This window comes from Chelonia mydas, chromosome 14, assembly GCF_015237465.2.
Source record: "Chelonia mydas isolate rCheMyd1 chromosome 14, rCheMyd1.pri.v2, whole genome shotgun sequence".
In the NCBI taxonomy this organism is placed as follows: domain Eukaryota; kingdom Metazoa; phylum Chordata; order Testudines; family Cheloniidae; genus Chelonia; species Chelonia mydas.
This window is the reverse complement of record NC_051254.2, coordinates 31009944-31144778: the sequence shown is the minus strand read 5'-3', so window position 1 is coordinate 31144778 and position 134835 is coordinate 31009944. Positions and strand designations below refer to the sequence as shown.

Here is a 134835-nt window from a genome sequence, read left to right as displayed (position 1 = left end):
ACAATCTTTCATTCAAAATGAATCTTTAATTCCTGGAGATGCCAGGACAATCCTGGAGGCTGGCAACGCCTAAAACCTCTGCAGATGGTGTCAGCGAGACTGTTACTGGAGACTGAGCCCAGCTCTGGTGTCCTCACTTCAAAGAGGATGTTGGAAAATTGGGCAGGGCTCAGAAAAGAGTTACCAGAATGACTGGAAGCCTGGAAAACCCACCTTACTGCCAGAGACTTGAGCAGTTCTATCTATTTAGCTCAGTGGTTTTCAACCTTTTTTCTTTGCAGACCCCTACAAATTTCAAATGGAGATGTGGACCCCTTTGGAAATTTTAGACACAGTCTGTGGGTCCCCAGGAGTCCCCAGACCACAGGTTGAAAACCACTGATTTAGCTTATTGAAGAGAAGGTTAAGAGGTGACTCGATCACAGGCTGTAGGTGCCTGTGTGGGGAAAAGATTTCTGGTACCAGTGGGGAGAGGGGTCAGGGCACGGTCCAGTGGTTGGGAGCTGAAGCTAGAGAAATTCGGACTAAGGTACAAATTTTTCACAGTGAGGAGAATTCCCTGTATTACATTGCTAACATTTGGACTTTTCTAAACACCCCTGGAGCCTTGGGGCTGCTAGATGGTTGTGCCCATACTCGGGGGCATTGTTGGGAAGGACTCTATCTGAATGCGTTAATGATCCTGGCCACAGCCAAGGTACACTGCCCAGGCTTCCCACATGGCCTGTTCTCTTACCATCTAGCAATCTTCATGCCATGCTGCCAATCCCAGTTCTTTTCCCTGGGCTTTTGGGGAGGGAAGGTTGTGCTGGTGGCATGGCTCTTCTTGGAGCACTGGCAGGGCATGTGGAGTACTGATCTCCCTGTGTCTGGTTTGGGGACGCTGCTGTCATTGTCAGCTGATATTTTAATAATAGTTAATAATAATTAATAATACCCACCTCTTCAATAGCACTTTGCACTAGCAGATCTCAAAGCCCTTTACCAAGGAGTTCAGGATCATTAACTCTGTTTTACAGATGGGGAAACTGAGGCACAGGGCAGGGATATGAGCCGGGAATAAAATCCAGGTCTCCGAGGTCCTGCCCTCAATTCATTAGGCCACACTGCCTCCCCTTTGCCTTACTTAATGTAAATCAAAGGCATTGGCTAGGTAGATGCCTTTTTATGCTTCACCTAAATCTAAATAAAGAAAGGGAAGTAAAAGCAAATATATCAACAGGCCGGACCAGGGGTACCATTTCAGATTTTGGTGGGGGGAGGGGCAACTTTAACTGTCATTCCAGGGGCTACTTAGGCACTTAAAAACTCTTAGTTTTTGGCAGATAACTTAGCAATTAGCTGACAGGAGCACTGTATCTAATTCCTATATAAAAGAAAGAAAATTAAATAAGTATTAGACCCACTCAGCTCCAACACTAACATGTTCTGACATCTTGTGTCAAGTCACTTAAGGGACACTGGTTAGGTTTAGAATTTTAATGTATATTCTTACTTTGTTACTAACTTTGTGAAGAGAGAGACTCCGTCAGGACTCCTGGTTTCTATCTCAGCTCTTGGAGGGGAGTGGGGTTTAGTGGGTTACAGTGGGGGGACAGATACATCTGGGATATATATAAGAACATCACAATGGCCATACTGGCTAAGGCCAATGGTCCATCTAGACCAGTATCATGTCTTCCAACAGTGGCTAATGCCAGGTGCTTCAGAGGGAATGAACAGAACAGGTAATCATCAAGTGATCTATCCTTTGTCTCCCACTCTCAGCTTCTGGCAAACAGAGGCTGCTAGGGATACACAGAACATGGTGTTGCATCCCTGCCCATTCTGGCTAATAGCCATAGATAGACCTATTCTCCATGAACTTATCTAGTTCTTTTTTGAACCCTGTTATAGTTTTGGCCTTCACAACATCCCCTGCCAAAGAGTTCTACAGGTTAACTGTGAAGAAATACTTTCTTTTGTTTGTTTTAAATCTGCTGCCTATCAATTTCATTGGGTGACCCATCGTTCTTGTGTTATGGGAAGGAGTAAATAACATTTCCTTATTCAATTTTTCCACACAATTCATGATTTTGTAGACCTCTATCATATCCCCCTTTAGTCGTCTCTTTTCCAAGCTGAAAAGGCCCAATCTTTTTAATCTCTCCTCATACAGAAGCTGTTCCATACCCCTCATCATTTCTGTTGCCCTTCTCCGTACCTTTTCCAATTCCATTATATCTTTTTTGTGATGGGGCAACCACATCTGCATGCAGTATTCAAAATATGAGCATACCATGGATTTATATAGAGGCAATATGATATTTTCTGTCGTATTAACTATCCCTTTCTTAATGATTCTCAACATTTTGTTTGCTTTTTTGACGGCTGCTGCACATTGAGAGGATCTTTTCAGGGAACTACCCATGATGACTCCAAGATCTCTTTCTTGGTGGGTAACAGCTAATTTAGACCCCATCATTTTGTATGTATAGTTGGGACTATATTTTACCATGTGCATTAATTTGCATTTATCAACATTGAATTTCATCTGCCATTTTGTTGCCCAGACACCCACTTTTGTGAGATCCATTTGTAACTCTTTGCAGTCAGCTTTAGACTTAACTGTCTTGAGTAATTTTAGCATAAGCTTTTGTGGGTAAAAAACCCCACTTCAGATGCATGGAGTGAAAATTACACATACAGGCATAAATATACTGACACATGAAGAAAAGGGAGAAGGGAGTTACCTTACAAGTGGAGAACCAATGTTGACAAGGCCAATTCACTCAGGGTGGATGTGGTCCACTCCCAATAATTGAGGAGGAGGTGTCAATACCAAGAGAGGGAAAATTGCTTTTGTAGTGAGCCAGCCACTCCCAGTCCCTATTCAAGCCCAAATTAATGGTGTTAAGTCTGCAAATGAATTGTAGCTCTGCAAAAACAACGAGGAGTCCGGTGACACCTTAAAGATTAACAGATTTATTTGGACATAAGCTTCTGTGGGTAAAAAACCCCACTTCTTCAGATGCAACTGTTTTCATTGTTTTTGTGGATACAGACTAACACGGCTACCCCTCTGATACTGTACCTCTGTAGTTTCTCTTTGAAGTCTGTTTTTGAAGTTTTTTTGTTGAATGATGGCTACTTTTAAACCTGTTATTGAATGTCCAGGGAGATTGAAGTGTTCTATTACTGGCTTTTGTATGTTATGTTGTATGTTGACTTTGTTCTCACCCACAACCATTTCAGATTTGGGGACAACTTATACCTTCAAGTCAGCAGCACTGCTATGGGTACCTGCATGGCCCTACAGTATGCCAACATTTTTATGGCTGACTTAGAACAACGCTTCCTCAGCTCTCATCCCCTAACGCCCCTACTCTACTTGCGCTACATTGATGACATCTTCATCATATGGACCCACGGGAAGGAGGCCCTGGAAGAATTCCACCATGATTTCAACAATTTCCACCCCACCATCAACCTCAGCCTGGACCAGTCCACACAAGAGATCCACTTCCTGGACACTACAGTGCAAATAAGTGATGGTCACATAAACACCACCCTATACCGGAAACCTACTGACCGCTATACTTACCTACATGCCTCCAACTTCCATCCAGGACACATTACACGATCCATTGTCTAAAGCCAAGCCCTAAGATACAACCGCATTTGCTCCCATCCCTCAGACAGAGAAAAACACCTTCAAGATCTTTATCAAGCATTCTTAAAACTACAATACTCACCTGGGGAAGTGAGGAAACAGATTGACAGAGTGAGATGGGTACCCAGAAGTCACCTACTTCAGGACAGGCCCAACAAGGAAAATAACAGAACACCACTGGCCATCACATACAGCCCTCAGCTAAAACCTCTCCGGCACATCATCAACGGTCTACAACCTGTCGTGGAAAACGATCCCCCACTTTCACAGACCTTGGGAGGCAGGCCAGTCCTCACTTACAGACAGCCCCCCAGCCTGAAGCAAATACTCACCAGCAACTACACACCACACCACAGATACACTAACCCAGGAACCAATCTCTATAACAAACCCCGTTGCCTTCTCTGTCCCCCATATCTACTCTAGCGACACCATCAGAGGACCCAACCACATGAGCCACACCATCAGGCGCTCATTCACCTGCACATCTACTAATGTGATATATGCCATGATGTGCCAGCAATGCCCTTCTGCCATGTACATTGGCCAGACCAGACAGTCTCTACGTAAAAGAATAAATGGACACAAATCAGACATCAGGAATGGTAACATACAAAAGCCAGTAGGAGAACACTTCAATGTCCCTGGACATTCAATAACAGATTTAAAAGTAGCCATTCTTCAACAAAAATACTTCGAAAACAGACTTCAAAGAGAAACTGGAGAGCTACAATTTATTTGCAAACTTAACACCATTAATTTGGGCTTGAATAGGGACTGGGAGTGGCTGGCTCACTACAAAAGCAATTTTCCCTCTCTTGGTATTGACACCTCCTCCTCAGTTATTGGGAGTGGACCACATCCACCCTGAGTGAATTGGCCTTGTCAATACTGGTTCTCCACTTGTAAGGTAACTCCCTTCTCTTCCTGTGCCAGTATATTTATGCCTGTATGTGTAATTTTCACTCCATGCATCTGAAGAACTGGGTGTTTTTACCCACGAAAGCTTATGCTAAAATTACTCAAGACAGTTAAGTCTAAAGCTGACTGCAAAGAGTTACAAATGGATCTAAGGTCAGATACTAAGGTCAGAAGGGACCATTATGATCATCTAGTCTAACCTCCTGCACAACGCAGGCCACAGAATCTCACCCACCCACTCCTGAAAAACCTCCCCTATGTCTGAGCTATTGAAGTCCTCAAATCGTGGTTTAAAGACTTCAAGGAGCAGAGAATCCTCCAGCAAGTGACCTGTGCCCCATGCTACAGAGGAAGGTGAAAAACTTCCAGGGCCTCTTCCAATCTGCCCTGGAGGAAGATTCCTTCCCGACCCCAAATATGGCGATCAGCTAAACCCTGAGCATATGGGCAAGATTCACCAGCCAGATACTACAGAAAATTCTTTCCTGGGTAACTCAGATCCCACCCCATCTAACATCCCATCACAGGCCATTAGCCCTATTTACCATGAATATTTAAACATCAATTAATTACCAAAATCATGTTATCCCATCATACCATCTCCTCCATAAACTTATCGAGTTTAATCTTAAAGCCAGATAGATCTTTTGCCCCCACTGCTTCCCTTGGAAGGCTATTCCAAAACTTCTCTCTTCTGATGGTTAGAAACCTTTGTCTAATTTCAAGTCTAAACTTCCTGGTGGCCAGTTTATATCCATTTGTTCTTGTGTCCACATTGGTACTGAGCTTAAATAATTCCTCTCCCTCTTCGGTATTTATCCCTCTGATATATTTATAGAGAGCAATCATATCTCCCCTCAACCTTCTTTTAGTTAGGCTAAACAAGCCATGCTCCTTGAGTCTCCTTTCATAAGACAAGTTTTCCATTCCTCGGATCATCCTAGTAGCCCTTCTCTGTACTGTTCCAGTTTGAATTAATCTTTCTTAAACATGGGAGACCAGAACTGCACACAGTATTCCAGGTGAGGACTCACCAGTGCCTTGTATAACGGTACTAAAATCTCCTTATCCCTACTGGAAATACCTCTCCTGATGCATCCCAAGACTGCATTAGCTTTTTTCACAGCCATATCACATTGGCAGCTCATAGTCATCCTATGATCAACCAATACTCGAAGGTCCTTCTCCTCCTCCGTTACTTCTAATTGATGCGTCCCCAGCTTATAACTAAAATTCTTGTTATTAATCCCTAAATGCATAACCTTACACTTCTCACTATTAAATTTCATCCTATAACTGGAGTAATACTAATAGGATGAAATTTAATAGTAAGAAGTGTAAGGTTATGCATTTAGATCAAAGAGAGAGATCTGGGTCCCAGGTTAAGCAGGTCCCTTTTCCCTGGGTAAGTGAACAGGGAAGGTTGTTTTTTTTTTGAAACAGAAAAGAATTTTATTGTGTAACACTTGCAAAGAGTTACCAAAGAAAACAAAACAAACTATGCATCAAAACAACGCAAACAGAAGGTATAACACAGCAGCTTTCAGGAGGGAGAAGTGTTCAGACTAGCCTGGGCCCAGAGCTGGGGGGCTTCCTCGACACTCGTGGTCTTCCACCCTCCTGAGTTACCTGGTGGCCTAGAGCGGGGGGGCTTCCTCGACACTCGTGGTCTTCCACCCCTTCGAGTTACCTAGTGCCGCGCCCAGTGTCACCGATTATCCCTCTCCTGAGAGTGCCCGGCAAGATGGGCACAGCTGCGGGATGGGCGGTTTGGGGGTGGGGGTGGGGGGTAGAAAACCATGTATTATAGGACCCCTCCTAGATGACAGTGATGATGGTATCCACAGCGGCAACGGCCGGGGCTGGCGTCTCTCGCTCTTCCCCTCAATCAAAGGGTCAGACGGAGGGAACCGGACGGGGTCACCGAGCAGAGAACCCTGGACAGCGCCCACCGCTCCTCGAAGGCGTCAAGGGAGTCAGTGGACACCGCCCAGAGGAACTCCGCTCGGATACGTGAATGTACTGAGGATCGGAAAAAGGCCCTACAATCACAGGACGCTTCATGGGCCAACCTCCTCTCTCTGGTTTTATAAATGGCTGTTTTAGCCAAGGCTAGGAGGAGGTTAACCAGGAGATCCCGCAATTTTGTGGGGCCACGGATGGGGAGTGTATAGATAAAAAGGTGAGGGGAGAAATGAAGCCAAAAGCGCAATAGAATATTTGTGAGGAGCCGGAAAAGGGGCTGCAATCTGGCACACTCTAGATATACATGCGCCAGGGTTTCCCTCACATTACAAAAAGGGCAAGTATCGGGGATGGGGGTAAACCGTGTCAGAAACACGCCCGTGCTCACAGCTCCGTGAAGGAGCCGCCAACTGATGTCCCCGACGGGCCTCAGGACCAAGGTGGAAAGCAGACTGGCCCACCGAGGTTGCTCACCCTCCAAAGGTGGCAGGAGGTCCCGCCACTTTGTATCGGGGCAGGACACCAGGGTGTGGGCGTGAAGGGTGTGAAGCGTGAGTGTGTATAAATATTTCCGTGGTGCGATTTGAAAACTGACCGGCTGCAGTTCATGCAGCCGGCTCGCAGTGAAAGGGTGAGGGGTTTGTTGGGATTGGCAGGGTAGGGGCCCAATGGAAGGGTCCAGCAGGCCTGGGATAGAGGATGGGCGGGGTGCGCCTTCGCGCAAGGCTTGGTTGACATAAGCCCGAGCAGCGGGGGTCAAGGCGGCCTTCACCTCCTGAAGTACGCGCCGGGGGGTACGAGGGCTGGAGAGCCCCATGCGCCGAGCGAGCGTCAGGGGATCCAGCCAGTCTCTCCGGTCGTAGTCCAGGAGGTCTCCGACCCTCGTGACTTCCGCCAGGACCAGCCTCTGGCGCACTGAGCGGGACTCCGCCACCTGCACACGGAGTTGGGGATTGTGTAGCAGGGGCTCCGTGAGGAGATCTGCTCCCACGGTGGCCGCCACGGACCTGGTCGTTAGAAACAGTTTCCAGGTCCGGAGGAGGTCCTGGTAGAAGACCGGCAGCCCGGACAGGTCTCGCGGAAAACCTCTTGGACAAAGATAAAAGAGCTGTCGGTTGTATCGGAGCCCTTGGAAGCGGCACAGGAAGGCGTGCGCCAATATGCTCCACATCGAACTACCTGCGCTGTAAAGGAGCCTCTGCAGGGCCTGGAGGCGGAAAACGCGGACCTGAGTGTACAGACGCTTCAGGCCCTGCCCTCCTTCCTTCAGGGGTAAATGAAGAACTCCAACAGGGGCCCAGTGCATTCCTGACCAAAAGAACTTTAGAATCAATCTCCGGAGGTGGGTCAGGAAACCCGGGGCCGGGGCCAGGGTGTTGAGCCGGTACCAGAGCGTGGACAGGACTAGTTGGTTAAGCACCAGTGCTCTCCCTCGGAGGGAGAGACATCGGAGTAGCCTCGTCCATTTCCGGATCCGCTCTATCACCCCGCCCTTTAAATTTTGCCAGTTCTCCGGTGGGGAAGGATGCGTGGCGGAAAGGTAAACGCCGAGATAGAGCAGTGGACCCGCGCTCCACCGGATGGTCTGAAGCGTGGGTGGGAGGGAGCTTACCTGCCGCCAGTCCCCCACCGCCAAGCCAGAGCTCTTGACCCAGTTGACTCGAGCGGAGGAGGCTGCCGAATAGATGGCCTGGCATGCCTCCACTCGCGCCAGGTCGCCCGGGTCCTGGACCACGAGGAGTACGTCATCGGCGTACGCCGACAGGACCAGCCGCAGCTCCGGCTCCCACAGCACCAAACCTGTCAACCTCCTGCGGAGGAGACAGAGGAAAGGCTCGATCGCCAGAGCGTACAGCTGGCCCGAGAGGGGGCACCCCTGCCGCACTCCTCGCCCAAAGCTGACCGGTTCGGTCAGGGTCCAGTTGAGCCTAACCAAACACTCCGCGGAGGCATACAGCACCCGGAGAAAACTCACAAACAGGTCCGAATCCAAAAGCTTGCAGAGTGCTCAGGAGGTACCCATGGTCTACTCTATCGAACGCCTTCTCCTGATCAAGAGACAGGAGGGCGAACGACAGACCATCTCTCCGCCCGAGTTCCAAAAGGTCTTGGACTAGAAATAGGTTGTCAAAAATGCTGCGACCCGGGACAGTATAGGTCTGGTCTGGGTGGATCATGTCCGCCATCACGGACCCTAGCCGCAGCGAGATTGCTTTCGCTACGATTTAGTAATCCGTGCTAAGGAGTGAGACGGGACGCCAGTTTCATAAATCGCAGAGGTCCCCCTTCTTCGGCAACAAGGCGAGCACCGCTCGCCTGCACGACAGAGGGAGGACCCCGCTCTGCAAGGTCTCAGCCCAGACAGTGACTAGGTCTGGGCTGAGGATGTCCCAGAACGTGCGGTAAAACTCCACGGTCAGCCCGTCCATGCCCCGAGATTTATTGGTGGGCATGCGACGGAGGGCTTCCGAGAACTCGGCCAGGGTGAGAGGCAGCTCTAGCCGGTCTCGGTCGCTCAAGCTGACTGTGGGGAGTTCCTCCCAGAGCACCCCTCAAGCGCCAGGATTGGTCGGATCCAGGGAGAAAAGGCTTGTGTAGAAGTCACGGGCCCTCCCACACATCTCCTCCTGATCCGTGAGGGGGGTGCCGTCTTCCGCTAGAAGGCAGGTGACGTGTTTCTTGGCCCCTCTTGTTTTCTCCAGGGTGTAGAAGAAGCGGGAGCCGCGATCCATCTCCTGAAGGAGGCGGATGCGGGACCGGACGAAGGCACCTCGGGCCCGGTGGTCCTCGAGGGCCCGAAGCTCCTCCCGCTTCTCCCGGCACGCTCCGCAGAGGGACGGGTCCTTGGGGTTGGCGGCCAGGCGCCTCTCCATCTCTAAGACCTCCCGTTCCAACTGCTCTATCGCCGCATTTCTCCGTCAGCTGGTGCCCCGAGGGTAGTCACGGCAGAAGAGCTTGGCGCGCACCTTCCCTAGATCCCACCATCGCCGCACCGAGGGAAAGGCACGCCACTGCTCTCACCAGGCCAGCCAAAACTCCCGGAAGGACGTCACGAAGCTCTCGTCCTCCAACAGGCTGTTGTTAAAGTGCCAATAGGCTGGCCCCGGTCTCTCTGCACGGAGGGAGACCGTTACGGTGACTAAATGATGGTCGGAGAATGGGACCGGCCGAATGGTGGAGCAGTGGGCCTGTGAAAGATGGAAACAGGATAAGTAAATACGGTCCAATCGAGAGTGGTGTGACCGATGGGCCTCCACCCGGACAAAAGTGAACATGGAAGTGTCATCTGGGTGATGGTCACGCCAGACGTCCACTAGGGAGTGATGTTCGACTATTCCTCGGAGAATGTTCGCGGCGGCTGGGCTTGGCTCGGCCCCTGAGCGGTCCTGTTCCTCGAGGGTGGTGTTAAAGTCCCCTCCCAGGACCAGGCACTTGTGCGAATCTAGGGTGCCGAGAAAGTCGGACACCCGCTGGTAGAATTGTGGCCGCTTTGGGCTTGTTTGCGGGGCATAGATGTTAACAAGATTGACCACGAGCCCCTCCATACGGACTCGAAGGTGCAGCAGGTGACCCGGCACGGCCTCAGTGACCCCTAGCACCTCGGGCCATAGGGTGGTGGAGAACAGGGTCGCCACTCCAGCTTGCCAAGTCGTGAAGTGGCTAAAGTATACCCCGTCCCCCCACTCCAGCCGCCACCTGTCCTCGACGGTCGGGTCCGTATGGGTCTCCTGCAGGAAAATTACAGAGTACCCCCCTTCCCGAAGGTAAGAGAGCACCTGGGACCTGCGGAGAGCCATCCTACAGCCCCTGGTGTTCAAGGTTGCAATAATGACAGGCGTCATGCGGAGGGCTGGGGGGGGTGGGGGTTTCTTACTGGTGGGGATGTTCGTGGCCCCCGGCGGGTTGTGCAGCAACCCATGACCCATCCCGTGGATGAGTAGATCTTTTCGGAAGCCGCGGGCCCGCTCGTAGGCCGCAGCACCGCGCTTTCCTTGCCCCCTGCCCTCCTGTATAAGGGCCCTTGTGGCCTGAAGAATTTGATCAAAGTCCCCCCATAGCTGAAGAGCCAGCTGTACCTTATTGCGGGCACCACGGGTGTGTTCTAGGAACTTCCGTAGTGCATGCCGCAGCTCATGGGGGGGTGGGGTTACAATTTCCGTGGTATTCCCTGGTGGGGCTCTTAATACAGCCTCGTGGTCCGCTAAGGCGGGTAGGCAGGGTGCGGACCACCGACGGGGCGTCTGACAGGCTGGGGTTATTAAATCCATTTCACGCCTTGCGGTGGAAGGGGATGGCGGGGGAAAAATTGCAACTCCTAATGGGTCGCGACTAGAAAGTGCAAAGACTGCTCCCTGGGGGGAATCTGCAGAAGGCGGGAAAAAAACAACCCCAGGGGCAGCAATAGCATTGCAGGAGGAGGTAAATTGGGCAGGGACAGGGGTGGGGGCAGGGGCAGAGGTAAGGCTCTGGGGTGCAGGTGGCAAACAGCTAAAGGAAGGTGCCTCCTGAGCAGAGTCAAGGGTTGAGGGGTAAGGGAGGGGGCTCCCAGTGATGCTAGGCGCTGGCTCTGTGGTGGTCTAGGCGGCCATGGCATCAGGTGGTGGACCACCTTCTGCAGGGTGCTCGCCCGGGAAGGCAATTAGGGGGAGGGAGCATGCGGAAAGGGGGGCTGGGGTGAGGTTGCCCAGATCGAGGCCAGCCGGCAGTAGATCATCCTCTCCCTGGGTGACTGGGGTCAAATCTAGGGCCTCAATCTCCGCATACATGGAGGAGAGGCCAACTCCTGCCACCCCGGGGTCCTCTCCTCTAGGGCCCGCCTCAACGGTCGCTTCGGGGTTCGCGGGGGGTTCGGGTGGTATCCGGGCAAAAGGGGCGTCCTCAGGGGTCTCGGAGGGGAGGGTCTCCCGTGGAGGGGGGATTCTGCCCTCCAATGCCAGTCTGTCCTCCCCTCCCGACACCAGCGGATGGATCTTACTCGTGGCCGTAGCGGAAGGCTCAATATCAGTGCCTCCCTTCCTGGTCTTCCGGGGAGCTTCTGCGTCGGATGGATGCAGAGGAGGTCGAGCCTTCCGCTTGCCTCACTTCCCCTGGACTAGGGTCCAGCCCTCCATAGCGTCGTCTGGGGGTTGGTTAGCAGGGGTCGTGTCGGGGGGCGGAGGCGATGGTTCAGAGGTTCGGGAGGGTAGCGGTGAGGCAGCATGAGGGGCGGGGGGTTCTCCTTGGGTGGGCTCTCTCCTGTACCCGGTAATATCTTTGCCACACCCTCCTCCATAGGCTCTGCCGGATTGGTAATAGCAAGGGTGGGACTCCCTTGCTCGCCCGGGCGTTGTAGGGAAGGTGTCTCTTGGGCCCAGACGGGAGCAGCGATGGGTCGAGTAGGAGAAGGGTTGGTTTCAGGTGCCGGACGGCCAGGGGCATCGGCAACGACGGGGCCGATGTCCTGCCGGGTCTCGGAGGTCTCGGGTGCCCCTCCCCCCTGGGCCAAAGGGCAGTCTCTGCGGACATGCCCCGCTGAGCGGCAGAGGTAGCACCGGGCCTCTCCGGTGGAGTAAAAGACCCGATAGCGGGCTCCCTGGTAGGGGACTAGGAAGGCCCCCTCGAGCGCCTCTCCGTCACGCGCCCCCGCCAGCGGTAGAAGCCGCACTTGCCGGCGGAACGAAAGGACGTGACAGAGGGTGGGGTCCTTGCAGCCCAATGGGAGAGGGCTGATGACAGAAACAAGTTTCCCCAGGGTGGAGAGAGCGGGTAGCAGGGCAGCACTGGGTAAAAAGGGAGGAACGGAGGTGAGGACGAGGCGAACGCCCAGGTCTTCTAGCGGCTCTAGGGGGACAAACACCCCCCACACCGCCAGGCCCCTCTCCACCGCCTCCTGGGCGGCAGCCTCTGAAGCTAAGAAAAAAACGACCTTCCCATACATCTTGGAGCCCGCCACAATAGCCGTGGGTCCTACCACCTTCGCTAACGCCTGCACGTATGTCTCCACGTGGGGCGAGGCGGGCACCAGGAGGCAACGGACACCATGCTTCCTGGTCAATGTGGGGAAAGGGCCCTGGCTGCTGGTGATGGTAGCGGAGGCAGTGGGTGGGCGAGATGACGAGGTGGCAGGCAGGGGGGAGCCTGCCACCACCCGGGCATACGTCCTGGGGGCCAGGGGAGGGACATTCGCAGAGCTGGTGGAGGGAAACGCAGGGAGGGGCACCACGGTCGATGACGAGGCCACAGCTGTGGGGGCAGCCCCTGCCATGGAGGGCCTAGGTGTTTTGGCGGGGCCCTTTCCTTTCTTCCCGCCCTGGCCTTTCCGGCCAGCTGAGGGGGTTTCCTAGAATCTGGGGGGGGGGCGGTGGGCGCAGCAGCGGCAGTAATCGCCCCGGTGCCTCCTGCTGCCGGTGCCCCAGTGAGGGAGGTGGCAAGTATTTTAACAATAGTGGGGGGGGGCCTTGGGGGTTGGGCAGGGGGGGAGGTGGGGGAGGGACAGCTGATATTGTTAGAGGGGCCTCGCCCCTCTCCTTCCTCGCCATTGTGAGCAGGGAGAGACGGGGAAACACCGGAAGAAGGAGGGGGGAGGGGGAAGCAGATTAACGGCTCCTCCCTGCTGGGCTGCAGGCGGGGGAGGGGGTGCCAAATGGGTTGGACTGGAACGGGGGAAAAACAAAAAATGGGGTCCGGTGATGGGGACAAGCTGTAAAATAAACAGTCCAGGGGTGGGGGGGTGTGGACCCATGCACGTTTGTCCAAAGAGTCTCGTTTGGTCGGCTGTTATGTCCGGTCCGAAAGGCAAAGTTCAAAGCAAACAGCTGGATCCGAAGGCAGATGGCAAGTTGCCAGCAGGGATGGACAGCGGGGGGGCCGTGACAGTTGTAGTAGTATTGGGGGGGGGCACCGATGGATCGGGGGGCAGCTCCATGCCACACCCCCTGTGCCGCCACAAACGCAATTAAACCACAGTCAAACTCCCCCCCACGAGAGTATAATTCGAAAAATTACTCAGTCTTACGGCCCCCTCCACGATGATTTGTAGCTTCCCCGGGTGATTTCCTCTGAAAATCTTCTTCTCCAACTGTGTTGGCTGTGTGCCAAGGCTTTCGGCAGACCGAGAATGTTGTAAAGATAAGACAGGAATTCCGAGCTGACAGCAAAACGGCTGGGTCTGGGGGCTTCCACTCCCCCCTCCGGGTGGCGGGTCGGCAATCTTCCCCCCCTCCTCCGGGGGTTTCAGCTGAGGCAAATAGCTGCACCCGAGAGCAGGCGAGGGAGGGGTGGGGGCTGGCGACAAGCTGGCAGCCGACCAGCACTAAAACGGCAGTAAAAAAGCGGAAGAAAATCAAAACAAAACAAAAAAGCGTCTGGCCCGGTCGGGGAGGGGAACTAAGGCAAAATCAAAAAGTAAGAAAAATCCAGGCCAGGGGGCTTTAGGAAAGAATAGAAACCAGATAGCTCAGGAGCAAGCGAGGGACGGTCCCGTTTCCCAACAGGGAAGGTTTTTGGTTTTTTTTTTAAAACAGAAAAGAATTTTATTATAACACTTGCAAAGAGTTGCCAAGAAAACAAAACAACTATGCAACAAAACAACGCAAACAGAAGGTATAACACAGCAGCTTTCAGGAGGGAGAAGTGTTCAGGCTAGCCTGGGCCCAGAGCGGGGGGCTTCCTCGACACTCGTGGTCTTCCACCCTCCTGAGTTACCTGGTGGCCTAGAGCGGGGGGGCTTCCTTGACACTCGTGGTCTTCCACCCCCTCGAGTTACCTAGTGCCGTGCCCAGTGTCACCGATTATCCCCCCCCGAGAGTGCCCGGCAAGATGGGCACGGCTGCGGGGTGGGCGGTTTGGGGGTGGGGGTGGGGTAGAAAACCATGTATTATAGGACCCCTCCTAGATGACAGTGACGATGGTATCCACAGCGGCAATGGCTGGGGCTGGCGTCTCTCGCTCTTCCCCTCAATCAAAGGGTCAGACGGAGGGAACCGGACGGGGTCACCGAGCAGAGAACCCCGGACAGCGCCCACCGCTCCTTGAAGGCGTCAAGGGAGTCGGTGGACGCCGCCCAGAGAAACTCTGCTCGGATACGTGAATGTACTGAGGATCGGAAAAAGGCCCCACAATCGCAGGACGTTTCATGGGCCAACCTCTTCTCTCTGGTTTTATAAATGGCTGTTTTAGCCAAGGCTAGGAGGAGGTTAACCAGGAGATCCCGCGATTTTGTGGGGCCACGGATGGGGAGTGTATAGATAAAGAGGTGGGGAGAAAAATGAAGCCAGAAGCGCAACAGAATATTTGTGAGGAGCCGAAAAAGGGGCTGCAATCTGGCACACTCTAAATAGACATGCGCCAGGGTTTCCCTCACATTACAAAAAGGGCAAGTATCCGGGATGGAAGTAAACTGTGTCAAAAACACGCCCGTGCTCACAGCTCCGTGAAGGAGCCGCCAACTGATGTCCCCGATGGGCCTCGGGACCAAGGTGGAGTACAGGCTGGCCCACCGAGGTTGCTCACCCTCCAAAGGTAGCAGGAGGTCCCGCCACTTTGTGTCGGGGCGGGACACCAGGGTGTGGGCGTGAAGGGTGTGAAGCGTGAGTGTATACAAATATTTCCGTGAGGCAAGTTGAAAACTGACCGGCTGCAGTTCATGCAGCTGGCTCGCTGTGAAAGGGTGAGGGGTTTGTCGGGATCGGCAGGGTAGGGGCCCAACGGAAAGGTCCGGTGGGCCTGGGGTAGAGGATGGGCGGGGTGCGCCCTCGCACAAGGCGCGGTTGACATAAGCCCGAGCAGCGGGGGTCAAGGCAGCCCTCACCTCCTGAAGTACGCACCGGGGAGTACGGGGGCTGGAGAGCCCCATGCACCGAGCGAGCGTCAGGGGATCCAGCCAGTCTCTCCGGTCGTAGTCCAGGAGGTCTCCGACCCTCGTGACTTCCGCCAGGACCAACCTCTGGCGCACCGAGCGGGACTCCGCCACCTGCACACAGAGTTGGGAGTTATGTAGCAGGGGCTCCGTGAGGAGACCCAACAGGAAAGACTTTTTTTTTTTTTTTTTTTTTGAAACAGAAAAGAAGTTTATTTGTAACAGTTACAGAGATTACAAAAAGATAAAGAAAAACTTAGCAACAAAACAACGCAATCAGAAGGTATAACACAACAGCTTTCAGGAGGGAGAGGTGTTCAGGTTAGCCCAGGCCCAGAGCGGGGGGGCTTCCTCGACACTCGTGGTCTTCCACCCCCTCGAGTTACCTAGTGTCGCGCCCAGGGTCACCGACCCTCCCTCTCCTGAGAGTGCCCGACAAGATGGGCACGGCTGCGGGGTGGGTGGTTGGGAGGGAGGGGGGTACACCCATGTATTATAAGACCCCTCCTAGATGACAATAATGATGGTATTCACAGCAGCTAACGGCTGTGGCTGGCGTCTCTCGCTCTGTCCCTCAATCAGAGGGTCAGACGGAGGGAACCGGACGGGGTCACTGAGCAGAGAACCCCGGACAGCGCCCACCGCTCCTCGAAGGTGTCAAGGGAGTCGGTGGACGCCGCCCAGAGGAACTCCGCCCGGATGCGTGAATGTACTGAGGATCGGAAAACGGCCCTACAATCGCAGGACGCCTCATGAGCCAACCTCCGCTCTCTGGTCTTATGAATGGCTGTTTTAGCCAAGGCTAGGAGGAGGTTAACCAGGAGATCCCGCGACTTGGTGGGGCCACGGATGGGGAGTGTATAGATAAAGAGGTGAGGGGAGAAATGAAGCCAAAAGCGCAAAAGAATATTTGTGAGGAGCCGAAAAAGAGGCTGCAATCTTGCACACTCTAAATAGACGTGCGCCAGGGTTTCCCTCACATTACAAAAAGGGCAAGTCTCCAGGATGGAGGTAAAACGTGTCAAAAACACGCCCGTGCTCACAGCCCCGTGAAGGAGCCGCCAACTGATGTCCCCGACGGGCCTCGGGACCAAGGTGGAGTACAGGCTGGCCCACCGAGGTTGCTCACCCTCCAAAGGTGGTAGGAGATCTCGCCACTTTGTATCGGGGCGGGACACCAGGGTGCGGGCGTGAAGGGTATGAAGCGTGAGTGTATATAAATATTGCCGTGGTGCAACTTGAAAACTGACCGGCTGCAGTTCATGCAGCCGGCTTGCAGTGAAAGGATGAGGGGTTTGTTGGGATCGGCAGGGTAGGGGCCCAGTGGAAAGGTCCGGTGGGCCTGGGGTAGAGGATGGGCGGGGTGCGCCCTCGCACAAGGCGCGGTTGACATAAGCCCGAGCAGCGGGGGTCAAGGCAGCCCTCACCTCCTGAAGTACGCACCGGGGAGTACGGGGGCTGGAGAGCCCCATGCACCGAGCGAGCGTCAGGGGATCCAGCCAGTCTCTCCGGTCGTAGTCCAGGAGGTCTCCGACCCTCGTGACTTCCGCCAGGACCAACCTCTGGCGCACCGAGCGGGACTCCGCCACCTGCACACAGAGTTGGGAGTTATGTAGCAGGGGCTCCGTGAGGAGACCCAACAGGAAAGACTTTTTTTTTTTTTTTTTTGAAACAGAAAAGAAGTTTATTTGTAACAGTTACAGAGATTACAAAAAGATAAAGAAAAACTTAGCAACAAAACAACGCAATCAGAAGGTATAACACAACAGCTTTCAGGAGGGAGAGGTGTTCAGGCTAGCCCAGGCCCAGAGCGGGGGGGCTTCCTCGACACTCGTGGTCTTCCACCCCCTCGAGTTACCTAGTGTCGCGCCCAGGGTCACCGACCCTCCCTCTCCTGAGAGTGCCCGACAAGATGGGCACGGCTGCGGGGTGGGTGGTTGGGAGGGAGGGGGGTACACCCATGTGTTATAAGACCCCTCCTAGATGACAATAATGATGGTATTCACAGCAGCTAACGGCTGTGGCTGGCGTCCCTCGCTCCATCCCTCAATCAGAGGGTCAGACGGAGGGAACCGGACGGGGTCACCGAGCAGAGAACCCCGGACAGCGCCCACCGCACCTCGAAGGTGTCAAGGGAGTCGGTGGACGCCGCCCAGAGGAACTCCGCCCGGATGCGTGAATGTACTGAGGATCGGAAAACGGCCCTACAATCGCAGGACGCCTCATGAGCCAACCTCCGCTCTCTGGTCTTATAAATGGCTGTTTTAGCCAAGGCTAGGAGGAGGTTAACCAGGAGATCCCGCGATTTGGTGGGGCCACGGATGGGGAGTGTATAGATAAAGAGGTGAGGGGAGAAATGAAGCCAAAAGCGCAAGAGAATATTTGTGAGGAGCCGAAAAAGAGGCTGCAATCTGGCACACTCTAATTAGACGTGCGCCAGGGTTTCCCTCACATTACAAAAGGGGCAAGTCTCCGGAATGGAGGTAAAACGTGTCAAAAACACGCCCGTGCTCACGGCCCCGTGAAGGAGCCGCCAACTGATGTCCCCGACGGGCCTCGGGACCAAGGTGGAGTACAGGCTGGCCCACCGAGGTTGCTCACCCTCCAAAGGTGGTAGGAGATCTCGCCACTTTGTATCGGGGCGGGACACCAGGGTGCGGGCGTGAAGGGTATGAAGCGTGAGTGTATATAAATATTGCCGTGGTGCAACTTGAAAACTGACCGGCTGCAGTTCATGCAGCCGGCTTGCAGTGAAAGGATGAGGGGTGTCTTGGGATCGGCAGGGTAGGGGCCCGATGGAAAGGTGCGGCGGGCCTGGGGTAAAGGATGGGCGGGGTGCGCCCTCGCGCAAGGCTCGGCTGACATAAGCCCGAGCGGCGGGGGTCAAAGCGGCCTCCACCTCCTGAAGCACGCGCCGGGGGGTGCGAAGGCTGGAGAGCCCCATGCGTTGAGCGAGCGTCAGGGGATCCAGCCAGTCTCTCCGGTCGTAGTCCAGGAGGTCTCCGACCCTCGTGACTTCCGCCAGGACCAAACTCTGGCGCACCGAGCGGGACTCCGCCACCTGCACACGGAGTTGGGAGTTGTGTAGCAGGGGCTCCGTGAGGAGACCCAACAGGAAAGACTTTTTTTGAAACAGAAAAGAAGTTTATTTGTAACAGTTACAGAGATTACAAAAAGATAAAGAAAAACTTAGCAACAAAACAACGCAATCAGAAGGTATAACACAACAGCTTTCAGGAGGGAGAGGTGTTCAGGTTAGCCCAGGCCCAGAGCGGGGGGGCTTCCTCGACACTCGTGGTCTTCCACCCTCCTGAGTTACCTGGTGGCCTAGAGTGGGGGGGCTTCCTCGACACTCGTGGTCTTCCACCCCCTCGAGTTACCTAGTGCCGCGCCCAGGGTCACCGACCCTCCCTCTCCTGAGAGTGCCCGACAAGATGGGCACGGCTGCGGGGTGGGTGGTTGGGAGGGAGGGGGGTACACCCATGTATTATAAGACCCCTCCTAGATGACAATAATGATGGTATTCACAGCAGCTAACGGCTGTGGCTGGCGTCCCTCGCTCCATCCCTCAATCAGAGGGTCAGACGGAGGGAACCGGACGGGGTCACCGAGCAGAGAACCCCGGACAGCGCCCACCGCTCCTCGAAGGTGTCAAGGGAGTCGGTGGACGCCGCCCAGAGGAACTCCGCCCGGATGCGTGAATGTACTGAGGATCGGAAAACGGCCCTACAATCGCAGGACGCCTCATGAGCCAACCTCCGCTCTCTGGTCTTATAAATGGCTGTCTTAGCCAAGGCTAGGAGGAGGTTAACCAGGAGATCCCGCGACTTGGTGGGGCCACGGATGGGGAGTGTATAGATAAAGAGGTGAGGGGAGAAATGAAGCCAAAAGCGCAAAAGAATATTTGTGAGGAGCCGAAAAAGAGGCTGCAATCTGGCACACTCTAAATAGACGTGCGCCAGGGTTTCCCTCACATTACAAAAGGGGCAAGTCTCCGGAATGGAGGTAAAACGTGTCAAAAACACGCCCGTGCTCACGGCCCCGTGAAGGAGCCGCCAACTGATGTCCCCGACGGGCCTCGGGACCAAGGTGGAGTACAGGCTGGCCCACCGAGGTTGCGCACCCTCCAAAGGTGGTAGGAGATCTCGCCACTTTGTATCGGGGCGGGACACCAGGGTGCGGGCGTGAAGGGTATGAAGCGTGAGTGTATATAAATATTGCCGTGGTGCAACTTGAAAACTGACCGGCTGCAGTTCATGCAGCCGGCTTGCAGTGAAAGGATGAGGGGTGTGTTGGGATCGGCAGGGTAGGGGCCCGATGGAAAGGTCCGGCGGGCCTGGGGTAGAGGATGGGCGGGGTGCGCCCTCGCGCAAGGCTCGGCTAACATAAGCCCGAGCGGCGGGGGTCAAAGCGGCCTCCACCTCCTGAAGCACGCGCCGGGGGGTGCGAAGGCTGGAGAGCCCCATGCGTCGAGCGAGCGTCGGGGGATCCAGCCAGTCTCCCCGGTCGTAGTCCAGGAGGTCCCCGACCCTCGTAACTCCCGCCAGGACCAACCTCTGGCGCACCGTGCGGGACTCCGCCGCCTGCACACGAAGTTGGGGGTTGTGTAGCAGGGGCTCCGTGAGGAGACCCAACAGGAAAGACTTTTTTTTGAAACAGAAAAGAAGTTTATTTGTAACAGTTACAGAGATTACAAAAAGATAAAGAAAAACTTAGCAACAAAACAACGCAATCAGAAGGTATAACACAACAGCTTTCAGGAGGGAGAGGTGTTCAGGTTAGCCCAGGCCCAGAGCGGGGGGGCTTCCTCGACACTCGTGGTCTTCCACCCTCCTGAGTTACCTGGTGGCCTAGAGCGGGGGGGCTTCCTCGACACTCGTGGTCTTCCACCCCCTCGAGTTACCTAGTGCCGCGCCCAGGGTCACCGACCCTCCCTCTCCTGAGAGTGCCCGACAAGATGGGCACGGCTGCGGGGTGGGTGGTTGGGAGGGAGGGGGGTACACCCATGTGTTATAAGACCCCTCCTAGATGACAATAATGATGGTATTCACAGCAGCTAACGGCTGTGGCTGGCGTCTCTCGCCCTGTCCCTCAATCAGAGGGTCAGACGGAGGGAACCGGACGGGGTCACCGAGCAGAGAACCCCGGACAGCGCCCACCGCTCCTCGAAGGTGTCAAGGGAGTCGGTGGACGCCGCCCAGAGGAACTCCGCCCGGATGCGTGAATGTATTGAGGATCGGAAAACGGCCCTACAATCGCAGGACGCCTCATGAGCCAACCTCCGCTCTCTGGTCTTATAAATGGCTGTCTTAGCCAAGGCTAGGAGGAGGTTAACCAGGAGATCCCGCGACTTGGTGGGGCCACGGATGGGGAGTGTATAGATAAAGAGGTGAGGGGAGAAATGAAGCCAAAAGCGCAAAAGAATATTTGTGAGGAGCCGAAAAAGAGGCTGCAATCTTGCACACTCTAAATAGACGTGCGCCAGGGTTTCCCTCACATTACAAAAAGGGCAAGTCTCCAGGATGGAGGTAAAACGTGTCAAAAACACGCCCGTGCTCACAGCCCCGTGAAGGAGCCGCCAACTGATGTCCCCGACGGGCCTCGGGACCAAGGTGGAGTACAGGCTGGCCCACCGAGGTTGCTCACCCTCCAAAGGTGGTAGGAGATCTCGCCACTTTGTATCGGGGCGGGACACCAGGGTGCGGGCGTGAAGGGTATGAAGCGTGAGTGTATATAAATATTGCCGTGGTGCAACTTGAAAACTGACCGGCTGCAGTTCATGCAGCCGGCTTGCAGTGAAAGGATGAGGGGTTTGTTGGGATCGGCAGGGTAGGGGCCCAGTGGAAAGGTCCGGTGGGCCTGGGGTAGAGGATGGGCGGGGTGCGCCCTCGCACAAGGCGCGGTTGACATAAGCCCGAGCAGCGGGGGTCAAGGCAGCCCTCACCTCCTGAAGTACGCACCGGGGAGTACGGGGGCTGGAGAGCCCCATGCACCGAGCGAGCGTCAGGGGATCCAGCCAGTCTCTCCGGTCGTAGTCCAGGAGGTCTCCGACCCTCGTGACTTCCGCCAGGACCAACCTCTGGCGCACCGAGCGGGACTCCGCCACCTGCACACAGAGTTGGGAGTTATGTAGCAGGGGCTCCGTGAGGAGACCCAACAGGAAAGACTTTTTTTTTTTTTTTTTTGAAACAGAAAAGAAGTTTATTTGTAACAGTTACAGAGATTACAAAAAGATAAAGAAAAACTTAGCAACAAAACAACGCAATCAGAAGGTATAACACAACAGCTTTCAGGAGGGAGAGGTGTTCAGGCTAGCCCAGGCCCAGAGCGGGGGGGCTTCCTCGACACTCGTGGTCTTCCACCCCCTCGAGTTACCTAGTGTCGCGCCCAGGGTCACCGACCCTCCCTCTCCTGAGAGTGCCCGACAAGATGGGCACGGCTGCGGGGTGGGTGGTTGGGAGGGAGGGGGGTACACCCATGTGTTATAAGACCCCTCCTAGATGACAATAATGATGGTATTCACAGCAGCTAACGGCTGTGGCTGGCGTCCCTCGCTCCATCCCTCAATCAGAGGGTCAGACGGAGGGAACCGGACGGGGTCACCGAGCAGAGAACCCCGGACAGCGCCCACCGCACCTCGAAGGTGTCAAGGGAGTCGGTGGACGCCGCCCAGAGGAACTCCGCCCGGATGCGTGAATGTACTGAGGATCGGAAAACGGCCCTACAATCGCAGGACGCCTCATGAGCCAACCTCCGCTCTCTGGTCTTATAAATGGCTGTTTTAGCCAAGGCTAGGAGGAGGTTAACCAGGAGATCCCGCGATTTGGTGGGGCCACGGATGGGGAGTGTATAGATAAAGAGGTGAGGGGAGAAATGAAGCCAAAAGCGCAAGAGAATATTTGTGAGGAGCCGAAAAAGAGGCTGCAATCTGGCACACTCTAATTAGACGTGCGCCAGGGTTTCCCTCACATTACAAAAGGGGCAAGTCTCCGGAATGGAGGTAAAACGTGTCAAAAACACGCCCGTGCTCACGGCCCCGTGAAGGAGCCGCCAACTGATGTCCCCGACGGGCCTCGGGACCAAGGTGGAGTACAGGCTGGCCCACCGAGGTTGCTCACCCTCCAAAGGTGGTAGGAGATCTCGCCACTTTGTATCGGGGCGGGACACCAGGGTGCGGGCGTGAAGGGTATGAAGCGTGAGTGTATATAAATATTGCCGTGGTGCAACTTGAAAACTGACCGGCTGCAGTTCATGCAGCCGGCTTGCAGTGAAAGGATGAGGGGTGTCTTGGGATCGGCAGGGTAGGGGCCCGATGGAAAGGTGCGGCGGGCCTGGGGTAAAGGATGGGCGGGGTGCGCCCTCGCGCAAGGCTCGGCTGACATAAGCCCGAGCGGCGGGGGTCAAAGCGGCCTCCACCTCCTGAAGCACGCGCCGGGGGGTGCGAAGGCTGGAGAGCCCCATGCGTTGAGCGAGCGTCAGGGGATCCAGCCAGTCTCTCCGGTCGTAGTCCAGGAGGTCTCCGACCCTCGTGACTTCCGCCAGGACCAAACTCTGGCGCACCGAGCGGGACTCCGCCACCTGCACACGGAGTTGGGAGTTGTGTAGCAGGGGCTCCGTGAGGAGACCCAACAGGAAAGACTTTTTTTGAAACAGAAAAGAAGTTTATTTGTAACAGTTACAGAGATTACAAAAAGATAAAGAAAAACTTAGCAACAAAACAACGCAATCAGAAGGTATAACACAACAGCTTTCAGGAGGGAGAGGTGTTCAGGTTAGCCCAGGCCCAGAGCGGGGGGGCTTCCTCGACACTCGTGGTCTTCCACCCTCCTGAGTTACCTGGTGGCCTAGAGTGGGGGGGCTTCCTCGACACTCGTGGTCTTCCACCCCCTCGAGTTACCTAGTGCCGCGCCCAGGGTCACCGACCCTCCCTCTCCTGAGAGTGCCCGACAAGATGGGCACGGCTGCGGGGTGGGTGGTTGGGAGGGAGGGGGGTACACCCATGTATTATAAGACCCCTCCTAGATGACAATAATGATGGTATTCACAGCAGCTAACGGCTGTGGCTGGCGTCCCTCGCTCCATCCCTCAATCAGAGGGTCAGACGGAGGGAACCGGACGGGGTCACCGAGCAGAGAACCCCGGACAGCGCCCACCGCTCCTCGAAGGTGTCAAGGGAGTCGGTGGACGCCGCCCAGAGGAACTCCGCCCGGATGCGTGAATGTACTGAGGATCGGAAAACGGCCCTACAATCGCAGGACGCCTCATGAGCCAACCTCCGCTCTCTGGTCTTATAAATGGCTGTCTTAGCCAAGGCTAGGAGGAGGTTAACCAGGAGATCCCGCGACTTGGTGGGGCCACGGATGGGGAGTGTATAGATAAAGAGGTGAGGGGAGAAATGAAGCCAAAAGCGCAAAAGAATATTTGTGAGGAGCCGAAAAAGAGGCTGCAATCTGGCACACTCTAAATAGACGTGCGCCAGGGTTTCCCTCACATTACAAAAGGGGCAAGTCTCCGGAATGGAGGTAAAACGTGTCAAAAACACGCCCGTGCTCACGGCCCCGTGAAGGAGCCGCCAACTGATGTCCCCGACGGGCCTCGGGACCAAGGTGGAGTACAGGCTGGCCCACCGAGGTTGCGCACCCTCCAAAGGTGGTAGGAGATCTCGCCACTTTGTATCGGGGCGGGACACCAGGGTGCGGGCGTGAAGGGTATGAAGCGTGAGTGTATATAAATATTGCCGTGGTGCAACTTGAAAACTGACCGGCTGCAGTTCATGCAGCCGGCTTGCAGTGAAAGGATGAGGGGTGTGTTGGGATCGGCAGGGTAGGGGCCCGATGGAAAGGTCCGGCGGGCCTGGGGTAGAGGATGGGCGGGGTGCGCCCTCGCGCAAGGCTCGGCTAACATAAGCCCGAGCGGCGGGGGTCAAAGCGGCCTCCACCTCCTGAAGCACGCGCCGGGGGGTGCGAAGGCTGGAGAGCCCCATGCGTCGAGCGAGCGTCGGGGGATCCAGCCAGTCTCCCCGGTCGTAGTCCAGGAGGTCCCCGACCCTCGTAACTCCCGCCAGGACCAACCTCTGGCGCACCGTGCGGGACTCCGCCGCCTGCACACGAAGTTGGGGGTTGTGTAGCAGGGGCTCCGTGAGGAGACCCAACAGGAAAGACTTTTTTTTGAAACAGAAAAGAAGTTTATTTGTAACAGTTACAGAGATTACAAAAAGATAAAGAAAAACTTAGCAACAAAACAACGCAATCAGAAGGTATAACACAACAGCTTTCAGGAGGGAGAGGTGTTCAGGTTAGCCCAGGCCCAGAGCGGGGGGGCTTCCTCGACACTCGTGGTCTTCCACCCTCCTGAGTTACCTGGTGGCCTAGAGCGGGGGGGCTTCCTCGACACTCGTGGTCTTCCACCCCCTCGAGTTACCTAGTGCCGCGCCCAGGGTCACCGACCCTCCCTCTCCTGAGAGTGCCCGACAAGATGGGCACGGCTGCGGGGTGGGTGGTTGGGAGGGAGGGGGGTACACCCATGTGTTATAAGACCCCTCCTAGATGACAATAATGATGGTATTCACAGCAGCTAACGGCTGTGGCTGGCGTCTCTCGCCCTGTCCCTCAATCAGAGGGTCAGACGGAGGGAACCGGACGGGGTCACCGAGCAGAGAACCCCGGACAGCGCCCACCGCTCCTCGAAGGTGTCAAGGGAGTCGGTGGACGCCGCCCAGAGGAACTCCGCCCGGATGCGTGAATGTATTGAGGATCGGAAAACGGCCCTACAATCGCAGGACGCCTCATGAGCCAACCTCCGCTCTCTGGTCTTATAAATGGCTGTCTTAGCCAAGGCTAGGAGGAGGTTAACCAGGAGATCCCGCGACTTGGTGGGGCCACGGATGGGGAGTGTATAGATAAAGAGGTGAGGGGAGAAATGAAGCCAAAAGCGCAAAAGAATATTTGTGAGGAGCCGAAAAAGAGGCTGCAATCTGGCGCACTCTAAATAGACGTGCGCCAGGGTTTCCCTCACATTACAAAAGGGGCAAGTCTCCGGAACGGAGGTGAAACGTGTCAAAAACACGCCCGTGCTCACAGCCCCGTGAAGGAGCCGCCAACTGATGTCCCCGACGGGCCTCGGGACCAAGGTGGAGTACAGGCTGGCCCACCGAGGTTGCGCACCCTCCAAAGGTGGTAGGAGATCTCGCCACTTTGTATCGGGGCGGGACACCAGGGTGCGGGCGTGAAGGGTATGAAGCGTGAGTGTATATAAATATTGCCGTGGTGCAACTTGAAAACCGACCGGTCGCAGTTCATGCAGCCGGCTTGCAGTGAAAGGATGAGGGGTGTGTTGGGATCGGCAGGGTAGGGGCCCGATGGAAAGGTCCGGCGGGCCTGGGGTAGAGGATGGGCGGGGTGCGCCCTCGCGCAAGGCTCGGCTAACATAAGCCCGAGCGGCGGGGGTCAAAGCGGCCTCCACCTCCTGAAGCACGCGCCGGGGGGTGCGAAGGCTGGAGAGCCCCATGCGTCGAGCGAGCGTCGGGGGATCCAGCCAGTCTCCCCGGTCGTAGTCCAGGAGGTCCCCGACCCTCGTAACTCCCGCCAGGACCAACCTCTGGCGCACCGTGCGGGACTCCGCCGCCTGCACACGAAGTTGGGGGTTGTGTAGCAGGGGCTCCGTGAGGAGACCCAACAGGAAAGACTTTTTTTTTTTTTTTTTTTTTTTGAAACAGAAAAGAAGTTTATTTGTAACAGTTACAGAGATTACAAAAAGATAAAGAAAAACTTAGCAACAAAACAACGCAATCAGAAGGTATAACACAACAGCTTTCAGGAGGGAGAGGTGTTCAGGTTAGCCCAGGCCCAGAGCGGGGGGGCTTCCTCGACACTCGTGGTCTTCCACCCTCCTGAGTTACCTGGTGGCCTAGAGCGGGGGGGCTTCCTCGACACTCGTGGTCTTCCACCCCCTCGAGTTACCTAGTGCCGCGCCCAGGGTCACCGACCCTCCCTCTCCTGAGAGTGCCCGACAAGATGGGCACGGCTGTGGGGTGGGTGGTTGGGAGGGAGGGGGGTACACCCATGTGTTATAAGACCCCTCCTAGATGACAATAATGATGGTATTCACAGCAGCTAACGGCTGTGGCTGGCGTCTCTCGCCCTGTCCCTCAATCAGAGGGTCAGACGGAGGGAACCGGACGGGGTCACCGAGCAGAGAACCCCGGACAGCGCCCACCGCTCCTCGAAGGTGTCAAGGGAGTCGGTGGACGCCGCCCAGAGGAACTCCGCCCGGATGCGTGAATGTATTGAGGATCGGAAAACGGCCCTACAATCGCAGGACGCCTCATGAGCCAACCTCCGCTCTCTGGTCTTATAAATGGCTGTCTTAGCCAAGGCTAGGAGGAGGTTAACCAGGAGATCCCGCGACTTGGTGGGGCCACGGATGGGGAGTGTATAGATAAAGAGGTGAGGGGAGAAATGAAGCCAAAAGCGCAAAAGAATATTTGTGAGGAGCCGAAAAAGAGGCTGCAATCTGGCGCACTCTAAATAGACGTGCGCCAGGGTTTCCCTCACATTACAAAAGGGGCAAGTCTCCGGAACGGAGGTGAAACGTGTCAAAAACACGCCCGTGCTCACAGCCCCGTGAAGGAGCCGCCAACTGATGTCCCCGACGGGCCTCGGGACCAAGGTGGAGTACAGGCTGGCCCACCGAGGTTGCGCACCCTCCAAAGGTGGTAGGAGATCTCGCCACTTTGTATCGGGGCGGGACACCAGGGTGCGGGCGTGAAGGGTATGAAGCGTGAGTGTATATAAATATTGCCGTGGTGCAACTTGAAAACCGACCGGTCGCAGTTCATGCAGCCGGCTTGCAGTGAAAGGATGAGGGGTGTGTTGGGATCGGCAGGGTAGGGGCCCGATGGAAAGGTCCGGCGGGCCTGGGGTAGAGGATGGGCGGGGTGCGCCCTCGCGCAAGGCTCGGCTAACATAAGCCCGAGCGGCGGGGGTCAAAGCGGCGGTCAAAGCGGCCTCCACCTCCTGAAGCACGCGCCGGGGGGTGCGAAGGCTGGAGAGCCCCATGCGTCGAGCGAGCGTCGGGGGATCCAGCCAGTCTCCCCGGTCGTAGTCCAGGAGGTCCCCGACCCTCGTAACTCCCGCCAGGACCAACCTCTGGTGCACCGTGCGGGACTCCGCCGCCTGCACACGAAGTTGGGGGTTGTGTAGCAGGGGCTCCGTGAGGAGACCCAACAGGAAAGACTTTTTTTTTTTTTTTTTTTGAAACAGAAAAGAAGTTTATTTGTAACAATTACAGATTACAAAAAGATAAAGAAAAACTTAGCAACAAAACATCGCAATTAGAAGGTATAACACAACAGCTTTCAGGAGGGAGAGGTGTTCAGGTTAGCCCAGGCCCAGAGCGGGGGGGCTTCCTCGACACTCGTGGTCTTCCACCCTCCTGAGTTACCTGGTGGCCTAGAGCGGGGGGGCTTCCTCGACACTCGTGGTCTTCCACCCCCTCGAGTTACCTAGTGCCGCGCCCAGGGTCACCGACCCTCCCTCTCCTGAGAGTGCCCGACAAGATGGGCACGGCTGCGGGGTGGGTGGTTGGGAGGGAGGGGGGTACACCCATGTATTATAAGACCCCTCCTAGATGACAATAATGATGGTATTCACAGCAGCTAACGGCTGTGGCTGGCGTCCCTCGCTCCATCCCTCAATCAGAGGGTCAGACGGAGGGAACCGGACGGGGTCACCGAGCAGAGAACCCCGGACAGCGCCCACCGCTCCTCGAAGGTGTCAAGGGAGTCGGTGGACGCCGCCCAGAGGAACTCCGCCCGGATGCGTGAATGTACTGAGGATCGGAAAACGGCCCTACAATCGCAGGACGCCTCATGAGCCAACCTCCGCTCTCTGGTCTTATAAATGGCTGTTTTAGCCAAGGCTAGGAGGAGGTTAACCAAGAGATCCCGCGACTTGGTGGGGCCACGGATGGGGAGTGTATAGATGAAGAGGTGAGGGGAGAAATGAAGCCAAAAGCGCAAAAGAATATTTGTGAGGAGCCGAAAAAGAGGCTGCAATCTGGCACACTCTAAATAGACGTGCGCCAGGGTTTCCCTCACATTACAAAAAGGGCAAGTCTCCGGAATGGAGGTAAAACGTGTCAAAAACACGCCCGTGCTCACAGCCCCGTGAAGGAGCCGCCAACTGATGTCCCCGACGGGCCTCGGGACCAAGGTGGAGTACAGGCTGGCCCACCGAGGTTGCTCACCCTCCAAAGGTGGTAGGAGATCTCGCCACTTTGTATCGGGGCGGGACACCAGGGTGCGGGCGTGAAGGGTATGAAGCGTGAGTGTATATAAGTATTGCCGTGGTGCAACTTGAAAACCGACTGGTTGCAATTCATGCAGCCGGCTCGCGGTGAAAGGATGAGGGGTGTGTTGGGATCGGCAGGGTAGGGGCCCGATGGAAAGGTCCGGCGGGCCTGGGGTAGAGAATGGGCGGGGTGCGCTCTCGCGCAGGGCTCGGCTAACATAAGCCCGAGCGGCGGGGGTCAAAGCGGCCTCCACCTCCTGAAGCACGCGCCGGGGGGTGCGAAGGCTGGAGAGCCCCATGCGTCGAGCGAGCGTCAGGGGATCCAGCCAGTCTCCCCGGTCGTAGTCCAGGAGGTCCCCGACCCTCGTAACTCCCGCCAGGACCAACCTCTGGCGCACCGTGCGGGACTCCGCCGCCTGCACACGAAGTTGGGGGTTGTGTAGCAGGGGCTCCGTGAGGAGACCCAACAGGAAAGACTTTTTTTTTTTTTTTTTTTTTTTTTTTTTTTTGAAACAGAAAAGAAGTTTATTTGTAACAGTTACAGAGATTACAAAAAGATAAAGAAAAACTTAGCAACAAAACAACGCAATCAGAAGGTATAACACAACAGCTTTCAGGAGGGAGAGGTGTTCAGGTTAGCCCAGGCCCAGAGCAGGGGGGCTTCCTCGACACTCGTGGTCTTCCACCCTCCTGAGTTACCTGGTGGCCTAGAGCGGGGGGGCTTCCTCGACACTCGTGGTCTTCCACCCCCTCGAGTTACCTAGTGCCGCGCCCAGGGTCACCGACCCTCCCTCTCCTGAGAGTGCCCGACAAGATGGGCACGGCTGTGGGGTGGGTGGTTGGGAGGGAGGGGGGTACACCCATGTGTTATAAGACCCCTCCTAGATGACAATAATGATGGTATTCACAGCAGCTAACGGCTGTGGCTGGCGTCTCTCGCCCTGTCCCTCAATCAGAGGGTCAGACGGAGGGAACCGGACGGGGTCACCGAGCAGAGAACCCCGGACAGCGCCCACCGCTCCTCGAAGGTGTCAAGGGAGTCGGTGGACGCCGCCCAGAGGAACTCCGCCCGGATGCGTGAATGTATTGAGGATCGGAAAACGGCCCTACAATCGCAGGACGCCTCATGAGCCAACCTCCGCTCTCTGGTCTTATAAATGGCTGTCTTAGCCAAGGCTAGGAGGAGGTTAACCAGGAGATCCCGCGACTTGGTGGGGCCACGGATGGGGAGTGTATAGATAAAGAGGTGAGGGGAGAAATGAAGCCAAAAGCGCAAAAGAATATTTGTGAGGAGCCGAAAAAGAGGCTGCAATCTGGCGCACTCTAAATAGACGTGCGCCAGGGTTTCCCTCACATTACAAAAGGGGCAAGTCTCCGGAACGGAGGTGAAACGTGTCAAAAACACGCCCGTGCTCACAGCCCCGTGAAGGAGCCGCCAACTGATGTCCCCGACGGGCCTCGGGACCAAGGTGGAGTACAGGCTGGCCCACCGAGGTTGCTCACCCTCCAAAGGTGGTAGGAGATCTCGCCACTTTGTATCGGGGCGGGACACCAGGGTGCGGGCGTGAAGGGTATGAAGCGTGAGTGTATATAAATATTGCCGTGGTGCAACTTGAAAACCGACCGGTCGCAATTCATGCAGCCGGCTTGCAGTGAAAGGATGAGGGGTGTGTTGGGATCGGCAGGGTAGGGGCCCGATGGAAAGGTCCGGCGGGCCTGGGGTAGAGGATGGGCGGGGTGCGCCCTCGCGCAAGGCTCGGCTAACATAAGCCCGAGCGGCGGGGGTCAAAGCGGCGGTCAAAGCGGCCTCCACCTCGTGAAGCACGCGCCGGGGGGTGCGAAGGCTGGAGAGCCCCATGCGTCGAGCGAGCGTCGGGGGATCCAGCCAGTCTCCCTGGTCGTAGTCCAGGAGGTCCCCGACCCTCGTAACTCCCGCCAGGACCAACCTCTGGCGTACCGTGCGGGACTCCGCCGCCTGCACACGAAGTTGGGGGTTGTGTAGCAGGGGCTCCGTGAGGAGACCCAACAGGAAAGACTCCAGAACAATCAGGAACTTTCTGGAAACAATTAAGGCAAACAGGCTGATTACAACACCTGCAGCTGATCAAGAAGCTGCTAGAATCAATTAAGGCAGGCTAATCAGGGCACCTGGGTTTAAAAAGGAGCTCACTTCAGTTTGTGGCATGCGTGCGAGGAGCTGGGAGCAAGAGGTGCAAGGAGCTGAGAGTCAGAAGGCATACTACTGGAGGACTGAGGAGTACAAGCATTAGCAGACATCAGGAGGAAGGTCCTGTGGTGAGAATAAAGAAGGTGTTCGGAGGAGGCCATGGGGAAGTAGCCCAGGGAGTTGTAGCTGTCACACAGCTGTTACAGGAGCCACTGTAGACCGCTACAATCCACAGGGCCCTGGGCTGGAACCCGGAGTAGAGGGTGGGCCCGGGTTCCCTCCATCCCCCCAACTCCCTACTTGACACTGGAGGAGTTGAACTGGACTGTAGGTTCCACCAGAGGGGAAGGTCTCTGGCCTGTTCCCCAATCCACTAGGTGGATCAGCAGAGACTGCAGGGATTGTTCTTCTTCCTTTCCCCATGCTGGCCAGTGATGAGGCTAACTGAGTGAACGGCAGATTTGAGCCATAAAAGTGGCCAAACTGAGGGCTGCCGTGAACCTCTGAGGTGAGAAAATCCGCCAATAAGTGCAGGACCCACCAAGGTAGAGGAGGAACTTTGTCACAGTATGCTCAATGCAGGATTGCTGGTTAATTTTCTCTGGCCTGTGTTTTATGCAGGCAGTCAGGCTAAATGAATGTAATTGTCCTTTGGGCCTTCACATGTCTGATTCTGAGTCTTCAGGACTGTAGATTACCCGGATACCCAATTAGTCTTTTCTCTGGACTCAGGTCCCAGTTACAACAAGCATCCCTCTTCAGCGAAGAACTGGTGTGGGCTTAACTCCCAGTAAAGTCAGTGGGGCTCAAGCCATGAGCTGGAGTCCACAGAGGGGGCGCCTTGGAGATAATTCAGATGGGATTGGTGAGATTTGTCGGGCGGAGGAGTCTCCCATGTTTGAGCCCAGGGGATCAGAGGTTGGAGAATAATTGTTCCTCCTGCCGAGCTTTCTTCTCTGGGTGTGTGAAGCAGGCTGAGGGAGCAAGGAGACCCAGCACCAGGCCTATGGTGTCTGCCCCTCTGTGGGGGCAGAGTGGGTCTCCTGAGTGATGGAGAAGGGCTCATTGACCTTTCATCACCTAGCTCTAGTCCATTGTGACCCCATGGAAGGAGGATCTTCCCTCCCTGTGCTGGACTGGGAAGAGGTGTTTAATTATCTTATTTCCAGGCCCTGGTTGGCATTTCTTCTGTTTATTTCTTCACCACTTGTACTGAGGAAGCACCTAAAGGCCCCAATAAAGGCTCACAGCCCCAGTGAACCGGGTGCTGCATGGATAAATAGGGACAGTCCCCAAACCAAATTGTTCACACTCTGAGTAATAGCTTCTTGTTCTGGCTTGTGTTTTAGAGGGATATGGGGGCAGGGGAAGGAGAGGGGTTTAATTGGCAATGACGGAGACTTAGTTGCAAACTAGATACCTAGAGCGTGTAGCAGCTCTGCTCAACTCCCCAGGGGAATAAGTCAGGTTCATTCCCCTAGGCAGAGTGGATGAAGCCTTGCTCAAGACAAGTGCATCATGGGATCTTGTACCATTTATGGCCTAGTCACTGTAGGCTGGGGTTAGGGAGAGGAAGGCGCCTCCCTGGGTGGGCCGCTCATATCCTGGGTCTGGAATACTAACAGCCCTTACCCTAATGAACAAGATCTACTCTTGTTTCCTTTCCCCTCCCCCGCCCCCCCTCCCCCCCAATCCCCCAAGCAGGATTTCCAATTTCCAAACCAGATGTGATCTCCCTGTTGGAACAAGGGGAGGAGCTGTGGGTCCTCTGGCTCCAGGATTAGGAGGAAACGGGGATCCCAGGAGACATCCACACAGGTGAGGAATCAATTAAAGTGACTTCATTTTCATATTTGCATGGCAGGCATCCTTAATGGATTTTCACCAAACATGTCTGACTGCAAAAACCCCTCCCCTCCTCCACATCCGGATGAGATGGGGAGGCAGAATTGGCCCACCTCCTCTGGGGAAGGTTTGCAGGGGATTTATCCCTGATTGATTTATGCATTTATTTATCTCCCCAGGGTTATTTTGGTTTCTTCTGCCTTGTCTCACCTAGGTCAGGATTGCCCCAGCAGGTGAGACATCCTCACAGGAGACATCACTCATGGTTTCCCACTCACCTGGCAGTAGCTCGCTTTTTCTCTGAGTGTCTTGATGGGATGTGGAGGCAGAATCAATCCCCTCCTTCCTTTCCAGCGAGGAAGGGTTTTGAGGGGGAATCATTATTAGAGTTTGTTCCTTGCTTACCCTTTCTTCTCCCCCCCCCCCCCCCCCCCCCCCCCAGCATAGGGACTGACTCCTGTCTGGATTCTCTCTGTCCCAGCAGGTGATGGGACGGTGAGTGAGAACCAGGAGGAGAATCCTCAGCAGGAAGGTCCTGAGCAAGTGGAACGACAGGGGATGGTATCAGGAAGAGCTGAAGGGGATGTTTCCCAGAGTCCAGAGCTGGGAGAAGCCCATGAGAGGTGGCACAGGCCAGAGAGGCAGCAGAGAATCTAGCCAGCAGAGAGATTGAGTAAATCCACTCACAGGAGCAGAGGAGTCAAGAAAATCAAAGAAACTGTTCAGGCGAGGATGCCTCCTGAAGAGAGACCCTACAAGTGCAGTGCCTGTGGGAAAAGCTTCCACTGGAGATCAGTCCTTATTACTCACCAGAGAATCCACACTGGAGAGAAGCCCTATAAAGGCAACAACTGCGGGAAAAGCTTCAGTGACAGCTCAGCCCTCACTAAACACCAGAGAATCCACATGGGGAGAGACCCTACAAATGCAATGAGTGTGGGATAAGCTTCAGTCACCACTCGGCCCTCGTTACTCACCAGAGAATTCACACAGGAGAGAGACCCTACACGTGTGATGACTGTGGGAAAAGCTTCCACTGGCGATCAGCCCATATTACTCACCAGAGAATCCACATGGGAAAAAAACCTTACAATTGCCCTGACTGTGAGAAAAGCTTCAGACAGCAGTCAAACCTTTTTAAACTTTACAGAATCCACATGGGAGAGAAGCCCTGTAAATGCCCCAACTGTGGTAAAGGCTTCACTCGGAGCTCCCGCCTTATTGAACATCAGAGAATGCACACAGGAGAGAGACCCTATAGGTGTCCCAACGGTGGGAAACGCCTATAGGGTAGGGATAGGGTAGGGGGTAGGGATTGCTCAATGGTTTGAGCATTGGCCTGCTAAACCCAGGGTTGTGAGTTCAATCCCTGAGGGGGCCATTTAGGGATCTGGGGCAAAAATTGGGGATTAGTCCTGCTTTGAGCAGGGGGTTGGACTAGATGACCTCCTGAGGTCCCTTCCAACCCTGATATTCTATGATTCCTTGTCAGCTCAATCCTCATTCACCATCAGAGACTCCACACTGGAGAGCGACCCTATAAATGTCCCAAGTGTGGGAAAATCTTTGTTCGACAATCACAACTGGTTATACACCAGAGAATCCACACAGGAGAGAAGTCTTATAAATGCAATGAGTGCGGGAAAAACTTCAGTGACAGATCAGACCTCACTAAGCACCAGAGAAAACACACCGGAGAGAAGCCCTACAAGTGCCCCAAGTGCAGGAAAAGCTTCTGTTTCCAATCAGACCTCACTAAACATCAGAGAATCCACGCAGGAGAGAAGCCCTTCAGTTGCTCCAAATGTGGGAAAAGCTTCGGTCGGAGATCCGACCTTATTATACACCAGAGAATCCACACAGGAGAGAGATCTTATATATGCCCTGAGTGTGAAAAAAGCTTCAGTGACAGATCAGACCTCATTAAACATCAGAAAAAACACACAGAAGAAAAGCCCTACAAATGCCTTGAGTGTGAGAAAAGCTCGGATCGGCACTCAAACCTTATTATGCATCAGAGAATCCACACAGGACAGAAACCCTACAATTGCCTGGACTGTGGGAAAAGCTTCAGTCACAGCTCAACACTCACTATGCACCAGAGGATCCACACGGGTGAGAAGCCCTACAAATGCCCTGAGTGTGGAAAAAGCTTCAGGGACAACTCAGCCTTCATTAGGCATTAGAGAATCCACACAAAAGAGAAATGCTGGAAGTGTCCGTGTCTTGTGAATAACACCTGTGCCGATTCCCATGAATCTCAGAGGTCAGGCCAGGCTGAAGCAGCCACATGATGAGGACATGCAATAGTTATTAAAACAGAGAATGAAACTGCCTTCCTGGAATAGCGCTGTGCAGAGCAAGAGGCTGAAATAAGATTCCCACATCATGACTGGATTTGATTATTATGTCTCAAGAAGTTCCGAACATCCTCTGTTCAGTTCCTACATTTAAGTTAATTACCCACAACTGGTCAGTTCACTCTCTAATTTAGGGATGTTCTTGTATTCCTTGCTGACACTAAACTCTCACATAGAAACTGTTACTTGTGGATGTTGCTATCATCTCTGGTTGGCTAGGAGACGTCATCCCATCCTAGTGGATGAAGACCTCGCTCCCTCAGCCACATTTTTGTCACTGCTCGGCTGGACTACAACAATGTGATATACCTGGGCATGAACCCATCAGCATGTAGGAAATTCCAACTACTACAGAACACTGCAGCTTGTCTGCTCAGCAACATAGGCTACTGCAGATACATCAGGCCATAGAACATCAAATCAAGTTCAAGATCTCAGTCCTTATCTCCATGTCCAGGGCCCAGGATATCTAAAACGCCATCTAAAGCTCCAGGATGAAAACCACAATCTAGTGGCCAGCCAGATTGGTCACAGAGGGGAGCTGGGCTCTGTTGGTTGTGATCCGAGGCTCCTGGGATTGTTGGCAAGACTAACCCAAAGTCCCATGGCAAAGCACCCTGATCGTATAATCCTTTCTCTTCGTTGAAGTCTATGGATTTTGCTGTGTCATTTTATGACTGGTTACTCCTCAGTCGGTGTTATGTTTTGATGGTTAACATTCCAAAACACCTCCGGGAGGGTCGTCCTGTCCTGGTTTCGATTCAATCAATTATCTTGTGTTTAGGGATGCTAGCCTCCACCTCAGGGTCGTCAATCTACCCTTCCTCAATCATGGATGCGCGTTGATGGTTTTCTGGTGTCCTTAAGCGTCTTCACTCCTCCTCTCTTGACCATTTGGCTCTAACAATGGCCTTCACACCTTATCCTTTCCTGATGCATACATTCTTCATTCACACGAACAGTTCTTTACAGGGACCTTCAAAGGTATACGAATAACAGTGTTTTATGTTGAACAAGAAAGGCATTGTAAATTAAATTTTACTAAATCTTTTAACTATCTTGCCTTCCATTGGGGCCTGGACCTTCAAAATTCCTCTAATCTAACTAACATAGGTCCTTTCTTTTTACTTACAAGGCATGAATAAAAAGAAAATGGCTAATACTAATATCAACTATCCTATTCATTAATTCTAATACCTTACCCCTTACTACAAAACATGCAATGTGTATAACAAAACATAATCAATTATATAGCACAGTACCTATGGTACAACAGTATGGCCTGGCAATGTGCATGCCAACTAAGAGCACTCTTCTCTGTGCCTTAAATGCTCTTTCCTTATCCCTACAGATCAGCAGTAAGAGCAATGTATAATGAATGGACTTTTGCAGCAATTGGTCTGAGCCCAAGAGGTTAACAATGTAGCCACAAATGCCTTATTATCTGTATGCAATATGAAATGGCTCTGTAGCCTCATTTGGGCAATTACCACCTCTGACAGTCAAAGGTGCTGGAACTGCAGGTGCTGCTGCACCCCTTGGCTTGAAGTAGTAATAAAAAACACCAAATCAATTGTCTCCCTCAGCAGCACCCTCTCTATAGAAATTGTTCTAGCACCCCTGCTGACAGCGAGCATTTAGAAATATAAAGGAAGCTAAAAGCTCAGGGCCCTGATCACACTGTGAACCAAAGGACTTTCTCTGTTGCTTTTCCGCTTGTAGCTGCCAGTGCAATAAACAGACCTGCCCTGCAACTTGCTGGACTTTAACCTCAGTGTCTCCATCTTAACTGGGGGCAAGAGGGGCTGCAGGCAAGGGGGACGGGGAAGGGAATATCATGTGACACATAAGAGGGCATGTTTGGCTGATGGTTGTGAGACTTGATACTTAGGGGAAAAAAACCCTTTGGACCTTAAAGTCTCTGGTGCAGATGCCATTTTGAGCATACTGGGGGTCGGAAAAGTTGCGCAAGTGCAGAGGGGTTCAGAGTAGGGCTGTCAAGCGATTAAAAAATAATCGTGATTAATCGCAGTGTTAAACAATAATAGAACACCATTTATTTAAATATTTTTGAATGTTTCCTACATTTTCAAATATATTGATTTCAGTTACAACACAGAATACAAAGTGTACAGTGCTCACTTTATATTTATTTTTGATTACAAGTATTTGCTCTGTAAAAATACAAAAGAAATAGTATTTTTCAATTCACCTAATACAAGTACTGTAGTGCAATCTCTTTATCAAGAAAGGTGACTTACAAATTTAAAATTATGTACCAAAAAACCTGCATTCAAAATTAAAACAATGTAAAATTTTAGAGCCTGTAAGTCCTCTCAGTCCTACTTTTTGTTCAGCCAATCACTCAGACAAACAAGTTTGTTTACATTTGCAGGAGATAATGCTGCCAGCTTCTTATTTACAATGTCACCTGAAAGTGAGAATAAGCATTCTCATAGCACTGTTGTAGCTGACGTCACAAGATATTTATGTACACTGTAAATATTTGCACTGTAAAAAAATAGTATTTTTCAGTTCACTTCATACAAGTACTGTAGTGCAATCTCTTTATCATAAAAGTTGAAATTACAAATGTAGAATTATGTAAAAAAAAACTGCATTCAAAAATAAAACAATGTAAAACTTTAGAGCCTACATAGAATCATAGAGCATAGAATCTCAGGGTTGGAAGGGACCTCAGGAGGTCATCTAGTCCAACCCCCTGCTCAAAGCAGGACCAACCCCCAACTAAAGTCCACTCAGTCCTACTTCTTGTTCAGCCAATTGCTCAGACAAACAAGTTTGTTTACATTTGCATGAAATAATGCTGTCCGCTTCTTATTTACGTCTCCTGAAAAAGAGAACAGGTGTTTGCACGACATTGTTGTGGCCGACGTTGCAAGCTATTTACGTGCCAGATGTGCTAAAGATTCATATGTCCCTTCATACTTCAACCACCATTCCAAAGGACATGGGTCCATGCTGATGATGGATTCTGCTTGATAATGATCCAAAGCAGTGCGGACCAAGGCATGTTCATTTTCATCATCTGAGTCAGATGCCACCAGGAGAAGGTGGATTTTTTTTTTGATGGTTTGGGTTCTGTAGTTTCCGCATTAGAGTGTTGCTCTTTATGACTTCTGAAAGCATACTCCACACCTCGTCCCTCTCAGATTTTGGAAGGCACTTCAGATTCTTAAACCTTGGGTGGAGGGCTGTATCTATCCTTACAAATCTCACATTGGTACCTTCTTTGCATTTTGTCAAATCTACAGTGAAATGGTTCTTAAAACGAACAACATGTGCTGGGTCATCATCCGAGACTGCTATACAGTAAAACATATGGCAGAATGAGGGTAAAACAGAACAGGAAACATACAATTCTCCCCCAAGAAGTTCATTCACAAATTTAATTAACGTGTTATTTTTTTAACAAGCATCATCAGCATGCCCTCTGGAATGGTGGCTGAAGAATGAAGGGGCATATGAATGTTTAGCATATCTGGCACATAAATACCTTGCAATGCCAGCTACAAAAGTGCCAGGCAAATGCCTGTTCTCACTTTCAGGTGACATTGTAAATAAGAAACAGGCAGCATTATCGCCCACAAATGTAAACAAACTTGTTTCTTTTAGTGATTGGCTGAACAAGTAGGACTCAGTGGACTTGTTGGCTCTAAAGTTTTACATTATTTTGTTTTTGAGTGCAGTTATATAACAAAAAAAAATCTACATTTGTAAGTTGCACTTTCACAATAGAGGCAAAGAGTCCTGTGGCACCTTATAGACTAATGGACGTGTTGGAGCATAAGCTTTCGTGGGTGAATACCCACTTCATCGGATGCATGTACTGGAAATTTCAAGAGGCAGGTATAAATATGCAAGCAAGAATCAGGCTAGGGATAACGAGGTTAGTTCAGTCAGGGAGGATGAGGCCCTCTTCTAGCAGCTGAGGTGTGAACACCAAGGGAGGCCAATGGGGGCTGCGGGAAGGGCGGCCAGCACGTCCCTTGGCCCGCACCACTTCCCGCAGCCCCATTGGCCTGGAGCGGCGATCGGCCAAACCTGTGGACACGGCAGGTAAACAAACCGGGGTCTGGCCCGCCAGGGGCTTTCCCTGAACAAGCGGTGGACTGGCTTTGAGAACCACTGGTGTAGACACTGACATAATAGGTCGATGTAAGCCACCTTGCATCAACCTAACTCTGTAGTGTAGACCAGGCCTTTGATTTTGGCAGTAAAGAACAATAAACTTGTGAGAATGAAGAACATCACTGAAATGTGTCATAATATAAGTAGCCTACATAGAAAGCTATGAAATTACAGTATTTAGGTGAGAGGTTTATCGCAGGAGTGGGTGGGTGAGATTCTGTGGCCTGCATTGTGCAGGAGGTCAGACTAGATGATCATAGTGGTCCCTTCTGACCTTGATATCTATGAAAGTATAAAATAAGAAATATAAATAATTTAGTAGAAAATCAACATTTATCTATGCAACAAATGAAGTAATAGAAGAATAGAGTGTGCACCCCAGCATTTGAAAGATGGTGGATTACTTACAGAAATTACAATGAACACATTTCCAATTACAAAACCGGAGAGTTAGGGGAAATTACATGTTGCTGGAAGTCCAAAACAGTATTAAATGTTATAGGAATGTACAATCGTTTTTAAGTATATGGATTCTTTGGAAGAGGTAACAGCAAAAATATGAAGTTAGTGGATGCTAAAGGCTCAGAAACAAAAAAGCAAATAAAAAACCCCCCAAAATATATTTATTTAATTTAATGACTTTTGGGTGCATAACATGATTTTTTGAATTCTTGTGGTTGTCAGTCTATCTTGGAGTTGTAGATCTATATTAACTAAAAATTATAGCAGAAATTTACCTTTGAGAAGGTTTCCATACAAGATAGTTTAATGCCCTTAGGGCCAGATTTTTAAAGGGATGTAGGTGACTAGTGAGATTTTCAAAAGCAACCTTTAAAATCTGGTCTGTGGTGAATATTTGGGAGCCACGTTCTACACAGAAGTGGTGCCACTTTCTTTAAGCACTAGAATGTTGGATAGAGAGACAAGATAGCAGTTGACAAAGGCAATCCCCATTAGCAGATCAAAGGAAACTGAAGAAGTTTTGACAACAACCCAGAAAATCAGTCAGCCTTAGAATGATATGAACCTCTAGAACAAACTTGTGTATGAAAACAAAACAAAAATTTTGAATTAAAAAATCCCAATCCAAACAGGAAGTGCTCTCCTAGAAGCACAGTGAGAAGTGAGCGCTGAAGCGGCTAGCAGCTATTAATATTTTCAATGATTATTTGCTATTAAAATATAAATTCAAAGGCACTGGGGCCTCCATCTACACAATGTTAATGAAGGTAAAGGATGAAGTGCTAAGAGTAATAAAAAATAACTAACAAAATAATTTAATACCACAAAACTACAGTTACAGTGGATTACAAGACAAAGGCAGTCCAGTTATTTTTGCAACCACTGCTGATGGCTCAGCCCATCTGAGGTACCTGTTGCCCCCTCTGCCCCTCCAGACATGGGGTTTTCCCCTCTCCCCCTAACCTGCAGAGCCTCTACCCCAGGGGTCGGCAACCTTTCAGAAGTGGTGTGCCGAGTCTTGATTTACTCACTCTAATGTAAGCTTTCGCGTGCCAGTAATGCATTTTAACGTCTCTTTCTATAAGTCTATAATATATAACTAAACTATTGTTGTACGTAAAGTAAATAAGGTTTTTAAAATGTTTCAGAAGCTTCATTTAAAATTAAATTAAAATGCAGAGCCCCCCGACCGGTGGCCAGGACCCAGGCAGTGTGAGTGCCACTGAAAATCAGCTCAGGTGCCATAGGTTGCCTACCCCTGCTCTACCCCATTCTCAACCCTGGCTTCCACACCCTGTCCCTGATTTTACTGCTTGCCCCCCCCTTCCCCTGCCTCACCAGCTGCTTGACCCTCCTGTGCAGTCAGATTAGCCACTGCACAGACCTTCTCCTATTCGCCCGCCTCCTGCCCTGTACGCTTTTAAGCCCCTATGAACGCAAATGCAGGGAGCTCAGTTCCCACCCCAAGGGAGGGCACTGGCTTCAATACAGGTTAATGAGCATGCTTAGTTCCCATAATGCGCATGCTCAGACAGAGCAAAGTATCAAATGGGTTTCCTATTAGGGTATGTCCACACTACGGAATAAGGTCGAATTTATAGAAGTCGGTTTTTTAGAAATCGGTTTTATATATTCGAGTGTGTGTGTCCCCACAGAAAATGCTCTAAGTGCATTATTCGGCGCAGTGCTTGCACAGTACCGAGGCTAACGTCGACTTCCGGAGCGTTGCACTGTGGGTAGCTATCCCACAGTTCCCGCAGTCTCCGCTGCCCATTGGAATTCTGGGTTGAGATCCCAATGCCTGATGGGGCTAAAACATTGTCGCGGGTGGTTCTGGGTACATATTGTTAGGCCCCCCTTCCCTCCCTCCCTCCGTGAAAGCAAGGGCAGACAATCGTTTCGCGCCTTTTTTCCTGAGTTACCTGTGCAGACGCCATACCACCGCAAGCATGGAGCCCGCTCAGGTAACCGTCACCGTATGTCTCCTGGGTGCTGGCAGATGCGGTACGGCATTGCTACACAGTAGCAGCAACCCATTGCCTTCTGGCAGCAGACGGTACAGTATGACTGGTAGCCGTCCTCGTCATGTCCGAGGTGCTCCTGGCCACGTCGGCTGGGAGCGCCTGGGCAGACATGGGCGCAGGGACTAAATTTGGAGTGACTTGACCAGGTCATTCTCTTTAGTCCTGCAGTCAGTCCTATTGAACCGTCTTATGGTGAGCAGGCAGGCAATATGGATTGCTAGCAGTCGTACTGTACCATCTTCTGCCGGGCAGGCAAGAGATGACAATGGCTAGCAATCGTATTGTACCATCTTCTGCCGGGCAGGCAAGAGATGACGACGGCTAGCAGTCGTACTGTACCATCTTCTGCCGAGCAGCCATGAGATGTGGATGGCATGCAGTCCTTCTGCACCGTCTGCTGCCAGCCAAAGATGTAAAAGATAGATGGAGTGGATCAAAACAAGAAATAGACCAGATTTGTTTTGTACTCATTTGCCTCCTCCCCCGTCTAGGGGACTCATTCCTCTAGGTCACACTGTAGTCACTCACAGAGAAGGTGCAGCGAGGTAAATCTAGCCATGTATCAATCAGAGGCCAGGCTAACCTCCTTGTTCCAATAAGAACAATAACTTAGGTGCACCATTTCTTATTGGAACCCTCCATGAAGTCCTGCCTGAAATACTCCTTGATGTAAAGCCACCCCCTTTGTTGATTTTAGCTCCCTGAAGCCAACCCTGTAAGCCGTGTCGTCAGTCGCCCCTCCCTCCGTCAGAGCAACGGCAGACAATCACTCCGCGCCTTTTTTCTGTGCGGACGCCATACCAAGGCAAGCATGGAGGCCGCTCAGCTCACTTTGGCAATTAGGAGCACATTAAACACCACACGCATTATCCAGCAGTATATGCAGCACCAGAACCTGGCAAAGCGATACTGGGCGAGGAGGCGACGTCAGCGCGGTCACGTGAGTGATCAGGACATGGACACAGATTTCTCTGAAAGCATGGGCCCTGCCAATGTAGGCATCATGGTGCTAATGGGGCAGGTTCATGCTGTGGAACGCCGATTCTGGGCTCGGGAAACAAGCACAGACTGGTGGGACCGCATAGTGTTGCAGGTCTGGGATGATTCCCAGTGGCTGCGAAACTTTCGCATGCGTAAGGGCACTTTCATGGAACTTTGTGACTTGCTTTCCCCTGCCCTGAAGCGCATGAATACCAAGATGAGAGCAGCCCTCACAGTTGAGAAGCGAGTGGCGATAGCCCTGTGGAAGCTTGCAACGCCAGACAGCTACCGGTCAGTTGGGAATCAATTTGGAGTGGGCAAATCTACTGTGGGGGCTGCTGTGATGCAAGTAGCTCACGCAATCAAAGATCTGCTGATATCAAGGGTAGTGACCCTGGGAAATGTGCAGGTCATAGTGGATGGCTTTGCTGCAATGGGATTCCCTAACTGTGGTGGGGCTATAGACGGAACCCATATCCCTATCTCGGCACCGGAGCACCAGGCCGGCGAGTACATAAACCGCAAGGGGTACTTTTCAATAGTGCTGCAAGCTCTGGTGGATCACGAGGGACGTTTCACCAACATCAACGTGGGATGGCCGGGAAAGGTACATGACGCTCGCATCTTCAGGAACTCTGGTCTGTTTCAAAAGCTGCAAGAAGGGACTTTATTCCCAGACCAGAAAATAACTCTGGGGATGTTGAAATGCCTATATGTATCCTTGGGGACCCAGCCTACCCCTTAATGCCATGGCTCATGAAGCTGTACACAGGCAGCCTGGACAGTAGTCAGGAGCTGTTCAACTACAGGCTGAGCAAGTGCAGAATGGTGGTAGAATGTGCATTTGGACGTTTAAAGGCGCGCTGGCGCAGTTTACTGACTCGCTTAGACCTCAGCGAAACCAATATTCCCACTGTTATTACTGCTTGCTGTGTGCTCCACAATATCTGTGAGAGTAAGGGGGAGACGTTTATGGCGGGGTGGGAGGTTGAGGCAAATCGCCTGGCTGCTGGTTACGCGCAGCCAGACACCAGGGCGGTTAGAAGAGCACAGGAGGGCCCGGTACGCATCAGAGAGGCTTTGAAAACCAGTTTCATGACTGGCCAGGCTACGGTGTGAAAGTTCTGTTTGTTTCTCCTTGATGAAACCCCTCGCCCCTTGGTTCACTCTACTTCCCTGTAAGCCAACCACCCTCCCCTCCCCCCTTCGATCACCGCTTGCAGAGGCAATAAAGTCATTGTTGCTTCACATTCATGCATTCTTTATTCATTCATCACACAAATAGGGGGATGACTACCAAGGCAGCCCAGGAGGGGTGGTGGAGGAGGGAAGGAAAATGCCACACAGCACTTTAAAAGTTTACAACTTTAAAATTTATTGAATGCCAGCCTTCTTTTTTTTGGGCAATCCTCTGTGGCGGAGTGGCTGGTTGGCCGGTGGCCCCCCCACCGCGTTCTTGGGCGTCTGGGTGTGGAGGCTATGGAACTTGGGGAGGAGGGCGGTTGGTTACACAGGGGCTGTAGTGGCAGTCTGTGCTCCAGCTGCCTTTGCTGCAGCTCAGCCATACACTGGAGCATACTGGTTTGGTCCTCCAGCAGCCTCAGCATTGAATCCTGTCTCCTCTCATCACGCTGCCGCCACATTCGAGCTTCAGCCCTCTCTTCAGCCCGCCACTTACTCTCTTCAGCCCGCCACCTCTCCTCCCGGTCATTTTGTGCTTTCCTGCACTCTGACATTATTTGCCTCCACGCATTCGTCTGTGCTCTGTCAGTGTGGGAGGACAGCATGAGCTCGGAGAACATTTCATCTCGAGTGCGTTTTTTTTTTCTTTCTAATTTTCACTAGCCTCTGGGAAGGAGAAGATCCTGTGATCATTGAAACACATGCAGCTGGTGGAGAAAAAAAGGGACAGCGGTATTTAAAAAGACACATTTTATAAAACACTGGCTACACTCTTTCAGGGTAAACCTTGCTGTTAACATTACATACATAGCACATGTGCTTTCGTTACAAGGTCGCATTTTGCCTCCCCCCACCGCGTGGCTACCCCCTCAACCCTCCCTCCTCCCTGTGGCTAACAGCGGGGAACATTTCTGTTCAGCCGCAGGCAAACAGCCCAGCAGGAATGGGCTCCTCTGAGTGTCCCCTGAAGAAAAGCACCCTATTTCAACCAGGTGACCATGGATTATCTCACTCTCCTGAGGATAACACAGAGAGATAAAGAACGGATGTTGTTTGAACGCCAGCAAACATACACTGCAATGCTTTGTTGTACAATGATTCCCGAGTACGTGTTACTGGCCTGGAGTGGTAAGGTGTCCTACCATGAAGGACGCAATAAGGCTGCCCTCCCCAGAAACCTTTTGCAAAGGCTTTGGGAGTACATCCAGGAGAGCCGCGAATGCCAGGGCAAAGTAATCCTTTCACATGCTTGCTTTTAAACCATGTATAGTATTTTAAAAGGTACACTCACCGGAGGTCCCTTCTCCACCTGCTGGGTCCAGGAGGCAGCCTTGGGTGGGTTCGGGGGGTACTGGCTCCAGGTCCAGGGTGAGAAACAGTTCCTGGCTGTCGGGAAAACCGGTTTCTCCGCTTGCTTGCTGTGAGCTATCTACAACCTCATCATCATCATCATCTTCTTCGTCCCCAAAACCTGCTTCCGTGTTGCCTCCATCTCCATTGAAGGAGTCAAACAACACTGCTGGGGTAGTGGTGGCTGAACCCCCTAAAATGGCATGCAGCTCATCATAGAAGCGGCATGTTTGGGGCTCTGACCCGGAGCGGCCGTTCGCCTCTCTGGTTTTCTGGTAGGCTTGCCTCAGCTCCTTCAGTTTCATGCGGCACTGCTTCGGGTCCCTGTTATGGCCTCTGTCCTTCATGCCCTGGGAGATTTTGACAAAGGTTTTGGCATTTCGAAAACTGGAACGGAGTTCTGATAGCACGGATTCCTCTCCCCATACAGCGATCAGATCCCGTACCTCCCGTTCGGTCCATGCTGGAGCTCTTTTGCGATTCTGAGACTCCATCATGGTCACCTCTGCTGATGAGCTCTGCATGGTCACCTGCAGCTTGCCACGCTGACCAAACAGGAAATGAGATTCAAAAGTTCACGGTTCTTTTCCTGTCTACCTGGCCAGTGCATCTGAGTTGAGAGTGCTGTCCAGAGCGGTCAAAATGGAGCACTCTGGGATAGCTCCCGGAGGCCAGTACCGTCGAATTGTGTCCACAGTACCCCAAATTCGACCTGGCAAGGCCGATTTAAGCGCTAATTCACTTGTCAGGGGTGGAGTAAGGAAATCGATTTTAAGAGCCCTTTAAGTCGAAATAAAGGGCTTCATCGTGTGGACGGGTGCAGGTTTACATCGATTTAATGCTGCTAAATTCGATCTAAAGTCCTAGTGTACACTGGAGAAAGACCTGCATTAACTCGACTCTGTGCCCAGCCGAGGGGATTTTCGCCGGGGCTGCAACCAGCTCCGGGCTCTGCTGACACCAACCCCTGAGCCGGAGCCTGCAGGTGAGGGGAGAGACCCGGGGGAAGGGCTGGGGCCGGGCAGGAAAGTGACTCTGCACCAACGGCCCCTCGTTGCCCGGTTCTGCTCCCGGGGGGGGCGGGGGTCTGCGAGTCCCAGAGCTGCTGCTGCCCTCCCTGACCTCCCCCCCCGGCTCTGCCCCCCTGAGTGCCTGCAGGAGCCGAGCCAGCGCCGGGAGAGCAAACGGGCCGGGCCGGGCTGGACCGAGGGACCGAGTCTCCCAGCCCGAGGGGAGGGGAGGGGGCAGGAGGGAGACAGGAGCAGAGACTGGCAGGGGCAGCAGGAGCAACCAGCAGGGAGGGAGGTTCCCGGCTCCCAGCCCTGCCCAGCCCCATTCCCTGCAGCACCCCGGGCAGATTGACTTCCCTGGGGAGAAGGGGAGGAGCAGGGAGAGGAAAAGCCAGTTCCTGCCTCTGCCTGGTCCCCGGGCTGCTGGGGGGATGTGCCGCCCTGGGGACAATGTCAGGGGGAGCCCCCAAAGCGGCTCCTTTGGTTCTGCTCTTTCCGTATAGCTGGAGCGCACAGTGACACTGACAGTGTTGGCTGCACAATTTCATTCTAAAAGGACCTTTTCGGTTGCTTATAAAATGTTCAAAGTTACTAGATGGACTACATGTCCGATCCATTTTGGCAATTCTTATTTTCATCTTTAGGGCTGAAATTCTCTTTCCACGGCTGAATTTATTTTATGAACTTTCAGAAGAACCACTTAGCCCGTTTTTGTTAGAAGGGGATGAAGAGCTTTAGCACCTTAACCAGTTTTTCTAGAAGTTTTACAGTTGATGGAAAGAATTTCAAAGGTCAGACACTGTCATCTCTGTCATCTGGTAAAAATGTGTTAGGTGTGTTAGGAGGGTGAATAACGCTCTGTTGTGCATACTCACTGGTTTTGTTTTCATTCAATATGATTTTTTTTACTCAGGATCCACTTCTACCAGCATTTACACACCTGCTTGCCTTTGAACATGTGAGTGGTCTTGCCGACTTCATTTCTTTCTGTTACTGGGAGGGCTTAACAGTGTCTCAGTAGACTTAATCCTTGTGGGAAGGGCTGTCTGGCTCTGCCCTGCAATTGAACCATAGGACTGGAAGGGACCTCGAGAGGTCATCTAGTCCAGTCCTGTGCACTCATAGCAGGACTAAATATGATCTAGAGACCATTCCTGACAGATGTTTTTCTAACCTGCTCTTAAAAATCTCCAATGATGGAAATTCCACAATAAAGAGACCAAGGCCAAGATCTTTAAATAGAGGAGTCTAAAATTAAGTTTTTTATATTCAGGCACCTGTTTGCAAAATATGTGGGCACTCAGAATTGAACCCCAATGTTACATGCTCACATTCTTAAAAATCAAGCAACTTACTGAGATGAATGAATATGGATTTAAGAGCTTAATTTTTAGGTTGCTCTTTTTTAATATCTTGGCTCCAGTATTTGGCCTGGCAGAGTCTAGAACTTGTCTTTAGAGAAAGAACCTATTGGGAATCAGAGTGTGAAATAGATTAAAGCCCCTTCTGAAACTTCCCTAGTCACCCTGCTCTCGTGGATAAATGCGAATGTTATTTTGCAGCCTGACTCTAGATTGTCCCATCATTCTGGGGGATGGAGAAGGGAAATGGCTGAAGTGGAGCTGGTGACCTTTGAAGAGGTGGCTGTGTATTTCACCTAGAGAGTGAGTGAGCTTCACCAGACCCCAGTCAGAGAGCCTGCTACAGGATCGTTATGCAAGAGAATTATGAGATTGCAACCTTGCTGGGTAAGGATTCCTGTCCCCTCGGGCATTACAAGCTGGGAGGTTTCTGAAGCATCTGGGTCAGCTTCTGTGCAGAGTTCTTCACTCATCCCTCATATGTCAGGGGGATTAGCCCCTATATCCTCAGATTCTGTGTGCAAGACACTGTCCCCATGAGACAGTCGATTCAGGGGCATCATGATAGTGCTACTTTTCCTGATGACAAAGGCTTTGACATGGGACAAACTCATCATCTTCCCCACCACCACTTCCCTGAGCAGGTTCCATCCTCTGGGGCCTATGACCCTTCTTCTGTCTCATAGATGGACAAATGGCTCATGACTCAGCTCTGCTTAAGTCCCCAGTGGCCAGACTGTCAGATGTTCTTCACCTTCATCTTATCTGTGATCTGCCACAGCCAGCTGCGTTAGCAGAAGGCCCCAGATGTTCGATTCTCTTTCACCACCCAGGAAGGGCATAGATCAAAGTCACAGGGCTGGAACTGGTTGCTGTTAGCTCTTCCAGGGCTACCTCTTCTGCCCATATGCTTAGGGTGACCATATGTCCCATTTTGGCCGGGACAGTCCCTTTTTTAAGCCTTGTTCTGGCCGTCACGACTTTTTTGGGAAAAGTGGGTATTTGTCCCATTTGCTCTTGCCAACTTGATCAGTTGATAAGAGCAAATTGGACAAATGCCCACTTTTGTCAAAAAAGTGGGGTGCGGATGAACCTGCAGACAGGCAGTGCTCAGGCAAGCAGCAACGCCAGCCCCAGCCTCACACAGGGGGCAGACAGGTCTCGGGCGAGCAACAACGCGAACCCCACGTGGGGAGTGGGAGTGGGCAGGGTTCAGGTGAGTAGCTCAGGCCAGCCCCATGCAGGGGGGTGGAGGGGAGGGCTTGGGCCAGCCCCACAGAGTGTCCCATTTTCCCTTTGGGAAATATGGTCACACTATGCTGAACTCTTGGAAGGAGGTATGCTTTCCTGGCCGTGGTTTATCTTTGTGAAATAGTTCCTCACAGTGAAAGGGGCTGGGTTATGGGGGAGAGTTTATGAAGTAATTTATGGACTGGAGGAATTCTGTGGGATGTACTAATACAGTAGGAAAACAAGTGAGAAAGGCTGATCTTGTGATTCAGGCACTGCACTGGGCCCTGTGGGAGACCTGTGCTCAAACTTCTGCTTCTATCTAGAACTCCCAGTCTGAGCTCTTATAAGTCACTGAAGGCTTATGTTCCCAAAGGGTCCCAAATGAGTGAGGTGCCCATCTTCCAGTGACTTGGGTGTCAGGACTTCTTCAAAAGTCCCTGTTGTAAGCCATCTAGACCTCAGTTCTCTCTCTCTCTGAAGTGGAGAGAACAATCCACCCTTTGTCTGTCTTGTCTGCTTAGTTTAAAAGCTCTTTTGAGAAGGGTCTCTCTCTCACTAGGAGTATCTGGTACCTTGTAGAAGAGAAAAGATGATCCAATAGATAGGGATTTCAACTGAAACTTGGGAGATGTGGGTTCAGTTTCCTGCTATAGAATCATAGAAATGTAAGGCTAGAAGGATCTTGAGAGGTCATAAAGTCCAGCCTCCTGCACTGAGGCAGGACCAAGTAAACTTAGACCATCCCTGACAGGTCTTTGTCCAACATGTTCTTAAAAACCTCCAATGATGGGGATTCCACAGCCTCCTGTGGAAGCTTGTTCCAGAGCTTAATTACCCTGATAGTTAGTTAGTTTTTCCTGTCAAGGTTCCTTCCCCACACTGAACTCTAAGGTACAGATGTGGGGACCTGCATGAAAGACTCCCTAAGCTTATTCTTAGCAGCTTAGGTTAAAAACTTCCCCAAGGTACAAACTTTGCCTTATTCTTGAACAGTATGCTGCCACCACCAAGCGTTTTAAACAAAGAACAGGGAAAGAGCCCACTAGGAGACATCTTTCCCCAAAATATCCCCCCAAGCCCTACACCCCTTTTCCTGGGGAAGGCTTGATGATAATCCTCACCAATTTGTACAGGTGAACACAGACCCAAACTCTTGGATCTTAAAAACAATGAAAAATCAATCAGGTTCTTAAAAAGAATTTTAATTAAAGAAAAGGTAAAAGAATCACCTCTGTAAAATCAGGATGGTAAATACCTTACAGGGTAATCAGATTCAAAACATAGAGAATCCCTCTAGGCAAAACCTTAAGTTATAAAAAGACACAAAACCAGGAATATACATTCCCTCCAGCACAGCTTATTTTACAAGCCATTAAACAAAAGAAAATCTCTCGCATTTTCTAGCTAGATTACTAACTAACTTTACAGGAGTTGTAAGGCTGCATTCCTGATCTGTTCCTGGCAAAAGCATCACACAGACAGACCAAACCCTTTGTTCCCGCCCCCTCCCGATTTGAAAGTATCTTGTCCCCTCATTGGTCATTTTGGGTCAGGTGCCAGTGAGGTCATCTTAACTTCTTAACCCTTTACAGGTGAAAGTTTTTGCTTCTGGCCAGGAGGGATTTTATAGCACTGTATACAGAAAGGTGGTTACCCTTCCCTTTATATTTATGACACGTACAAAGAAGGTGGAAGTTGCCATATAAACTGTAAGAGGCTAATTAATTAAGATGAGCTATTATCAGCAGGAGAAAAAACTTCTGTAGTGACAATCAAGATGGTCCATTTAGACAGTTGACAAGAAGGTGTGAGGATACTTAACATAGGGAAATAGATTCAATATGTGTAATGACCCACCCACTCCCGGTCTCTATTCAAACCCAAGTTAATGGTTCTAGTTTGCATATTAATTCAAGCTCAGCAGTTTCTCACTGGAGTCTGTTTTTGAAGCTTTTCTGTTGCAAAATTGCCACCCTTAAATCTTTTACTGAGTGGCCAGAGAGGTTGAAGTGTTCTCGTACCGGTTTTTGGTAGATATGCAGGTGAACGAGCCCCTGATGGAGTGGCTAATGTTATTAGGTCCTGTGATGGTGTCACTTGAATAAATATGTGGACAGAGTTGGCATAGGGCTTTGTTGCAAGGATAGGTTCCTGGGTTAGTGTTTTTGTTGTGTGGTGTGTGGTTGCTGGAGAGTATTTGCTTCAGGTTGGGGAGCTGTCTGTAAGCAAGGACCTAATCACATTAGCCATTCCATCAGGGGCTCATTCACCTGCACATCTACCAATGTGATATATGCCATCATGTGCCAGCAATGCCCCTCTGCCATGTACATTGGCCAAACTGGACAGTCTCTAAGCAAAAGAATAAATGGACACAAATCTGACATCAGGAATCATAACATTCAAAAAACGGTAGGAGAACACTTCAACCTCTCTGGCCACTCAGTAAAAGATTTAAGGGTGGCAATTTTGCAACAGAAAAGCTTCAAAAACAGACTCCAGTGAGAAACTGCTGAGCTTGAATTAATATGCAAGCTAGATACCATTAACTTGGGTTTGAATAGAGACTGGGAGTGGGTGGGTCATTACACATATTGAATCTATTTCCCTATGTTAAGTATCCTCACACCTTCTTGTCAACTGTCTAAATGGGCCATCTTGATTATCACTACAGAAGTTTTTTTTCCTCCTGCTGATAATAGCTCATCTTAATTAGCCTCTTACGGTTTGTATGGCAACTTCCACCTTCTGTGTGTGTGTGTATGTGTATGTATATATACTTACTATATGTTCCATTCTAAGCATCTGATGAAGTGGGCTGTAGCCCATGAAAGCTTATGCTCTAATAAATTTGTTAGTCTCTAAAGTGCCACAAGTACTCCTGTTCTTTTTGCAGATACAGACTAACACGGCTGCTACTCTGAAATCAGTTCATGGTATGGCCATCCACAAATGTGGAAATGGACATTGTCTATGAGAAATCAGAGGAGAGGTTTTGTGCTATTGTGTCTGAGGAATTCTCTGTGGTCAAAGACCGCCAACAAAGTCAGCCTTATTTATCACCACTGGGGACAACTTCTTGTTTTAGAAGGTGGGGGAAGTAAGCATGGGTCAGCCATTTGAGAGATGATTCTAACAGGGAGGAACTTGGTTGTGAATCTGATCATGAAATGATCTAAGAAAAGGAAGGAGTGAGCAGCAGAGTAAGGACAATGGACTTAAAAATAAAGCAGACTTTAACAAACTCAGAACTGGAAGGAAGAGTACCCTGGGAAGAAAATCAAAGGGAAAAAAGGAGTTCAGGAGAGCTGGCAGTTTCTCAAGGAGACAATATTAAAGGCACAACAAACTATCCCAACGTGAAAGATAGGAAGATAGTAGGAGGCCAGTATGGCTGTATCAGGAGCTCTTTAATCTGAAAAATTCAAAAAATTCTACAAAAAGTGGAAACAAGAAGAAGGTCAGGGAAAGTGTGGGACCCTTACTGAATGGGGGAGGCAACCTAGTGACAGGTGATGTGGAAAAAGCTGAAGTACTCAATATATTTTTTGCCTCAGTCTTCACAGACAAGGTCAGCTCCCAGACTGCTGCACTGGGCAACACAGCATGGGGAGGAGGTGAGCAGCCCTCAGTGGTGAAATAACAGGTTAAGGACGATTTAGAAAACCTGGACGCATCGTGCACAAGTCCATGGGTCCGGATCTAATGCATCCAAGGGTGCTGAGGGAGTTGATTGCTGTGATTGCAGAGCCATTGGCCATTATCTTTGAAAATTGGTGGCGATCAGGGGAGGCCCCAGACGATTGGAAAAAGGCAAATATAGTGCACATATTTTAAAAAGGGAAAATAGAGAACCCGGTGAACTACAAACCTGTCAGCCTCACTTCAGTCCCCGGCAAAATCATGGAGCAGGTCCTCAAGGAATTCATTCTGAAGCACTTGGAGGAGAGGAAGATGATCAGGAACAGTCAACGTGAATTCACCAAGGGCAAGTCATGCCTGACCAGCCTGATTGCCTTCTATGATGAGATAACTGGCTCTGTGGATATCGGGAAAGCGATGGATGGGATATATCTTGACTTTGGCAAAGCTTTTGATATGGTCTCCCACAGTATTCTTGCCAGCAAGTTAAAAAAGTATGGATTGGATGAATGGACTATAAGGTGGATAGAAAGCTCGCTAGATTGTCGGGCTCAATGGGTAGTGATCAATGGCTTGATGTCTAGTTTGCAGCCGGTATCAAGCAGAGTGCCCCAGGGGTTGGTTCTGGGGTTTGTTTTGTTCAACATCTTTATTAATGATCTGGATGATGGGATTAATTGCACCCTCAGGAAGTTTGTAGATGACACTAAGCTGGGGGCAGAGGTAGATAAGCTGGAGGGTAGGGATAGGGTCCAGAGTGACCTAGACAAATTGGAGGATTGGGCCAAAAGAAATCTGATGAGGTTCAACAAGGACAAGTGCAGAGTCCTGCACTTAGGAAGGAAGAATCCCAAGCACCACTACAGGCTGGGGACTGACTGGCTAAGCAGCAGTTCTACAGAAAAGGATCTGGGGATTACAGTGGATGAGAAGCTGGATAGGAGTCAACAGTTTGCCCTCGTTGCCAAGAAGGCCAATGGCATATTGGGCTGTGTTAGTAGGAGCATTGGCAGCAGATCGAGGGAAGTGATTATTCCCCTCTATTCTGCACTGGTGAGGCCACACTTGGTGTATTGCGTCCAGTTTTGTCCCCCCACTATAGATGAGATGTGGACAAATTGGAAAGAGTCCAGCAGAGGGCAGCACAAATGATTAGGGGGCTGCAGCACATGACTTACGAGGAGAGGCTGAGGGAACTGGGGTTATTTAGTCTCCAGAAGAGAAGAGTTAGGGGGTATTTGATAGCAGCCTCCAATTACCTGAAGGAGTGTTCCAAAGAGGATGGAGCTCGGCTGTTCTCAGTGGTGGCAGAAGACAGAACAAGAAGCAGTGGTCTCAAGTTGCAGTGGGGGAGGTCTAGGTTGGATATTAGGAAACACTATTTCACTAGGAGGGTGGTGAAGCACTGGAATGGGTTACCTAGGGAGGTGGAGGAATCTCCATCTTTAGAGGTTTTTAAGGCCTGACTTGACAAAACCTTGGCTGGGATGACTTAGTTGGTGTTGGTCCTGCTTTGAGCAGGGGATTGGAATTGATAACCTCCTGAGGTCTCTTCCAACCCTAATATTTTATGATTCTATAAATTGCTAACAATGAATGTAAGCCCTGGTCTACACTAGGACTTTAGGTCGAATTTAGCAGCGTTAAATCGATGTAAACCTGCACCCGTCCACACGATGAAGCCCTTTATTTCGACATAAAGGGCTCTTAAAATCGATTTCCTTACTCCACCCCTGACAAGTGGATTAGCGCTTAAATCGGCCTTGCCGGCTCAAATTTGGGGTACTGTGGACACAATTCGATGGTATTGGCCTCCGGGAGCTATCCCAGAGTGCTCCATTGTGACCGCTCTGGACAGCACTCTCAACTCAGATGCACTGGCCAGGTAGACAGGAAAAGAACCGCGAACTTTTGAATCTCATTTCCTGTTTGGCCAGCGTGGCAAGCTGCAGGTGACCATGCAGAGCTCATCAGCAGAGGTGACATTGATGGAGTCCCAGAATCACAAAAGAGCTCCAGCATGGACCGAACGGGAGGTACGGGATCTGATCGCTGTATGGGGAGAGGAATCCGTGCTATCAGAACTCCGTTCCAGTTTTCGAAATGCCAAAACCTTTGTCAAAATCTCCCAGGGCATGAAGGACAGAGGCCATAACAGGGACCCGAAGCAGTGCCGCATGAAACTGAAGGAGCTGAGGCAAGCCTACCAGAAAACCAGAGAGGCGAACGGCCGCTCCGGGTCAGAGCCCCAAACATGCCGCTTCTATGATGAGCTGCATGCCATTTTAGGGGGTTCAGCCACCACTACCCCAGCAGTGTTGTTTGACTCCTTCAATGGAGATGGAGGCAACACGGAAGCAGGTTTTGGGGACGAAGAAGATGATGATGATGATGAGGTTGTAGATAGCTCACAGCAAGCAAGCGGAGAAACCGGTTTTCCCGACAGCCAGGAACTGTTTCTCACCCTGGACCTGGAGCCAGTACCCCCCGAACCCACCCAAGGCTGCCTCCTGGACCCAGCAGGTGGAGAAGGGACCTCCGGTGAGTGTACCTTTTAAAATACTATACATGGTTTAAAAGCAAGCATGTGAAAGGATTACTTTGCCCTGGCATTCGCGGCTCTCCTGGATGTACTCCCAAAGCCTTTGCAAAAGGTTTCTGGGGAGGGCAGCCTTATTGCATCCTTCATGGTAGGACACTTTACCACTCCAGGCCAGTAACATGTACTCGGGAATCATTGTACAACAAAGCATTGCAGTGTATGTTTGCTGGCGTTCAAACAACATCCGTTCTTTATCTCTCTGTGTTATCCTCAGGAGAGTGAGATATCATTCATGGTCACCTGGTTGAAATCGAGTGCTTTTCTTCAGGGGACACTCAGAGGAGCCTGTTCCTGCTGGGCTGTTTGCCTGTGGCTGAACAGAAATGTTCCCCGTTGTTAGCCATGGGGAGGGGGGAGGGTTGAGGGGGTAGCCACGCGGTGGGGGGAGGCAAAATGCGACCTTGTAACAAAAGCACATGTGCTATGTATGTAATGTTAACAGCAAGGTTTACCCTGAAAGAGTGTAGCCAGTGTTTTATGAAATGTGTCTTTTTAAATACCGCTGTCCCTTTTTTTCTCCACCAGCTGCATGTGTTTCAATGATCACAGGATCTTCTCCTTCCCAGAGGCTAGTGAAAATTAGAAAGAAAAAAAAAACTCACTCGAGATGAAATGTTCTCCGAGCTCATGCTGTCCTCCCACACTGACAGAGCACAGACGAATGCATGGAGGCAAATAATGTCAGAGTGCAGGAAAGCACAAAATGACCGGGAGGAGAGGTGGCGGGCTGAAGAGAGTAAGTGGCGGGCTGAAGACAGGGCTGAAGCTCAAATGTGGCGGCAGCGTGATGAGAGGAGGCAGGATTCAATGCTGAGGCTGCTGGAGGACCAAACCAGTATGCTCCAGTGTATGGTTGAGCTGCAGCAAAGGCAGCTGGAGCACAGACTGCCACTACAGCCCCTGTGTAATCAACCACCCTCCTCCAAGTTCCATAGCCTCCACACCCAGACGCCCAAGAACGCGGTGGGGGGGCCACCGGCCAACCAGCCACTCCGCCACAGAGGATTGCCCAAAAAAAAGAAGGCTGGAATTCAATAAATTTTAAAGTTGTAAACTTTTAAAGTGCTGTGTGGCATTTTCCTTCCCTCCTCCACCACCCCTCCTGGGCTACCTTGGTAGTCATCCCCCTATTTGTGTGATGAATGAATAAAGAATGCATGAATGTGAAGCAACAATGACTTTATTGCCTCTGCAAGCGGTGATCGAAGGGAGGAGGGGAGGGTGGTTAGCTTACAGGGAAGTAGAGTGAACCAAGGGGCGGGGGGTTTCATCAAGGAGAAACAAAGAGAACTTTCACACCGTAGCCTGGCCAGCATGAAACTGGTTTTCAAAGCGTCTCTGATGCGAACCGTGCCCTCCTGTGCGGCTTTTGAAACAGACCAGAGTTCCTGAAGATGCGAGCGTCGTGTACCTTTCCCGGCCATCCCACGTTGATGTTGGTGAAACGTCCCTTGTGATCCATCAGTGCTTGCAGCACTATTGAAAAGTACCCCTTGCGGTTTATGTACTCACCGGCTTGGTGCTCCGGTGCTGAGATAGGGATATGGGTTCCGTCTATGGCCCCACCACAGTTAGGGAATCCCATTGCAGCAAAGCCATCCACTATGACCTGCACATTTCCCAGGGTCACTACCCTTGATATCAGCAGATCTTTGATTGCGTGGGCTACTTGCATCACAGCAGCCCCAACAGTAAATTTGCCCACTCCAAATTGATTCCCAACTGACCGGTAGCTGTCTGGCGTTGCAAGCTTCCACAGGCTATTGCCACTCGCTTCTCAACTGTGAGGGCTGCTCTCATCTTGGTATTCATGCACTTCAGGGCAGGGGAAAGCAAGTCACAAAGTTCCATGAAAGTGCCCTTACGCATGCGAAAGTTTCGCAGCCACTGGGAATCGTCCCAGACCCGCAACACTATGCGGTCCCACCAGTCTGTGCTTGTTTCCCGAGCCCAGAATCGGCGTTCCACAGCATGAACCTGCCCCATTAGCACCATGATGCATGCATTGGCAGGGCCCATGCTTTCAGAGAAATCTGTGTCCATGTCCTGATCACTCACGTGACCGCGCTGACGTCGCCTCCTCGCCCGGTATCGCTTTGCCAGGTTCTCGTGCTGCATATACTGCTGGATAATGCGTGTGGTGTTTAATGTGCTCCTAATTGCCAAAGTGAGCTGAGCGGCCTCCATGCTTGCCTTGGTATGGCGTCCGCACAGAAAAAAGGCGCGGAATGATTGTCTGCCGTTGCTCTGACAGTGGGAGGGGCGACTGACAACATGGCTTACAGGCTTGGCTTCAGGGAGCTAAAATCAACAAAGGGGGTGGCTTTACATCAAGGAGTATTTCAGGCAGGACTTCACGGAGGGTTCCAATAAGAAATGGTGCACCTAAGTTATTGTTCTTATTGGAACAAGAAGGTTAGTCTGGCCTCTGATTGATACATGGCTAGATTTACCTCGCCTCACCTTCTCTCTGAGTGACTGCAGTGTGACCTAGAGGAATGAGTCCCCTAGACGGGGGAGGGGGGGAAGCAAATGAGTACAAAACAAATCTGGTCTATTTCTTGTTTTGATGCACTCCATCTATCTTTTACATCTTTGGCTGGCAGCAGATGGTGCAGAAGGACTGCATGCCATCCACATCTCATGGCTGCTCGGCAGAAGATGGTACAGTACGACTGCTAGCCATCCTCATCTCTTGCCTGCCCGGCAGAAGATGGTACAATACGACTGCTAGCCATCCTCATCTCTTGCCTGCCCGGCAGAAGATGGTACAGTAGGACTGCTAGCAATCCGTATCGCCTGCCTGCTCGCCATAAGACGGTTCAATAGGACTGACTGCAGGACTAAAGAGAATGACCTGGTCAAGTCACTCCAAATTTAGTCCCTGCGCCCATGTCTGCCCAGGCGCTCCCAGCCGACGTTGCCAGGAGCACCTCGGACACGACGATGACGGCTACCAGTCGTATTGCACCGTCTGCTGCCAGAGGGCAATGGGTTGCTGCTACTGTGTAGCAATGCCGTACCGCATCTGCCAGCACCCAGGAGACATACAGTGACGGTTACCTGAGCGGGCTCCATGCTTGCGGTGGTATGGCGTCTGCACAGGTAACTCAGGAAAAAAGGCGCGAAACGATTGTCTGCCCTTGCTTTCACGGAGGGAGGGAGGGAAGGGGGGCCTGACGATATGTACCCAGAACCACCCGCGACAATGTTTTAGCCCCATCAGGCATTGGGATCTCAACCCAGAATTCCAAGGGGCAGCGGAGACTGCGGGAACTGTGGGATAGCTACCCACAGTGCAACACTCCGGAAGTCGACTCTAGCCTCGGTACTGTGGAAGCACTCCGCCGAGTTAATGCACTTAGCATTTTCTGTGGGGACACACACACTCAAATATATAAAACCAATTTCTAAAAAACCGACTTCTATAAATTCGACCTTATTCCGTAGTGTAGACATACCCTAAAAGAATAGCACAAGCATGTAGGGACAAAATCAAAGTCTAAGGCACAAAATGAGTTACATCTAGCAGGAAACGTAAAAGACAATAAGAAGAGTTTCTATAAATACATTAGGAGCAAAATTAAAATAAAGGGAAGTGTAGGACCAGACTATAGGAAAAAGGCAAATGTCATACCTATCTTTAAAACATGTAACAAGGAGCACCCAGGAAAAATATAGCCAGTCAGACTAACTTTGATACCTGGAAAGATAGTGGAACACATTATTAAACAATCATGTGGTAATCATTGAGAGGATAACAGAATGATAAATAATAGCCTAACTCCTTATGTGTGTCCAGGCCCTTGTGGACAATTTGGAGAGAGTCCAGAAGAGAGCAGCAAAAATTTATAATTGTTTTAAAAAACCTGAATTATGAGTAAAGGTTAAAAAAACTGGGTATTTTTAATCTTAAACAAAGGAGATTGAGTGAGAGCCTGATAATGGTCTTCAAATATTTTAAGGGTTGTTTTAAAGAGGACGGCGATCATAGAATCATAGAATAGGGTTGGAAGGGACCTCAGGAGGTCATCTAGTTCAACCCCCTGCTCAAAGCAGGACAAATCCCCAACTAAATCATCCCAGCCAGGACTTTGTCAAGCCTGACCTTAAAAATTCCTAAGGAAGGAGATTCCACCACCTCCCTAGGTAACGCATTCCAGTGTTTCACCACCCTCCTAGTGAAAAAGTTTTTCCTAATATCCAACCTAAACCTCCCCCACTGCAACTTGAGAACATTACTCCTTGTTCTGTCATATGCTACCACTGAGAACAGTCTAGATCCATCCTCTTTGGAACCCCCTTTCAGGTAGTTGAAAGCAGCTATCAAATGCCCCCTCATTCTTCTCTTCTGCAGACTAAATAATCCCCCTTCCCTCAGCCTCTCCTCATAAATCATGTGTTCCAGTTCCCTAATCATTTTTGTTGCCCTCCGCTGGACGTTTTCCAATTTTTCCACATCCTTCTTGTAGTGTGGGGCCCAAAACTGAACACAGTACTCCAGATGAGGTCTTACCAATGTCGAATAGAGGGGAACGATCACATCCCTTGATCCTCTGGCAATGCCCCTACGTATACATCCCAAAATGCCATTGGCCTTCTTGGCAACAAGGGCACACTGTTGACTCATGTCCAGCTTCTCATCCACTGTAACCCCTAGGTCCTTTTTCTGCAGAACTGCTGCCTAGGCGTTCAGTCCCTAGTCTGTAGCAGTACATGGGATTCTTCCATCCTAAATGCAGGACTCTGCACTTGTCCTTGTTGAACCTCATCAGATTTCTTTTGGCCCAATCCTCTAATTTGTCTGGGTCCCTCTGTATCTTATACCTACCCTCCAGCGTATCTACCTCTCCTCCCAGTTTAGTGTCATCTGCAAACTTGCTGAGGGTGCAATCCACACCATCCTCCAGATCAATAATGAAGATATTGAACAAAACTGGCCCCAGGACCAATCTTTGGGGCACTCCACTTGATACCGGCTGCCAACAGACATGGAGCCATTGATCACTACCTGTTGAGCCCGACAATCTAGCCAGCTTTCTATCCACCTTATCGTCCATTCTTCCAGCCCATACTTCTTTAACTTACTGGCAAGAATACTGTGGGAGACCGTGTCAAAAGCTTTGCTAAAGTCAAGGAATAACACGTCCACTGCTTTCCCCTCATCCACAGAGCCAGTTATCTCGTCATAGAAGGCAATTAGATTAGTCAGGCATGACCTGCCCTTGGTGAATCCATGCTGACTGTTCCTGATCACTTTCCTCTCATGTAAGTGCTTCATAATTGATTCCTTGAGGACCTGCTCTATGATTTTTCCGCGGACTGAGGTGAGGCTGACTGGCCTGTAGTTCCCAGGATCCTCCTTCTTCCCTTTTTTAAAGATGGGCACTACATTAGCCTTTTTCCAGTCATCAGGGATCTCCCCCGCTCGCCATGAGTTTTCAAAGATAATGGCCAATGGCTCTGCAATCACATCTGCCAACTCCTTTAGATCAGCTGTTCTTCCTGTCCACCTAAGGTAAGACAAATAGAAACAGGCTTAATCTGCAACAGTGGATGTTTAAGGTAGATATTAGGAGAAACTTTCTAACTAAAAGGATAGTAAAATATTGAAATAGGTTTCCACGGTAGGTTTGATTAACCATTTCTATGTTATACACTGGTATGGCTTCTAACCCAATACTAGCTGTAGTAAGGAAGAACCAAGGATGGGGAGCTCTTGGGATGCAGTCAGTGATGTTTGTGTCATCCCTTCCCGCATCAATTTTGCGTTGGGGGTGTGACGTTATTGACATAATCTGGGACTATATAGATCATTGTTGCAACCAAGGTCCTGTAATGGCACCAAATCTTGTATAAAGGGGGTCAAATGAGGTGTCTAAGACAAGGTTATGGTTTGCTCGTTATGATTATGCTGTCTATATGTGTGTATCATTTTGTAATTAAAGTTATGAATATTTGCTCTATACTGTCTGTATTTCAAACTTGTGCTATGCTTCTGGGGAACACCCCAGACAAGTTGGTGTCAACTCTGCCTAGCCTGCTTGATGGCCCATTAAGGATCATCAGCTATACAAGTGACCCATTGAGAGAAGGCAGACATGCCTTGTGACTCAGCAAGGTATGCAGGGACCTGCCTATGGACAGAACTCTGAGGTTTTTCCATGCCAGGTGATGGACAGCTTGTCCTTGGGACAAAGAAAGAGAGACCACATGGCAAGAGACTGTAAAAAGCTGCTGCAGCTCCTCCATCTTGTCTTCAATCCTGCTTCTTACCTCTGGAGGGACTTTGCTACACTGAAGCTTTGAACCAAGGACTGAAAGACCCATCCCTGCTGTGGATGTACTCCAGAGACCTGGTTTGAACGTGCAGTTTATTCCATCACTGCTGCAAGCCTGAACCAAGAATTTTTCCATCACTGTGTGTAATTGTTTCCATTTAACCAATTCTAGCTCTCATCTATATCTTTTTCCTTTTATGAATAAACCTTTAGATTTTAGATTCTAAAGGATTGGCAACAGCGTGATTTGTGGGTAAGATCTGATTTGTATATTGACCTGGGTCTGGGGCTTGGTCCTTTGGGATCAGGAGAACCTTTTTTCTTTTACTGGGATATTGGTTTTCATAACCATTTGTCCCCATAACGAGTGGCACTGGTGGAGATACTGGGAAACTGGAGTGTCTAAGGGAATTGCTTGTGTGACTTGTGGTTAGCCAGTGGGGTAAAACCAAAGTCCTCTCTGGCTGGCTGGTGTGGTTTGCCTTGATGTGCATAGAAACCGCAGCCTTGGGCTGTAACTGCCCTGCTTGAAGCAGTTTGTCCTGAATTGGCACTCTCAGTTGGGTCCCACCAGAACCAGCATCATTACAGGGGGTCATGATGGAAACTAACAATATGAGCTCCCAGTAGGATGCTGTAGGTATGACAGCTAACATGAGCCATGGAAGTATAAGCAGAGGAATGTCAAGTAGGAATAGGGAGGTGGTAGTACTTCACTATACAGCATTAAGGAGACCATTACAGGACATTGTGTCAAAAAAGAGATGCTGACAAATTCGATGAGGTTTGGTTAAGAGAATGATGGGAGGCTGAGAAATCCTGCTTTGTAACGAGAGACTTAAGAAGCTCAATCTATTTATCTTATCAAAGAGGAGGTTAAGAAGTGACTGGATCATAGTGAAGAGATTTCTGAGAGCAGAAGGTTCTTTAAGCTAATAAACAAAAGCAGGAAGATGCCCAGTGGCTGGAAAGTTTGTCTAGATAAATTCAGATTGTAAATATGTTTAATAGTCATTGTGGTAATTAATCACTGCAGTAAATTTCACAGGGATATGGTGGACTCCCCATCATCTGAGGTCTTCAAATTAACACTGGATGCCTTTTTCAAAAAAATCCACACAGTCTAACTCAGCCACAAGACACAGGTTGATACAGGAATTATTGGGTGAGGTTCTCTTATGAAGGAGATCAGACTAGATGATATTGGTCCCTTTTGGCCTTTAAATCTATTAATCTTTGTTTGCGGGTGTCTACATTAGCCAGATACCCAGTTAATTGGGTCTCTGGACTCGGGACCAAGTTCAGCAAACCATGCCTATTCAGCAAAACACTGAAACAGAAGAGGGGGTTAATTGGCAGTGATGGAGACTTAGTTGTACCTCAGATACCTAGAGAGGGTAGCAACTCTGCTCTGCTTCCCAGGGGAGTAAGTCAGGGCCATTCCCTAGACAGAGTGGACGAACCCTTGCTCCAGATCAGTGCATCAAGTGAACTTGTATAATTTATAGCTCAGTCCCTGTAGTCTGGGATTGGGAAGAGTAAGGATCCTTTCAGGGTAGGCTACTCAGACCCTCGCTCTGGAAGCAGTAACAGCACTCAGCTTAATGAACAAGATCAAACACTTGTTCCCTTCAACCCCGTGCAGGATTTCTGTTTTTCAAACCTGCTCTGATCTCCCAGCTGGAATGAGGGCAGAAGTCATGGGTCCCCAACACAGGTGCCAATTCCATGGGTGCTCCAGGGCTGGAGCATCCACAGAGAAAAATCAGCAGGTGCTCAATACCCACCAGCAGCCAAGCTCCCCCCTCCCGCCCATGGGCAGCCCTGCCAATCAACTCCTCCCCCTCCCTTCCAGTGCCTCCTGGACACTGTGTAACAGCTGTTCCACGGCATACAGGAGGCACTGGGAGGGAGGGGAGAGGTATGGGGAGGGGGCAGAAAGAGGGCAGGGTGGGGGTGAAGCCTTGGGGGAAGGGGTGGAGTAGGGTGGGGCAGGAAGAGGCGGGTCAGGGATTGGACCATGGGGGAAGGGCCTAGGGCTAAGTGGGGGTTGAGCACCCCCAGGGAAAATCAGAAGCCAGTGCCTGTGGTTCCCAATCTCCAGGGCTACAAGGAAAAGGATCTCAAAAGGCACCCATACAGGAGAGGAACTGGTGAAACTGACTCAAAAAGAATTTAGTTATATCCCCTTGGCAGACATCACTGATGAGTTTTCACCAATCTTCAGCTATATTCAGATAGGATAGGAGGTTGAATTGGTCCCTTCCTCTTCCTCCTTTGAAATAAAGTTGGGGTTGGGGGGGATTTTTCCTCCTGATTTCTTTTAAGTCCCCAGTAATTAGTTTTTTACCCTCCCTTTGCTATTCCCTTTCCCCTCAGCACAGTGAATGATTCCTGTCTGGATTCTTTTTCTATCCCAGCAGGTGATGGGACGGTGAGTGAGAAAAAGAAGGAAGATTCTGAGCAGGTAGGACTACAGGTGACGTTATCAGGTAGAACCATAGGGAAAGTTTTCCAGAGCACTGAACAGGGAGAAGCCCATCAGAGTCAGCATAGGCCAGAGAGGCAGCTGCGAAACCAAGCAGGGGAGATCCAGCATGAATCCACTCACAGGAGCAGAGCGTTCAAAGAAACCAAAGAGCCTGTACTACAGAGAATCGCCTCTGGAGAGGAACTGAACTTATGCAGTGACTGTGGGAGAAGCTTCCTTTGGAAATCAGCCCTTATTACTCACCAGCGAATCCACAAAGGAGAGAAACCCTATAAGTGTCTAGACTGTGAGAAAAGCTTCAACTGCAGCTCACACCTTATTTCACATCAGAGAACCCACACGGAGGAGAAACCACATAGATGCTCTGAATGTGGAAAAAGCTTCAATCAGCAGTCCAATCTTCTTATACACCAGAGAATCCACACAAGAGAGCGGCTCTATAAATGCCCCGACTGTGGGAAAAGCTTCAGTTACAACTCAGTCCTTATGACACATCAGAAAATGCACACTGGAGAGAAGCCCTATAAGTGTCTTGACTGTGAGAAAATCTCTAGCCAGAGCTCAGACCTCACTAAACACCAGAGAACCCACACCGGGGAGAGACCCTACGAATGCAACGAGTGTGGAAAAAGCTTAGGTCTGAGCTCCCACCTTATTTCACATAAAAAAAACCATAAGGGGGAGAGACCCTATATATGCCCCAACTGTGGGAAAAGCTTCAGTGACAGCTCAAACCTTATTACGTGTAACCCTTCTGCCCGTCAGAGTTGGCAGCAACAAGGGCCGGGTTCAATATCTAGGGGATCCATTCCAATAACACAATGCAAGCCAGCTCGAGCCCCCACCCAGTGACCTGGGACAAATATATACCACCCCCGCTGGGCGCTTCCAAGAGGCAATACTTCCCCTCTCGCAAGCACATAGTCTGAATGTAGCAAAAAGCCTTTTAATAACAGAGAGAAACAATGTGGCATTATGACAGGTTTCAGGTTTCCAATGTGGCATTACGTTGAGGAAACACCACCAACAGGATTCATAACACAACCCATGAGCAAAAATACCCACCCCAAGCAAATTGGGGCATGCCCTTTCCCTTTGGTTCTTGAGTCCAGCAACCCCAAATCACCCAAAGTCCTAAAAGTCCAATGACCTAAAAGTCTCTGTCCCTGGTCAGGGCAGCCCCAGAGTTCAAAAGTTTATCTGCAGAGCTTTACCTCCCAACCTGGGTGGAGATGGGGGCGGGGGTAAAAGGCACCTTACATGATCTGAAGCTGACCGCCCCACAGCTCCATAGGCCTTGGCTTTGCTCCGCTCCACTCCACTCCACCAGCCGCCCCACGAACGGCTTTGCTCAGCTCCGCATCCCACCAGCAGCTCCCGCCATCCTATGAACTGCTCCACCAGCCTGTCCACAAGGCACTCCAGCTGTCCCACAAACTGCTCCACAATATATCTTCAGGCTCCCCCACTACTTAACACAACACTCAGAGATTTCAGCTCTTAGTCAGTTCAGCTCTTTGGTGAATTCAGCTTGTAGTAGGGGAGCCTCAGTGCTGGTGCACCATTAGCCCAAAGTGAGCTCAGCAGCCTGTAACTAGACTCCTAATGAAATCAAGATTAGCTCTGACATTCCACAGTGGAGAGAGGAGGACGTGTAATTAGCACGTAAGGCCCTCACCCAGGGACCCATGCCACCAAGTATTAATACTTGTCCCCAACCTCTCTCAATTCACAGAGTTTTGGAACCCATGACCTTTGCCTAGCGAGTGCTACTTAGTTGATGGTGAGTCCCTCCATCATAACAAAAGGCCAAGTACAGTTCCAAGCACAGTTCCCATAATCAGGGTAATAACAATGTATTCTTCCTGCCCCAATAACAGAGGCACTGGGAATCCCACAGCAGACAAAGTGAACATTTGGGCAGCTAAGGCCTCCTTCTAGGCGGGATGGGTGTGCCTATGCAAATGAGATCGGCCCCTGAAGTTCTTTTCCACAACTTGCCACACCTCACCACCAGATGTCAGGGTGGAGCTCATCCTGACACTGCTTACATCCTCCCCCCAGCCAAGAATTTGTCGTCCCGACAAATCACACTCCCTTTATACCAACTCATTGGTTTCCTCCAAAGGGCCTCAGGAAGCCCACTTTAGCTTCCACAAGCCTGTGTGCTAAATGTATTGGCTCCTCACTAATCATCCCAGGTGCATCATAAGTTAACCGTTTTACTGGTCTTATCACCCTGTCTCGTCTATTGAGAATCTCTGTTGCCGAGGTAGGGGGAACATCCTCTTGAGTGATGGATGGAGAGGCTTCCTTTGAGGGTCCCTTGACTACTGGCGTAGGCCCCTGCACTCCTAGTTCTAACGCTGGAGTGTCCAAAGTGCCCAGGACATCCTCTACCTGTGTGTTTCCACTGTCCAATAACCTGTGTGTGTCATCACACGGGGGTCTCATCAGCGGCACAGGGGTGTCAGAAATGGGCCTAAATAATTCCGCCATGGGGTTTAGGGCGGAAGAGGGAAAACTCTCGTTTGGTTCAGCTGATCGAGACTGAAATCTTGTCTCCATCCCAGGATACACCAGGGTTGTGTCTTCCTCCTCAGGCTCACTCTCAGATGTGCAGAATAGGAGTAAGTTAGCTGCACGGGGCCCACTGTCTGTGTTGGATGGCGGCTTTGGTCTAGCACCTCTGTTCTGCCCGGCTGCCCTGTCATGGCCCATCTCATAAGGGGTGCTTACCAATTCCCCCACAGGGAGTAAAAGGTTTCTATGCACCGTCTTTATTTGCCCTGGACCGTCTTCAGGTTTGATCTTGTAGACCGGCAGATCTCCCAGCTTTTCCATCACCAGGTAAGGTATTGCCTTCCATCTGTCAGCTATCTTGTGTTTGCCAGCAATACCCAAATTTTGCAGCAGGACTCTGTCCCCCGGCTGGAGCTCCTGCGAACCCACTCTAGCATCATATCGATGTTTGTTGCGGTCTGCGTTCTTCCGAGCCGCAGCGGTAGCTAAGTGATAAGCACCCCGCAGCTTTTCTCTTAGTCGGGATACATATTGCTGATGAGTTTCATAGCTATCTCCATCCTCTGATACACCAAAGCACAAGTCTATGGGTAATCTTGGTTCTCGCCCAAACATCAAGAGATATGGGGTGACTCCCGTAGCATCGTTCTTTGTGGCATTGTAGGCATGCACCAGAAATGCGACATGCTGGCTCCAGGTTGCCTTCTGCTCTGGTCGCAAAGTTCCCAACATATCTAATAGGGTTCGGTTGAACCTCTCTGGCTGAGGATCACCTTGTGGGTGATAAGGCGTTGTCCTAGACTTTTTAATTCCTGCTATCTTCAGCACCTCCTTCAGAAGGTGACTCTCAAAATCCCGCCCCTGATCAGAGTGTATCCGAGCCGGGAATCCATAGACTGAGAAATATTTGTCCCACAATATTCGAGCGACGGTGGTGGCCCTCTGATCACGTGTGGGATATGCCTGTGCATACCGTGTAAAATGGTCAGTCACTACTAGAATGTTCCCAACATTCCTCTTGTCTACCTCTACAGACAAGAAATCAATGCATACCAATTCCAAAGGTTTGTTGCTGGTGATGTTCTTGAGATATGCAGCCCTCGTGGGCAGAGTTTTCCTTTGAACACATCGAGCGCAAGTCTCACATTTCCTGCGAACATCTTCAGCCATTCGGGGCCAATAGAACCTACTACGAATAAGTTCCAGGGTCCTCTCCATCCCTAAATGCCCAAAGTCATCATGCAGGGCCCTCATGGCCAGGGCTCTGTACTTTTTTGGCAGCACTAGTTGTGCTCGTTGTTTTTGTAAAGGGTCGGTGGTCATTCGGTGTAGCACTCCCTGAATCAGTTTTAGTTTGGTCCATTCTCTCAATAGTAGTTTACCCTCCGGGTTAGGTGGGACAACCGCAGCTGGGCTTCGCCCCTCTCTTTTGGCAAGTAGTGTATCACGAATGTCAATATCTTGCCGCTGGGCTTCTTGCCAGTCAGCCGCATTGAGCATGGGCAAAGGAGATTGGTCCAATGCAATATAGTTCACTGAAGCAGAAGGCATGCATTCAGGGGGCAGGCCCAAAGCTTCTGCAACGCATCCCTGAAGGCTCTCACGAGCCTCTGGCTCTCGGCGACTCACACTGCAAATAGCTCTCACTCCATCTGTGGGTATGACAGCAACTTCTGGAGCCTGCGGACGCCTGGACAATGCATCTGCATCTACATTGCTTCTCCCTGATCGGTACTGAATGCTGAACTCATAGCTAGCCAAGGCGGCCACTCATCTCTGCCCTGTAGCATCCAGCTTAGCACTTGTTAACATATAAGTCAGTGGATTGTTGTCTGTCCACACCTGGAACTGAGCACCATACAAGTAGTCTCGAAATTTCTCAGTGATGGCCCATTTCAAGGCCAAGAATTCCAGCTTGTGGGTGGGATAGCGAGTTTCACTATCAGACAGTCCTCGGCTGGCAAAGGCTACAGATTTACGTTTGCCTTCCACTTCCTGGTACAGGACTGCTCCCAGACCCTCCAAACTGGCATCAGTATGCAGGATAAATGGTTTGCTTGGGTCAGCAAAAACTAGGACTGGAGCATGAGTTAGGCAAGTAATGATTTCTCGAAAAGCCCTTTCACATCTCTCATCCTACCATGGCCCAAATGGTTCAAAGGGGCCATAGTGTCTCTGCACAGGAGGCTTTGGGGACCTCCCCTTATTCTTGGTCTTAGATTTGTTCTTGCTGGACTGATGTCCCCTGGTAAGATCGTTCAGAGGCTTTACAATCATAGCATAGTTTTTCACAAATCTGCGGTAGTAGCCACTAAATCTAAGAAAGGTCTTGAGTTCTCTGTAGTTACTTGGACGTGGCCATGTAGTGAGTGCTTCTATTTTATCAGGATCAGTACTCACACCCTCTTGGGACACGATGTGACCCACATACTTCACTGAGGTTCTGCAGAACTGGCATTTGTCAATTGAAATCTTCAGACCATAATCCTCCAACCTATCAAGCACTTTAAGAAGTCTTTCTTCATGCTCCTCTAAGGTTCTTACAAACACAATCAGGTCATCCAAATAAACTAACACTTGCAGTAAATTCATGTCTCCCACAACTTTCTCCATGAGATGTTGAAAGGTGGCAGGTGCTCCAGAAATCCCTTGGGGCATGCGTTCGAACTGATAAAGCCCTAATGGGCAGATGAAGGCTGTCTTCTCCTTATCTTCTTCTCCCAGAGGGATCTGGTAGTATCCACTTCGAAGATCCAACACAGAGAACCACTGGCTTCCCAGCAAACAGTCTAAGGCATCTTGCACTCGAGGCATAGTGTACTGGTCGACCACAGTATGGCTGTTTAGGGTGCGATAGTCAATACACATCCGGATTTTCCCATTCTTTTTACGGACTACCACAATGGGTGAGGCGTATGGGCTGCGGGACGCTGTAATGATGCCATTCGCAGCCAGCTCCTGAAGATGATGTCGCACATCTTCCATCTCAGAGAGAGCAATCTTCCTAGATCTCTCCCTGAAAGGTCGAGAGTCATGTAGTCTGATATTGTGCTCTACTCCTTTTGCACATCCCACATCCCACTCATGCAGTGAGAACACCTTGGATCTTTCACAAAGTTTCTTCCTCAGGCGATCTTTCCAGTCCTCGGACACTGGTGAATCTCCAAAGTCAAACTTTGCTGGGTCTATTGTCGGAACTTGAGTTTCACACTGGGGTTTTACAATCGACTCAGGCTCAAAGAGGTCTGCTATCTTTTGTCCTTGCTTCACAACAACATCACGACTCGTTTCATTAGCAATCAGTATAGTCACCCTTTCCTGGGCTTCAGCAGGTAGGGTTATGACTCCACTGGGGACCAGCACTCCTTCAGGGAGCTCTCCTCCCATCGGCTGCTTTATCATTGCTAACGTCCGTTTACTGCCTTTCAGACAGGTACTCATGACAAGCACTTCTTGCTCCCTCCTTGCAGGCACTACTAAGGGGGTCGTGCCCGCGTACTTCAGTGCCCCAAGCGGTAGCTCAGATGTGTCCCTTTTAGCGCTCTCAATTTTCCTCTAGGCTTCAGCACAAAGCGTATGGATCATCAGGGTATTCAGGTACTGGTCCCCAGCCCGCCTTCTGCAGTAATCCACGAGTACCTTGAAGAGACTGGAGTTGGTCCCTATCAGCACAGACACATCAGAAGTCCCTTTAGGGTCAGGGCATATTAAGGCAGCTGTGTCTACCTCTTCTCTTACCCCAGCAACCTCCTCTGGGAATTCCAGGTGCACTAAGTTATTACCAGCAGGAGAGTGGGGTGGGAGGAGGTATTGTTTCATGGTCTCTGTGTATATAATGTCTTCTGCAGTTTCCACAGTATGCATCCGATGAAGTGAGCTGTAGCTCACGAAAGCTCATGCTCAAATAAATTGGTTAGTCTCTAAGGTGCCACAAGTACTCCTTTTCTTATTGTAAGGAGAGTGGTCACTTTAGATAAGCTATTACCAGCAGGAGAGTGGGTTTGTGGGGGGGGGGAGGGTGAGAAAACCTGGATTTGTGCTGGAAATGGCCCAACTTGATTATCATACACATTGTAAGGAGAGTGATCACTTTAGATAAGCTATTGCCAGCAGGAGAGTGGGGTGGGGGGAGGTATTTTTTCATGCTTTGTGTGTATAAAAGATCTTCTACACTTTCCACAGTATGCATCCGATGAAGTGAGCTGTAGCTCACGAAAGCTTATGCTCAAATAAATTGGTTAGTCTCTAAGGTGCCACAAGTACTCCTTTTCTTTTTGCGAATACAGACTAACACGGCTGTTACTCTGAAAAAAATCAATCAGGTTCTTAAAAGAAGAACTTCATTATAAAGAAAAAAGTAAAAGAATCACACCTGCAAAATCAGGATGGAAGGTAACTTTACAGGGTAATAAAAGATTTAAAACACAGAGGACTCCCCTCTGCACTCAACTTCACAGTTACAAAAAACAGGAATAAACCTCCCTCTTAGCATAGGGAAAATTCACAAACTAAAACAAAAGATAATCTAACGCATTTCCTTGCCTTTACTTACAATTTCTGTAATTTTAGATGAATTTCAGGTATCTTTTTAGGAGCTGGTTTACCTGCTTGGTCTCTCTCTCTCTGCCCTGAGAGGGAACAAACAAAGAGAGCACAAACAAAACCTTCCCTTGCAGATTTGAGAGTATCTTCTTTCCCCATTGGTCCTTCTGGTCAGGTGCCAACTAGGTTAATTGAACTGGTTAACCTCTTACAGGTAAGTGATTCTGTACCACTGGCCAGGAGGGATTTTATGTTACTGCATACATAAAGGTTGTTACCTTCCCTTTATATTTATGCCGGTGTTATTGTGGATCAAAAATTGAATATGAGCCAACTGTGTGATGCAGTTGCAAAAAAAAAGGCTAATGCCATTCTGGGTGCATTAAACAGGAGTGTCATATGTAAGACATAGGAGACAATGTTCCCACTCCATTTGGTACTGGTGAGGCCTCAGCTGGAGTACTGTGTCCAGTGCTGGGCACTACACTTTAAGAAATATGTGAACAAATTGGAGAGAGTTCAGAAGATAGAAAAAACTAAGGTTTAGAAAATCTGACCTATAAAGAAAGGTTAAAAAAAACCCTCAAAGCGTTTAGTATTGAGAACAGAAGATTGAGGGGGGACCTGATAACAATATTCAAATATGTTAAGGGTGTTATAAAGAGGATGGTGAACAACTGTTCTCCTTATCCATTGAAGGCAGGACAAGAAGCCATTGGCTTAATCTGCAACCCAGGAGATTTAGATATTATGAAAAACTTTCTAACTAAAAGGGTAGTTAAGCTATGGCAGAGACTTCTAAGGGAGGTTGTGAAATCCCCATCATTGGAGGTTTTCAAGAACATTTGTCAGGGATGGACTAGGTTTGCTTGGTCCTGCCTCAGCATGGGGGGATGGACTAGAAGACCTCTCAGGGTCCCATCCAGCTTTACATTTCTATGGTTTTCAAAAGCACGTAAGTGGGTTATTTGCCTAATTCTGATTGCACCATTTTAGGTGTATTTGAAAATCCCAGGTCCGCCCCAAAGAATGCAGGCCCTACCTACAGAATGGGTGGGGGTGGGGGTGGGGGGGCTGTACACTGGAGACAGGTGCCCCTGAAAAGGTTTTAGGGGTCATGGTCAAGCAACTCACCATGAGATCCCAGTATGAAATGTGGCTGTGGCCAAAAGCTCTAATGTGATCCTGGAATGTATAAAGAAGGGAATGGTGAATAGGAACAAGGAGGAGGTGTGTATGGCATTGGTGAGACTAATACAGGAACATTGCATCCAATTCTGTTCACACTTCGAAAAGATATTGTTCAGAACAGTTCAGACAAGAGCTACAACAATTATTCAAGGTCTGGAAAACCTGCTTTATAGTGTATTTCAAACAAGATCATATAGGACCCTTGGTGAATATTTGGGAAGTAAGTTCTACACACAAGTGATGATATGAAAAAGCTCTTAAGGGCTAGTCTATAAAGGAAATTTATATTGGAATAAGATAAGGCAGTGGCTCTCAACCTTTCCAGAATACTGTACCCCTTTCAGGAGCCTGATTTGTCTTACGTACCCCCAAGTTTCACCTCACTTAAAGACTACTTGCTTATAAAATTAGACATAAAAATACAAAAGTGTCACAGCACACTTATACTGAAAAATTGCTTGCTTACTTATTTTTACCATATAATTATAAAATAAATCAATTGGAATATAAATATTTTACTTATATTTCAATGTATAGTATATAGAGCAGTATAAACAAGTCATTGTCTGTATGAAATTTTAGTTTGTACTCACTTCGCTAGTGCTTTTCACTTAACCTGCTGTAAAATTAGGCAAATATCTAGATGAATTGATGTACCCCCCTGGAAGATCTCTGTGTACCCGTGGTTGAGAACCACTGACCTAAGGTGTGGGTTAAAACCAGCATTCTTTATTCCAGTATACTTTGCTTTGTGTTATTCTGGTATCAGAGTTCCTTTCTTTGATTTGCTTTGTGTCACTTTGAAAGGGGATTAAACTAGGGCTGTCAAGCAATTAAAAAAATTAATTGTGCAATTAATCGCTCTGTTAAACAATAATAGAACACCATTTATTTAAATATTTTTGGATGTTTTCTACATTTTCAAATATATTGAATTCAATTACAACACAGAACACAAAGTGTACAGTGCTTACTTTATATTTATTTTTATTACTATTTCTTTTTTCTTTTTTACAGTGCAAATATTTGTATTTTTCAATTCACCTAAGTACTGTAGTGCAATCTCTATCATGAAAGTTGAACTTACAAATGTAGAATTATGTACCAAAAAACCCTCAAAAACAATGTAAAACTTTAGAGCCTACAAGTCCACTCAGTCCTACTTCTTGTTCAGCCAATCACTCAGACAAACAAGTTTGTTTACATTTGCAGGAGATAATGCTGCCTACTTCTTGTTTACAATCTCACCTGAAAATGAGAACAGGAATTCGCATGCCACTGTTGTAGCCAGAGTCACAAGATATTTACGTGCCAGATATGGTAAAGATTCATATGTCCCTTCATGCTTCGCCCACCATTCCATGCTGATGAAGGGTTCTGCTCAATAACAATCCAAAGCAGTGTGGACTGATGCTCGTTCATTTTCATCATCTGAGTCAGATGCCACCAACAAAAGATAGATTTTCTTTTTTGGTGGTTCGGGTTCTGTAGTTTCTGCATCGGAGTGTTGCTCTTTTATGACTTCTGCATACATGCTCCACACCTTGTCCCTCTCAGATTTTGGAAGGCACTTCAGATTCTTAAAACTTGGGTCAAGTGGTGTAGCTATCTTTAGAAATCTCACAATGGTACCTTCTTTGCATTTTGTCAGATCTGCAGTGAAAGTGTTCTTAAATCGAACAACATGTGCTGAGTCGTCATCCAAGACTGCCATAACACAAAATATATGGCAGAATGCAGATAAAACAGAGCAGGAGACATACAATTCTCCCCCAAGGAGTTCAGTCACAAATTTAATTAATGCATTTTTTTTTTACGAGCATCATTGGCACGGAAGCATGGCCTCTGGAATGGTAGCCAAAGCATGAAGGTGCATACAAATGTTTAGCATGTCTGGCACATAAATACCTAGCAATGTCTGCTACAACGGTGCCATGAGAACACCTATTCTCACTTTCAGGTGACAATGTAAATAAGACGCGGGCAACATTATCTTCTGCAAATGTAAACAAACTTGTTTGTCTTAATGATTAGCTGAACAAGAAGTAGGACTGAGTGGACTTGTAGGCGCTAACGTTTTACATTGTTTTGTTGTTTTGTTTTTGAGTGCAGTTATGTAACAAAAAAAATCTACATTTGTAAGTTGCACTTTCACGATAGAGATTACAGTACATACTTGTATGAAGTGAATTGAAAAATACTATTTCCTCTGTTTATCATTTTTACAGTGCAAATATTTGTAATAAAAATATAAAGTGAGCCCTATACACTTTGTATTCTGTATTGTAAATTGAAATCAAATATTTGAAAATGTAGAAAAACATCCCAAATCTTTAATAAATTTCAATTGGTATTCTATTGTTTAACAGTGTGATTAAAACTGTGATTAATCACGATTAATTTTTTTGAGTTAATCTTGTGAGTTAACTGCAGTTAATCGACAGTCCTAGATTAAACTAATCCAAAGAAAGGCACTCTTATATTATAATAAGAGTGTCCATATGGGGAATTTTTTTGGTATAGATACACTTGTATAACTGGTCAAACTTTCTAGCAGAGACAAGCCCTAAGGTGCTGGAGAGAGAGATGCAAAATAATAGCTGAGAAAGGCAGTCCTCCTTGGTGGGTCAAAAGAAATGGAAGAAGTTTTTGGTGGCAGCCTTGAAGTCATAAGATAGCAAAGAAAAAAAAACTTGCTACTGGAAGAACAAACATTTTGAAATCAAAATTGTACATTAAAAAAAATCACAATAAGAGCATAGGCAATGTTGTACTAGAAACCATTATGTGATGTGATGGCTTAGCTACTAGCATCAGTTATTGTTTTCTGTGATTATTTACTATAAAACTATACATATACTGTAGCATAGTTGGCACAATGGTAACCGAGGTAAATAATGGCATGACAAGAAAAATAAGAGTAATGAAAATACCATTCTAAAAATAAATAAATGGAGGAGTGAAACTACATTTACTGTAGATTACAGGAGGTGGCGTGCCATTTAGGCAATCAAAATAGCAGAATAAGACCCACTTGTGAGCTGCAATGAGGCCTTGTGCAGACATACACCTTTCTAAACTGGCAAGGAATTTTAAACTCCAGTAGCATATGAACAAATTTAGGAGGCTGAGTCAAATATTTCACTGAATCAAATCTCCTTTGACAGCTCAAGACATTGTTACAGATCAAGAAGCACTGTCTTGTCTAGGCATTGGGGTACTCTGCACCTTTAACACCACAGCCCTGCCGGAGAGGGGAGGCTGAGATGAACCATCCAGTGAGGAACATAAGCCCCTCTGCCACCTACACCCTATCTCGGCAACCACTGCAAACAGATCACCAAATCTGTGGCAGTATTGCCAACCCCAAATGTTCAAAACGCAAATATTATGAGACAGCTTCATCAAAAAATCATTAGATTGGCTTTTGTAACTTTCATCTCCTCTGCTCCTCCTTATCCTGGGGTTTCATCCTCTGGCGCTGTCTAGCAGTGCATCTCCCTCCCCCCCGCTTTCTGAACTCCACCTTCTGCACTCTGTCCCCAATTTAACCTGTCTGACCCTCTCCTCCTCTCCCGCCACCTGTTTCACCCTCCTCCCACTACATTTTGCCCCCTGCACAAATTCCGCTGATCCTACCCCTCCAAGTGGTAGCGTGACCAATTTTGGCTGGACATACAGTAGAATGTCAGAGTTATGAACTGACTGGTCAACCCCACACCGCATTTGGAACTGAAATTACATGATCAGGCAGCAGCAGAATCCTCCCCAAAAGCAAATACAGTACAATACTCTGTTAAACATAAACTACTAGCCAGGATGGGCAGGGATGGTGTCCCTAGCCTCTGTTTGCCAGAAGCTGGGAATGGGCAACAGGGGATGGATCACTTGATGATTACCTGTTCCCTTCATTCCTTCTGGGACACCTGGCATTGGCCACTGTCGGAAGACTGGATACTGGGCTAGGTGGACCTTTGGCCGTTCTTATGTTCTAAAAAAATTAAGGGAAAGCTTTTTAAAAAATTGACACGGTAAAGAAACTTTCTGTGCCTGTTTCATTTAAATTAAGATGGTAAAAAGAATTTGTCTTCTGCAGAGTAAAGTTTGAAAACTGTATTAAGTCCATGTTCAGTTATAAACTTTGGAAAGAGCAACCATAACGTTTCATTCAGAGTTATGAACGTTTCAGAGTTATGAACAGACGGTTCCTGAGGGGTTCCTAAGTCTGAGTTTCTGGAGGTTTCTGAGTTAAGTCTGTATTCCTGGAGGTTTCATCACATGACCTACTTTTTAATTAAAGAGTAATCTTTAATTCCTGGAGACTCCCGGACAATCCTGGAGGGTTGGCAACCCTTCCAGCTTGCCCCCTCTTCTCCATTTAGCCCTTGTTTATAGCAGGAAGCAGAGTTCGATGATAATAAGGGCAGAGTGAGGGCAGAGGCTTCAGCCGCTGTTACTGAGCATCCTCAGCTCACCGGAGCCTGCTTACTAACAGCAAAGTAGAGAATGCAGACGGGAAGCAGGTTTTGAAGGTAATTCTGGGCTCTGCCGGAGCATTGACCCCTCAGCTGGGGACTTCTGGTAATAGAGAAAGTGCTGGGAACGGGTCGGAAAGTGACTCTGCACAAAGGGCCCCCCAGGAACCTCAGCTCCCTTTAGAAATCTGCTCCCTTGTGGATGTATCTAGGGTCGGAGCTGAGCTGCAGGGAAGCAAGTGCTTCCTGTTGGGAACTGCTTAGGGGTAAAACCGTGGTAAGCTGTACGGGTTGGCGGGAAAGGGGACTGCAGGGGGGCTATGATCAGGCCCCAGGGCGGGTCCCCTTTTTCTCTGGGGGCAGGGAGGGAGCATCAGGAAGGGGAAGAAGAATTAAAAATAAAAAACGGAGAAGAATGGGGGGGAGAGGAGAGGCAGCATGAGATGTAGCATATTTATCCATTTGCGCAGTTAGGGGAAAGGGGACAGTGGGTGGTACAGGGGAGAGCTGGGGGTGGGGGGAGGCTAATTCATTTAATAATCTGACCCCATTACCGCTCCCTCCCACACCCACAGAGACAAGCCCTGGGGCCCCCTCAGATTCCGGAGTGAGAAGTAGATCTCCTCAATATTAAAGTGAGAACAGAGATGTGTTTGTTTCATCAGGCACATCAAGTCTAAGAGGTCTTGGATCCTGAGTCTTTATAGGGGCACTTCCACACTGCCAGGTAAATAGGCTTGGCAGACTTCGATTTTTATTTTGTTATAGTTTTTTGCAGATAGTATCTATGTTTATTTTAAAGCTTTTTATTTTTATTGATTTAAATTGTCCTAGCTGTGGGAAATTATTGGGGGGGGGGCAGGCAATCGTGGAATCAGGCAGTTATTTGGTGACAGGAGGCGCTGAAATTCAAAATGTTAAAGATTCATAACTGTTCAAACTAAAAATTGTCAGCAGCACATGTCAAAATCTAGACAAAGTAAATATCTATAAATCAAACTCTAATAAGTTCTCAGGCAGCATTTTTCTTAGTTTGCCTATTTGTTAATTTGGAAATATTTTTGTGGGTTTGCCTGTACGGTGAAATTGACGTTACAGATGTTAACTGATAAAAATCTAATCTTTCTAAACCTACTTGTAGATAACCTAACAGCACCCTCTCCCTCTTAGGGAACAGTGGGTTAAGACTCAAGACAAATGGGTTCTATTCCTGGCTCTGCTGCTGGTTGCCCTCGGGCACGTCACTGCCCCACTCTGTGCCTCAGTTTCCCCCCTCAGAATGGGGCTAATGATACTGACTCCTTCTGTAAAGTACTTTGAGAGCCACTGATGAACAGGACGATGAAAGCTAGGTATATAATTAATGACCCACTCTGACCCTTTTGCAAGATTGTGGCCACTGTTATTTATTTAGCTAATTTTAGTAATTTGATAATTTGTTATTGACGGCTCTAGCCACATCCAGCTAACATTCAGTTTCTTTTCATACATTTTGCACTTCCAAAAAAGTCTCTTTTTAAAAAATAAATGTTAGTTTAACATGATTTCATAACATCTTTGAAAAGAGTTGTTTTCCAGAAATGCCTGTCAAATTTAATCCAAATATTGGATTACATGTTGGATTGGATTAAGTGTCCCTGTGATGGGGGCTGCTGTACTCACCACTGGAGGGCACCGCCTCCTGGCAGTTCTGGGGATTTGCTTGGTCAGGCTGGTGCCCCTTTCAGTGGTTGCACGCCATCCCTCAGTGGTTCTCTCAGGTCTGCAGCCCTTCTCTCATTCCAGGAAGCGCAGCCTCTTCTTCGTGATTCAACCCACCGGGCTAGGTCACTCAGCATTTCCCCCCTTCCTGGGTATAGTCCCTTTCAATTCTCTGTCACTACTACAGTGACCCAGGCAGTCCTCCCATTCACTGCCCCACACTTGGTCTATGCCATACCCATGGTGACTGGTGGGGGAACCCGGGCCCATCCTTTACTCCGGGTTCCAGTCCAGGGACCCAACACCCAGCAGTTCTGGGCTTTCCCCTCCCAGCCCTCACTGCTCCTTTCCTGCTCCTAGATAGGAAGCCCAAAACTGTAATCAAGGCCGGGAAGATTGAAGCCAAATGGATGGAGGTGGTGGAGAAGAAGAAAGCTAGTAGCAGTTGGTGCAGATACCAGAAGGGGCAACCCAAGACAACACCCCATCATTGGGGTCAGCCCAAAGCCCCACCTCACAAGGAGGAGCCCTCCACACAGCCAGGGAGACCCAAGATGCCCTCTCATCCCACCACCCCACTCTCCAACCACCCACCTCGCCCCAGCCCACAGTCAGCTGCATGATGCTTTAAATGTAATGAGCTGGGGCATGTGAAGGCCATCTATCCCAAGAGCACCAGCCAACTGCAACTCATCAGCATGGAGTCCCACTGACAGCCTTTAGGCCGAGATGCCTCGCACATACCCCCAGAGCAAAGGGAAACTGTGAGTATGGGAGGGAGGAAGATTACTGAGTGGAGAGACAGTGGAGCACAGGTGTCAGCTATCCACCAATCCCTGGTGGACCCCAAATTGATCAACCCAGAGGCCCAGGTGACGGTGGAACCCTTTAAGGCCAACTCTTTTAACTTGCGTACAGCCAGGTTGCCTGTCCAGTACAAGGGCTTGTCAGAAATATGGACTTTTGCAGTCTATGATGATTATCCCATTCCCATGCTGCTGGGAGAAGACTTAGCAAATCATGTGAGGCGAACCAAACAGGTGGGGATGGTAACCCGCAGCCAGGCTAAACAGGCCTCCACACCTAACTCCATTCCTGAGCCTCCTACAGGGACCCAGGCAGAGGTGGGAAAACCAGACCCCAGAGCAGAGTCTATGACAACAGTTGTAGATCCAGTTCCTGGGACCCAGTCAGAACCAGCCTAAAGATCGGAACTGGCGGAGCAGTCAGCACCAGAGCCTGTACTTGCAACCCCACCAAAGTCAGAGGAGTCAGCACCAAAGGGCGCCACAGAGCCTGCACCTGCAGCAGCAGCTACATTGGCGCAAGAAGCTCAACTGGAGCCTGAAATACAACCCAGTGCACTAGCGGAGAGCGGTTCACAGTCGGTGGAGACACTCCCGTCACCTGCATCGCTTCTAGTGGGACCAAGCCCAAGTCCACAACCCAGCAAGGAACTAATGTCTCCAGCATCAATGGAGCAGTTCCAGGCAGAGCAGGAAGCAGATGAAAGCCTCAAGGGAGCTTGGACGGTGGCACGGAGTGACCCACCACCTCTTAGCTCTTCCAGTAGGTCCAGGTTTGTTGTAAAAGGAGGACTCTTATACAAGGAAACCCTTTCTGGTGGGAACAAGGAGAACTGGCATCCTCAGAGACAGTTGGTAGTTCCAACTAAGTTTAGGGAAAAGCTCTTGAGCTTAGCCCATAATCACCCTAGTGCCCATCCTGGGGTGAACAAGACCAAAGACCATTTGGGGAAGTCATTTCACTGGGAGGGAATGGGCAAGGATGTTTCTACCTATGTCCGGTCTTGTGAGGTGTACCAGAGGGTGGGAAAGCCCAAAGACCAGGTCAAGGCCCCTCTTCAGCCTCTCCCCATAATTCAGGTTCCATTTCAGCATGTAGCTGTAGATATTCTGGTTCCTTTCCCTAAGAAGACATCCAGAGGAAAGCTATACATACTGACCTTCATGGATTTTGCGACCCGATGGCTGAAAGCAGTAGCTCTAAGCAACACCAGGGCTAAAAGCATAAGGCAGGCATTGGAAAACATTTTTGCCAGGGTAGGTCGGCCCTCAGACATCCTTATGGATTCGGGAACTAACTTTCTGGCAGGGATCATGAAACGTCTTTGGGAAGCTCATGGGGTAAACCACTTGGTTGTCACCCCTTACCACCATCAAACAAATGGCCTAGTGGAGAAGTTTAATGGGACTTTGGGGGCCATGATACGTAAATTCATGAATGAGCACTCCAATGATTGGGACCTAGTGTTGCAGCAGTTACTCTTTGCCTACAGGGCTGTACCACATCCCAGTTTGGGTTTTTCACCCTTTGAACTCGTTTATGGCCATGAAGTTAAGGGGCCATTACATTTGGTGAAACAGCAATGGGAGGGGGTTACATCTTCTCCAGGAACTAACATTTTGGACTTTGCAACCAACCTGCAAAACACCCTCAAAGACACTCTAGCCCTTGCTCGAGAAAACTTACAGGATGCTCAACAAGAGCAAAAGGCCTGGTATGATAAACATGCCAGAGACTGTTCCTTCAAAGTAGGTGACCAAGTCATGGTCCTGAAACCGCTCCAGGCCAATAAGATGGAAGTGTCGTGGGAGGGGGCATTTACGGTCCAAGAGTGCCTGGGAGCTGTTAACTACCTCATAGTGTTCCCAGCCCCTATCCTAAAACCTAAAGCAGGGGTCCCAAACTCAATTTACCTTAGGGCCAGTGCCAGTCCTCAAATTCTCCTAGCGGGCCAATAATGTCACTGAAGATGGTGTTCAGAAAAGAAAACGTTTATATTGTATTTTTATTTCGAATTTCTTAGAAATAATAAAACTGTCATACAACTTTGTACAATTCTTCGCCTGCCAGAGAGTTTTTAGTGTTTGCCAGACACCTGGCAATGCTTCAGTTCTGTGAGTTTGTTGATGTGATAACTGGTTCTGTTGATGAAGGGAAAGCAGTGGACGTGTTATTCCTCGACTTTAGCAAAGCTTTTGACGCAGGTCTCCCACAGTATTCTTGTCAGCAAGTTAAAGAAGTATGGGCTGGATGGATGCACTACAAGGTGGGTAGAAAGTTGGCTAGATTGTCGGGCTCAACGGGTAGTGATCAATGGCTCCATGTCTAGTTGGCAGCCGGTATCTAGCGGAGTGCCCCAAAGGTCGGTCCTGGAGCCGGTTTTGTTCAATATCTTCATTACTGATCTGGAGGATGGTGTGGATTGCACCCTCAGCAAGTTTGCGGATGACACTAAACTGGGAGGAGTGGTAGATACGCTGGACCTAGACAAATTGGAGGATTGGGCCAAAAGAAATCTGATGAGGTTCAACAAGGACAAATGCAGAGTCCTGCACTTAGGACAGAAGAATCCAATGCACTGCTACAGACTAGGGACCAAATGGCTAGGCAGCAGTTCTGCAGAGAAGGACCTAGGGGTGACAGTGGACGAGAAGCTGGATATGAGTCAACTGTGTGCCCTTGTTGCCAAGAAGGCCAATGGCATTTTGGGATGTATAAGTAGGAGCATTGCCGGCAGATCGAGGGACGTGATCGTTCCCCTCTATTCGATATTGGTGAGGCCTCATCTGGAGTACTGTGTCCAGTTTTGGGCCCCACACTACAAGGATGTGGAGAAATTGGAGAGAGTCCAACGAAGGGCAACAAAAATGATTAGGGGTCTGGAACACATGACTTATGAGGAGAGGCTGAGGGAACTGGGATTGTTTGATCTACGGAAGAGAAGAATGAGGGGGGATTTGATAGCTGCTTTTAACTACCTGAAAGGTGGATCCAAAGAGGATGGCTCTAGACTGTTCTCAGTGATAGCAGATGACAGGACAAGGAGTAATGGTCTCAAGTTGCAGTGGGGGAGATTTAGGTTGGATATTAGGAAAAACTTTTCCACTAGAGGGTGGTGACACACTGGAATGCGTTACCTAGGGAGGTGGTGGAATCCCCTTCCTTGGAGGTTTTTAAGGTCAGGCTTGACAAAGCCCTGGCTGGGATGATTTAGTTGGGATTGGTCCTGCTCTGGGCAGGGGATTGGACTAGATGGCCTCCAGAGGTCCCTTCCAACTCTGTTATTCTATGATTCTATGTTTTGCCTCAGTGACTGAGCAGTTGAAACCTTCAGGATTGCAGCAAGGTGGGCATCAGATAGTTGTGTTCGGTATTTTGACTTGTTTATATTCATTGTGGAAAAAAGTGACGCTCCCTCCATGGCTGACTCTGCCCGGTGACTAGTGACGGTATCTCTGTCCCTCTCCCCCAGCCAATGGGAGCTGTGGGGGGCGGCACCTGCCGCAGACATTGCCGGCAGCGTGTCTGCATTCGTCTCTCCTCCGCGGGCTGCAGTGGGGACGTTCTCGGGGCGCAGATGGCTCGCGGGCTGGGACTTTGAGACCCCTGACCTAAAGTATACCTTGTTAATTCTCTAAAGCCCTTTTATTCCCGAGAAATCAAGGTTCTCCAGTTTACAGCCCAGGAGAGAGATGACACTGAGTGGCCCGAAGGAGTCTACTATGAAGGGAAAAGCAACGGTGGTTTTGAAGAGATGAGCCTTTCCATCACCCTTGGGCATAAGCAGCGACAGCAAACCCAGGAGCTGTGCACCAGCTTCATGCCAATGTTTTCAGCCACCCCGGGACAGACAGAACGGGCGTACCACTCCATTGACACAGGTGATGCTCGCCCAATTAGAGCCCAACCCTTCCGAATGGCTCCTCAAGCCAAAACAGCAATAGAACGGGAGATCAAGGAGATGTTACAGATGGGTGTAATCCGCCCCTCTGAGAGATGGGGAAATCCAGTTTTGTATGGACTACCGTAAGCTAAATGCTGTAACTCACCCAGACAACTATCCAATGCCACGCACAGATGAGCTATTGGAAAAACTGAGACGTGCCCAGTTCATCTCCACCTTAGACTTAACCAAGGGTGTAGGGAGCCAGGGTGGCTTCCCTCCGAACCAGACGGTAAACAGCCACTCTCTCAGACTGAGTGGGCGGGGCCAGACCAAGCTTACTCCACCCCCTGGAAGGGGAGGGGTAGAACAGGAAGTACAAAGGGCGGGGCCCTTAGCCCAGTCAGGGCAGCATCAGGAAGGGAGACAGACACAGGCTGCTGGCCGTTCCCTCCAGACCCTGCTGCCGAGCCAGGGAAGGCCCTGGGCCAGGAGAAACCTGATCTGGAGGAAGGACTGGGGCTACCAGGACTGCCAGCCGCCGAGTACCCGGAGGAACTGGAGGAACCAGGCAGTAACCCGGGCCAGCGTGAGCCACAGACTCTTGCCGGCGCTCCCCCTGCCTGAGGGGCGCGCCACAGACTCTTGCCAGCGCTCCCCCTGCCTGAGGGGCGCGCCACAGACTCTTGCCGGCGCTCCCCCTGCCTGAGGGGCGCGCCACTGACTCTGGCTGGCACACTTCCCTCCGCTAATTCCCTAGTGACTGAAAGGTGTGACCAAGGCCTGTCGGTGAGGCAATAGCTCCCCACCGCCCTCCAGCGGCTCGGTGGACCAACTGAAACCTGTCACAAAGGGGTACTGGCACGTACTGCTAGATGAATCCTCCAAGGAAAGGTCAGCCTTCATTACCCATGTAGGGTTGTATGAATTTAATGTGCTCCCTTTTGGACTGCGAAATGCACCTGCCACCTTCCAGAGACTGGTAGATAATCTTCTGGCTGGACCTGGGGAATTTGCAGTAGCCTACCTTGACGATGTGGCCATATTCTCAGATTCATCGGCAGAACACCTCCAAACTGTCTTCCAGCGCATAAGGGAGGCAGGATTAACCATTAAGGCCAAGAAGTGTCAATAGGCCTAAACAGAGTAATGTTCCTTGGACACCAGGTGGGTCAAGGAACTATCAACCCTCTACAGGCTAAAGTAAATGCTATCCAAAATTGGCCTGTCCCTAAGTCAAAGAAGCAGGTCCAATTCTTCTTGGGCTTGGACGGGTATTACAGATGATTTGTACCACAATACAGCCAAATTGCCACTCCACTGACAGACCTAAGCAGGAAAAAACAACCAAATGCAGTTCAGTGGTGTGAGCAGTGTCAGAAAGCCTTTAACCAGCCCTTACGTCTAACCCTGTACTAAAGGCCCCGAACTATGACCAACCGTTCGTCATAACCACAGATGTGTCTGAGAGTGGTGTAGGAGCAGTTTTAATGCAGGAAGGGCAAGATCAACAATTCCATCCTGTTGTGTTTCTCAGCAAAAAACTTTCTGAGAGGGAAAGCCACTGGTCAGTCTCAGAAAAAGAATGTTACGCCATTGTGTAAGCTCTGGAGAAGCTACTCCCATACATTTGGGGATGGCGGTTCCACCTACGGACTGACCATGCTGCACTGAAGTGGCTTCACACAGTCAAAGAAACTAACAAAAAACTTCTTCAGTGGAGTTTAGCTCTTCAAAACTTTGATTTTGAAATACAACTCATTTCAGGAGCCTCTAACAAAGTGGCTGATGCACTCTCCTGGGAAGGTTTCCCAGAATCAGCCAGGTAAAAATGTCCCTGCATTCTAAGTCATTGTAGTCCTTGAAATGTAAAAAAAAATACTGTTTAGTTCTTCATGTAATTATTAGTGAAATTAGAGGTGCATGTAACTTAATAACTCTGTTTCCTAACCCTCCAGGAAAAATCACAGCCAGTGTGGACCTGACCTAAACCAGGCTGGCCAACACCATCTGTGGTTTGGGGGGCGTGTAATAAATGAATTGGCGGAGTAGCTTCCTTTTATGGACACCCACCTAGCCATTTAACTATAAAATCCCTCTTGGAGCTGTTCTCTACTTACTTTACCTGTAAAGGGTTAACAAGCCCACAGGTAAAAGGAAAGGAGTGGGCACCTAACCAAAAGAGCCAATGGGAGGGCTAGAACTTTTTAAAATGGGGGGAAAAACTTTCCTTTGTCTGTGTGGTGTTCTCCGGGAAAGGGGGGGAACAGGGAGCAGTTATGCTGTGAGAAGCTGAAGGCCAGGTATGAAAATCATCAGCTCATGTCTAGAACAACTTATTTAAGAACCCAGATATGTAAGGAGATAAGGAATGTTTAATAAGACGCGATTAGGTTTTTCTGTTTATTTCTTATTGGCTTGTGGACTCCTCTGTGCTAACCCCAAATGTTTTTTGTTTTGCTTGTAACCTTTAAGCTGGACCTCAAGAAGGTTATTCTTGATGTTTAATTTTTGTAAGTGGGTTTTTTAAATCTAGCAAAAGCCTAAGTTCCAGATGTATTTCCTTTCTTTTTGTTTTTTTAAATAAAATTTACCTTTTTTAAGAACAGGATTGGATTTTTGGTGTCCTAAGAGGTTTGTGCATATGCTGTTTAATTACCTGGGGGAAACATTTCCTTTGTTTTCTTTCTCAGCTCTTCCCCGGAGTGGGGGTGAAAGGGCTTGAGGTTACCCCACAGAAAGAAATTCCCAAGTGCGCCTTCCTGGGTTTCAAGAGGTTTGCATTTGGGTGGTGGCAGCATCTACCCATCCAAGGTCATGGAAAAGCTGTAACCTTGGGAGGTTAATACAAGCCTGGAGTGGCCACTATTAATTTTTAGAATAATTGCGGATCCCCACCATCTGCACTTGAAGTGCCAGAGTGGGAAATCAGCCTTGACACAAGGGGAGACAGCTGAAACAGAAGAGACCTACACCAGACTATCCCATAGCCAAGTGGCTAGGGTTCCCAGCCAATGGGAGCTGCGAAACCAGTGCTCTGGGTAGAGGCAGCGTTCAGAACTGCCTGGCCACACCTCTGCCTAGCAGCTGAGCGAGGGGGATGTCGCTGCTTCTGAGGAGCCCCCAGGTAAGCGCCGCTCAGAGCCCGCTTCACCCCATCCCGTACCCCAACCCCCTGCCCCCCTCCCTCACCCAAACTCTGCCGCTGCTGTGAGGGAGGTGCAGTCAGGTGGGGAGCCTGCTGGCCCTGCCAATCCCCACCCCGCAGCACTAGTGCGGGTTCCGGGCCACACAATGCCACCCGTGCCCCCCTAGCACCAGCAGTGGTCCCAGGCCATGCGCCACTGCCCGTGCCACCCTGCAGCACCTGGGCCACCCTCCCCCAGCACCCATGGTGCCCCCCCTTCCCTCCCCAACTTTTAGTCACTGGTATTTTTAGTAAAAGTCATGGACAGATCATGGGCCATGAATTTTTGTTTACTGCCCGTGACCTGTCTGTGACTTTTACTAAAAATACCTGTGACTAAAATGAAGCCTTAATTATCTGTCCTGCACTGCCTCTACCTGTCCCCTGGTATGTGTCCACTTTAAAAAACCCATTTGTTTTTGGTCAAAATAGCGGCATACTTATTTTGTTCATTCTCCAAACATAACAGTTCATTATAAAATTGTCTTGATTGGGGAGGTTTCATGGCTATTTTTCTTCTTTCTTATGAATAAAAAAGGACCAAATAGTTACTTTATTCATTTATTTTTTTTCTCCTCTTTTCATATGGTAGAAATTTTGGACTTATAGTCCACAATAATTTTTGTAAAAGATTCTGTGGAGAACTGGACAAACTAGTAGGTTTATAACATTCCCCAGAGGGATAGCAGATGAAATCAAATGAGACCAGCCTCTCCCCTCCTTCAGGGATACAGAAACAAGAAGAGATTGCCAAACCCACCAAAGAAATTGCAGAACTCAGAAGTGCTACCAGTCACTTAGACCAGCCACAGCAAGTAGGCTGTCCCCTCCTCCAGGACTAAGAAGAAGTGCTGAGAGTTCATTTCAGAGACTAAATTTCTCTCTGTGTTCTTAATATAAACAACTGAAAGTTACTTAGGGCATGGCTACACTTGCAAATGCAGAGCGCTTGAGTTAAACCAGCCTTCAGAGAGCGCAGTAGGGAAAGCACTGCAGTCTGTCCACACTGACAGTTTCAAGCGCACTGACATGGCCACATTTGTGGCACTTGCAGCGGAATTAGGAGCGGTGCATTGTGGGCAGCTATCCCAGCATGCAAGTGATCGCAACGTGCTTTTCAAATGGGGGGTGGGGTGGGGTGGGGTGGGGTGTGACAGGGAGTGTGTTGTTGCGTGTATGTGGGGGGAGAAAGCATGTCAGCATGCTGTCTTGTAAGTTCAGACAGCAGCAGACCCCCTTTCTCCCCCTTCCGCCCCCGCCTCTCTATCTAACACACAGCATTCCACACTAATGGCTTGCTTTGTCTCAGAGCAGATAAGCAGCCGGCTGTCAGAAACGGAGCTTTCAAAGGGCATATCCACATTCCTGCAGCGATTCAAAAACAATGACAAGAGTGGCCACTTGACTTAAGGGGATTATGGGATGATTCTGGAGGCTGATCAGAGCGCAGTAATGCAACACCTCGTCCACACTGGCGCTGCGGTGTTCCAGTGGGGGCGCAGCAAACTTTATTCCACTTGCCGAGGTGGAGTACCAGCAGCGCTGTAGCTGCGGAGTCAGAGCGCTCTACATGCCTTGCCAGTGTGGACGGGGAGTGAGCTAGTGCGCCCGGGGCTCCTTTATTGCGCTGTAACTCGCAAGTGTAGCCAAGCCCTAAATTGAGTCTCCAGCCTTTTTGGTGAGACCTCAAGGAACCATATTTTAGATTTTAACTAAATAATGCTATATGCGTGTTTCTTCTTTGTGAGTCCAAGTAAATTGGCCTCAGAGAGCCTCAAACAATAACTTTAAGTAACTGCTTTTGATATTTTCACAGAGTCATAGAAATGCAGGGCTAGAAAGGATCTCATTAGGTCAACTAGTCCAGCCCACCTTGGCTGAGGCAGGATTAGGTATACCCTAGACCATCCCTGACAGGTGTTTGTCTAACCTGTTCTTAAAACCCTCCAATGATGGAGATTCCACAGGCTCCCTAGGTAGCCTGTTCCAGTGCTTAACTCTCCTCATAGTTAGAAAGGTTTTTGTAATATCTAACCTCAATCTCCATCACTGCAGACTAAGCCGATTCTTTCTTATCCTCCCCTTGCTGGACATTGATCATTGTCCTCTTTATAACAGCCTTTTAAATATTTGAAAGCTGTTATCATGTCCCCTCCTTAGCCTTCTCTTCTATAGACGAAACATGCCCGGTTCTTTCAATCTTCATTCAGAGATCAGGTTTTCTAAACTCTTATCATTTGTGTTCCTCTCCAGTTTGTTCATGTTGTTCTTACAGCGTGGTGCTCAAAACTGGACACAGTACTCCTCCTGAGGCTTTTCCAGTGCTGAGTAGAGTGGAACAATTACCTCCTGTGTCTTACATACAACACTCCTGTTTCTTCGTAGTGTATGTGCAAAGTGCCTCAGGTGGCATGTGACCAGGATTCATCACTGAATTTGCTCTGCTGGATGGATCATTAGCTTCCCTGACTTATCCCAGAATTACATTTGCCTTTTTTTTTTTAACAGTGCCTCACTTTTAAACTAGTCCCTTTCAAGCCAAACACTATAAATAGCAGGGATCACATCCCTAAAAGTGCCTTAAGAAAAAAGGCATCCTTACTCCATGGAGAATTACAGTGTGATAAACATATTAGAAATTCTGAAGAATAGATAACTGATATGAGATAATGTAATCAGAGATCTTGGAGATTTGTATTGTTCTATGGTATAAGTGCTTGGCCTCCAGGCATCTGGAGGGACTTCCAAAGTAGCGCACAGCAGTATGGCATGCACACAAACAATAGCCTGCACTAATTCAATTCACATCCAACTTAGTACACTTTGAAAGAGGATTCCAGAATTTGCACCAAATAGGCAGTTAGAATGTTTTACGGGTTTGCACCATAGGTGCACAGGCCTTTTCCATCTGCACTAAATCGAGGTAGCGCAGACTAACACCCCCAACACTCCAAGAAGACAAGCCCCAGAGACAGCCCCTGCCTGCGGATAGTGTGGGGGCAGAGTGAGGTCAACTGACTTCAGCACTGTTACTGAGCATGCTCAGTCCATGTGAGCATATTCAGTAGAAGCCAAACAGCAAATCTAGAGGGCACGTGACCCCGCATGCAGTATTTTGCATTCAGGACATGCCTGGAATATCTGATATCCAAGCTTAATGTATAAAACGGTTGGCTACATTCCTATGAGAGTCTTGGTGAATTAATAAACTTGTTGATTAATAACTATCCTGATTTGAGAAGTACTGTCCAAGGTAAAAGTAAACCTGAGAAAAACCTAGCATTGAAATTAGTGAAATAATGCTCTTGGGTTCTGCTCTGACCTCTGCCACTTGCCTGCCAGGTAACCTTGGGCAAGTCACTTCACTGCTCTGTGCCTCAGTTTCCCCATCTGTAAAATCGGGATAATGACCCTGCCTTCCTTTTAAAAAGTACTTTGACATCTACTGATGAAAAGTGCTAGACAAAAGCTAGGCATTATTATGATGATGAATAATGATTTCCCTTTCTTAGGGTTTTGAAAATCTCACTCGGCACCTACATATCTTAAAAAATGTGGCCCTATGTTCTTGTCCAAGAGGGGAGGTAATTTTTATTCACGCACTTCAAACCTATTTGTATTGGTTTGTTGCTCTAATATCCATTTAAATCCAAACACTTGGCGGAAAAGATCAATTTAAGTGAAGTGAAACTTGGGGGTATACAAGACAAATCAGACTCCTGAAAGGGGTACAGTACTCTGGAAAGGTTGAGAATCATTGGTCTAGCAGACCAGTATTCCTACATTGATAAAGCACTCCTAGTGTAGACTTTAGCTGTAGGTGCTTCTGAAAATGTTAAACTTGGTGCAAGTTATCCGGACCGACTGAATTTAAAATACCTCACTTTAGTATAATAGTGTGTTGCTGTGTATAATTATTCAGTGATGAATGTTTGGCTGTATTATTTTCCCAACAGAGCTGTTAATAGTTCAGTTTCCGCAGTAGGAGAGTGTCCAGAAACTGTGATTTAGAAATGGTCTGGGTTTAAAAACATGAAATATTTTTGTAGCAAGTATTCCCTAATAGTGAGACCTATTTTCACCATTTTCCCCCCAGCACAGGATTTTCCATTCCCAAACCTGATGTGATCTTCCTGATGGAGCAAGCATGGGTCCCAGTTCTCCAAGGCTCTGAGGAAAGGGACAGCCTGAGCGGCACTGACACAGGTGAGGATTTGGTGAAACGGACTCCAATAGTATCATTGAGTGAAAGGAACAGCTGGGATTCCCACAAAGGGCTTGTGAGCTCCCCAGCTTCTAGCTCATCTTGCCCGAGACAGGATGGCCCCCAGCAGGTGTCATATCCTCTTGGCAGATGTCATTTATTGCTGCCCACCCACCCTGACGGACACCTGCCTGTAGCTCTTTCCCCCTGAGTGTTTGGATGGGATGTGGAGGCAGAACTCGCCTCCTTTTCTCTTTCCTCTGGGGAAGGGTTTAGGGGATTCAGCTCCTGATATTTCTACCAGGGTTGGAAGGGAGGTCAGGAGGTCATCTAGTCCAACCCCCTGCTCAAAGCAGGACCAATCCCCAATTTTTGCCCCAGATCCCTAAATGGCCCCCTCAAGGATTGAACTCACAATCCTGGGTTTAGCAAGCCAATGTTCAAACCACTGAGCTATCCCTCCCCCCAAGTAACTTTGGTTTCCCACTTTCCTGTTCCCCTTTCTGAGGTTCCCTGTCCCCCGGCACAGGGACTGACTCCTGTCTGGATTCTCTCTCTTTCCCAGCAGGTGATGGGACAGTGAGTGAGAACGAGGAGGAGAATCCTCAGCAGGAAGGTCCTGAGCAGGTGGAACCACATGGGACGGTATCAGGACTATCGAACAGGAACATTTCCCAGAGATCTGGGAGGAGAGACACCTATGAGAGTCAGAGCAGGCCAGAGAGACAGCAGAGAAACCAGCCAAGGAAAATGAAAGGTAAATCCACTCCTGTTTGGGGAGATTTCACGGAATTCATTGATACCACAATTCAGCAGAGAATCAATATGGGAGCAAAACCTCACACGTGCCACATCTGTGGAAAAATATACAGGTCGAGCTCATCCTTTACTAAACATTGGAGACTCCACACAGGAGAGAAACGTTATAAATGTACCGACTGTGGGAAAAGCTTCATTCAGAGCTCGCACCTTATGCAACATCAGAGAATCCACACCAGCGAGAAACCCTACAATTGCAATGACTGTGGGAAAGGCTTCAGTGACAGCTCGCATCTTATTAAACACCAGAGAACCCACATGGGACAGAAGCCCTATAAATGCCCCGAATGCGGGAAAAGCTTCTGTGACAGCTCAACGCTCACTAAACACTGGAGAATCCACACAGGAGAGAAGCCCTACAAATGCCCCGATTGCAGGAAAAGCTTTGGTCGGAGCTCAGACCTCATTATCCACCAAAGAATCCACACGGGAGAGCGGCCCTATAAATGCAGTGACTGTGGGAAAAGCTTCACTGATCGATCAACCTTTATTAAACATCAGCGAATCCACACGGGAGAGAAACCATATAAGTGCCCCGAGTGTGGGAAAAGCTTCAGTGACAACTCAGCCTTTATTCGGCATCAGAGAATCCACACGTGAGAGAGCCTTGTGCCAATGAGGGCTAGGCAAAAGGAATAAAACCACTGCCATTTGCCACAGATCTCAGAAAGCCTGGCAAGGCTGGAGTGGCCCTCTCATGAGGCACACAACAGCCTTATTAAAGCAGACAACGAAATTATTTCCTGGAACAGAGCACAGCAAGAAGCTGAGATAAGTTTCCCATGCTGCAATGGGATTTGATTATTACTTCTCAAGAAGAACATAACATAAGAATGGCCATACTCATAGAATCATAGGATATCAGGGTTGGAAGGGACCTCAGGAGGTCATCTAGTCCAACCCCCTGCTCAAAGCAGGACCAATCCCCAACTAAATCATCCCAGCCAGGACTTTGTCAAGCATGACCTTGAAAACCTCAAAGGAAGGAGATTCCACCACCTCCCTAGGTAACCCATTCCAGTGCTTCACCACCCTCCTAGTGAAAAAGTTTTTCCTAACATCCAACCTAAACCTCCCCCACTGCAACTTGAGACCATTACTCCTTGTTCTGCCAAAGGTCCATCCAGCCCAGTATCCTGTCTATCGACAGTGGCCAATGCCAGGTGCCCCAGAGGGAGTGAACCTAACAGGTAATGATCAAGTGATCTCTCTCCTGCCATCCATTTCCACCCTCTGACAAACAGAGGCTAGGGACACCATTCCTTACCCATCCTGGCTAATAGCCATTGATGGACTTAAACTCCATGAATTTATCTAGTTCTCTTTTAAACCCTGTTATAGTCCTAGCCTTCACAACCTCCTCAGGCAAGGAGTTCCACAGGTTGATTGTGCGCTGTATGAAGAAGAACTTACTTTTATTTATTTTAAACCTGCTGCCCATTAATTTCATTTGGTGGCCCCTAGTTCTTATATTATGGGAACAATTCACTTATTCACTTTCTTCACACCACTCATGATTTTATATACCTCTATCATATCCCCCCTTAGTCTCCTCTTTTCCAAGCTGTAAGTCCTAGCCTCTTTAATCTCTCCTCATATGGGACCCATTCCAAACCCCTAATCATTTTAGTTGCCCTTTTCTGAACCTTTTCTAATGCCAGTATATCTTTTTTGAGATGAGGGGACCACATCTGTACCCAGTATTCAAGATGTGGGCATACCATAGATTTATATAAGGGCAATAAGATATTCTCTTTCTTATTCTCTATCCCTTTTTTAATGATTCCTAACATCCCATTTGCTTTTTTGACTGCCGCTGCACAGTGCGTGGACGTCTTCAGAGAACTATCCACGATGACTCCAAGATCTTTCTCCTGATTAGCTGTAGCTACATTAGCCCCCATCATATTGTATGTATAGTTGGGGTTATTTTTTCCAATGTGCATTACTTTACATTTATCCGCATTAAATTTCATTTGACATTTTGTTGCCCAATCACTTAGTTTTGTGAGATCTTTTTGAAGTTCTTCACAGTCTGCTTTGGTCTTAACTATCTTGAGCAGTTTAGTATCATCTGCAAACTTTGCCACCTCACTGTTTACCCCTTTCTCCAGATCATTTATGAATAAGTTGAATAGGATTGGTCCTAGGACTGACTCTTGGGGAACACCACTAGTTACCCCTCTCCATTCTGAAAATTTACCATTTATTTCTACCCTTTGTTCCTTGTCTTTTAACCAGTTCTCAATCCATGAAAGGATTTTCCCTCTTATCCCATGACAACTTAATTTACATAAGAGCCTTTGGAGAGGGACCTTGTCAAAGGCTTTCTGGAAATCTAAGTACACTATGTCCACTGGATCCCTCTTGTCCACATGTTTGTTGACCCCTTCAAAGAACTCTAATAGATTAGTAAGACATGATTTCCCTTTACAGAAACCATGTTGACTTTTGCCCAACAATTTATGTTCTTCTGTGTGTCTGACAATTTTATTCTTTACTACTGTTTCAACTAATTTGCCCGGTACTGACGTTAGACTTACCGGTCTGTAATTGCTGGGATCACCTCTAGAGCACTTTTTAAATATTGGCATTACATTAGCTATCTTCCAGTCATCCTAGAACATCTTCTCTTCCGGGCATACGCTCTGCTGCTGCTGTCCACCAACCTTCTTCATCTTAATTAGTTTTGATGTCTGATTTATTCCTGATAGTGTTTTCAATAATGAAATTAATTCGAGTGCTTAGAGGAGGCTGGGGGAGAGGAGGAGGAACGCTGTTTCTCACCCAATTTGTAATTCATAGAATCATAGAATATCAGGGTTGGAAGGGACCTCAGGAGGTCATCTAGTCCAACCCCCTGCTCAAAGCAGGACCAGCTTGATAACGGCTGCCAACTAGACATGGAGCCATTGATCACTACCCTTTGAGCCCGACAATCTAGCCAGCTTTCTATCCACCTTATAGTCCATTCATCCAGCCCATACTTCTTTAACTTGCTGGCAAGAATACTGTGGGAGACCTTGTCAAAAGCTTTGCTAAAGTCAAGGAATAACACGTCCACTGCTTTCCCCTCATACACAGAGACAGTTATCTCATCATAGAAGGCAATTAGATTAGTCAGGCATGACTTTCCCTTGGTGAATCCATGCTGACTGTTCCTGATCACTTTCCTCTCCTCGAAGTGCTTCAGAACTGATTCCTTGAGGACATGCTCCATGATTTTTCCAGGGACTGAGGTGAGGCTGATTGGCCTGTAGTTCCCAGGATCCTCCTTCTTCCCTTTTTTAAAAATGGGCACTACATTAGCCTTTTTCCAGTCATCCGGGACCTCCCCCGATCGCCATGAGTTTTCAAAGATAATGGCCAATGGCTGTGCAATCACATCCGCCAACTCCTTTAGCACTCTCAGATGCAGTGCATCCGGCCCCATGGACTTGTGCTCGTCCAGCTTTTCTAAATAGAGATTGGGCAAGCGGGGGGCCCACTACTTATGGATTCAGCATACTCTGATCCGGTTCCAATAGTGGACACGAAGGAAGCGTGGCCTCCTTCGTTAAGTGGGCTTTCCAATGGTAGTCCCTGTGCTTTTTTGTTCTAAGGGGAAGGAAGTGCAAATCCCTCACATGCCCTTCCCCTAGGTAGATCAAACAGCTTGTTTGCCTGTTCGTGACAGGGAACAGAGTCGTGCATGTGTTTAAAACCCAAGAAATGTTTCATAATAAATCCACAGGACTTACGCTAAAGTCTATAGCTAAACTATACTAATGCTGAGAACTAATTAAACTAACACCACTATAGAACTATTTACAGAATTAAGACTGTAAGGCTGGCTAACCATTAGCAAAGCTATAGGGAGCTCCGATTCTCTCCAAGAGCGGTGAGAAGGAACTGAGAGGGAGGTGGTGGACATGCGCCTTTTATGCCCCAGCTGGGCACGAGGGATGAGGGGCAGGTACCACCCAGTGTTACTGCTGGCAAAAGTCTCAGACTCAGCATTGGGTGCACGTGCACCTAAAGTGGAGTGTGTGCATGCATGGTTACTCGAAGGAGAAGGGATATTTCTCTCGCTCTCTCTTTCTTACCTTGCTTTTTTCCTCTGATCAGGAGTCAAGGATTGAGTATCCCAGATCATTCCTCCGGCTCCCTCCATGGTGATCTGGAGCCAGGCCTGAGCAGCTGCTGCTCCCCAGCGGGGTCTGTGTTGGGTAGAGACCTTCATTAAACCTCCTATGTGCTCAGCCCAGGGAGGACTTTCTGCAGTGGCTGGAACTGGCTCCTGGGGAAGGCATGGGCTCTACTGACACCAGCTCCTGAGTCAGTTGTTTGAGAGAGAACTCAGTGAAAATGCTGGAGGAGGGAAGGAAAGTGATTCCCCTGCACAAGTGGCCTCTCCTCACCCCCACGTGTCTGTGAGTTCCAGAGCTGCTGCTTTTACTGTACACTCACCCTGTATAGCCTCAGATCTCACAGCCCTGCAGAATTTGCTCACTTGATAACACAGTTCTCGTTCCTCTCACCAGCATATTAGCAACCAAGAAGGCACAACACCTTGCTCAGATCCAGCAGGCATCTGGTGGGGGAGCAAACCCCCGGGGGGGGGTTGCTCAGATACAGGGAAGAAGTGGGGAAGAAGGGGCACAGATGATTCAGAGGGTTTTCTCTCAGAGCGTGTGTGTGTGTTGGGGGTTTTATGAAGGGAAGGGTGAAAATTAACATGGAGATGGAGGAAAAGGAGGGAGGTGATGGGAGAGACAGCCTGAAGTGTGTGAGATTTAACCATTCCTGCACAGTCAGAGAAATCACTGAGTGCAGGTTTTATTCTTTGTTTAAAAGTCTAACCAATCTTCCCTATATCCAGATAAGCCATGGAGCACCCTCCAATTCTGCAATGACTGTTAAATCTATGCTACGGTAATATTAATAATAATGATGAATAATTAATAATCAACAGCAGCATTTAAGTACTGTCATGGATGCATTTGCCTTCTACAGAACATCAGGCCTTACAGGACTTGAATTCCCCAGCCAAAATGGGTGAGGTAATATTTTTTATTGGACCAGCTTCTCTTAGTGAGAAAGATGAGCTTTTGAACCACATGGAGAAAGCTTGTCTCTCTCTCACTGACAGAAGTTGGTCCAATAAAAGATATCACCTCCCCGACCTTGTCTCTCTAGTATCCTGGGACCGACATGGCTACTACTACACTACATCCCACAACGGTATTCCACAAACATTTCCACACACACTGGTTTGTTGTAACACCCGTTTCTCCTTGCACTGTTGGGGCCCACAGTGTTTTGGCTAATTTTAATCAAGGGTCCAGCTACATGCAGAGGGGGATCCTCAATATTCAACGCCGCTCGGGGAAGTGATGTTACTAAAGTGGGCCTAGAGAGGCACTTATGTCAGTGGGAGCCAGATTTAAGTGAAGACACTTTCGCACCTAGGTCAACGCCAGGCAGCTTACTTCGACCTAACCCTGTAGCGTAGGCCAGGCCTTATATTGGACTTGGAGATTTTGGGGGAAACGGAGGGTAGGAAGTGACCCAGGAGGGCAACAGCTCCGGGGCACTCCAGAATGCTTGACTTTGTGGTCTCTCGTAAGGCCCTGGGTCAAAGCCTGGTGGAGCAGGAGGGCTCCGGCTCAGCAACTACCCTCGTTGCAGAAGGGGCATAACCCTCTAGTAAGGAGAGTAAGGACATTGAAAACCCTTATGTAAGGATAAGCCACAAATAAGGTTAGAAAGTAGATGGAAGGCCCTTCCTGCTGGGATGCAAGAGACTGGAATCAGGGTATGCTAACTACTAAGCCATCTGAGGACTCTACTCCACAATCTAAAATCCCTTTTGGAAAAGATGCACAAAACCATTCACACATGAACAACACACACTGATCAGCCTGGTATATGAGTCTATATTCACTTAAAATCCAAACAAATATAAGTTACTTAAAGTATATCTTCTGCAGGAGGCACAAGTAAATTCATTCCTGTTCTAAAGATGTTAGCACTTCGTGCCACATTCCCCATTTTAGATATGGTTATGGCCATATCTCTAAAATCAGAGTGAACTAGGTAAGTATATGCTCTGTAACAAAAAAAACAGGGAAATGTACAGCTAAGCCACAGAACTGAATGAATAATGGATTTTTTGGTGAGGGTGATGAACTGAAAACTAAGAAAGAAAAAGATGGGTCAAATAAAGAACTCAGAAATGTTTCATTTTGAATCAACCAAAATATTTCAAATCAACTTAAAAAAATTTTGGTTTTTTTTTTAAACAACTTTTTTCTTAAGTTTTCCATTTTGATTCAGCTGTTTCAGGTGTCTTTCCAATTTGTATGTGTTTGGGTTTGTTTGTTTGTTTTTAATTGACCAAATTTTGTATCAAAACATCATTTTGAATAAAAAAATCAAAATGAAACATTCTGATTCTTTCAAAAACTTATTTTTCAACTGGAACCATTAGCCAACTTGAATTTGACAAATGGTGTCAGGTCCCGCAAAATGCAATTTTTCAACAAAAATGAAATGAATTGAAAAAAGTTTGCCCAACTCTACTAAAACATTGGCAAACAGCCTCCCAAAAGAAATATCAAATATTATGTTTACATTGCACAGAGTACATACATGCCCAGTGCCACAGCTCCATAATGTGACTACACAGAAATTACAGCCTTACTGCCCAACTTTCGTATCACTTTTCAAATGTACACTTCATTGCACTGAAAATTATCAAGCCAACACCCCAAATTCAAACACTTGCCATTTATTTTCTTTTTTAATAACCTTCATTTCGCTGATGGAGAATGACAGAAAGAAGGAAATATGTGATCCCTTGAACAGACCAAGAATGGGAGGAGAGGGCCCTGCATACACAGTGTAGGAAGAGGGGACATGTGCATCTTGCAACACAACACAATGCAGATCATAATCTGTTTTCCAAAGGACCGCATAGTCCACAGTTAAGCTTGGGAGAGGAGAATTCACTTAGTGGAAGTCTAAGGAGGAGAATTCACCTGAATGGAAGTCTGCCTTCCCATCCCTAATCCCCCATCCATAGAGACTGAGAGAAAGATGCTTGGACCAGATTCCATGCTCCCTCCAGTGAAGTGTCCCCACTTTTCCTCAGGACCTGAATTGATCTTCCCTACTTACTTGTTGGGAGGGCTGCGCAAAGGTTACAGAAAGTGGAGAAAGCTAGGCCCTGGGCCAACCACCTCTGGAGCCCCTGCTGGTAATATGGAAAGGGACTGGAGTTTCACTAATAAGATCTATGATAGCTGTCAAGGAAAAATTTGGAATGCTAGTGATGGTTGGGAGTTCAGAGACCTTGCAAATTCTCTACCACAGATGAGCAGAGCTCAGGGCTTCTGTGACAAAGTAGGAGTTTTCTGTGATATTTTTATGATGTCTGTGCATGCCTCAGTTTCCCTCTATGCTTTGCATTGCTATCCATTGGGTGCAAAAGGGCAGCTCAGAGGACAGGAGGTGAGCGTGTCACCTAGCTGTTGGGTGGAATGAATAGGTTGTTGAAGAACAGGTTGAAACTGACCCATATCACTGGAGGATCTAGAGAGACAATGAGAACTCCAAGGACTAGACAATTGATACCAATAGCATAGGAAAACTCCAGCAGGCATGAGTTCCAAAATCATCCACTGACTGTCCATACTAAAACCCAAATCACTTTCCAATCTTTCCCCTGTGGAGGCTGTCCCCCAGCTCCACAGATCTTACTGACAGAACATTTCTCCTACCCTCATTGGATTAAAATCTGCTAGGCACCAATGTGATGGTGGGGGGTGAGGGGAAACCCTCAAGAATAAAGTGTCCAGAGAGGTCGGGCAGTGTTATATCTTCAGTTTTCTATTAGGCAAAAGTCCCTTGATCTCATGATTTGATCTTTAGGATTTCCAAGCTGAAGCCTCTCTTCATTCTGCTGCCCCATAGAAATTCCACCTGGAAGTTGGTCTGGCTTCAGGATTCCGAGGTGCTTGCACCTGTTTGTGTCTCGTGCCCGACAAGGTTTCAAGAGGGGTGGTTTCCATTTTATGGGGAGCTGAATATAGTAGAACCTCATAGTTAGGAACCCCTCAGGAAGGGAGTTTGTTGGTAACTCTGAAATGTTTGGTTTCAGAGTAGCGGCCGTGTTAGTCTGTATCCATAAAAAGAAAAGGAGTACTTGTGGCACCTTAGAGACTAACAAATTTATTAGAGCATAAGCTTTCGTCAGCTACAGCTCACTTCATCGGATGCATCGGATGAAGTGAGCTGTAGCTCACAAAAGCTTATGCTCTAATAAATTTGTTAGTCTCTAAGGTGCCACAAGTACTCCTTTTCTTTTTTCTGAAATGTTTGTAACTCTGAAGAAAACGTTATGGCTGTTCTTTCCAAAGTTTACAACTGAACATTGGATTAATGCAGCTTTGAAACTTTACTATGCAGAAGAAAAATGCTGCTTACCCTTTATTTTTTTTTAATAGTTTACATTTAACACAGTACTGTCCTGTATTTAGAATCATACGCCTGGTCTACACTACAGGGTTAGGTTGAATTTAGCCACGTTAGGTCAATTTTAAAATGAATGCGTCCGCACAACCAACCCCGTTCCATCGACTTAAAGGGCTCTTAAAATCAACTTCTGTACTCCTTCCCGGCGAGGGGAGTAGCACTAAAATCGACCTTGCTGGGTCGAATTTGGGGTAGTGCGGACGCAAATCGATGGTATTGGCCTCCGGGAGCTATCCCAGAGTGCTCCATTGTGACAGCTCTGGACAGCACTTTGAACTCCGATGCACTAGTCAGGAGAGCGCGAGGGGGGAGGGCCCCTGCCTCATACTAAGAAAGCAGGACAAACAGCAAGTTATCTCAAGTGCCTATACACAAATGCAAGAAGCCTGGGAAACAAGCAGGGAGAACTGGAAGTCCTGGCACAGTCAAGGAATTATGATGTGATTGGAATAACAGAGACTTGGTGGGATAACTCACATGACTGGAGTACTGTCATGGATGGATATAAACTGTTCAGGAAGGACAGGCAGGGCAGAAAAGGTGGGAGAGTTGCACTGTATGTAAGAGAGCAGTATGACTGCTCAGAGCTCCAGTATGAAACTGCAGAAAAACCTGAGAGTCTCTGGATTAAGTTTAGAAGTGTGAGCACCAAGGGTGATGTCGTGGTGGGAGTCTGCTATAGATCACCGGACCAGGGGGATGAGGTGGATGAGGCTTTCTTCTGGCAACTAACAGAAGTTACTAGATCGCAGGCCCTGGTTCTCATGGGAGACTTCAATCACTCTGATATCTGCTGGGAGAGCAATACAGCGGTGCACAGACAATACAGGAAGTTTTTGGAAAATGTAGGGGACAATTTCCTGGTGCAAGTGCTGGAGGAACCAACTAGGGGCAGAGCTCTTCTTGACCTGCTGCTCAGAAACCGGGAAGAATTAGTAGGGGAAGCAAATGTGGATGGGAACCTGGGAGGCAGTGACCATGAGATGGTCGAGTTCAGGATCCTGACACAAGGAAGAAAGGAAAGCAGCAGAATACAGACCCTGGACTTCAGAAAAGCAGACTTTGACAACCTCAGGGAACTGATGGGAAGGATCCCCTGGGAGAATAACATGACGGGGAAAGGAGTCCCGGAGAGCTGGCTGTATTTTAAAGAATCCTTATTGAGGTTGCAGGGACAAACCATCCCGATGTGTAGAAAGAATAGTAAATATGGCAGGCGACCAGCTTAGCTTAACAGTGAAATCCTTGCTGATCTTAAACACAAAAAAGAAGCTTACAAGAAGTGGAAGATCGGACAAATGACCAGGGAAGAGTATAAAAATATTGCTCGGGCATGCAGGAGTGAAATCAGGAAGGCCACACCTGGAGTTGCAGCTAGCAAGAGATGTTAAGAGTAGCAAGAAGGGTTTCTTCAGGTATGTTGGCAACAAGAAGAAAGTCAAGGAAAGTGTGGGCCCCTTACTGAATGAGGGAGGCAACCTAGTGACAGAGGATATGGAAAAAGCTAATGTACTCAATGCTTTTTTTGCCTCTGTTTTCACGAACAAGGTCAGCTCCCAGACTACTGCACTAGGCAGCACAGCATGGGGAGGAGGTGACCAGCCCTCTGTGGAGAAAGAAAAAGCTGGACAAGCACAAGTCCATGGGGCCAGATGCGCTGCATCTGAGAGTGCTAAAGGAGTTGGCGGATGTGATTGCAGAGCCATTGGCCATTATCTTTGAAAACTCATGGCGATCGGGGGAGGTCCCGGATGACTGGAAAAAGGCTAATGTAGAGCCCATCTTTAAAAAAGGGAAGAAGGAGGATCCGGGTAGCTACAGGCCAGTCAACCTCACCTCAGTCCCCGGAAAAATCATGGAGCAGGTCCTCAAGAAATCAATTCTGAAGCACTTCGAGGAGAGGAAAATGATCAGGAACAGTCAGCATGGATTCACCAAGGGAAAGTCATGCCTGACTAATCTAATTGCCTTCTATGATGAGATAACTGTCTCTGTGTATGAGGGGAAAGCAGTGGACGTGTTGTTCCTTGACTTTAGCACAGCTTTTGACAAGGTCTCCCACAGTATTCTTGCCAGCAAGTTAAAGAAGTATGGGCTGGATGAATGGACTATAAGGTGGGTAGAAAGCTGGCTAGATTGTCAGGCTCAACGAGTGGCAATCAATGGCTCCATGTCTAGTTGGCAGCCGGTATCAAGTGGAGTGCCCCAAGGGTCGGTCCTCGGGCCGGTTTTGTTCAATATCTTCATTAATGATCTGGAGGATGGTGTGGATTGAACCCTCAGCAAGTTTGCAGATGACACTAAACTGGGAGGAGAGGTAGATACGCTGGAGGGTAGGGATAGGATACAGAGGGACCTGGACAAATTAGAGGATTGGGCCAAAAGAAATCTGATGAGGTTCAACAAGGACAAGTGCAGAGTCCTGCACTTAGGACAGAAGAATCCCATGCACTACTACAGACTAGGGACCGAATGGCTAGGCAGCACTTCTGCAGAAAAGGACCTAGGGGTGACAGTGGACGAGAAGCTGGAAATGAGTCAACAGTGTGCCCTTGTTGCCAAGAAGGCCAATGGCATTTTGGGCTGTATAAGTAGGGGCATTGCCAGCAGATCAAGGGACGTGATCATTCCCCTCTATTTGACATTGGTGAGGCCTCATCTGGAGCACTCTGTCCAGTTTTGGGTGCCACACTACAAGAAGAATGAGGAAAAATTGGAAAGAGTCCAGCGGAGGGCAACAAAAATGATTAGAGGACTGGAACACATGACTTATGAGGAGAGGCTGAGGGAACTGAGATTGTTTAGTTTGCGGAAGAGAAGAATGAGGGGGGATTTGATAGCTGCTTTCAACTACCTGAAAGGGGGTTCCAAAGAGGATGGCTCTAGACTGTTCTCAGTGGTAGCAGATGACAGAACGAGGAGTAATGGTCTCAAGTTGCAGTGGGGGAGGTTTAGGTTGGATATTAGGAAAAACTTTTTCACTAGGAGGGTGGTGAAACACTGAAATGCGTTACCTCGCGAGGTGGTGGAATCGCCTTCCTTAGAAGTTTTTAAGGTCAGGCTTGACAAAGCCCTGGCTGGGATGATTTAGTTGGGGATTGGTCCTGCTTTGAGCAGGGGGTTGGACTAGATGACCTCCTGAGGTCCCTTCCAACCCTGATATTCTATGATTCTATGATGTCCCAATTGCCACAGCCCATGCTTTCAGGAACGTCTGTGTCCATGTCCTCATTAAAATCGTCCTCGTGCTGGCGTCTCTTAGCCCAGTTTTGCATATACTGCAAGATAATGCACAAGGTGTTTACAATGCTCACAACAGCAGTGGTGAGCTGAGCGGGCTCCATACTTGCCGTGGTATGGCGTCTGCAGGAGAGCAGAAGAGCAGAGTTGCAGTGGAAGCGGTGGATGACAACGGATACCACGAGAATAGATATTTATAAAGAACGACGAGAGGACCTGCGAGGTGGCTTCATGGCACCAGGAGAACAGAGTTCCAGCGGAAACGGTGGATGATGACGGATGCCACGAGAATAGATATTTATAAAGAACGACGAGAGGACCTGCGAGGTGGATTCATGGCACCAGGAGAGCAGGAGAGCAGAGTTGCAGTGGAAGCGGTGAATGATGACGGTTAGCAGTCGTACTGCACTGTCTGCTGACAGCAGCACCCAGGACACAACAGCAGCGGTCACAGTGAGCTGAGCTGAGCGGGCTCCATGCTTGCCATGGTATGGCGTCTGCACGGGAAAAAGGCGCGAAACAATTGTCTGCCATTGCTTTCACGGAGGGAGGGGCGACTGACGACATGTACCCAAAACCACCAGTGACAATGTTTTTGCCCCATCAGGCATTGGGAGCTTAACCCAGAATTCCAATGGGTGGTGGAGACTGCGGGAACTGTGAGATAGCTACCCACAGTGCACTGCTCCATAAGTTGATGCTAGCCATGGTAGTGAGGACGCACTCCACCGACTTAATGCGCTTAGTGTGGACATACGCAATTGACTGTATAAAATCGATTTCTAAAAATCAACTTCTATAAAATCGACTTAATTTCGTAGTGTAGACATACCCATAATAGAATCATAGAATATCAGGGTTAGAAGGGACTTCAGAAGGTCATCTAGTCCAACACCTTGCTCAAAGCAGGACCAATCCCAACTAAATCATCCCAGCCAGGGCTTTGTCAAGCCTGACCTTAAAAACCTAAGGAAGGAGATTCCATCACTTCTCTAAGTAACCCATTCCAGTGCTTCACCACCCTCCTAGTGAAAAAGTTTTTCCTAATATCCAACCTAAACCTCCCCCACTGCCATTTGAGACCATTACTTCTTGTTCTGTCATCTGCTACCACTGAGAACAGTCTAGATCTATCCTCTTTGGAACCCCCTTTCAGGTAGTTGAAAGCAGCTTTCAAATCACCCCTTATTCTTCTCTTCTGCATACTAAATAATCCCAGTTCCCTCAGCCTCTTCTCATAAGTCATGTGCTTCAGCCCCCTAATCATTTTTGTTGCCCTCCCCTGGACTCTTCCCAATTTTTCCACATCCAAAACTGGACGCAGCACTCCAGATGAGGCCTCACCAATGCCGAATAGAGGGGAATGATCACGTCCCTCGATCTGCTGGCAATGCTCCTACTTATACAGCCCAAAATGCCGTTCTTTGCAACAAGCAGTACCGGATTTACCATGGCGCCGGGCCCACGGTCCAAAGGGGCCCTGGTCCACTCTTCTCCCCCCCTCCCGCCCCCACTGCTCTCTCTTGCGGAGGCAGAAGCTTGGTGCTGCCGGCTCCTGGAGCTCCTGCTGCAGCAGGGCAGGCTCTGCTGGCAGCCAAGCTTCTCCCCCACCTCTTCCCCGGAGGGTGCTACGTTCCCTCCCCTCCCTCCTCTCTGCCGCCAATCAGCTGTTTGCCGGCAGGAGGGAGGAGGAAGAGCGGAGCTCCGGGGGGGGGGGGGGGGGGAGGAGAAGAGGCAGGGGTGGGACCTTGGGGAAGGGGCTGGAATCGGGGCATACTCCCTCCAGCCCCCTGCCGTGAGCACCCCCACAACCCTAGCCCTCTGCCCACCCTGCACCCTGCATCCCCCTCACAACTCCCCAGCCCTGACTCCTGCACCCCCCTCACACACCACCAGCCCCCTGTCCTGCCCCTGCACCCCCTCATACGTCCCCAGCCCCCTGCCCTGACTCTTTCACCCCACACACATACCCAGCCCCCCCACACCCCATGCCCTGACTCCTGCACCCCCCCCACATCCTCACCCCCACCCTGAGCACCTGCTTTGAGCAGGGGGTTGGACTAGATGACCTCCTGAGGTCCCTTCCAACCCTGATATTCTATGATTCTATGATTCTAAATGGGAGCTCCTGCACCACCACCCCCACCATTCCCACCTGCACCCCTCATACCAAACAGGAGCTGCCCCAGGTAAGCGCTCCACACCCCAACCTCCTGCCCCAACCCTGAGCCCCCTCCCTCATCCTAGCTCCTGGCCAGACCCCACACTCCAACTTTTTTTACAATACTTGGAGAGATCATTAAGTGTCCATCGAGACCCTCCGTGATTTTCAAGTGGTCTGTGGAAAAATAAGTTAGACTACAAGAACAATCAAGGTACCTCACTTTATTGTCATTTACTTGCTATTATTTATAGGAGGAGGATGAAGAAAAAAAGAATGAAAAACTGGGGTGGGGGAGATCAGAGAGAATGTTCTTTTTCTTGGCTGGGTCCCAAGGAGGGGCCCCAAAAATGAAGCTGAGCACAGGGCCGCACTGATTCTAAATCCACCACTGGCTGTCATGTCACCTGTGCTGGGGATACTGTGTCAGCTGATCCCCACAGTCTCCAACCTACCTGGGCAGTACAGCAGACAGGGCCCTGCCCACTAGCTCCTCTCCACTCCCTAGCCCACCCACTGCTTCCTTCCCCCACCCCCCATTAAGGCTTAGCCCTCCCACTTTTAGTCCTGGTCTACACTAGGACTTTAGGTCGAATTTAGCAGCGTTAAATCGATGTAAACCTGCACCCGTCCACACGATGAAGCCCTTTATTTCGACTTAAAGGGCTCTTAAAATCAATTTCCTTACTCCACCCCTGACAAGTGGATTAGCGCTTAAATCGGCCTTGCCGGGTCGAATTTGGGGTACTGTGGACACAGTTCGACAGTATTGGCCTCCAGGAGCTATCCCAGAGTGCTCCATTTTGACCGCTCTGGACAGCACTCTCAACTCAGATGCACTGGCCAGGTAGACAGGAAAAGAACCGCGAACTTTTGAATCTCATTTCCTGTTTGGCCAGCGTGGCAAGCTGCAGGTGACCATGCAGAGCTCATCAGCAGAGGTGACCATGATGGAGTCCCAGAATCGCAAAAGAGTTCCAGCATTGACTGAACGGGAGGTACGGGATCTGATTGCTGTATGGGGAGAGGAATCCATGCTATCAGAACTCCGTTCCAGTTTTCGAAATGCCAAAACCTTTGACAAAATCTCGCAGGGTATGAAGGACAGAGGCCGTAACAGGGACCCGAAGCAGTGCCGCATGAAACTTAAGGAGCTGAGGCAACCTACTAGAAAACCAGAGAGGCGAATGGCCGCTCCGGGTCAGAGCCCCAAACACGCCGCTTCTACGATGAGCTGCATGCCATTTTAGGGGTTCAGCCACCACTACCCCAGCCGTGTTGTTTGACTCCTTCAATGGAGATGGAGGCAACACGGAAGCAGGTTTTGGGGATGAAGAACATGATGATGATGATGAGGTTGTAGATAGCTCACAGCAAACAAGCGGGGAAACCGCTTTTCCAGACAGCCAGGAACTGTTTCTCACCCTGGACCTGGAGCCAGTACCCCCCGAACCCACCCAAGGCTGCTTCCTGGACCCGGCAGGCGGAGAAGGGACCTCCGGTGAGTGTACCTTTTAAAATACTATACATGGTTTAAAAGCAAGCATGTGAAAGGATTACTTTGCCCTGGCATTCGCGGCTCTCCTGGATGTACTCCCAAAGCCTTTGCAAAAGGTTTCTGGGGAGGGCAGCCTTATTGCGTCCTTCATGGTAGGACACTTTACCACTCCAGGCCAGTAACACGTACTCGGGAATCATTGTACAACAAAGCATTGCAGTGTATGTTTGCTGGCGTTCAAACAACATCCGTTCTTTATCTCTCTGTGTTATCCTCAGGAGAGTGAGATATCATTCATGGTCACCTGGTTGAAATAGGGTGCTTTTCTTCAGGGGACACTCAGAGGAGCCTGTTCCTGCTGGGCTGTTTGCCTGTGGCTGAACAGAAATGTTCCCCGTTGTTAGCCATGGGGAGGGGGGAGGGTTGAGGGGGTAGCCACGCGGTGGGGGGAGGCAAAATGCGACCTTGTAACGAAAGCACATGTGCTATGTATGTAATGTTAAGAGCAAGGTTTACCCTGAAAGAGTGTAGCCACTGTTTTATAAAATGTGTCTTTTAAATACCGTTGTCCCTTTTTTTTTCTCCACCAGCTGCATGTGTTTCAATGATCACAGGATCTTCTCCTTCCCAGAGGCTAGTGAAGATTAGAAAGAAAAAAAAACGCACTCGTGATGAAATGTTCTCCGAGCTCATGCTGTCCTCCCACACTGACAGAGCACAGACGAATGCGTGGAGGCAAATAATGTCAGAGTGCAGGAAAGCACAAAATGACCGGGAAGAGAGGTGGCGGGCCGAAGAGAGTAAGTGGCGGGCTGAAGAGAGTAAGTGGTGGGCTGAAGACAAGGCTGAAGCTCAAATGTGGTGGCAGCGTGATGAGAGGAGGCAGGATTCAATGCTGAGGCTGCTGGAGGACCAACCCAGTATGCTCCAGTGTATGGTTGAGCTGCAGCAAAGGCAGCTGGAGCACAGACTGCCACTACAGCCCCTGTGTAACCAACCGCCCTCCTCCCCAAGTTCCATAGCCTCCACACCCAGATGCCCAAGAACGCGGTGGGGGGGCCACCGGCCAACCAGCCACTCCGCCACAGAGAATTGCCCCAAAAAAAGAAGGCTGGCATTCAATAAATTTTAAAGTTGTAAACTTTTAAAGTGCTGTGTGGCATTTTCCTTCCCTCCTCCACCACCCCTCCTGGGCTACCTTGGTAGTCATCCCCCTATTTGTGTGATGAATGAATAAAGAATGCACGAATGTGAAGCAACAATGACTTTATTGCCTCTGCAAGCAATGATCAAAGGGAGGAGGGGAGGGTGGTTAGCTTACAGGGAAGTAGAGTGAACCAAGGGGCGGGGGGTTTCATCAAGGAGAAACAAACAGAACTTTCACACCGTAGCCTGGCCAGCATGAAACTGGTTTTCAAAGCGTCTCTGATGCGTACCGTGCCTTCCTGTGCTCTTCTAACCGCCCTGGTGTCTGGCTGCGCGTAACCAGCAGCCAGGCGATTTGCCTCAACCTCCCACCCCGCCATAAACGTCTCCCCCTTACTCTCACAGATATTGTGGAACACACAGCAAGCAGTAATAACAGTGGGAATATTGGTTTCGCTGAGGTCTAAGCGAGTCAGTAAACTGCGCCAGCGCGCCTTTAAACGTCCAAATGCACATTCTACCACCATTCTGCATTTGCTCAGCCTGTAGTTGAACAGCTCCTGACTACTGTCCAGGCTGCCTGTGTACGGCTTCATGAGCCATGGCATTAAGGGGTAGGCTGGGTCCCCAAGGATACATATAGGCATTTCAACGTCCCCAACAGTTAATTTTCTGGTCTGGGAATAAAGTCCCTTCCTGCAGCTTTTGAAACAGACCAGAGTTCCTGAAGATGCGAGCGTCATGTACCTTTCCCGGCCATCCCACGTTGATGTTGGTGAAACGTCCCTTGTGATTCACCAGAGCTTGCAGCACTATTGAAAAGTACCCCTTGCGGTTTATGTACTCGCCGGCTTGGTGCTCCGGTGCCAAGATAGGGATATGGGTTCCGTCTATGGCCCCACCACAGTTAGGGAATCCCATTGCAGCAAAGCCATCCACTATGACCTGCACATTTCCCAGGGTCACTACCCTTGATATCAGCAGATCTTTGATTGCGTGGGCTACTTGCATCACAGCAGCCCCAACAGTAGATTTGCCCACTCCAAATTGATTCCCAACTGACCGGTAGCTGTCTGGCATTGCAAGCTTCCACAGGACTATCGCCACTCGCTTCTCAACTGTGAGGGCTGCTCTCATCTTGGTATTCATGTGCTTCAGGGCAGGGGAAAGCAAGTCACAAAGTTCCATGAAAATGCCCTTACGCATGCGCAAGTTTCGCAGCCACTGGGAATCATCCCAGACCTGCAACACTATGCGGTCCCACCAGTCTGTGCTTGTTTCCTGAACCCAGAATCGGCGTTCTACAGCATGAACCTGCCCCATTAGCACCATGATGCATGCATTGGCAGGGCCCATGCTTTCAGAGAAATCTGTGTCCATGTCCTGATCATTCACGTGACCGCGCTGACGTCGCCTCCTCGCCCAGTATCGCTCTGCCAGGTTCTGGTGCTGCATATACTGCTGGATAATGCGTGTGGTGTTTAATGTGCTCCTAATTGCCAAAGTGAGCTGAGCGGCCTCCATGCTTGCCTTGGTATGGCGTCCGCACAGAAAAAAGGCGCGGAACGATTGTCTGCCGTTGCTCTGATGGAGGGAGGGGCAACTGACAACATGGCTTACAGGCTTGGCTTCAGGGAGCTAAAATCAACAAAGGGGGTGGCTTTACATCAAGGAGTATTTCAGGCAGGACTTCACGGAGGGTTCCAATAAGAAATGGTGCACCTAAGTTATTGTTCTTATTGGAACAAGGAGGTTAGTCTGGCCTCTGATTGATACATGGCTAGATTTACCTCGCCTCACCTTCTCTCTGAGTGACTGCAGTGTGACCTAGAGGAATGAGTCCCCTAGACGGGGGAGGGGGGGAAGCAAATGAGTACAAAACAAATCTGGTCTATTTCTTGTTTTGATCCACTCCATCTATCTTTTACATCTTTGGCTGGCAGCAGACGGTGCAGAAGGACTGCATGCCATCCACATCTCATGGCTGCCCGGCAGAAGATGATGCAATAGGACTGCTAGCAATCCGTATTGCCTGCCTGCTCACCATAAGACGGTTCAATAGGACTGACTGCAGGACTAAAGAGAATGACCTGGTCAAGTCACTCCAAATTTAGTCCCTGCACCCACGTCTGCCCAGGCGCTCCTGGCTGACGTGGTCAGGAGCACCTCGGACATGACGATGACGGCTACCAGTCATACTGTACCGTCTGCTGCCACAAGGCAAGGGGTTGATGCTGCTGTGTAGCAATGCAGTACCACGTCTGCCAGCACCCAGGAGACATACGGTGATGGTTACCTGAGCGGGCTCCATGCTTGCCGTGGTATGGCATCTGCACAGGTAACTCAGGAAAAAAGGCGCGAAACGATTGTCTGCCCTTGCTTTCACGGAGGGAGGGAGGGAACGGGGGCCTGACGATATGTGCCCAGAACCACCCGCGACAATGTTTTAGCCCCATCAGAGTGTTCCATTGTGACTGCTCTGGATAGCACTCTCAACTCAGATGCACGATTGTTTGCCGTTGCTCTGACGCAGGGAGGGGCGACTGAGGACACGGCTTACAGGGTTGGCTTCAGGGAGCTAAAATCAACAAAGGGGGTGGCTTTACATCAAGGAGTATTTCAGGCAGGACTTCACGGAGGGTTCCAATAAGAAATGGTGCACCTAAGTTATTGTTCTTATTGGAACAAGGAGGTTAGTCTGGCCTCTGATTGATACATGGCTAGATTTACCTCGCTGCACCTTCTCTGTGAGTGACTACAGTGTGACCTAGAGGAATGAGTCCCCTAGACAGGGGAGGGGGGGAAGCAAATGAGTACAAAACAAATCTGGTTTATTTCTTGTTTTGATCCACTCCATCTATCTTTTACATCTTTGGCTGGCAGCAGACGGTGCAGAAGGACTGCATGCCATCCACATCTCATGGCTGCTCAGCAGAAGATGGTACAATACGACTGCTAGCCATCCACATCTCATGGCTGCTCAGCAGAAGATGGTACAATACGACTGCTAGCCATCCTCATCTCTTGCCTGCCCGGCAGAAGATGGTACAATACGACTGCTAGCAATCCATATCGCCTGCCTGCTCACCATAAGACGGTTCAATAGGACTGACTGCAGGACTAAAGAGAATGACCTGGTCAAGTCACTCCAAATTTAGTCCCTGCGCCCATGTCTGCCCAGGCGCTCCTGGCCAACGTGGCCAGGAGCACCTCGGACATGACGATGATGGTTACCAGTCATATTGCACTGTTTGCTGCCAGAAGGCAATGGGTTGCTGCTGCTGTGTAGCAATGCCGTACCGCATCTGCCAGCACCCAGGAGACATACAGTGACGGTTACCTGAGCAGGCTCCATGCTTGCCGTGGTATGGCATCTGCACAGGTAACTCAGGATAAAAGGCGCGAAACGATTGTCTGCCCTTGCTTTCACGGAGGGAGGGAGGGAAGGGGGGCCTGACGATATGTACCCAGAACCACCCGCGACAATGTTTTAGCCCCATCAGGCATTGGGATCTCAACCCAGAATTCCAATGGGCAGCGGAGACTGCGGAACTGTGGGTTAGCTACCCACAGTGCAACGCTCCGGAAGTCGACTGTAGCCTCGGTACTGTGGAAGCACTCCGCTGAGTTAATGCACTTAATGCACTTAGAGCATTTTCTGTGGGGACACACACACTCGAATATATAAAACCGATTTCTAAAAAACTGACTTCTATAAATTCGACCTAATTCCGTAGTGTAGACATACCCTTAAAGATGATTGCTTCCCCCCCCCACCCACCCCCCCCCGGCTTTTCTGGCAGCCCTGTTGCCTGGTATCCAGTTTTAGGCTGGAAACTCCAGTAGAAAATGGGACCTGAGTGTCCTGTTACCAGTGCTGACTGGAAACTAAAAGTCCGGTTATAGGAGTAACCACATTAGCCTCTGCTCCTCCCACTCCCATCACCCACCCCAGAAGGCTGGAAGAGAACCGGTCCTGCTGCTGCGGGAGGAGGGGCAGCTCAGTGCAGAGAGAGACGAAGAGAATGGGCTAGAACCAGGTAAGTACCCGCTCTATGTGGGCAGGGGTGGGGGGCAGGGACCCTGTTTACCCCCACCCCAGCCCTGCTGCGCTGGCAGTTTACCCCGGCCCCTCCCTTGCTCCAGGGACCAACCCTAGCTCCTGCCCCACTGTGCTTTTACCCCCAGCCCCTTTTACAATCATTCCCCGGGGGACCCACAAATATGTTTGGCCCACAAAAAGTTCATCCGGCCCTGGCAACAAGGGTACACTATTGACTCATATGCAGCTTCTCGTCCACTGTAACCCCTACGTCTTTTTCTGCAGAACTGCTGCCTCACCACTCGGCCCCCAGTCTGTAGTCTGTAGCGGTGCATGGGATTCTTCCGTCCTAAGTGCAGGACTCTGCACTTGTCCTTGTTGAACCTCATCAGATTTCTTTTGGCCCAATCCACTAATTTGTCTAGGTCCCTCTGTATCCTATCCCTACCTTCCAGTGTATCTACCACTCCTCCCAGTTTAGTGCAAACTTGCAGAGGGTGCAATTTGTTTGTTTGTTGCTGTTTGATTGCCTACTTCCAGTTCCAAATGAGGTGTGTGGTTACCAGTCAGTTCCTAGCTCTGGTGTTGGTAACTGTGAGGTTCTACTGTACAGTGGGGGAAAGGAGGGGCTCGCTCCTGCCACCAGAGGGCTCTGATTATTGCTAACAGAGGACGGGATGGTGCTCGCTTGCTCTCTCTCTCTCTGCTCAGCATATAAATGGCTGAGCTTCCTGGGTCATTCGCTGTGCACCGGCAGTACTGCTGCTCCCTAGCCGGGTCTGTGCAGGGGAGAGACCTGCATTAACACCCCTCTGCGCCTAGCAGGGTGGGGGGGACTTTCTGCGGTGGCTGGACCCAGCCCCGGCTCTGCCGACACCAGCCCCTGAGCCGGAGCCTGCAGGTGACGGGGGAGACCCGGGGGAAAGGGCTGGGGCCGGGCAGGGAAGTGACTCTGCAGTAAAGGGAGGCTCAGATCTCTTGTGGCTGAATCTGCAGGGCAGATCTGAGCGAACGGTAATGAAGCCCCTGCCTTTGCTTGGCCATCAGCTGCTGCCAGAGCTTTGCTCCAAGAGCTAAACGCAGAGAATTCGGGGGAGGAGGAAGAAGTTTCAGGGTGACTAGGAAAGGGTGGCAGTGGGAGGGTCCCCCCTTTTGTCTCTTTGGGGCAGGGCATGTGTAGTGTGAAAAACTGCTCTGTCTTAATTTGCTACTTAGGGTGCACTGAGCGTGCTCAGTAACATCTGCCTTCACCCTGCCCTTACTTGGCCTCAGATTCTGCGGACTACTTTTGACAGGGGTTGAAGAGGGGCAGATCGGAGGAGGAGGGCGGTCAGGGTCTGAGGAGGGGCCGGAAATTGACTGGTCAGGAGGGTCAAGCTGCTGGAGGCAGGGTTAGGATAGGTGCTGAAGGGCAAAAGCAGAGATGAGGTGGGGGGGGGGGGGGGGGAAGGAGACGGAGTTAAGCCCAGGGGTGAGGCGCTGCCAGAGGGTGACAGCGGATAAAACCCCGGCAGAGGCACAGGGGGTAACAGTTACCCTGGTGGACTGAGACACCAGTGCTTGCAAAAAATAGGGTGGGGGTGGGCGAGGGATTTTATTTCCCCTCCCACAGGACAGCACCTCTCCACATGGGCTTCCCAGGGCTGGGTTTGTAAAGGCGCAGGCATCCCACTGCCCAGCCACTGCAGCTCCTGATGTAACCTGCTGAGGTGCTGCAGGAGACTTGAGTCAGTGAAATATTTTACGTACACCCCTTCAGAAACAAAGAATCCCTTATCAGTGTATCTGACTGTATGGACTCTCATAGCAGTTCACCAATTTGTCTTATCTGCTGCTGGGAGGCATGTCGTGCTATTTATATTATATTTTAATAACAAATACTCAATGAAAATATGCATGTTAGTATTTGCTAGTAGTTTTAGCAATGACATCTGGGTTTCTAGTATTGCACTTGCTGTGTTTTTTTACTGTGATTTCTAATTTGGAATTTTTAATTCTAACTTTTTCTTCTGTACTAGAAGGGGAAAGGTGAGAGGTAGCAAATTAGGACAAGTTAGCAAATAAGAACAACCTTAAGTATCAGTAACTGCTACTGGTTACAATTCACTACCCATATTCCAGTAGCAGATTAGGGCAGATAGCAGTTTAATATCAGTAACTGCTAGTGATAGCAAATTGCATCAGTTGGCAGTTTTTTTACAATACCTTATGTATCAGTAACTGCTGCTGGTAGCAAATTAAGACAGATAGCAATTTTTAACACTACAAAGAGAAGTGTGTGTGTTATTTCTTCATTTAAAAATCTACCCTCGTTACTGCTCTCCCTTCCCCTGGAGATAATCCACAGAGATGATTTTATGTCCCCAAGGACAAGGACGTGTTTGTTCCATCAGACATGGTGGGTTTAAAAGGATTTAGCACAGGTCTACACTACTGCATAAGTCAATCTCACTAAACGTCGCTCAGCGATGTGAAAAAGACACCACCTGGCCGACGCAAGTTACAGCAACCTAAGCACTGTCTGAACCAGTGCTACGTCGGCAGATTGCTCACGGAGATGGAGTAATTATGCCAATGGGAGAGACTTTATAAAGCAGGTCAATGTTTTGGCCATTTATATATTGTCCTTTCCTTCTAATTTATTAATTGTCTTCCCTCCAGGACACTCCTTCTCCCCCCCTCCCCCCATGGTAGCTTTGTAAAATCTCTTCCCCTTAGCCCCCTTGACTGTGTAGATGGACAAGTCCCTCCTCCTCCTCCTCCTCCTCAACATATCCCATAATGCCTGACTTTGAATTTAAACTCATCCCCCTTCTGGGTGGGCTGGGAAACCATGTTGGTGGTGAATGTGTGGCAGAATTTGTCGCCAGCAGAGATGTGGGTAGTTAAATTCTCCCATTAGCAGAGTGGCCTGCAGCTCTGATTCCATGGAGAGCTGGCCCAGAGATTTGCATGTGTTAAAATGGCCTGCGTTAATAATCATGGAACACTTCTCGTAACGAATACTCCACAAATATCGATGTCCCGTTTTCTTTTCTTAGTGTGTCCAATTCCCAAACCTAACGTGATCTCGCAGATGGAACGAAGGGAAGAGTTGGAGGAGCTGGATCTCCGAGGCTCTGAGGAGAGGGAGATCCTGAAACACAGCTGCCCAGGTGTGGAACCAGATAAACTGTGTCAGAAAAGATTGGTGGGTAAAGTAAAATGCTGGGATTCCCACAAAGCCCCAGTTCTGCCTCCTCCCATCCCATTCAGGATCCTTTTGGCAGTTGTCACTCATGGCTTTCCAGAACACCTGGTGGTACCTCCCGCTCCCCTGAGTGTGTGGATGGTAAGTGGAGCTAGAATTGATCCCCAGTTCTCTGTCCTCTGGGGAAGGTTTGGGGAGTGATTGGAAGGAGGAGGAATTGTCTCATGATTTATTTTTATCTGCTCTGCAGTTAATTGGATTAGTTACTCCCTTTCCCCTTCCCCTTTCTGCATTCCCTTTCCCCCAGCACATGGAACGACTCCTGTCTGGATTCTCTCTGTCCCAGCAGGAGATTGGACAGTGAGCAAGAAGGAGAATTCACAGAAATGCAAGGCTGGAAGGAACTTCAAGAAATCCTCCAGTCCAGCCCCTCACGTTGAGGCAGGACAAGTAGACCTACACCGTCTCTGAAAGGTGTTTGTCTAACCTGTGCTTAAAAACCTCCAGTGATAGGGATTCCACTACCTCCCTTGGAAGCCTGCTCCTTATCATTAAAAACTTTCACCTAAAACCTAACCTTAATCTCCAGTGCTGCAGATTAAGCCAATGACTTGTCCTGCCTTCACTGGACATGGAGAACAATCATAGAATATTAGGGTTGGAAGAGACCTCAGGAGGTCATCCAGTCCAATCCCCTGCTCAAAGCAGGACCAACGCCCACTAAATCATCCCAGCCAGGGCTTTGTCAAGCCGAGCCTTAAAAACCTCTAAGGATGGAGATTCCACCACCTCCCTAGATAACCCATTCCAGTGCTTCACCACCCTCCTAGTGAAATAGTGTTTCCTGATATCCAACCTAGACCTCCCCCACTGCAACTTGAGACCATTGCTTCTTGTTCTGTCATCTGCCACCACTGAGAACAGCCTAGCTCCATCCTCTTTGGACCCCACCTTCAGATAGTTGAAGGCTGCTATCAAATCTCCCCTCATTCTTCTCTTTCGTAGACTAAATAACCTCAGCTCCCTCTGCCTCTCCTCATAAGTCATGTGCCCCAGCCCCTAATCATTTTTGTTGCCCTCCGCTGGACTCTTTCCAATTTGTCCACATCCCTTCTGTAGTGGGGGGACCAAAACTGGACGCAGTACTCCAGGTGTGACCTCACCAGTGCCGAATAGAGGGAAATAATCACTTCCTTGATCTGCTGGCAATGCTCCTACTAACACAGCCCAATATGCCATTGGCCTTCTTGGCAACGAGGGCACACTGTTGACTCCTATCTAGCTTCTCATCCACTGTAATCCCCAGGTCCTTTTCTGCAGAACTGCTGCCTAGTCACTTGGTCCCCAGCCTGTAGCGGTGCTTGGGATTCTTCCTTCCTAAGTGCAGGACCCTGTACTTGTCCTTGTTGAACCTCATCAGATTTCTTTTGGCCCAATCCTCCAATTTGTCTAGGTCACTCTGGACCCTATCCCTACTCCTACCCTCCAGCGTATCTACCTCTCCCCCCAGCTTAGTGACATCTGCAAAATTCCTGAGGGTGCAATGAATCCCATCATCCAGATCATTGATAATGATGTTGAACAAAACCGTCCCCAGGACCGACTCCTGGGGCACTCCGCTTGATACCGGCTGCCAACTAGATATTGGAGCTGTTGATCACCGGCCGTTGAGCCCGACAATCTAGCGAGCTTTCTATCCACCTTATAGTCCATTCATCCAATCCATACTTTTTTAACTTGCTGGCAAGAATACTGTGGGAGACTGTATCAAAAGCTTTGCCAAAGTCAAGATATATCACATCCACCGCTTTCCCCATATCCACAGTGCCAGTTATCTCATCACAGAAGGCAATCAGGTTGGTCAGGCATGACTTGCCCATGGTGAATCCATGTTGACTGTTTCTGATCACCTTCCTCTCCTCCAAGTGCTTCAAAATGGATTCCTTGAGGACCTGCTCCATGATTTTGCCGGGGACTGAAGCGAGGCTGTAATTCACCGGGTTCTCTTTCTTCCCTTTTTTAAATATGGGCACTATATTTGCCTTTTTCCAATCGTCCGGGACCTCCCCAGATTGCCACGAGTTTTCAAAGATAATGGCCAATGGCTCTGCAATCACATCAGCCAACTCCCTCAGCACCCTTGGATGCATTAGAATCATAGAATCATAGAATATCAGGGTTGGAAGGGACCCCAGAAGGTCATCTAGTCCAACCCCCTGCTCGAAGCAGGACCAAGTCCCAGTTAAATCATCCCAGCCAGGGCTTTGTCAAGCCTGACCTTAAAAACCTCTAAGGAAGGAGATTCCACCACCTCCCTAGGTAACGCATTCCAGTGTTTCACCACCCTCTTAGTGAAAAAGTTTTTCCTAATATCCAATCTAAACCTCCCCCATTGCAACTTGAGACCATTACTCCTCGTTCTGTCATCTGCTACCATTGAGAACAGTCTAGAGCCATCCTCTTTGGAACCCCCTTTCAGGTAGTTGAAAGCAGCTATCAAATCCCCCCTCATTCTTCTCTTCTGCAGACTAAACAATCCCAGCTCCCTCAGCCTCTCCTCATAAGTCATGTGCTCTAGACCCCTAATCATTTTTGTTGCCCTTCGCTGGACTCTCTCCAATTTATCCACATCCTTCTTGTAGTGTGGGGCCCAAAACTGGACACAGTACTCCAGATGAGGCCTCACCAGTGTCGAATAGAGGGGAACGATCACGTCCCTCGATCTGCTCGCTATGCCCCTACTTATACATCCCAAAATGCCATTGGCCTTCTTGGCAACAAGGGCACACTGCTGACTCATATCCAGCTTCTCGTCCACTGTCACCCCTAGGTCCTTTTCCGCAGAACTGCTGCCTAGCCATTCGGTCCCTAGTCTGTAGCGGTGCATTGGATTCTTCCATCCTAAGTGCAGGACCCTGCACTTATCCTTATTGAACCTCATCAGATTTCTTTTGGCCCAAACCTCCAATTTGTCTAGGTCCTTCTGTATCCTATCCCTCCCCTCCAGCGTATCTACCACTCCTCCCAGTTTAGTATCATCCGCAAATTTGCTGAGAGTGCAATCCACACCATCCTCCAGATCATTTATGAAGATATTGAACAAAACCGGCCCCAGGACCGACCCCTGGGGCACTCCACTTGACACCGGCTGCCAACTAGACATGGAGCCATTGATCACTACCCGTTGAGCCCGACAATCTAGCCAATTTTCTACCCACCTTATAGTGCATTCATCCAGCCCATACTTCCTTAACTTGCTGACAAGAATACTGTGGGAGACCGTGTCAAAAGCTTTGCTAAAGTCAAGAAACAATACATCCACTGCTTTCCCTTCATCCACAGAACCAGTAATCTCATCATAAAAGGCGATTAGATTAGTCAGGCATGACCTTCCCTTGGTGAATCCATGCTGACTGTTCCTGATCACTTTCCTCTCATGTAAGTGCTTCAGGATTGATTCTTTGAGGACCTGCTCCATGATTTTTCCAGGGACTGAGGTGAGGCTGACTGGCCTGTAGTTCCCAGGATCCTCCTTCTTCCCTTTTTTAAAGATTGGCACTACATTAGCCTTTTTCCAGTCATCCGGGACTTCCCCCGTTCGCCACGAGTTTTCAAAGATAATGGCCAAGGGCTCTGCAATCACAGCAGCCAATTCCTTCAGCACTCTCGGATGCAACTCGTCCGGCCCCATGGACTTGTGCACGTCCAGCTTTTCTAAATAGTCCCTAACCACCTCTATCTCCACAGAGGGCTGGCCATCTCTTCCCCATTTTGTGATGCCCAGCGCAGCAGTCTGGGAGCTGACCTTGTTAGTGAAAACAGAGGCAAAAAAAGCATTGAGTACATTAGCTTTTTCCACATCCTCTGTCACTAGGTTGCCTCCCTCATTCAGTAAGGGGCCCACACTTTCCTTGGCTTTCTTCTTGTTGCCAACATACCTGAAGAAACCCTTCTTGTTACTCTTGACATCTCTTGCTAGCTGCAGCTCCAGGTGCGATTTGGCCCTCCTGATATCTTTCCTACATGCCCGAGCAATATTTTTATACTCTTCCCTGGTCATATGTCCAACCTTCCACTTCTTGTAAGCTTCTTTTTTATGTTTAAGATCCGCTAGGATTTCACCATTAAGCCAAGCTGGTCGCCTGCCATATTTACTATTCTTTCGACTCATCGGGATGGTTTGTCCCTGTAACCTCAACAGGGATTCCTTGAAATACAGCCAGCTCTCCTGGACTCCCTTCCCCTTCATGTTAGTCCCCCAGGGGATCCTGGCCATCTGTTCCCTGAGGGAGTCGAAGTCTGCTTTCCTGAAGTCCAGGGTCCGTATCCTGCTGCTTACCTTTCTTCCCTGCGTCAGGATCCTGAACTCAACCAACTCATGGTCACTGCCTCCCAGATTCCCATCCACTTTTGCTTCCCGCACTAATTCTACCCGGTTTGTGAGCAGCAGGTCAAGAAAAGCGCCCCCCCTAGTTGGCTCCCCTAGTACTTGCACCAGGAAATTGTCTCCTACGCTTTCCAAAAACTTCCTGGATTGTCTATGCACCGCTGTATTGCTCTCCCAGCAGATATCAGGGAAATTAAAGTCACCCATGAGAATCAGGGCATGCGATCTAGTAGCTTCCGTGAGTTGCCGGAAGAAAGCCTCATCCACCTCATCCCCCTGGTCCGGTGGTCTATAGCAGACTCCCACCACTACATCACTCTTGTTGCACACACTTCTAAACTTAATCCAGAGACACTCAGGTTTTTCCACAGTTTCGTACCGGAGCTCTGAGCAGTCATACTGCTCCCTTACATACAGTGCTACTCCCCCACCTTTTCTGCCCTGCCTGTCCTTCCTGAACAGTTTATAACCATCCATGACTGTACTCCAGTCATGTGAGTTATCCCACCAAGTCTCTGTTATTCCAATCACGTCATAGTTCCTTGACATCACCAGGACCTCCAGTTCTCCCTGCTTGTTTCCAAGGCTTTGTGCATTTGTATATAAGCACTTGAGATAACCTGTTGATCGCCCCTCATTCCCAGTATGAGGCAAGAGCCCTCCCCTCACAGACATTCCTGCCTGTGCTTCCTCCCGGTATCCCGCTTTCCCACTTACCTCAGGGCTTTGGTCTCCTTCCCCCGGTGAACCTAGTTTAAAGCCCTCCTCACTAGGTTAGCCAGCCTGCTGGCAAAGATGCTCTTCCCTCTCTTCGTAAGATGGAGCCCGTCTCTGCCCAGCACTCCTCCTTCATGAAACACCATCCCATGGTCAAAGAATCCAAAGCCTTCTCTCCGACACCACCTGCGTAGCCATTCGTTGACTTCCACGATTCGACGGTCCCTACCCAGGCCTTTTCCTTCCACGGGGAGGATGGACGAGAACACCACTTGCGCCTCCAACTCCTTTATCCTTCTTCCCAGAGCCACGTAGTCCGCAGTGATCCGCTCAAGGTCATTCTTGGCAGTATCATTGGTGCCTACATGGAGAAGCAGGAAGGGGTAGCGATCCGAGGGCTTGATGAGTCTCGGCAGTCTCTCCGTCACATCGCAAATCTTAGCCCCCGGCAAGCAGCAGACTTCTCGGTTTTCCCGGTCAGGGCGGCAGATAGATGACTCAGTCCCCCGGAGGAGAGAGTCCCCGACCACCACCACCCGCCTTCTCCTCTTGGGAGTGGTGGTCGTGGAACCCCCAACCTCAGGACATCGCATCTCATGCCTTCCAACCAGCGGAGTCTCCTTCTGCTTTCTCCCCCCAGACATATCATCTGGTCCACTCTCCGCAATGGTACCTGTGGAGAGAACATGAAAGCGGTTAGTTACCTGTGTCTGTATTACTGGAACCCGGACATTCCGCTTACCTCTTCTGGAGGTCACATGTTGCCAAGCTTCTTCACTGGCCTCTTGGCTCCTCTGTGCAACCTGCTCTATATCTTTAGAGCTTTGTGCCCCTAGAAGCCTATCCTGAGTTTTGTCCAGAAAATCCTCAGTCTCTCGTATACAACGCAGGGTCGTTATCTGTTGCTCCAGACCTTCAATCTTCTCTTCCAATATGGAGACCAGCTTGCACTTTGTACAGACAAAGTTGCTTCTGTCCTGTGGAAGAAAGACAAACATGGCACATCCAGTGCAGGTCACAACAGCTGAACCCCCCCTTCCATATCACCTACCTACTATGAGCTTCCTCAGAGACATTTGCAAGATGTAAGCCTCACTGGGCTCACTGCAGGCGAACTCCCAGGCAAACTCCTGCTGTGAGCTGCTCTGCTGTCCCCGCTGCTCAGCTGGTTCGCTGCCGCTCAGCTGGTTCGCGAGGCTCTGGCTATTTTTAAACAGCCAGGCTTCCCTGACGCAAACACACAGACACCCTAATGCCCGCCCCCTGCATTAGATCCGGACCCATGGACTTGTGCATGTCCAGCTTTTCTAAATAGTCCTGAACCTGTTCTTTCACCACTGAGGGCTGCTCACCTCCTCCCCATACTGTATTGCCCAGTGCAGCAGTCTGGGACCTGACCTTGTTGGTGAAAACCCAGGCAAAAAAAGTATTGAGTACTTCAGCTTTTTCCACATCATCTGTCACTATGTTGCCTCCCCCATTCAGTAAGGGGCCCACACTTTCCCTGACCTTCTTGTTGCTAACATACCTGTAGAAACCCTTCTTGTTACCCTTCACATCCCTTGCTAGCTGCAACTCCAATTGTGCCTTAGCCTTCCTGATTACACCCCTGCATTCTCGAGCAATATTTTTATACTCCTCCCTAATCATCTGTCCAAATTTCCACTTCTTGTAAGCTTCCTTTTTTGAGTTTAAGCTCCCTGAAGATTTCACTGTTAAGCCAAGCTGGTCGCTTGCCATATTTGCTATTCTTTCTGCACTTTGGGATGGTTTGTTCCTGCGTCCTCAATAAGGCTTCTTTAAAATACAGCCAACTCTCCTGGACTCCTTTCCCCCTCATATTAGCCTCCCAGGGGATCCTGCCCATCAGTTCCCTAAGGAAGTCTAAGTCTGCTTTTCTGAAGTCCAGGGTATGTATTTTGCTACTCTCCTTTCTTCCTTTTTGTCAGGATCCTGAACTCAACCATCTCATGGTCACTGCTGCCTAGGTTGCCACCCACTTCTACTTCCCCTACCAATTCTTCCCTGTCTGTAAGCAGCAGGTCAAGAGGAGCACAGTCCCTAGTCTGTTCCTCCAGCACTTGTACCAGGAAATTGTCCCCAACACTCTCCAAAAACTTTCTGGATTGTCTATGCATTGCTGTATTGCTCTCCCGGCAGATGTCGGGGTGATTGAAGTCCCTCATTAGAACCAGGGCCTGTGATCTGGAAACTTCAGTTAGTTGTCCAAAGAAAGCCTCATCTATGTCATCTTTCTGATCCGCTAGTCTATTTTACACACCCACCACAACATCACCCTTGTTGCTCTCGCCTCTAAACTTAACCCAAAGACTCTCAACAGGCTTTTCTCCGGTTTCAAACTGGAGCTCTGAGCAATCATACCGCTCTCTTACATACAATCATAGAATATCAGGGTTGGAAGGGACCTCAGGAGTCCAACCCCCTAGTCCAACCCCCTGCTCAAAGCAGGACCGATCCCCAATTAAATCATCCCAGCCAGGGCTTTGTCAAGCCTGACCCTAAAAACTTCTAAGGAAGGAGATTCCACCACCTCCCTAGGTAACGTATTCCAGTGTTTCCCCACCCTCCTAGTGAAAAAGTTTTTCCTAATATCCAACCTAAACTTCCCCCACTGCAACTTGAGAACATTACTCCTTGTTCTGTCATATGCTACCACTGAGAACAGTCTAGAGCCATCCTCTTTGGAACCCCCTTTCAGGTAGTTGAAAGCAGCTATCAAATCCCCCCTCATTCTTCTCTTCCGTAAACTAAACATCCCCAGTTCCCTCAGCCTCTCCTCATAAGTCATGTGTTCCAGTCCCCTAATCATTTTTGTTGCCCTCTGTTGGACGTTTTCCAATTTTTCCACATCCTTCTTGTAGTGTGGGGCCCAAAACTGGACACAGTACTCCAGATGAGGCCTCACCAGTGTCAAATAGAGGGGAACAATCACGTCCCTCGATCTGCTGGCAATGCCCCTACTTATACATTCCAAAATGCCATTGGCCTTCTTGGCAACAAGGGCACATTGTTGACTCAGTGCAACTCCTCCACCTTTCCTCCCCTACCTGTCCTTCCTGAACAGTTTATACCCATCCATGACAGTGCTCCAGTCATGTGAACTGCCCCACCAAGTTTCTGTTATTCCAATCACTTCATAGTTCCTTGATTGTGCCAGGACTTCCAGTTCTTCCTGCTTGTTTCCCAGGCTTCTTGCGTTCGTGTACATGCACCTAAAATAACTAGCCAATTACCCTACTTTCTCAGTATGAATCAGGAGGCTTCCCATCTTGTACCCTCCTCCTTGTGTTTCCTCCCAGTATCCCACTCTCCCAGTTACCTCTGGGCTTAGGTCACCATCCCCCAGCAAACCTAGTTTAAAGCCCTCCTCACTAGGTTAGCAAATCTCTTCCTAGCAATCCTTCCTGGAACAGCATCCCATGGTTGAAGAATCCAAAGCCCTCTTTCTGACACCACCTGCGTAACCATGCATTCACCTCCACAATTCGACAGTCCCTACCTGGGCCTTTTCCTTCAACAGGGAGGATGGATGAGAACATGACTTGCACCTCAAACTCCTTTATCCTTCTTCCCAGAGCCACGTAGTCTGCAGTGATCCACTCAAGGTCATTCTTGGCAGTATCATTGGTGCCCACGTGGAGAAGCAGGAAGGGGTAGCGGTCCGAGGTCTTGTTCAGTCTCGACAAACGCTCCGTCACATCCTGGATTCTAGCTCCAGGCAAGCAGCATACTTCTCGAGTCTCCTGGTCTGGTCGGCAGATGGATGACTCCGTCCCTCTTAGGAGGGAGCCCCTGACCACCACTACTCATCTCCTCCTCTTGGGAGTGGTGATCATGGAACCCCCATCCCTAGGACAATGCATCCCATGCCTTCCGGCCGATGGTGTCTCCTTCTGATTCCTTCCCCCAGAGGGCTCTTCCAAATCCTTCTCCGCAGTAGTACCTGTGCAGAGAGCCTGAAAACGGTTTCACATCTCTATCTGTGTATTGGGGGTTCACAGCTTCTCCTCTTTCTTCCTCTGGAGGTCACATGCTGCCAATATTCTTCCCCGTTCTGCACTGCCCTCTCTGATTCTTCATCATGTTGTACTTCCAGAACTAAACACTGACTTCTATCCAGAAAATCTTCATTTTTTCTGATGCAACACAGGATTGATACTTGGTTCTCTAGTCCTTTAACCTTCTCTTCCAGTATGCAGACCAGCTTGCACTTCATACAGGCGAAGTCACTTCTGTCCTCTGGGAGAAAGACAAACATGGCACATTCTGAGCAGGTCACAACAGCTGACCATTCACTTTCCATGTCTTCCTTCGGAGAGTCTCCTCAAATGTTGCTCACAGGAGCCTGAAAGGCAAAAAACACTGAACAAACTTCCCGCAGGCAAACTCCCTCTGTTTTGCCTGTCCTCTGTTCGCTGCTCACTCAGTTTGCAACTGGCTGCCTTTTTATAAGGCTGCTGGCTCAAAGCAGGTGGCCTGGCTTTATAACAGCCCTTAACATATTTAACGACTGTTAACAGGGCCCATCTCCCCAAGTTTTTCTCTTTCTCTTCAACCTTTCCTCACAGGGCAAGTGTTTTTTTTTTTGTTTTTTGTTTTTGTTTTTGTTTTTTTTAAAAGCCTTTGATCATTTTTGTGTTTCCCCTCTTGACTCTCCAATTTGCCCATGTCTGCCTGGATACCCCAAAGGAGTTTAGGCACCTAAATTCTTATATTTATGCTCCACTGCGATGCACCAAACTCCCGCGCACTCACTCAGCGCCTACGTTTTGGCAGGCAAAGTTCCTTACGCACCTACATTTCTTCCTCTGGGTGTGCACACTGCTGCCTCCCTCTAAGAATCTGGATACTTATTTCCCACCTAACCCCCAGAGTGACTTACAAACCAGGGAAAGACAGGCATGGAGCTGCCTCAGTTGTGTGCAGGTGTTGAGCCAGTCATCGTGCTCAGAGGCCGCCTACCGGATCAGGCCCCTCAGGCAACTTTACCCAAAACAGTCAGTGATGGGGGAGAGGAGAACCTCACTAAAAACCTTAGCCCAGTGTACTTAGCTTAGGGTATTCACTTGGGACATAGGAGAGACCCAGTTCAAGGCCCCTTCCATCTGAAGCAGAGAAGGGATTTGCAAGGAGATCTCAGGTGAGTGCTCTAACCACTGAGCTATGGGATAGTCCCTCACTCTTGTGGAAGCTGTTGCACTGTGGATAAATAATTAAAGTCACTTGGAGCAGGGGGAGTGGATCCTGGGCTAAAAGTTATGAGGAGCTCCTCCACCTGCCTCCTGCAAAAATGGCATAGGAACCCAACTGCAAAGATGGTTCCCAGCACTGCTCTGCAACCTGGACTTAGGCGCCTATCTCTGTGAGAGGGGTGAGGCTTCGCACTTTGGGTAGCATAGCTAGCTCCCTACCTACCATGCTGGGTTTTGTCAACTGCAGTCTAAGGCACCTGTCTCTCCCCATGCATTGTTTCGGAGCTTAGGCACGTAAGTCAGGCATTATGATGTTCAGCGTCTCAGCATTTAATTTTTAGGTGCCCAAACAGTTACTGCGATTCCAAGCCTATTTGCATTTTATGTCCATGCCATCTTTCTTAAAGTGAGGCACCTAATAACTGGACATAACACTCCAACTGAGGCCTTACCAGTGCTCAATTACTTGCTGTGTCTGTCTTAGGACAGTCCTGTTAATATACCCCAAAAATGATTTTAGCGTTTTTTTTTTTTTTGTTTTTTTTTTTTGCAACTGCATGACATTGCTGGGTTGTACTGAATTTGTGATTCCCTTATAACACCCAGATCCTCTAGGCAGCAGTACTGCTGAAGTCAGTTTATTCCCCATTTTGTATCTGTACATTTGATTATTTCCCTCCACTCCCGTCTTTACTGAATTTCATCTAGCTGATTTCAGACCAATTCATTAAGGTAATTTTGAATTCTAATCCTGTCCTGCAAAGTACATGCCCCCACTCCCACCCAGCTTGGTATCATCCCTAAATTTTATAAGCATACTCTCCATTCCATTATCCAAGTCATTAATGAAAATGTTGAATAGTACTGCACCCAGGACAGATCCATGCAGGACTCCACTAGGTACATCCCCCAGTTTGACAGTGAGCCATTGATAACTACTCTTTGAATATGATCTTTCAATCAATTATGCACCCACCTTATAGTAATTTCATCTAGACCACATTTCCCTAGTTTGCTTATGAAAATATCACGTGGAACTGTATCACATTTACTGCTTTCCCCCTATTCACAAGGCCAGTAACCCTGTCCAAAAAAGAAATTAGGTTGTTTTGGCATGATTTGTTCTTGACAAATCCCGTGTTGGCTACTACTTATTGCCCTATTATCTTACAGATGCTCCTCTGGAAGATCCTGAGCAAGTGGACCCAAACGGGATGTTTTCAGAAAGAGCCAAAGGAAATGTTTCCCAGAATCCTGAGCAGAGTCAGCACATATCAGAGAGGGAGGAGGGAAACCACAAAGGGGGGAGAGAGGAAAAATCTAGTGACTACCAGGGAGGTTTCAATGTTCTTAATGAAACCACGAGCCAGCTGAGAGTCCACATGGGGGAGAGATCCTACGAGTGTGCTGAATGTGGGAAAGCCTTTAGTTGGAGATCACACCTTACTGCCCATGAGAGAATCCATACAGGAGAAAAACCCTATAAATGTCTGGACTGTGGGAAAAGTTTTAGTCAAAGATCCCACCTTACTACACATGAGAGAATCCACACTGGTGAGAAGCCCTATAAATGCCCCAACTGCAAGAAAAACTTCCGTCGCAACTCACAGCTTATTAATCATCTGAAATCGCACACGGGACAGAAGCCATATAAGTGTCCCGACTCTGGGAAAAGCCTCCGGCGGGTTTCACACCTTACTGTGAACAGTGGAGAGATGCCTTACAAATGCCCAGACTGTGAGAAAAGCTTCAGTCAAATGTCTCACCTTGTTAGACATCAAAGGTTCCATACGGGAGAGAAGCCTTATAAGTGTCTGGACTGTGGGAAAAGCTTCTGTCAGAGCTCAGACCTTATTACACACCAGAGAACCCATACAGGGGAGAAATCCTACACGTGCCCTGAGTGTGGGAAAAGCCTCAATAGAATCTCACACCTTGTTGCACATCATCGATCCCACACTGGAGAGGCGCCTTACCAATGCCCCGACTGCGAGAAAAGCTTCAGTCAGATGTCGCACCTCATTAGACATCAGAGGTTCCACAAGGGAGAGAAACCCTACAAGTGCCTGGACTGTGGGAAAAGCTTCTGTCAGAGCTCAGACCTTATTACACATCAGAGAATCCACACAGGAGAGAAGCCCTATAAATGCCCCGAGTGCGGGAAAGGATTCAGTCGGAGCTCAAACCTTATTGCCCACCAGAGAACCCACACAGGAGAGAAACTCTATCAGTGCTCCCACTGTGGGAAGAGCATGACCCGGAGTTCAAACCTTGTTCGACATCAGAGAACTCACACCAGAGGAAAACTTTGTATAAAAAAAAGCCTGGCTCCAACCTAGCCATGGTGAATAATACCCTGGCCTTTTCTCATTAATGATGGCTGTGTTTGGACCCAGTTCCTCAAAGGTAGTGAGGCTCCTAATTTCTGTTGAAATCAATAGACATCAGGAGCATAAATAGCTTTTGAGAATCTGGGCTTTGGCTCCAATGTATGCCTGGGGCAGGGAGGATGGGAACCAGAGAGGATGGTTCTGGAGGGCACAGTTGCTTGGGAGTTGTGACACAGATGATGAACATAGGCATATCTTCAAAGACCATTATACTGAGAGAGATCATGCACATGAATCTGCAGAATGTTCATAGTACTTTGTATCAATGCAGGCATGTGTTTTCATGCATTCTTCAAACTTGTAGGGAGTGATTTAATGCAAAACTCCCAAACCTGGCTATATAGATGTCCAATCTTTGAAGTCTGACCTCCTGGACCATAGGGGGAGTTATTAAAACTGGTAACTAACTCAGCTTCCCTGAATGGAAGATTCACTCATAGCAATCAGGTTGATTATTGTATTGAATTAACTGGATTTGACTGTTACTTTCAGCAAACTGAATATTCTCTGTTAAGCTCGTACATTTACCTTTCTTATTTTGCTTTTCCTTTTTCTCTAGAACCATCTTGTTTGCTGCAATTTCTGATTTATTCTTAACAGTATTCTACTTAAGAAAACTGATACATTCAGGAGCACTGGTGGAGTGGTTTGGCTTTGCAATGTCCTGAACTGGACACGGGAGACAGAATTGGGATGATGTGGTTTTTTCTTACTTGAAATGCAGAGGAATAAAGTGTAACTGAGTTTCCTAAACTCTGAGTCTTACAACACAAGTGAAAATGGGCTGAGATTGGGGCCTGTGGGAAAGTCTGTTGATAACACTGTCCTAGCACTGCAAATCTGCGTATATCTGCATCCATGAATATCAACCATGGTTGCGGATGGATACGGATCCAAATTTTATACCCAGAGCCCTGAAAATCTGCGGATATCCACTTGGTATCTGCTTGATATCTGCAGATCATGTTTGCGGACCACAGATCGGATACAGATACAAATTTTGTATCTGCCCAAGGCTCTAGTGACTGTAATTACATCATAGGTCTGCTTTTTGATATAGTCATCCTCACAGAACCATCAATACATTACTATTGCCCGTTTAGTTTCATTCTTAATGCATTACACTATAATAGCTCTGACATATACATATGCCAGGGTAGCCAAACTTACTGACCCTCTGAGCTGTATATGACAATCTTCAGTAGTTCGAGAAATGCAGCGCACCTTTGCTTCTGCTGAAGCTCCGAGCCCTGGCCAGCGTGCCCTGCGAGGCCGAAACCCCTAGCCCTACCACCTGGCTGAAGGGCAGAAGCCCTCTCCCCACCACAGCGCAGAAGCCCTAAGCTCTCCCTGCCTCCAATCTGGTAGGCAGAGAATAGGAGGGTGTCGGGGGCTCCATGGGCTGCACTTTAATTGTAGAAGAGCTGCATGTGGCTCACGAGCTGTGGTTTGGCTACCCCTGACATATACCCATTAAAAAATCCTATGACTAAGATAGCTCCATGGCTGAATTCCTTGTACCTGCCCCAGTTAGAGTCTGAGTTATCACATGCGCTGTATTTCTCCTGTCACCACTCGCTTTATTTTCAATTTCATTTATTCGTCTAGGAGCAAGTATCAAAGAGTTAATCCCAGCATAAGGCAGGTGTAAATAATTATTAATTTAGGTGGAGTCTAAAATACCTGGGTTCAGTATAAAACTACATAACAAGAGAATCAATTGAGGAATTAATCTGCTCCTTGTATGAGTTAGCAGTACTGACAGGGTATCTACATTGAAATTGCAGTTCCTGGATTATAAATTCCCAGTTTACTTAATTTGAAATGGAGTATAATAAAATAAGCAAAGTTAGAAGTGGAAAATGTCCATTTGCTCCCATCCTGTCTGTTTCCCTCAGCAAAGCGGGAGTGTTCTGCAGGTTGTCTGCAATTTTGTGGCTGTGGCATTAACAGCGAATCCACCCCACTCCCACCCCTTGCTGCAGAATTTTGTTCCAGAACCTAAATATAGAGCTGCTCCTATGCACTGTGGTGATACAAATAAATAATCAGGTTTTTTAAAGAAAAAAATATCCAGCCCTTATGACTGCAAATAAAACATTTAAAATGTGCTTATCAACGCTTGTGGATATTGTGCATGAGGATGGGGCACCTGGCTTGTACTAGTGGTGCTGGGTTGGGGAACTGCGACTTGAAACAGCACCCATCCCTCACCCTCACCAAAAATCAGGTCGCTTGTGACTACACATTAGTTCCAAAACCTTCAACTGACTGTCCGTGCTAAAACCCGGGCTTCCCACTCTTTCCACTGGGGAGACTGTTCCCCAGATCTCATTGCCAGAGCATGTCCCCTGCCCTGATATGCAATTTAAAAATGATTAGGCATGGGGAAGAGGGGATACCACTCAAGACTGAAGTGGCCTATTGAGATGTAAATTTTGAGTTCCCTTCTCAGCAAAGGTCCCTTGATCTCAGGATTTGGCCTTTAGCGATTCCAAGCTGAAGTCTCTATTTCTTCTGCTGCCCCACAGAAATTTCATCTGGAAGTTGGTCACACCTCAACTTTAGGAGATGCTTGTATCTGTTTATGTCTGATGCACAACAAGTTTTCAAAAGTGGATTGCTTTGCTTTAGGGTAGCTGGGTTGGAGCTGAGTGAATTTTTTATTTTTTGCAGCGAATAGTAAATTGACCAAAAATGTGTTTTGGGGGGTATTGAAACTACTTTGGCTGAAAACAAAACAAAAACTTAAGCAATGTCAATATTTTGAATCCACATTTTATTTCAAAGTGTTTTTGTTTGTTTTTTGTGAGGGAAAAGTCACTTTCAGTCTGAAACTAACCAATTTTTTTTCAGTTTGGCCATCACACAACTCTGTATCTGAATACAGTGAGGTTTGGAGGGGGCTTAATTAGCTCCAAGCACTAGTGGCTCTGGTAATTGCTATGGGGGGGGGCATGTCTTGTTCCCTCCACTCTGGTATCAGCTGAGCTTCCTGGGTCACATGCAGAGAGTAGCAGCAATAGCAACAACATCCAGAAGTTGGACCTGCAGCTTCCCAAGTGGGATCTGGGCCATGGACAGACCTTCATTAAATCTGCCTCTGTGCCTACCAGAGTGGGGCACTTTCTCCAGTGGCTGGAACTAGCCCACAAAGGCAGCTCTGGGTTCAGCTGACATCAGCTCCTGAGGCAGAGCCTCCATGTGAGTGAGAGAGAAAATGCTGGGGAAGAGCAGGAAAGTGATGCTCAATCCTGGGTGTCAGAGATCTCACAGCCCTTGGGAATCTGCTCACCTATTTTTAATGCCCAGGAAAGAGCAGTTTCAGGGAACCATGAAATGGTCACAGTTTTGGGTTCCCCTTTGTCTCTCTGGAGGTGACATTGCAATGAAGGGAAGGGGTGAATCATAATGAAATGGAGGGAGGGAGATGGAGTTATGTCAACTTAACTTTGTAGTGTAGATCAGGCCATGGTCTTCTATGTGCAGTTAAGGACATCACAGGAAGAGGTGAAAAGTGGGGGTGGGTAGGAATAGCCCATCAAATCTTCATTTTAAAATCTAACCTCATTACTGCTCCCCCTTGGGCTCCCCTCAAATTCCACAGTGATGATTAGATCTGCCCAAGGATAGAGACATGTTTGCTCCATCAGATATGGCAGGTTTTTAAAAAAACTTGGACTGTGTACATTTCTAAGAACTTTTCTACAGAACCCTCTTCCTTTTAAGTTATGTGAAACCTCCTGAAATTATCCCTGTAGGTCTTTTAGGGATTGGCACCCTCAAAATCTTTGCTAATCTTAGTGAATTCCCCACGGCTGTGGGGAATCCTTCTTTCAGGTATTTGTGCTTCAAAAATTGTTATTTCATTGAAATAATAATCTCTCTCAACATTCCCATGCTCAAATAAATTGGTTAGTCTCTAAGGTGCCACTAGTACACCTCTTCTTTTTGCAAATACAGACTAACACGGCTGCTACTCTGAAACCAGCCTTGGATAAGGGATTCCTGTGCTCTGGTTTTTAAGGGTAAGTGGAGGAGGAAAGAGGAGAGGAAGGCGGTAGAAAGTTGCAAAATAAGTTAAATAAAGCTTTAAAAAGTAGTACCAGCCTGGAAGAGTGAACACGATGTCAGAGGGGGAAGAGCAGTTAGGCATGCAAATAAAATAAGGGTGAAATTAAGGACTGTATCAAGGCACACACCTCAACTAGGCTGCATGGAGCCAGGTGATGCAAGCCTGTGGGCTAGAAAATAAAGTTCCTCCCAAAATCTATTCAGCAAAAGGGTAAAAAGCAAACCCACTCTTAAGTTTAAGCACCGAGTGGCTTTACAAACGATGAGTCTTAAGTCTGAAAATGTTTGCCGTTCGCTTTTTATGCAACTTCTCTGCTCCCTTTGGGGTGTAGTTCACTCATTTTAATAGAATCCATCCATTATATAGTTTCCTTTCACCCAACTGTGCAGCCTTCCTTAGGGGTAATTCAGGGTACAGGACAGCTAACTATGAAGCTCAGTGAGGTATGAATTTTGGCGGTCAAAATAGGCCAATAATTTTTTACTCTTACTCTGTGCTCTTACGTGCCATCTGTCGTACACTGTCTAAGTAGGGTTTACTGTGGGGTTAGGGAAAGGGCATGCTCTTCTGTACATAACTTCCATAATATGATGAATGTGGGGACTTTGGTAATATTTTTATGATTCCTGTGTGTGCCTCAGTTTCCCTCTGGGCTTTGCATTGCCGTGGTATAATTACATTACTAAGGGGTGTGTGAAAATCTACACCTGTGAACGACGCAGTTAAACCGACCCAACCCCCAGTGTGTAGACAGTGCTAAGTAAACAGAATTCTCCCATCCACCTAGCTACTGCCTCTCAGGGAGGAAGCATACCTACGCTGATGGGAGAAGCCCTCCTGTCAGCATAGGTAGTGTCTTCAATGAAGCACTACAGTGGTGCAAGCCACACAGCAGCGTTTTAAGTGTAGACAAGCCTTGAGTGTAAAGCGAAGGGAATGAGCTGTTAACTCAGCAGGAAACCAGAATCATTAACAAACTAAATAAAGTCTACACATGTGAATGTAAACCCCAGTGGTCGGGACAGTAACACCTAGCAACTAACAGCCAAGAGGAAGGAGATTTCCCACACTGCTCGGCTTCCCTGCAGAGAGAAGGTCTCCCAGCTGGAGAAGAAAGAGGAGAGGTAGTAGAGAGACCAGCTTCTGTTGGTGAGAGAGACAAGCTTTGGAGGGGAAAAGTGTCAGGTGGCTGTGTTAAGAGCTAGGACACAGCGCGCGCGCGCACGCACGCACACACACAAAAAGAAAAGGAGTACTTGTGGCACCTTAGAGACTAACAAATTTATTTGAGCGTAAGCTTTCATGAGCTACAGCTCACTTCATCGGATGCATTCAGTGGAAAATACAGTGGGGAGATTTTGTATACACAGAGAACATGAAACAATAGGTGTTACCATACACACTGTAACAAGAGTGATCAGGTAAGGTGAGCTATTACCAGCAGGAGAGCGGGGGGGGGGGGGGGGGAGGAAATAACCCACCACAGTGGTTCCCTTAACCCACCCAGCAATATTGTTAATCTACCCAACTATACTCTTAGCCCAGCAGAAGAATCTGTCCTATCTCGGGGCCTCTCCTTCTGCCCCTCCACCCCCACGAACATGATACAGTTCTGTGGTGACCTAGAATCCTCTTTTCGATGTCTCCGATGCAAGGAATATTTCCAACACACCTCTGAATAACATACTAACCCACAGAGACCTTCCTACCAACACTACAAAAAGAAGGATTCTGGGTGGACTCCTCCTGAAGGTTGAAACAACAGACTGGACTTCTACGTAGAGTGCTTCCGCTGACGTGCACAGGCTGAAATTGTGGAAAAGCAGCATCACTTGCCCCATAACCTCAGCCGTGCAGAACACAATGCCATCCACAGCCTCAGAAACAACTCTGACATCATAATCAAAAAGGCTGACAAAGGAGGTGCTGTCGTCATCATGAATAGGTCGGAATATGAACAAGAGGCTGCTAGGCAGCTCTCCAACACCACTTTCTGCAAGCCATTACCCTCTGATCCCACTGAGGGTTACCAAAAGAAACTACACCATCTGCTCAGGAAACTCCCTGAAAAAGCACAAGAACAAATCTGCACAGACACACCCCTAGAACCTCGACCAGGGGTATTCTATCTGCTACCCAAGATCCATAAACCTGGAAATCCTGGACGCCCTATCATCTCAGGCATTGGCACCCTGACAGCAGGATTGTCTGGCTATGTACACTCCCTCCTCAGGCCCTACACTACCAGCACCCCCAGCTATCTTAGAGACACCACTGACTTCCTGAGGAAACTACAATCCATCGGTGATCTTCCTAAAAACACCATCCTGGCCACTATGGATGTAGAAGCCCTCTACACCAACATTCCACACAAAGATGGACTACAAGCCATCAGGAACTGAATCCCCGATAATGTCATGGCAAACCTGGTGGCTGAACTTTGTCCTCACCCATAACTTTCACGTTTGGGGACAATGTATACCTTCAAATCAGTGGCACTCCTATGGGTACCCGCATGGCCCCACAGTATGCCAACATTTTTATGGCTGACTTAGAACAACGCTTCCTCAGCTCTTGTCCCCTAATGCCCCTACTCTACTTGCGCTACATTGATGACATCTTCTCATCTGGACCCATGGAAAAGAAGCCCGTGAGGAATTCCACCATGATTTCAACAATTTCCATCCCACCATCAACCTCAGCCTGGACCAGTCCACCCAAGAGATCCACTTCCTGGACACTACGGTGCTAATAAGCAATGGTCATATAAACACCACCCTATACCGGAAACCTACTGACCGGTATTCCTATCTACATGCCTCCAGCTTTCATCCAGACCACACCACACGATCCATTGTCTACAGCCAAGCTCTACGATACAACTGCATTTGCTCCAACCCCTCAGACAGAGACAAACACCTACAAGATCTCTATCAAGCGTTCTTACAACTACAATCCCCACCTGCTGAAGTGAAGAAACAGACTGACAGAGCCAGAAGAGTACTCAGAAGTTACCTACTACAGGACAGGCCCAACAAAGAAAATAACAGAACGCCACTAGCCGTCACCTTCAGCCCCCAACTAAAACCTCTCTAGCACATCATCAAGAATCTACAACCTA

General features: G+C 49.2%; 2 protein-coding genes across 11 annotated transcripts; both read left to right on the top strand.

Moving 5' to 3' along the window:
• The first annotated feature begins 46079 nt into the window (after nucleotides 1-46079).
• On the top strand, nucleotides 46080-132942 carry LOC102946970 (zinc finger protein 501). Of its 10 annotated transcripts, none has more exons than XM_043528785.1 (5): nucleotides 46080-46171; nucleotides 90212-90321; nucleotides 90885-91076; nucleotides 114784-114897; nucleotides 126423-132942. In XM_043528785.1, exons 2-5 carry the CDS (start codon nucleotides 90252-90254, stop codon nucleotides 127586-127588), a joined length of 1542 nt encoding a protein of 513 aa, XP_043384720.1. In that variant the 5' UTR covers nucleotides 46080-46171; nucleotides 90212-90251; the 3' UTR covers nucleotides 127589-132942. The 10 variants fall into 10 exon arrangements, with proteins under 10 accessions (XP_043384720.1, XP_043384719.1, XP_043384723.1 ...); XM_043528784.1 differs by lacking the exon at nucleotides 46080-46171 and adding an exon at nucleotides 47771-47944; XM_043528789.1 differs by lacking the exon at nucleotides 46080-46171 and adding an exon at nucleotides 115282-115406 and having other exon boundaries at nucleotides 88967-90321; nucleotides 126423-126555.
• On the top strand, nucleotides 51751-84918 carry LOC102946742 (zinc finger protein 664-like). The gene is made up of 4 exons (XM_043528507.1): nucleotides 51751-51835; nucleotides 63658-64551; nucleotides 83404-83517; nucleotides 84887-84918. Exons 1-4 carry the CDS (start codon nucleotides 51751-51753, stop codon nucleotides 84916-84918), a joined length of 1125 nt encoding a protein of 374 aa, XP_043384442.1.
• Nucleotides 132943-134835: the final 1893 nt, after the last annotated feature.

Bases quoted from the DNA above. Each gene is read 5' to 3' on its own strand.
- LOC102946742 (XM_043528507.1), top strand. From the start codon at position 51,751: ATGGACATTGTCTATGAGAAATCAGAGGAGAGGTTTTGTGCTATTGTG. The intron at 51,836-63,657 runs GTCAGCCTTATT...CCCAGTAATTAG, and splicing joins GGTCAAAGACCGCCAACAAA to TTTTTTACCCTCCCTTTGCT. The intron at 83,518-84,886 runs GTGAGCCACAGA...CTAACCCTCCAG, and splicing joins AGGCAGTAACCCGGGCCAGC to GAAAAATCACAGCCAGTGTG.
- LOC102946970 (XM_043528785.1), top strand. From the start codon at position 90,252: ATGGAGCAAGCATGGGTCCCAGTTCTCCAAGGCTCTGAGGAAAGGGAC. The intron at 90,322-90,884 runs GTGAGGATTTGG...TCTCTTTCCCAG, and splicing joins CCTGAGCGGCACTGACACAG to CAGGTGATGGGACAGTGAGT. The intron at 91,077-114,783 runs GTAAATCCACTC...TTCTTTTCTTAG, and splicing joins CCAGCCAAGGAAAATGAAAG to TGTGTCCAATTCCCAAACCT.